This window comes from Schistocerca cancellata, chromosome 2, assembly GCF_023864275.1.
Source record: "Schistocerca cancellata isolate TAMUIC-IGC-003103 chromosome 2, iqSchCanc2.1, whole genome shotgun sequence".
Classification (NCBI taxonomy): Eukaryota; Metazoa; Arthropoda; class Insecta; order Orthoptera; family Acrididae; genus Schistocerca; species Schistocerca cancellata.
In genome coordinates this window covers 725,186,212-725,330,390 of record NC_064627.1, presented here as the reverse complement: position 1 = coordinate 725,330,390, position 144,179 = coordinate 725,186,212, and the positions used below count along the sequence as shown (strand labels likewise).

At 43.2% G+C, this 144,179-nt stretch overlaps 1 protein-coding gene across 1 annotated transcript; it reads left to right on the top strand.

The window, feature by feature from the left end:
- The first annotated feature begins 48,704 nt into the window (after nt 1–48,704).
- Nucleotides 48,705–93,612, top strand: LOC126162522 (asialoglycoprotein receptor 1-like). Its single transcript, XM_049919092.1, has 5 exons — nt 48,705–48,941; nt 55,149–55,323; nt 65,849–66,194; nt 76,169–76,432; nt 93,282–93,612. The coding sequence occupies exons 2-5, from the start codon at nt 55,195–55,197 to the stop codon at nt 93,443–93,445; spliced, it is 903 nt and encodes a 300-aa protein (XP_049775049.1). The 5' UTR covers nt 48,705–48,941; nt 55,149–55,194; the 3' UTR covers nt 93,446–93,612.
- The last annotated feature ends 50,567 nt before the right edge of the window (nt 93,613–144,179 follow it).

Sequence of the window (144,179 nt, the reverse complement as noted above, 5' to 3'; positions counted from 1 at the left end):
AATGTTTACTACAAAACTTCGTACTGTCTATTGATCTGATTAAAATCGGGCATAGGTTACCCTAGAAATAGCACTTTCGAATCACACACACACAGAGTCAATTTTGATAAAGGTAAAACACTGATATATTTTGGCTTTTATATTGACTTTAACTTTGCTGGTCAAATCAGTTTAGAACACTTCAGAATTCAAATGAATAAAAAAAGGGGGGGGGACCCTGAAACTGTTATGATCACTGTATTAAAAAAATTGATTACTGAAATCATTATGCACTCAAGATTTCCAATATATGAGTTACTACTCTTTTTGTCTAATTTGCTGCTCATTTAAATACCATTATATCTGTCTCGAAATAATTAAACTTAATTACCTCATTTAAATACCATTATATCTGTCTCGAAATAATTAAACTTAATTACTAAATCAATATCAAAGTTATCTTCCAACTTTGTCAGACCTTCGTTATTCATTTACTGGTTCATTAACAAAACAGTTCTTTAAACACCATTCTTACATAGTTAGGTCTGCAAGTAATTATTATTAACACAAAATTTAATTTTTCATTTCGGGACACTTGGATTGCACAACATTTGGAAAGGACCCTATCTAGGTTAATTGAGAGGATAATTAAATGATAGGACAGTTCTGGTAAAATTTAAGTTGTTATTGAACAGTATGGAACAAAAGTAACACTGGTCCATACGAATACAGTACTAAAAAGTTTCAACCTTTTCGTATCTATGCGGCGGTTGGCGGGCGGCGAGATGGCGAGGCACAGAGCACACATACAACCACAGCTATGGCTCTTGACGGATCAACACTTTATTTCTTCATAGCGTCGCAATACTTTTCCATTTAGTGCCTATGGAATTTTGCCATATATTTTTTGGAACGGCATACCCGAGGCTCAATGAAACTACGTCTTCCAGGAGAGCCTCCTCGCTCGAGAACGTGTTGCTCAGACCAATGCCAAACTCCAACTACTACTGCTGAACCCGTTGTGCCGTGCAGCGCCCGTGCGCATTTTCCCGCGCTCGCCTGCCATCCACCTTTTACCGCTCTCTTACAGACAGGGTATTCACCCGAGGTTTTGCATTCTACATATCCTAACACATTGCCTACGTATGGACCAGACGCACAGTTACAGTTTTAAACATCTTACAACAGTTTCAACGTTTCTTACATTTCAATTCTGTTACAATATTGTTTGACATTTGACATAAACATTAATATTCACATTGAAAATTGTTTACAGTTTTCTTAACACAATGGCATGAAACAAGAAAACAAATGAAATCAGAACATCGATTGCCCTAATTTATCGAAAAATCAGAAGAAAAATTTTACTTACATGTACAATAGTACAGTGTTGTTGTTACAGTACGACAGGTTCGATTTCTACCTCGTCCCGTAAATAACGTTCTATCTCGTAAGCCTTCAGTCGAGCATATTCGTTAACAAAATTAAATTTCAGTGCCGATTTGCGGAACAACAAGGCCATGATTTGTTCTACATACTATCGCGGCACACCGGTACACAGTGTAAACATCTCTCACGCACACTTCCATGTGACGTAGTGCCTTGTGTCATACTTCTAAACACTGCAATATCGTACTTATTCGCCTACACCAGGTCCCTGTACAGGTATTTACATAATGGAAGCACGAGTGCGGGTTGTAGGTGAGTGCTTGACGACAAGTTTGTGTCTGGTCGTGAGGCATGTTCGGAGAACCTAACAGTAAGGCGATCGCTTCCAATAACTGGGAGATCCGGGTCCGAGTGGCTGTTCCTTCGCGCTTTCATACTTCTGAACAACACAGGCACTGCTGTATCATACCGTAAATATCGTGTAAATCAGGATGGACAGGCGGGGATTTTCCCAATACAGTCGCACCTGCTTTTAAGTCTGAGTACCATTACCAATTGCCCACGGCACCTGCTCATCGTTGAAGTCACTCAATTCCACGTATGCGCGCACCGCTTATTAGTAGAAAACTACTTTAATTCAAAGCAGGCCCATTCAATTTAACCTAGAGGAAGAAAGGGCGCTGACGAACTAAATGGTAAGTGTAACATTTTGGTCGACGACCCGTAGTACCAAGTTGGAAGAAATACGTTACTCTATGAATAGCTACACGCTCCTCTGCGAGATGAGGCAGACACTGTTCGACGTATCACACCCGCCGCAGTAGGGGATTTTTGACAGACTAGCACAACACATTTCGACGCTCCCAGCACACTTGATAAAGTCTCTAACTTCCTTTTCTTTATATATCTCAGTAATGCAATGTGAAAATTCAGAAGAAAAACCTTTCTTAAGATTGTATATAAAATTTTACAAATATTTTCATGAAAAGCCACTATCTCCTTCGTCAACAACAAAAAGAAAAAAGCAGTTTATCACTAGATTAGGGAGGTGCGTCTGCACACGAGAAGTATGAATCTAGGGAAAAGCACAAATGACATGTCTCCACGACTAACGCGTTGGTATCGAAATTCTGAGGATCAGCGTTTATAGTTCACTACACCCCTGATGATAAAATTCATTCTCGTTTCTCTGAATTATGCTAAACTAAAGATACGAAGATCTCTGCAGTTACAATTTTAACTTTAGTAAGAGCATAGCTGTAACAGTTCCCACAGTTATACCTCCTCCCCATTGTGGTCGTTGTCTGGGGCCTATGTTAGTTGGCTGTACCAATTCCGCATGTTACATATTTTAATATCATTTCCAGTATTTCGTTCGTTAGCAGAGACGTGTTGCAGAAATCCACTTCCGGATTACTATAGTGTTTGCCAGTGTAATCTTTCAAATGCATTTTTCCCACTCTACATGAGAAACATACGTCAAAGTGAACAGAGACGAGGAAATCTAATGGTATGACTGGCATAAGCTCTGAACTGCTAAAATACGTAGCTCTCTATTACATACGAGACTACTAAATCACATTAATACGCGTATGTGCTGGAGATATTGAGCTATTCCAGAAGCGTAGTTATAAGTAATGGCAATAGCGCTATTTAAAAAAGGAGAATGCAGTAACAGCGAGAAGTATAGAGAAATCAGCTTACTGGACACAGCATACTAAGTTTATGCAAGAACAGCAAACAATAGGTTAAGGGTTATAGGAGAGCATTGGTAGGCGAGCAACAAAAAAATCGTTCAAATGGCTCTAAGCGCTATGGGACTTAACATCTGAGGTCATCAGTCCCCTAGACTTAGAACTACATAAACCTAACTAACCTAAGGACATCACCCACATCCGTGCCCGAGGCAGGATTCGAACCTGCGACCGTAGCGGTCGCGCGGTTTCAGACTGGAGCGCCTAGAACCGATCGGCCACTCCGGCCGGATTCCTACATGAACTGCCTCTTTTCTTTGCAGACGACGTCACACTACTAGCAGATAATGAATACGACTTACAAAAGGGAACAGATATATTAGTAAGCATTTGTGAAATTACCATTTGACAGTTTCAGAAGAAAAGGATAAAATCAATTATCTTTATAGGAAAACACCGCGATGGAGAGAAACTGTGATTAATAGTAGAACAGTAGATCAGGTGAAACATTTAAACAGTTTAAGTTTCGATGACACATATGATCATGACGAAGACGTACAGAAGAAACTAGCAAACTTTCGGAATGTGAGATGAATGGTAAACTGTTTTCTAAACAGTATAACGAAGAAAGTAAGCTTAAAATAATATAATACTGTGGCAGCACCAGTGCTTGTTTATGAAAGTGAGCCCCGAGATGTAAATAAATGCCAAGAAAGCCCTAACAGATGAATTTCTAACATCCGTAAAGCGATGGACAAGAGATGACAGACTTCGAAATCCGAAAACTAGCGAAGAACAGAATATATGTAATAGCCTCAATAGAGAACAACATGTCTCGCAACAATGAGATGAGAATGATAAGATTCCACCCATTTGGGATAAGCTGACAAGGAGGACCAAGAAAGTGAAGGGTATCGTAACAGGCGAAATACAAAGAGTACTAATGTTTGGATTGATGGTGATGTTTATATAAGAAAGAGGAGGTAAATTCTATCTCTTTATTTCGACAACATTCAACGAATGTACACGTCTAATGGAGCACAAAAAGAGACTAACGAACGCAGGGAGCAGATAGTGTGACTGTGGGTATTAAGCTTCTGTCAGTGTATGACTAGCTTCTGAAAGCACCTTCCCCGGAAACGCCCCATCCATGCCATTCTGCTCCGACCTAAAGTTATACTGGGAGTCCCAATAACATCACAGTGCTGAGGACGAGGCCACAGAACGTTATGTGATGACTAGGTTATTGAATCAAAGGATAGAAGAATGACTTACAGTTTCCGCAAATATGAAAGATAAATAGTACTGTATTTGCCATCATCACTTGTAGCATTTGTATTCAGCAACTTTAAATGCAATATAGCCAAAAAAAATCTAGATTCTTCTACACATGTAAAACAAAAGTACACGTGGGGCCAAACATGAAAACAGTAAAGAGCCTTCCTAAGTGAATGCCGGTGGTGTAATACAACAGGTGCACCTAATATAGGCACTGACGATTGTACACAAACGAGGTAACAGTGTAAGTAGGCTGTTTATATTTTCTTATTGGCAACGTTACGTAGCGCTCTGTATGAAAATCACTGGCTGTGCTGTGTGCAGTCTGTGGCTGGTTTTCATTGTTGTCAGCCATTGTAGTGTTGGGCAGCTGGATGTGAACAGTGCATAGCGTTGCGCAGTTGGAGGTGAGCCGCCAGCAGTGGTGGATATGGGAAATGAGGTAGCGGATTTTAGAGTACAGAATGGATGTCATGAACTGATATATATATATGATGATTATTAAGGTAAATACATTGTTTGTTCTCTATTAAAATCTTTCATTTGCAAACTATGCCTATCAGTAGTTAGTGCCTTCAGTAGTTTGAATCTTTTACACTCCTGGAAACGGAAAAAAGAACACATTGACACCGGTGTGTCAGACCCACCATACTTGCTCAGGACACTGCGAGAGGGCTGTACAAGCAATGATCACACGCACGGCACAGCGAACACACCAGGAACCGCGGTGTTGGCCGTCGAATGGCGCTAGCTGCGCAGCATTTGTGCACCGCCGCCGTCAGTGTCAGCCAGTTTGCCGTGGCATACGGAGCTCCATCGCAGTCTTTAACACTGGTAGCATGCCGCGACAGCGTGGACGTGAACCGTATGTGCAGTTGACGGACTTTGAGCGAGGGCGTATAGTGGGCATGCGGGAGGCCGGGTGGACGTACCGCCGAATTGCTCAACACGTGGGGCGTGAGGTCTCCACAGTACATCGGTGTGGTCGCCAGTGGTCGGCGGAAGGTGCACGTGCCCGTCGACCTGGGACCGGACCGCAGCGACGCACGGATGCACGCCAAGACCGTAGGATCCTACGCAGTGCCGTAGGGGACCGCACCGCCACTTCCCAGCAAATTACGGACACTGTTGCTCCTGGGGTATCGGCGAGGACCATTCGCAACCGTCTCCATGAAGCTGGGCTACGGTCCCGCACACCGTTAGGCCGTCTTCCGCTCACGCCCCAACATCGTGCAGCCCGCCTCCAGTGGTGTCGCGACAGGCGTGAATGGAGGGACGAATGGAGACGTGTCGTCTTCAGCGATGATGGTCGTATGCGTGTTTGGCGCCGTGCAGGTGAGCGCCACAATCAGGACTGCATACGACCGAGGCACACAGGGCCAACACCCGGCATCATGGTGTGGGGAGCGATCTCCTACACTGGCCGTACACCACTGGTGATCGTCGAGGGGACACTGAATAGTGCACGGTACATCCAAACCGTCATCGAACCCATCGTTCTACCATTCCTAGACCGGCAAGGGAACTTGCTGTTCCAACAGGACAATGCACGTCCGCATGTATCCCGTGCCACCCAACGTGCTCTAGAAGGTGTAAGTCAACTACCCTGGCCAGCAAGATCTCCGGATCTGTCCCCCATTGAGCATGTTTGGGACTGGATGAAGCGTCGTCTCACGCGGTCTGCACGTCCAGCACGAACGCTGGTCCAACTGAGGCGCCAGGTGGAAATGGCATGGCAAGCCGTTCCACAGGACTACATCCAGCATCTCTACGATCGTCTCCATGGGAGAATAGCAGTCTGCATTGCTGCGAAAGGTGGATATACACTGTACTAGTGCCGACATTGTGCATGCTCTGTTGCCTGTGTCTATGTGCCTGTGGTTCTGTCAGTGTGATCATGTGTTGTATCTGACCCCAGGAATGTGTCAATAAAGTTTCCCCTTCCTGGGACAATGAATTCACGGTGTTCTTATTTCAATTTCCAGGAGTGTATTTAGCTGGCAGTAGTGGCGCTCGCTGTATTGCAGTAGTTCGAGTAACGAAGATTTTTGTGAGGTAAGTGATTTGTGAAAGGTACAGGTTAATGTTAGTCAGGGCCATTCCTTTGTAGGGATTTCTGAAAGTCAGATTGCGTTGCGCTAAAAATATTGAGTGTCAGTTTAAGCACAGTCGTGTATAATTTTTCTAAGCGGACGTTTCATATGTCGACCCTTAGCCTAGGATACCTCACTGGAAACTTCTGATTTTTTCTTGTAGTTTGTGTAATTAGTGTAGATTTTGTTTATTGCTAGCGCGTAATTGTAGAGAGAATCTCCTTTGTAGTTGCATTCTTTCATTGTTGTACAGTAAAACAGTTGTGGTATGCATGTAGAGCTGCACCAAGTATTTCGCAGCTGCGCTTGCAACTAACTAGATATTATTTTCAGTGCTATGTTAATGTGTTCTCCTATTTTTGCTCTTCAAATTGTGCTTTTCTGTGTTGTCGTGTGAAATATTGTGACAATAATGGCGTGTGAAAAACGTAATACTAGGCTCCAAAGTAAACTGAGAAATGACAGTGAAGACGAAAGCAGTGTGTTAACGCCACCATGTAATGAATTAACTAATATTCAAAGTAGTAATTTGGTAACTGTGCATAGGGAAATGGAGCGGGCGTCAAATAATGGTGTAGACAGTGAAACAAGTAGTAAACAGGGAAGGATTATCGATCGATCGGTCGGCAACAGCTCGCCTCAGGAATTGGGGATGACAGAACACAATATTGCAAATACTGTAGACTCAGGTTTTGGGTTCTCACCGTTTTCTCAAATGAGTCAAGACACATTTTCCGCTTGTCAAAATGTGAATGTTGCCGGTGCAAATTCACTGCCGAAAAGCGCTGAGGAACATGTTTCAGACACCAGTGCATTTTTATTACAATTAATGCAACAAATGGGACAAAAGCTTCAAAAGTTAGACATAATGGAACAACACCAGAGACAAAGACAGCAACAGTTAGACACAATGGAACAAAATCTTCAAAAGTTAGACACGATGGAAGAAAATCTTCAAAAGTTAGACACAATGGAACAAAATCTTCGGAAGTTAGACACCACACTTGAACAAACACGTGAAGATTTAACTATTGAGTTACATAACATTGAATCGAAATGTCAAAAAGTCTGTAATGACGTAAAAACACAAATTTAAGAGCATTTTCAACCTATTTTTTCGCGGCATGAAAATGCATTACAGAATCACGAAGCAGCCATAAAAGAAATGCAAACCATTGTTCATGAAAATCATGAGACCTTGTGGGCTAAAATTGACTCAGTTGCATCTACCGATTCCGTTACGCAACTTGCAAAAACTCAGGAAAACTTAAAGGACACAGTAGATTCGATTTCAACACAAATGGACACTCTGAAACTTGGTTCAGAAAAACACACTGATTAAATGTGTTCACTATCGGAGAAAGTAGCTGAACTTTCGGATCAGGTCACTAACATATCTACAAAGGTAGATGATGATCTGAATGACACAAGACCTGTAGCCTTCACTGACACAGAAGAGTATGAACAAATTAGAAAATTCAAACAAAATCAAAATCAAATCAATACACAGTACAAAAGAGAAATCCGGGAAGTACAAGATCAGCTGTCACAGGTAATATGGTTCAAATGGCTCTGAGAACTATGGGACTCAACATCTTAGGTCATAAGTCCCCTAGAACTTAGAACTACTTAAACCTAACTAACCTAAGGACATCACACACACCCATGCCCGAGGCAGGATTCGAACCTGTGACCGTAGCAGTCCTGCGGTTCCGGACTGCAGCGCCAGAACCGCTAGACCACCGCAACCGGCCACAGGTAATACAAGAAATACGTATTTCAGAGGACAATACAGGAAGAGGGACATACTAATACGGAACAGCCACAAAATAATAACACAGGGCATTTCGGAAGGTATGAAAGAAATTGGCAATGTGCACCGAATTTTGAGATGGAACCGCCGACACGACGTAACAGTGACCGACATGCGACTCGCCGACATGATGATTTTGACTATAAGCTGTTCATTACTACACGTAAATTCAAAACGTTTAAGAATACTGGAACGACATTCATCCACAAGCGTGGCTCCATCAATTCTCTCATTGTTTTCCTCGCAACTGGTCATTAGAGCACAGATTAGAATTTATGTGTGGCTATTTAGAGAATGAACCAGCTGTAAGAATGCGATCGGTCATTCACGATTGTCACAGTGAAGGAGAATTTTATCATGCCTTCCTCTCAGCATATTGGTCTCAAGCTACACAAGACCGAGTAAAACATAGCATCATAATGATGAAACATTTCGAACAATCTGAATTTTCCAGTCTTGTGAAATATTTTGAAGACATGTTGCACAAGAATCAGTACCTGTCAAACCCATACAACTCCTCAGAGCTCATCCGCATTTGCTTAATCAAATTGCCTGAACATTTACGACATATTATTTTGGCAGGACGTTGCAAAGACGACATTGAAGCTTTTCAGGGACTCTTACAAGAATTAGAAATTGACACTGACTATCGCGGAACGCGAAAACAGGAGTACAACAATTACAGGTCACATCTGTCACAATTCCCCGATGACAGAAATAATAAATGGACACAACAACACTATTTTTACAACGTAAATCGTGACCAAAACAGACACCACCCATATGACAACCGTTGGCAGAGTAGTAATAATTACAGGGAAAGATCACCTCTCCGCGGTAATGACTATCACAGAGACACTCAGACAAACAGACAATATGGGAACCAAAACAATTATTATCAAGGGAGACAGAATAACTTTAGACGCAATGGTCCAGCGCGCAGTTACGACTCAGGGAGAAATTTTCCACCACGTGACAGACAAGAAAGAAACTATGGAATCTACTGACATGACGACAGACGATATGATCGTAACGACAGACCTGAACTGCATGGCCCGCATCTCGTGGTCGTGCGGTAGCGTTCTCGCTTCCCACGCCCGGGTTCCCGGGTTCGATTCCCGGCGGGGTCAGGGATTTTCTCTGCCTCGTGATGGCTGGGTGTTGTGCGCTGTCCTTAGGTTAGTTCGGTTTAAGTAGTTCTAAGTTCTAGGGGACTTATGACCACAGCAGTTGAGTCCCATAGTGCTCAGAGCTCAGAGCCTGAACTGCATCAGAACTGGCGGGATTTAAACAGGGCAGGGCCCTCTCGTCACGGTGAATTTGTAGAAGTTAGGTCTCCAAATCCCAATAACGACGCGCGCCAACAAAGAAACAGACAATGACTCACACCGCAGGCAGCCGCTTGCGCCGGCTGGCTCAGGGAAAAATAACATTGACGCTAACCTTGAGCAAAATTCCAGTATTCTTTACGGACGAATACCGCATGATAATTGCATTCAGGTTGAAACTCTGCATACTAGGAAGAGTAAAGGTTTACACCACATTTCACATGTAAAACCGTTTATTGAAAGATAATCTGCTTTTTAACTTAGTCTTTGCCATAAAACGTTTCACTTCACATTTCTAGTATGCATTGTCAGACTTAGAAACTGTTACCATGCAACAATGTTTGAAGTTAAATATCCAGTCAAGAGCCAAGAGAACTTATTTAAACAGAAATTACGAATGCATTGTTATTGCGAACAGACGACACAGTGTTATTGTGTGTGTACATTCTTGCTTGTTAGTTGCACGATTATGTAACGACTATAAGGCTCACATACTTAAAACATATACTGTTATTGCTAATGAGATTCTAATGCAACATTTTGGTTTACTTGAAAATACATTCTGGATTTAAAGTACTTTCTGTGAGATACCAGATTAGACAGTAGTTAGTTTATGTGACAGCTACACGATTTTATCACGACGCTACTAATGAGTGACAATTTACAATGTTGCTTTTGCGGTGTATCTGTTTTATATCTGCACAGTTTTTCTGAATTCTTCTGGAAAGTAAAACATGTTTAATAGTAACTTTTGTGGTATAGCTACAATGAGACAGCCTCTTTTGTAGCACAACAATACGTTACTGCACAGTACTTTCTTCATCACAACAATAAGCGTAATAACTAAGATATCTATACGCAAAGCATTTCACTTTTGTTTATCATGAGGTAAGTACATTGACTTCTGCAGAACTTAGCTTTCGGAGGACAATAACTACGACACTTCCACAGAGATTATCCTACAGCAAGACGCACATTTAGCGCTACAGTACACGTATTTGAGTGATTAATTTTGTACTTAAAACATTTATTTTTAAAGATATTTGAAGTAGAGTGATACAAAGGTTTTTCGTAATACATTTCATTCCATTCTTGTGATCTGTAACACCTGAGGGTATAATTACATTAATCCTCAGGGGGGTACACGCTTACTTTGTATACCATGTGTTTGGCAAGCACAAGGAGCCCTAGCCAATATGGTATTTGCTTACACAACTTTACACATCGGTACCATATTCCTCTAACACATAAATTACACACCTATCTGATCGCTTAACTGAGAGAGACAAACATTTATTTTACTACATCACTGACACATGTTTACGCAATTACACCGTTGTATAACTTCACACTTACGAAATTGTATTTTGTCTGTACTTTGTGAACTGTTCATATTTTTTCGGAACCATTGTGATACTATGAGACCTTTGAATGATATATTTGGTATGGGATCACGATTTTTAAAGTACATTTGAGGCAGATGACACTTTTGACATTAGCAGAGAATTTTTTTAATTATTGGAGGAAGCTACGACGATTTTGAGAGTTGACTGAGGTGTTATGATGTTATTCTTATGACGACGATGTGTATTATGCTGTTGAGGTATGTTTATGATCAATAAGCTGATGCTATATGAGGACTCTGATTATGCTATGTATTTATTATGATGAAATATTGAAGTGTCTCGCAAGATTGACGTGTCGACGAATGTATATATACACTCCTGGAAATTGAAATAAGAACACCGTGAATTCATTGTCCCAGGAAGGGGAAACTTTATTGACACATTCTTGGGGTCAGATACATCACATGATCACACTGACAGAACCACAGGCACATAGACACAGGCAACAGAGCATGCACAATGTCGGCACTAGTACAGTGTATATCCACCTTTCGCAGCAATGCAGGCTGCTATTCTCCCATGGAGACGATCGTAGAGATGCTGGATGTAGTCCTGTGGAACGGCTTGCCATGCCATTTCCACCTGGCGCCTCAGTTGGACCAGCGTTCGTGCTGGACGTGCAGACCGCATGAGACGACACTTCATCCAGTCCCAAACATGCTCAATGGGGGACAGATCCGGAGATCTTGCTGGCCAGGGTAGTTGACTTACACCTTCTAGAGCACGTTGGGTGGCATGGGATACATGCGGACGTGCATTGTCCTGTTGGAACAGCAAGTTCCCTTGCCGGTCTAGGAATGGTAGAACGATGGGTTCGATGACGGTTTGGATGTACCGTGCACTATTCAGTGTCCCCTCGACGATCACCAGTGGTGTACGGCCAGTGTAGGAGATTGCTCCCCACACCATGATGCCGGGTGTTGGCCCTGTGTGCCTCAGTCGTATGCAGTCCTGATTGTAGCGCTCACCTGCACGGCGCCAAACACGCATACGACCATCATTGGCACCAAGGCAGAAGCGACTCTCATCGCTGAAGACGACACGTCTCCATTCGTCCCTCCATTCACGCCTGTCGTGACACCACTGGAGGCGGGCTGCACGATGTTGGGGCGTGAGCGGAAGACGGCCTAACGGTGTGCGGGACCGTAGCCTAGCTTCATGGAGACGGTTGCAAATGGTCCTCGCCGATACCCCAGGAGCAACAGTGTCCCTAATTTGCTGGGAAGTGGCGGTGCGGTCCCCTACGGCACTGCGTAGGATCCTACGGTCTTGGCGTGCATCCGTGCGTCGCTGCGGTCCGGTCCCAGGTCGACGGGCACGTGCACCTTCCGCCGACCACTGGTGACAACATCGAAGTACTGTGGAGACCTCACGCCCCACGTGTTGAGCAATTCGGCGGTACGTCCACCCGGCCTCCCGCATGCCCACTATATGCCCTCACTCAAAGTTCGTCAACTGCACATACGGTTCACGTCCACGCTGTCGCGGCATGCTACCAGTGTTAAAGACTGCGATGGAGCTCCATATGCCACGGCAAACTGGCTGACACTGACGGCAGCGTTGCACAAATTCTGCGCAGCTAGCGCCATTCGACGGCCAACACTGCGGTTCCTGGTGTGTCCGCTGTGCCGTGCGTGTGATCATTGCTTGTACAGCCCTCTCGCAGTGTCCTGAGCAAGTATGGTGGGTCTGACACACCGGTGTCAATGTGTCCTTTTTTCCATTTCCAGGAGTGTATGTGTAATAAGGTAAGGAGTAATGAATAGTGGTTAGGGACTCTGACTTGTGAAAAAGGATGTTGGAAACCAAGAATCGTACTTTAAGAGATATGAAATGTATGTAAATGCGTGAATGTATTACAATGCCGACGAAAATTTTTTGGACACTGTTATATCAATAGGATTTTGTTTCTACAGATTTGTAACGCAAATTCTTGACCTATGAAATATTTTTATATGAGACTGTCACTGTAGCGGAAACTGCTGTCATAAATAGTTCCGTAAGAAAGTTAAGTGACCACCTGCACGTAACGTGTCGTGGGCACCCAGCTGCATGACAGACACCTGGAAAAAAGCCATTAGTGCCTTTCAGAGGCGCAGGTGGAGAAAAAAAAAGTGGCCATTATCCTCGCCATTGACATTCCTTTAGAGAAAGCATCGCAAATACGACACGCTCATTACTTGGAAAGATACTTACATCTGCACACCTGATTATGACAAGCGTCTTTCTACGAGAGTTGAGAGAAAACTTATGAAATGTCAGATGACTATTGAATGATATTTTTATGCTTTGCCTTTCAAAGTTGCTTATTTCATTTGATATCTGTTTTCCAGCTCTGTTGCAGCATTGGTTTCATAAAATAAAATTAAATGCATTTGCTAATGTGAACACTTTCTGGGACTTTCTGTCAACAGATCTATTAAATAATAATTTTATGATCCACATTCTTCAAAAAAGGAGCACTTGGAAAGGAAAGAGCAATAAGAAGGGACTAGTAACAGTAACTGCAAACATAATTTTCTTTTCGAGTACTTGGTAATTTCTTTTGTAGAATAATTTGTGGTGCAGCACTTTAATTACATAGACATTAAGATGTGAATAGACATTTCCCTTATCTGCATAGTTGTTGTTAGTGTACTATTTTTTCTGCTTGAGCTTTGTCATGCTTAGGTATAAGTTATAGCATTTACTGCTGCTGTTTGCCAGGCATAGTGCTACTAAATTTCACTCTGTATTACTCTGTTAAGCTAGTTTTCCTACTGTTGCTGCACATTGGCTCATATTAGTTGTAATGTTGCATTGCTTGGTAATTTAGATTTACTGTAGCTTGCTTTGCAATTTTCCATTTTTTTTTTTTGTCATTGCTGTTTGTGTTAATTGTTTTGTGCTGCTGCATTGCCTCGTCCCTTAGTTTAGCATCTGAGCTCAGTAGATTTAAGTTAGCTTAAAATGGGGTAGACTATATAAGAAACTAACTATGATGGATTGGAAGAAATGCATTGAGAAGCTATAAGAAAATGGTTTGGCCAAAACAGTATTTAGAAAGAGGATATGAACCAAAAAAGTAGGGTTTACGGTAACAGGTTTAGGTAGGATTTTCTTGGAAATAAATGATGAGGTAAGATAATGGAAAATAACTATTGTGGTAAGAAACATGTGAACATATAAATACAGAAAGCATGCTTGGATAGGATTTTTTTGGTGGAAACAAATGTTGAAATAAGATGAAAGATCTATGGAATGAAGTTTTGGGTTGGACTGCAGTACCAAATGTTACACTGAAAACGAACCCTGTCCTTTCCTTTTGTGTTATCCCACTATGTGTTTGTGTACCCTTGTGTATTTGTTTTCTTCCTGTCTCTGTGTAGTTTCATAGAGCTTTTTCTTCTTCTAATACTAAGCTACATTCACTATGATGAGGAATACTGTTATCCTCAAATATAATTGGCATTAATAATATGTTATTTACCTTGTAAATATGTTTAGACATTATTTATTCTGTTTTGTTTTAATGCTCATGTGTAAAGTTGATGTTTCAAAAGTTATTCTGATCTTTTATGTATGTACTCATGTCATAATTCCTGTAACACTGATGTATATGTTATTTCTATTCTTTTGTAAAGCTTGTACTACGAATCTTATCTGTATTGTTATGTTCTTTAATGATGTATTTTGTACCTTTGTAATTGTATTTTCATGTTACAAAATCGTAATTGACACCGGTTCATCATATTAGTAACTTGTTAGTTACATTTCACTGCACACTTTTCTGTTGGTCATAGTATATGGACAATATGTGAGAAGTAGGGACTGTTAGTGTTTGCACGTGTGTTGATAATTCAGCAAGGGACTGGATAACAGCATTGCTGTTTCTAAGGACAATTCCAAAAATTTTGTGAGTGTACAAGTGGTGGTTTATGGACTTGCGATATTCTCCGCAAGACTCTTCGATGGTGAATGTGCACCTGCACAGTCGCAACAGTTGGCTGCTGGCCGTCTCTACATGGACTACAGTGGGTCTGCATCTTTGATGACCCACCAATACCATTATTTCTACAAGGACTACAGTGGGTCTACACCTTTGCTGACTCACCAATACCATTATTTCTACAAGGACTGCAATGGGTCTGCGCCTCTGGTGGCCCACCAATACCATAATCTCTACCAGGACTGCAGTGGGACTGCTCTGTGATGACCTACCTACCAATATTCTTCAAAAGTTCGAATGACTCTGCTGTGGGTTTGCTCTGTTGTGGCCCATTACCTATCAGCGTGTCAAGAGTCAGCACTATCTTTCCATTGGAAGGACAACACTACTTCTTCAAGACTGCATGGAAATCCACTACTTCCGTGTGCATTTTCTTTTACTGCTCAGACTTTGAGAAAAACACTGCAATTTTACAGTGATGAACAATCTGGACTGTCTTTATGGACTGTGAGAAAATTATAGCCTTTGACCAACATTGTATTGATAAGTGTGTGCATTTGATTTCTTTGTTATTGTAATTATGAAAAATTTTATCAAATCATTACTGGCCACTGCCCAAAACAATTTGTAAAATTTTTTGTGGGGAGCATGGGGGCTATGTAAGTAGGCTGTTTATATTTTCTTATTGGCAACGTTACGTAGCGCTCTGTATGAAAATCACTGGCTGTGCTGTGTGCAGTATGTGGCTGGTTTGCATTGTTGTCAGCCATTGTAGTGTTGTGCAGCTGGATGTGAACAGCGCATAGCGTTGCGCAGTTGGAGGTGAGCCGCCAGCAGTGGTGGATGTGGGAAATGAGATAGCGGATTTTTGAGTACAGAATGGATGTCATGAACTGATATATATATTATGATTATTAAGGTAAATACATTGTTTGTTCTCTATTAAAATCTTTCATTTGCTTACTATGCCTATCAGTAGTTAGTGCCTTCAGTAGTTTGAATCTTTTATTTAGCTGGCAGTAGTGGCGCTCGCTGTATTGCAGTAGTTCGAGTAACGAAGATTTTTGTGAGGTAAATGATTTGTGAAAGGTACAGGTTAATGTTAGTCAGGGCCATTCCTTTGTAGGGATTTCTGAAAGTCAGATTGCGTTGCGCTAAAAATATTGAGTGTCAGTTTAAGCACAGTCGTGTATAATTTTTCTAAGGGGACGTTTCAACAGTAATTTGTCGAAATACAGGAACGTATATTTATAATTGCCTGGATTCTGTTCGAAGCACTTTAAGCGACGTATATGAATCGTTTGCCTCAGGACAGAAGGAGACTAGAGGCAAGTGAGAGTTCATATGCACAGAAAGTCCTAGAAAGAAAGAAATTACGTTGAGTTTGTAATAAAAGAAATTCGTTAAGAAAAATATGCTTATCAAAATAGCGAATGAAAGAAAAATTGAATTTATTGTTTATCTCATTCGATTTAATTGGTTTAACGGGATTTTAAGGGGAAAGTGAAAATGAAGTCCTCTGCTTCTAGGCAGAGCGTAGGGGAACGACGCGGGAAACCCGCACCGCCGTACTAGGCAAGGTCCTAATGGAGGTGGTTTGCCGTTGCCTTCCTCTGACCGTAATGGGGATGAATAATGATAATGAAGTGACACAACAACACGCAATCACTTTGGGGCAGGTGGAAATCCCTACCACGCCGGGAATCGAAACAGGGACCCCTTCTCAGGAAGCGAGACCACGAGCGGTGAACAAGGGGACACACATCAAAAAAAGTTTTGCATCACCTCGGTTCCGAGAGTTCCAGAACCTGGACAGAAAGCTGTAATTGAGATCATCATAAATATCATTTCCGCCCTTTTTATTGCTCCCACCGGAAGTTGATGACAACTTCTAAAGGACATATTGCCTCCTTATGGCAACATGTAAAACATACGTCGTGAACGATGATCTACTCAGCACAGATTGCAGTGTTATAGTGGAATTCGTTCCGTGGAGATGCATGCCAAACGCAATATTCCATCACATTTACTAGTGTGTGGTTACCACGTCCGTGTCATGTATACTGGCAAAGAGAAAACCTGCTTCCTATGTAATGAAAGTGGACACGTTCGGTCTACTTGCCCGCGGAGGGTTTTTGTATTAAAGCCGTCACTAGTGTAGCGTCACAAATTAACGGTCGCTGATCTTGTTCCTTTAAATACCGTAGTCGGACCTACATGTGATTCGTATCATAATGAAAAAACAGTCCATTCAGATAATCATGTCAATGGATTTCCGCCTTTACCTCCGCGATAGGTTCAGAATCCTATTGCCCTCAGCGTAGAACCTGTAACTGTAACAAACAAGTGACGTCGCACTCAGGATGGTGATGGAGAAGATTTGGCTCCTCTCGATGCTACAATACCTCCCGTCCGTGGTACAGTGACTGGTGAAGCAGTTCTTCAGCATCACTCCTGCTCGCGAAGTGGGTCCTTCTGAGATGCCTGTGTGCGGAGAGGGAGCGGAGTTCCCCCCTTCGTCTTTGTGTCCTCCGTTTGAGACGATACAATGTCCTCCTGCTCCTTCGTTTTCAGCTGTCGACGGTTTCCCGAATTTGCCGACTTCAGCAACTCCATCGGAGAATAAAATTAGTGACCAAGTATCACCTGTTGCATTGGCAGTTCCACAGAATGCTTCCTCCTTAGTGAGTGGAACAGCATTACAAGGTCCTAGTTCTGAGGGGCAGGAAGCTGTGCCTATGACCCATCCCACTTCTCCGTCTTCAGAGGCCGCCATGCCACTAACCCGACAGAAACATCGTATACAACCTGACGGTGCTGTGGCACGTAAGAAATGTAAGAAAGAAAGATTGTTATGTCGAGGATTATGGTTCCCTGATGTCAGATTCCCGTGTGTATTCCGCAATGGACCTTGGCACTGAGCTGTCTGTCTAATTCAGCTCGGACGTTCAGTACAGCCCTGTACAGCTGTCATCAATGACTCGAGCTTACACCTTCCTTTCCTTCAACAATAATCGTGTGGAATCAGAATTGCGACTGGTTTCGCAGTGACAGTTCATTCATGTGCGGACATATTCTTCTTACAGGAGGTGTTATTTAGGCGTTTCCCCTCACCTGGTTTTCGTGTCATCTTTAATGTAGCACCCGAATATTCTACGGGGACCGCCTTATTCTTTCACAAAGGCGTTCCTGTTGCTGAGGTGAAGATGTTGGGTTCTGACAGCGGCATAGGTTGTCAACTTTTTTATCTTACCTCGGTTCTTTTATATGCTCCTTCTGGCACTGGTCGCGCAGTGGATCGTTCGGATTTTTATAAAGAGGATATTGTTTATCTAATGCGCAAGGGCCCTCCACGCATTCTGTTGGGTGGTAATTTTATCCGTGTGTTGCACCCTGCAGATCAGCCTCCAGATTTTAATTTCTGTCGCGAATTACATAAACTGGTTCGCTCCTTACGCCTACAAGACGTCTGGGGATGTAAATACCCGACGTTACTTAAATTTATTCACTTTACAGCGACTTCTAGTAGCCGGTTAGATAGATTTCACTTATCAGACTGCCTGCGAGATTGCATTCTTAATGTTGAAGTCATTCCAGCTTCCTTTAGGGATCACTGTGCTGTGACTACAACCCCCAATCAAGAACGGCAACCAGTCAACTTGTTTCTCACTCCGTGGATATTAAACGTCGCTCACCTAGTTGACCCTTTTCTCGATGATGTGATGCGAGCCGTGTGGGAGCGCAATCTACGGTCCATTGGGAAGTACTCTTCCATCCTGGGGGACACAGCTGGCAAAACCGAAGCTCAGGCAAACTTTTATACTTTTCTGTACTGCCAAAACGCGAGACTTTCGGACAACTTATGAATACTACAATTCCTTCCTGCGTGAACTTGATAAAGCTGCGGATCACGCCCCGCTGCAAATAGCGGATGTTATGTGTGTAAAGGCAAAATTGTTGACATTGAGAAGAATACAAATGGAAGGGTTGAAAATATCATCCCAGCCACAATCATCGGTGACGGAAGAACTGACGGAAGAACTGACGTATCGTATCGGTGCGTGTCTTACACGAATACTATGGAGACATCTAAGACATCGATGATTCCAGTGCAGTGCCTTACGACCAACTAGTCAGCAACTTGTATACTACAATCACACCTGAACATAACGAAACGCTCTTAGCTGCATTTCAGCCTGAGGAAGTTTACAAATTTATTGTAAAAAGTCTCCGGGTCTGGATGGACTTCCCAAGGAATTTCACGTGCGCTTTTTGCGTCTGCTGGGCGCTACCTTTACGTCTCTTGTGAATGAAGTGTTAGAGGATAGATTAGTGCCGTCCTCGTTCAAAGTGGGAAAAATTGTTTTAACCCCGAAACGCCCTGGACCGGCTTCCCCTGATAGCTTTCACCCAATTACTTTGTTAAACTCTGATTATAAGACTGTGGCGAGGGCAGTAAATAGTGGATCTCTGATGGAGATGATAACTGCTAAACATCAAAGCTGCTGCCTGGTTGTACCATTCTTACTCCTATCGTCAAGTGTCGTGACGTGGTTTTGGTTGCTGCTGTTCCGTCCGTCCCTTGTGCCGTTGCTTTCCTAGACTTCGATAAGGCATTTGATCGTGTTAATCACGACTTTTTGATTCGGATTTTGGAGACAGTTAGTTTTACTGTTTACACATGGCGAGTGTTGTCAAATCTGTTTACGGATATTTCAACTTTGGTGGTTGTTAATGGCCAACCGACGCCCCGGATAAATATCCGTCGGGGAGTGCCTCAAGGGAGCCCGCTGTCAATGACTTTGTTTGTGTTGTCTCTGGAGCCGTTATTTCGGATGCTACCATCCCAGCTGAAAGGTTGGACGCTTTCTGGAAGGACTATAGCTGTTCGTGCATACGCGGATGATGTGATGGTTCTGCTCTGCAATTCTGCGGAGACACCTTGACTGAAGGCTGTAATCGATGATTATTGTCGGAGTTCAGGTGCACTACTTAATGAAGGTAAATTCAGGGTTCTTACTGTGCGAGGTTTTGATGACGCAGTTGTTCCATGGTCGACCGTGGTGGATCAGCGTACATCTCTCGGTATCATCACTGATCGTTGTCCACTCAAAATGGCGACGCTCAGCTGGAAGTATGTTACGGAAAAATTCAGGGAGCGATAACAGAACATGAAAGGCATTCTCGTACTCTGCTCCAGAGAATGCGAATAGTGGATACATATGTTTTATGCGAAGCTTCTTACGTGGCCCAAATTTATCCGCTTTCCTCGATGATGGCGAAGAAACCATAGCAACTGTATAATCGTTTCTTATGGAAAAGACATATCTTTCGCTTACGATATGAGGTGGTCAGGGAGCCTCGTTCCTTTGGGTGGTTGGGCCTGGCTGACATACGAAGCAAGACTCAGATATACTATATCTGCGACGTACTGTTTTCATCATAACTCAAGAAACTCGCACATTCATGTCTCTTTTTTTTCTGTTTGTCCGTCCTGCTAGTCTGGGACCCACTATTGATGTTCTTAGATTATAAGTTGAAACACATTCGTGACTTCAATCTTGCGGCCGGCCGGTGTGGCCGAGCGGCTCTAGGCGCTTCAGTCTGGAACAGCGCGAACGCAACCGTCTCAGGTTCGAATCCTGTCTCGGGCATGGATGTGTATGATGTCCTTGGGTTACTTAGGTTTAAGTAGTTCTAAGTTCTAGGGGACTGGTGACCACAGATGTTAACTCCCATAGTGCTCAGAGCCATTTGAACCATTTTGAGATACGATAAGACATAGCTTTACTTGTGGAGGTCATGTGGCAAATTGGTCTTGTTTTAGGACGCAATTGGCCTTCCTTACTCCATCTTGTTTGTCTTCATACACTTCGGTCATCATATTGCGACCTGAAGAGGGGCAGCAGCCTTTTCAGTAGTTGCAGGGGCAACAGTCTGGATGATTGAGTGATCTGGCCTTGTAACACTAACCAAAACGACTAAAAGGGCCATGCTGTGCTGGTACTGCGAACGGTTGAAAGCAAGAAGAAACTACAGCCATAATTTTTTCCCGAGGGCATGCAGCTTTATTGTATGGTTAAATGATGATGGCGTCCTCTTGGGAAAAATATTCCGGAGGTAAAATAGTCCCCCATTCGGATCTCCGGGCGGGGACTACTCAAGAGGATGTCGTAATCAGGAGAAAAAAAACTGGCGTTCCACGGACCGGAGCGTGGAATGTCTGATCCCTTAATCGGACAGGTAGCTTAGAAAATTTAAAAAGGGAAATGGATAGGTTAAAGTTAGATATAGTGGGAACTAGTGAAGTTCGGTGGCAGGAGGTACAAGACTTTTGGTCAGGTGAGTAGAGGGTTATAAATACAAAATCAATTAGGGGTAATGCAGGAGTTGGTTTAATAATGAATAAAAAAATAGGAGTGCGGGTAAGCTACTACAAACAGCATAGTGAATGCATTATTGTGGCCAAGATAGACACGAAGCCCACGCCTACTACAGTAGTACAAGTTTATATGCCAACTAGCTCTGCCGATGACGAAGAAATTGAAGAAATGTATGATGAAATAAAAGAAATTATTCAGATAGTGACGGGAGACGAAAATTTAATAGTCATGGGTGACTGGAAATCGGTAGTAGGAAAATGGAGAGAAGGAAACGTAGTGGGTGACTATGGATTGGGGGTAAGAAATGAAAGAGGAAGCCGCCTGATAGAATTTTGCACAGAGCACAGCTTAATCATAGCTAACACTTGGTTCAAGAATCATGAAGAAGGTTGTATACATGGAACAACCCTGGAGATACTAAAAGGTATCAGATTATATAATGGTAAGACAGAGATTTAGGAACCAGGTTTTAAATTTAAGACAATTCCAGGGGCAAATGTGGACTCTGACCACAATCTATTGGTTATGAACTGTAGATAAAAACTGAAGAAACTGCAAAAAGGTAGAAATTTAAGGAGATAGGACCTGGATAAACTGACTAAACCAGAGGTTGTACAGAGTTTCAGGGAGAGCATAAGGGAACAATTGACAGGAATGGAGGTAAGAAATACAGTAGAAGAATAATGGGTAGCTTTGAGGGATGAAGTAGTGAAGGCAGCAGAGGATCAAATCGGTAAAAAGACGAGGGCTAGTGAAATCCTTTGGTAACAGAAGAAATATTGAATATAATTGATGAAAGGAGAAAATATAAAAATGCAATAAATCAAGCAGGGAAGAAGGAATACAAACGTCTCAAAAATGAGATCGACAGGAAGTGCAAAATGGCTAAGCAGGAAAGGCTAGAGGACAAATATAAGGATGTAGAGGCTGATCTCACTGGAGGTAAGATATATACGGCCTACAGGAAAATTAAAGAGACCTTTGGAGAAAAGAGAACCACTTGTATGAATATCAAGAGCTCAGATGGAAACTCAGTTCTAAGCAAAGAAGGGAAAGCAGAAAGTTGGAAGGAGTATATAGAGGGTCTACACAAGGGCGATGTACTTGAGGACAATTTTATGGAAATGGAAGAAGATGTAGATGAAGATGAAATGGGAGATATGATTCTGCATGAAGAGTTTGACAGAGCACTGAAAGACCTGAGTCGAAACAAGGCCCCGGGAATAGACAACATTCCATTAGAACTACTGACAGCCTTGGGAGAGCCAGGCCTCACAAAACACTACCATCTGGTGAGCAAGATGTATGAGACAGGCGAAATACCCAGAGACTTCAAGAAGAATATAATAATTCCAATCCCAAAGAAAGCAGGTGTTGACAGATGTGAAAATTACCGAACTATCAGTTTAATAAGTCACTGCTGCAAAATACTAACGCGAATTGTTTACAGACGAATGGAAAAACTAGTAGAAGCTGACCTCGGGGAAGATCAGTTTAGATTCCGTAAAAATAATGGAACACGTGAGGAAATACTGACCCTACGACGTATCTTAGAAGCTAGATTAAGGAAAGGCAAACCTACTTTTCTAGCATTTGTAGACTTAGAGAAAGCTTTTGACAAGGTTGACTGGAACACTCTCTTTCAAATTCTGAAGGGTGTAGGGGTAAAAATACAGGGAGCGAAAGGCTATTTACAATTTGTGCAGAAACCAGATGAGAGTTATAAGAGTCGAGGGACATGAAAGGGAAGCAGTGGTTGGGAAGGGAGTGAGACAGGGTTTTAGCCTCTCCTCGATGTTATTCAATCTGTATATTGAGCAAGCAGTGAAGGTAACAAAAGAAAAATTCGGAGTAGGAATTAAAATCCATGGAGAAGAAATAAAAATTTTGAGGTTCGCCGATGACAATGTAATTCTGTCAGAGACAGCAAAGGACTTGGAAGAGCAGTTGAACGGAATGGATGGTGTCTTGAAGGGAGGATATAAGATGAACATCATCATAAGCAAAACGAGGATAATGGAATGTAGTCGAATTAAGTCGCGTGATGCTGAGGGAATTAGATTAGGAAATGAGACACTTAAAGAAGTAAAGGAGTTTTGCTATTTGGGGAGCAAAATAACTGATGATGGTCGAAGTAGAGAAAATATAAAATGTAGACTGGCAATGGCAAGGAAAGCGTTTCTGAAGAAGAGAAATTTGTTAACACGAGTATAGATTTAAGTGTCAGGAAGACGTTTCTGAATGTATTCGTATGGAAGTGAAACGTGGACGATTAATAGTTTAGACAATAAGTGAATAGAAGCTTTCGAAATGTGGTGCTACAGAAGAATGCTGAAGATTAGATGGGTAGTTCAGATAACTAATGAGGAGGTATTGAATAGGTTCGGAAAGAAGAGAAGTCTGTGGCACAACTTGACTAGAAGAAGGGTTCGGTTGGTAGGACATGTTCTGAGGCATCAAGGGATCACGAATTTAGTATTGAAGGTCAGAGTGGAGGGTAAAAATCGTAGAAGGATGCCAAGAGATGAATACACCAAGCAGATTCAGAAGGATGTAGTTTGCAGTAGGTACTGGGAGATGAAGAAGCTTCTACAGGATAGAGTGGCATGGAGAGCTGCATCAAACCAGTCTCAGGACTGAAGACCACAGCAGCATTGCAACCAGATTCTTCCTTCTTTCCAGGGCCGTTATGTGATTAGTACGACACTACGTTCATTATGTTGTAGAAGGCGAGGGGGAAGATCACATGAACTACATGCAGTACATGATCACGGCCTACTGGACATGCTTCCGAATGTCTCGATATCGAGACCCCTTCGCCAACATGTTGAATTTTGTTTTCGTCGGCAAGGTGTTGGTTGATTACATTTCTCTGATGTTAGGTGTTTTCTTTGTTATGTATGTTTCCCATCTGATTTTCTTCTGGTTATTTTCTCCTAGTCTACCTGTTCATTTTGTTTAGTGTTTTGACTCAGTCTCGCTCCAGTTATATCGTAAAATGTGTATAGATGAAGTATCTTTGAAATCATGTTGGAATTTTTCTTAGTTTGCTATTTAGAATATAATCTGATTCATTGTCTTCCTGCTTTTTGATTCTATATAAAAACATTTACATTTACATAGAATCTAAAATAGGCCGTGATAATGTACAGCATGAAGGCTATCTGACCTCCCCCCTCGTCTTCTACAACATAATGAACAAAGTGTCCCAGTAACCATATAACGGTCCTGGAAAGATGGAAGAATCTGTTCACTGTGCGGCTGATCCCGGCGGAGGTTCGCTTCCTCCCTCGGGCATGGGTGTGTGTGTTCGTCCTTAGGATAATTTAGGTTAAGTAGTGTGTAAGCATAAGGACTGATGACCTTAGCAGTTAAGTCCCATAAGATTTCACGCACAGTGTGGTCGCAATATGATGTCCGTAGTGTAGAAAGACTCAGAAGATCGAGTAAAGAAGGCCAATTGTATCCTAAAAAAACTAGATAAATATAAAAAACACTACACACAAATTATATATACACATCATGTGAGCTTCGTGGTGGTTTTTCGGCTATGTTCTCGATTTTCTTCCTTTCTCTTTTTATTATTCTTTTGTTATCATAATTAATTTTTTCTACCATTTGCAGCTTATTTTACATGATTATTTGACTATGGTCTACTGAAGTTTCATGGTACCACTCTCATAAAAAAAAGCGATCTGCGGCGCCACGGTTCGCGCTTCACTCCCCGCCGGAGGTTCGAGTCTTCCCTCTGGCACGGGTGTGTGTGTTTTACTTAGCGTAAGTTAGATTACGTAGTGTGTAAGCCTAGGGAGCGATGACCTTGGCAGTTTGGTCCCAAAGGAACTTACCACAAACTAAAGAAAAAATTAAATATTTTAAATATATGTTGTTAATTTTATTAGAACCACCAATATAAAACGTTTTTCAAACTCATGTAATTTTTGCTATCTGGGAACGAGATTCGAAGTTATTACTTTTTTTTGGTTGACTACCATTATCGACAACAGGTGTACTCCTAGTTGTGCAGCGCATTGCGTTTGGCTTTGGAGAACGATATATATGGCTCTGCACACTCAAAGTATGTTCTCAGTTTTAATTAGGGTACGTAATATTACTCTTAAAAATGTAGACAGAATAGGGATGAAATGCTAGACTGCATTGTTCTGGTGTGCGAAAATCACAAAAGCTGCAGCGGTAGTGGAAATGATTTTGTTTTGTTTTCAATGAAGATATTTTTTGAGCAGACTCCCACTGTAGAAAATTCCTCGGACGTTACCATTAGTTTTCCCGTTGTTATGAAACAAGGCTCAAGGATCGCTGTAGGAGAGCGATAAGTTGGGTGATGGTTGACCGTGTTAAAATGCAGCACATCGAAATGAAATGGGTCGCAGTGGTCAGTAGGAATAATCCGTAATCGAATAAGAAACAATTTAGACTGCAAATTCTATGAGAAATGCATATGCATATGATAGCACATTGATGGCGCGTAATTCTTACAGCGGCAAACTTATGCTTCCCAACGCACTTAAGATGCTGAAACATGTCGTTACAGTATGGATGTGCTGTAAAAAATTCGTCTGAAAAGACCGGGGTTTCGGTTCTCGGTTGCTGTTTGAGATGGGAACATGGGGTTACAAGTTTTTTGCGTAGCCCGGACATGCGCCCATTTGTATAATCATTCCAACATCTCGATTAATTCTCTTTGAAACGTTTTTAATTGAGCGTATTATTAGACATAGTTCGTGCGTTTTTGTCAGGGTCTAGAGTACAGTTGCGCAGCACTTGCCGATAGTCCGTTTTAGTTTTCTATGGTCTTTAGTATGGACAGGGACTGCGATTGTTGTGTGCGGATGCGAGTCGAGTTGGTGACACTTCGCTCTCAGCTTCAGGCTGTGATGGCTTCGGTTACACAGCTTGAGGCTGCAGTGGATCCGTGGGGATCCAAAGGACGTGTAGCACGTCTGAGTCCTCCGATCGGTCCTCACCGGTGGCCAGCCCAGTTACTGCTCGCACTGAGGCTGACCCCTCACCGGTGGTCGAGTGGGAGGTCGCCCCAGGGCGAAGCAGGCGGCGAAAGACTTCCCAGGCGGCCGCTCGTAAGGCCTCCCCAGTTTGTCTGACAAACAGGTTCCAGGTGCTGTGTGTGGCTGACACTGTCGCTGAGCCAGATGGTGTCGCCTGTCCTGTATCAGAGGAACCCACCCAGCCTACAAGATTAGGGCAATCACAGAGCGTAGGATTGTTGGTAGTTGGGAGTTCCAACGTTAGGCGCGTTATGGGGCCCCTTAGGGACTTGGCTGACAAGGAGGGTAAGAAAACCAATGAGCACTCCGTGTGCATACCGGGTAGAGTCATTCCAGATGTGGAAAGGTTCCTCCCAGCTGTCAGAAATGCTAAAGGCTGCCAGTCTTGCTTGCAAGATGAAAGCAGAGCTGACCATTTGCAGCATAGTCGACAAGACCGATTGCGGACCTCTGGTACAGAGCCGAGTGGAGGGTCTGAATCAGACGGTTCTGCGACCGTGTAGGGTGCAGATTCCTTGACTTGCGCCAAAGTGTGGTTGGGTTTCGGGTTCCGCTGAATAGGTCAGGTGTCCACTATACGCAAGAGGCATTTACAGGGGAAGCAGGGGCTGTGTGGGGTGGGCTGGGCGGTTTTTTAGATTAGAAGGTCTCGGGAAAACACAAGAAGGGCTTCAGTTACAAAGGGTGCAGGCTGAACGCATGAAGAACGTAGATACAGGAGCCATTGGTATAACAGTTGTAAATTGTCGTAGCTGTGTTGGGAAAGTACCAGAGCTCCAAGCGCTAATAGAAAGCACTGATTCTGAAATCGTTATAGGCACTGAAAGCTGGCTAAAGCCCGATATAAGCTCAGCCGAAATTTTTGCGAAGAACCTAACGGTGTTCCGAAAGGATAGGCTAAACACGGTTGGCGGTGGCGTGTTTGTTGCTGTCAGAAGTAGTTTAACTTGTCACGAAATTGAAGTAGATACATCCTGTGAGTTAGTACGGGCAGAGGTCAATCTTGGCAACTGAAATAAAATAAAAGTTGGATCCTTTTACCGACCTCCCAATTCAGATGATACAGTCGCTGAAAGGTTCAAAGAAAACTTGAGTTTGATTTCAAGCACGTACCCGACTCATACAATAATAGTTGGTGATGACTTTAATTTACCCTCGATATGTTGGCGAAAATACATGTTTAATTGCGGAGGTACGCATAAAATATCATCCGAAATTGTGCTAAACGCATTCTCTGAAAATTATTTCGAACAGTTATTTCATGAGCCCACTCGAATATTAAACGGTTGTGAAAAACACTTGACCTCTTGGCAACAAATAATCTTGAGTTAATAACGAGCATGAAAACCGATTCAGGTATTAGTGAACACAGGGTTGTCGTACCGAGATTTAATACTGTAATCCGAATATTGTAATACCGAAATCCTCGAAAAATAAGCGAAAAATGTACCTATTCAAAAAAGCAGATAAAAATTCACTTGACGCCTTCCTGAGAGACAATGTACACTCATTGCGAATTAACAATATAAATGTAGACCAGATGTGGCTTAAATTCAAAGAAACAGTACCGGCAGCAATTGAGAGATTTATACCAAATAAATTAACAAACGACGGAGCTGATCCTCCTTGGTACACAAAACGGGTTAGCACACTGTTGCAGAAACAGCGAAACAAACATACAAAAAATTTAAACAGACGCAAGATCCTCAAGAATGACGATCTTTTACCGAAGCTCAAAATTTAGCACAGACTTCAGTGAGAGACAACTATAACAGTTTCCACAACGAAACTTTTTCTCGAAACCTGGCAGAAAATCCAAAGAGATTCTGGTCGTATGTGAAGTATGTTAGCGGCAAGAAACTGTCAATGCCTTCTCTTCGCGATAGCAATGGAGGTACTATCGAAGACAGTGCTGCCAAAGCAGAGTTACTAAACACAGGCTTCGAAATGCCTGCACCAAATAAGAGGAAGTAAATATTCCAGAATTCTAATCGAGAACAGCTGCCAACATGAGTAACGTAGAAGTAAATATCGTCGGAGTCTTCTGGTCCAGACTGTATACCAATTAGGTTCCTTTCGGAGTATGCTGATGCATTAGCAACGTACTTATGTTAAGTATCACATACAACCGTTCGCTCGACGAAAGATACGTACCCAAAGACTGGAAAGTTACACAGGTCACACCAATATTCAAGAAAGTTAATAGGAGTAATCCACTAAATTACAGGCCCATATCGTTAACGTCGATGTGCACTAGGATTTTAGAACATATATTGTGTTCGAACATTCTGAATTACCTCTAAGGAAACGGTCTATGGACACACAGTTAATATGGGTTTAGAAAACAACGTTCCTGTGAAACACAACTAGCTCTTTATTCACATGAAGTGCTGAGTGCTATTCACAAGGGATTTAAGATCGATTCCGTATTCCTGGATTTCCGGAACGCTTTTGACACTGTATCACACAAGCGGCTCGTAGTGATACTGCGTGCTTATGGAATATCATCTCAGTTACGTGACTGGATTTGTGATTTTCTCTCAGAGAGGTCACAGTTCGTTGTAATTGACGGAAAGTCATCGAGTAAAACAGAAGTTATTTCTGGCGTTCCCCAAAGTAGTGTTATAAGCCCTTTGCTGTTCCCTTCCTATTTAACCGATTTGGGAGACAATCTGAGCAGCCGTCTCCGGTTGTTTGCAGATGACGCTGTCGTTTATCGACTAATAAAGTCATCAGAAGATTAAAACAAACTGAAAAACGATTTCAAAAATATATCTAAATGGTACGAAAAGTTGTGGTTGACCCTAAATAACGAAAAGTGTGAGGTCATCCACATGAGTGCTAAAAGGAACCCGTTAAACTTCGATTACAAGGTAAATCAGTCTAATCTAAAAGACGTAAATTCAACTAAATACTTAGGTTTTACAATTACGAACAACTTAAATAGGAATGAACACATAGAAAATGTTGTGTGGAAGGCTAACCAAAGACTGCGTTTTATTGGCAGGACACTGAGAAAATGTAATAGACCTAATACCAGATAGGACTGACGGAGTACATCGAAAAAGTTCAAAGAAAGGTAGCACGTTCTATATTATCGCGAAATATGAGAGAGAGTGTCACAGAAGTGATGCAGCATTTGGGCTGGAAATCATTAAAAGAAAGGCGTTTATCGTTGCGACGGAATCTTCGCACGAAATTCCAATCACCAGTTTTCTCTTCCGAATGCGAAAATATATTGTTGACACCGACCTACATAGGGAGGAACGATCACCACAATAAAATAAGGGAAATCAGAGTTCGGTCGGAAAGATATAGGTGTTTATTCTTTCCGCGCGCTATACGAGTTTGGAACAATAGAGAAATGTGAAGGTGGTTCGATGAAACCTCTGCAAGGTACTTAAATGTGACTTGCAGAGTATTCATGTAGATGTCGATGTAGATGTAGAAATTCTTCCTCAGTTTGTAATTGCACCTTTCGAATTTTAGGTGTAAAACCGATTACCCTTAAATAACTCCGAGATTGAGCGACACTGAAGATTCAGATTTGATCCATCGGTGTATGAGATATTACGCTACGAAAAATTTTAACAGTTTGGAAAAAATCTCTCTTTGTTTGGGTTTAACTTGCAAAAAACTCGTTTTCCTGGGAGGATTTTGAAGGACGCCACTTCTATACTTTAGACTTGTGCGAATCAGTTCAAATTTTGCACGAACGTAAATAAATGGGCAAAGACAAAACTACTTTTTAACCAATAATTTCTATCGGTTGTGGATCTATATGGTTTAAAATCGAGCTAAGTATAGCATGTAAAATTCGTTCTTAAATGAACTGCGTGCATGGAGACGATGTAAAACAAATCAAATTTATTTTTTTAAAAAATGAAATGCATTCTTACGATAAAATTGAAAACTGGCTTTCAAAAATCTAGCTTAATTCGGATTCTAAGGGCAAAGACCATGCTTTTTTATTTTTTAGCATATACCAATTTTTTGTTTCGGACTTGTGTGAATCGGTGCAAATGTCATAAGAAGATAGGCAAATATATGCGATTAATGGTCAGTCCGTTGTTTTGAAAAAAGCCTTATCCATTGTCACGGTATAAGCAACGCGGTATAAGCAATTCTGTACCGGTTCAGTTGTCGCCCGATTCAACAAAAATCTACCAAGGTATGGCGTCTAATCTCAAAATTGTGGTGTAGTAGAAGTTGGGAACCAGAAAGAAAAATATTCTGTTGTAGGCGAATATGTCATGGGCAGAGTTAGGAATGTAAAAAAAAAAGGGAATTACTTTTCGACTTACGTGCAGCTTCAAAGAAATTTAAATCAAAAGATTTTGACATTTTTGTGCTTTTTTACGCGTTAACCCAAATTCCCCGGTGCAGTGAGCTCTCTTAGACCTACCCCATTTTATACGTATGGTGAGGGGTATAAGAAAAAGTAGACAAATTTATGTGCTTCTAGAGTAGGATGCATCTACAGCAAAAAGTATCTGAGAGTAGTGGTGTATTTATAATGAGAAGCCCAGAGTGGGGACGCATGCTTCCTAATCTGTATTGACACGTTGTGGCATATTGTGCGACATCTCAAATGCCATGTAGGATGACATGATGGCATGTGTCATGTTATACGACATGACAGCATGTATCGTGTTACTTTACTTGACCCGATGTCACTACATGACATGGGTAGTAATACTAACAATTACAAAAGCGCGAATACAACAAGATGTTTTGATTTAAATGTCTTTTAAGCTACCATATAAATCGAAAAACTAGTTCCCTTCTCTTATGTCCGTAACTATGCATATTCACCTATTTTGTGCGACGATAGGAGCAATTTTCATTCTAGTTACAAACTTGTATAGACAGTGATGTTTAAGGTATATGTTCAATAAAATGTCATTTTACTTAATATTAAGATTATTACTCTCAGTTAACTTAAAGATACAACATGCCGTTGTTAGCTCCATCTAGACAGGTGACAGATTGGGAAGTATGTAGGACTCCAAGGAACTTTGTTTCTGTCAACTAAGACGCATGCAGCACTTCTTGATGTTCCACACCTGAATGACTCCGTACTGCCATGAGCAAAAACAGAGATATATATTTTAAATGTTCTGCTCTCATTTCGTTATGAGTCCATTACGATAGTACGCAAACAAACGTGCGGTTTGTAGCACAGCATGTTTTTGTAATCTGTACACCGATCTGAAAATGATAGGTTAGTCTGCCGAAACTAGTAATCATCCACTGTTCCTCTGTGCGTTAAAGGTAATAAAAACTACAACCTGAAGCTTTATTTACACTATTTCATGATCGATCTCCAACTGACAATGTCAGATACCTTTTTGAGCCATCGGTCTTCTGAATGCTTTGATGCAGCCCGCCACGAATTCCTCTCCTGCGCCATCCTCTTCATCTCAGAGTAGCACTTATAACCTACGTCCTCAATTATTTGCTGGATGTATTCCAATATCTGTTTCCCTCTACAGTTTTTACGCTCCACAGCTCACTCTAACCATGGAAGTTATTGCCTAACGTTTTCACGATATCCTATCATCCTGTCCCTTCTCCTTGTTAGTGTTTTCCACATATTCCTCTCCTCTCCGATTCTGCGCAGAACCTCCACATTCGTTACCTTACCAGCCAACTAAATTTTCAACATTCGTCTACAACATCACATCGCGAATGCTTCGATTCTCTTCTGTTCCGGTTTTCCCACCGTCCATGTCTCACTACCAAACACTGCTCAGCTCCAAACTTACCTTCTCTGAAGTTTCTTCTTCACATTAAGGCCTATGTTTCATACTATTATGCTTCTCTTGGCTAGGAATTCCCTTTTTGTCAGTGATAGTCTGCTTTTGATGTCCACTTTGCTCCGTCCGTCATTGGTTATTTTACTGTCTATACAGCATAATTCCTTAACTTCGCCTGCTTCGTGCCCATTAGTCCTGATGTTAAGTTTCTCGCTGTTCTCATTGCTGCTACTTCTCATCACTTTCGTCTTTCTTCAGTTTACTCTCACTCCATATTCTGTACTCATTAGACTGTTCATCCATTCAGCAGATCACGTAATTCTTCTGCACTCTCACTCAGAGTAGCAATGTCATCAGCGAATCGTGCTGTTGATATCCTTTCACCTTGAATTTCAATCCCACTCCTGAACATTTTTTTTTTTATTTCCATCGTTGCTTCTTCGATGTACAGATTGAACAGTAAGGGCGAAAGACTGCGTCCCTATCATACACCCGTTCCAATCTGAGAACTTCGTTCTTGGCCGTCCACTTCTATTACTCCCTCTTAACTTTTGTTATTACTGTATATTATCTCAGAATTTGGAAGGTCTTGCATCATTTTACGACTTCGAACGCTTGTTCCAGGTCAGCAGGTCCTATGAACGTGTTTTGCTGTTTCTTTAGTCTTGCTTCAATATCAACGGCAACGTCAGAATTGCCTCTCTGCTTCCTTTACCTTTCCTACAGAAAAACTGAGCGTCATATAAAATCCTATCTGCTTGAAATTGGACTAGAACAGAGCTTCTTGGTATCTGGTGAAGCTACGGTCAGCTGCAGTCACGTCTTTACTTTCATCGCTTGAAAATACCCAGATTCTGTATATGCAGTTCTCTGAAGTTTCTTCTTCACATTAAGGCCTATGTTTCATACTATTATGCTTCTCTTGGCCAGGAATTCCCTTTTTGTCAGTGATAGTCTGAGGATCCGAGGAAGATTAGTGGCACCATGGGTGACCACAAAAGTAAAGACAGTTGGTACTTGTAGAGGTCTATATTTACTATCAATAGTTAAAAATACGAGAGTCATAAGATGAAGAGCAAGGAAAGAGTAGCCTTGCAATAAGACTTACTAAGAACAGGGGCAGTATTGTATACATTGTGATTAGTTTGGTATCATAGACCACTATGATGATGACTCAAATGCCGGAAGAACTGGGCGGTGACGGGAAGAAGGGCAACACCCTGTGTTTATTCCGTACCCCTTGATGGGGACTGAATAACAGTGAATTTCATGACTCTTCGGTCTGACAGGTACTCCGATATTAATTGTCCCTGACACTACCAGGCCCATTAACTTCAACCATCTCACATGAAAGGTATGTCAACTTGTACGGAACAGCGTTACATTCGTCGTAGTGACCTGTCAATTTATTTGTCATTTTATTGTGCCTAATATTGGGAGAGCTATGTCGTAAGACGATAGTATACGTATCTAGAAATTAGTAAATGGTTACGCCTGTCAACTACTAAGATGTTTCGCTTTTTTACGTTTCTTGATCACGTTTCTGTTGGAGAAATGCACAGTTGGGTGACCCAGCGGACATATCGCTATAAGGCTAGCAGATAACCCTTCTTTTGGCACAGCTTTTCTTTGGACCAAGCAGTGCAGCAGACTGACGGAGGAGGGGAGAGGGGCCAGCAAGCAGGGGCGCTCTGCAAGATTGTGATATTTTATGTCGCTATAGATCCAATTTATAGAGCCCAGCATTAATCCGCACTTCTGCAGTAACAGGTCGTCTAATGCAAATTTTAGCCCTTCTTTCTAAATATTACCTGACAAATTTAAGTGGTGACAAGAAAGGCGCCACCATTACAGCAGGAATAGTCCCAAAAGGTAGAAAATACGTCGCGTTTGGCCTGTCTAAATAATATCAGACGTGATCAGACGTGAAGATACTCTGAAGGCACATTTGCACCATATTCTCAGCAGCACTGCATCTGAAAGCGGAAGCTACTGATAATTCAAATGGTTCAAATGGCTCTGAGCATTATGGGACTTAACTGCTGTTGTCATCAGTCCCCTAGAACTTAGAACTACTTAAACCTAACTAACCTAAGGACATCATACACACATACATGTCCGAAGCAGGATTCGAACCTGCGACGTAGCGGTCGCGCGGTTCCAGACTGCAGCACCTAGAACCACTCGGCCACTCTGGCCGGCTACTGATAATTAATTTTTATTAGACTTGTAAACTCTTTTAACATTTTCATAAATGTTACACACTTTTTCAAGCGCGGTTTACTTACTTCGTTAAATCCTATCTAAATATATTGTTTCTTAATTGGAAAAGAAAGTGGAGTTACCGTAAAGACTTTGTGGTTCATTTGTGTAAGAAAATGGAGATATGCAAATCTGATGGGTCGCAATGTAACAGTACTTGCTTAAAATAATTTGCTTAGTCTATCCACTCAAAAGCTAATTTGATATGATATTAATATCTAATTACATTTTAATTTGAAAACTATTTTCACAATTAGTACCTTCAGGACTGGCAGACAGAATTAGCAGACAGAACTAGTTCCTTTCAGAAGGAACTTACTCAAGGTAAGTCCGATTTATATGATGCAAATGAAGGTACAAGAATCGTTGCAGTAGTGAAAACTGAAGTTCATGAGGAAATAGGAATGTAATTCTGAAAGCAGAGAAACTAAGTGCAAAACTGCGGAGATCAGTAGGTAAGTTTCTGCGAAAGTTCAACTTTCGAATTTCGTTGGCAAGCAAATTGTTTACAACATCAGGTACAAAACAAATCGAATTGTTTGTTGTGTACAGAATGTCGAACATTTAACAAAAGATAATACGTTTGACCCACAGAACAATCTAGGTGTTTAGCACATTGTGGAGTTTATGAAGAAATGTGATTTTATTTTATTTATTAGTTTTCAGTGTTCTTCTGACTGGTTTGAGTGGCCCACCATGAATTCCTCTCCAGCGCCAATCACTTCGTCTCAGAGTAGCAACTGCGATCAGTTATGTGTTGTAAGTGTGGTATCGATTGCTACGGTGCCACGGCGTAAGATGAGTTGGCACTACTACGAGACACCGACAACAGAACCCTTTACCAGGCGCTGTTGAGATTACGAGCTCCGCTGCAGATTTAGCCCATTTCATCGAGAGCAGACAGCCTGGAACATCGCTTAAACTACTTGCTATTGAGACCTTTTACTACTCACGAGGGGATGTACGCAAAGTTATGTAACTATTTATTAACTCGTTTTTGCATATAGTAAACATCCAATATTATAATCGTAGTACCGAAGCGCTTGTCCCCTCCTGTTCCTACTCGCTTTCTTCATTCGGCCTGCGCTTCAGTTGCAGGAGCAGATCCACGCGCCGCCTTCCAGGCGGGATACAAAAGTTAGTATTCCAATCTCTGTCCTTCTCTACAGATTCTGGTCTCCACAGATCCATTTGGTGACATCGAAACTATTTCCTGATGTCTTATGTCCTTTTAGCCAGTTCCTTCTTCTTGTCAATGTTTTCCAAATGTTCACTTCTTCCTAGATTCTGGGGAGAATCTCCTTGCAGTGTCACCGCCAGACACCACACATGCTAGGTGGTAACTTTTAAATCGGCCGCGGTCCGTTAGTATACGTCGGACCCGCGTGCCGCCACTATCAGTGATTGCAGACCGAGCGCTGCCACACGGCAGGTCTAGTCTAGAGAGACTCCCTAGCACTCGCCCCAGTTGTACAGCCGACTTTGCTAGCGATGGTTCACTGTCTACTTACGTTCTCATTTGCAGAGACGACAGTTTAGCATAGCCTTCAGCTACGTCATTTGCTACGACCTAGCAACGCTCCATATTCTTCAAGAATGTATTCTGAACAGATAATATTGTGAATAATGTACCGTCAAGAGAGGCGTTCATCATTAATGGATTAAAGTTAAGTATCAAACTAATTACGTCCGCTTTCTGAATTCTGATTCCCTGTAATGTTCCAGACCTCACGTCAGTATAGTCCTTCCCTCCTCACGCCAGCCTGCGTGAGCTAAAACGCGTGCATTTCGGCCTCCACTAGTAACACGGTGTTGGCTCTTCTGCCAACACAACGCTCCTCATCCCTGAAGACATCGGTCCATCTAATTTTCGAAATTCTTCTGTAGCAGCACATGTCGAACGATTCGATTCTCTTACGTCCTGGTTCTCCCATACTCCATAATTCTTTACCATACAATGCGGTGCTGCAAACGTACATTCTCAGAAATTTCTTCCTTAAATTAAGGCCCATATTTGATACTAACAGACTTCCTTTGACCAGTAACGCTTTGTTTCAGTGCTACTGCGCTTTTTATGTCCTCCTTGCATCGTACGTCATAGGATTTTTGCTTCCAAGCAGAATTTCTTAGCTTCTTCTACTTCACGATCACCAGTTATGATGTTAAGCTTCTGTTCTCATTTCTTCTACTTCTGATTACATTTACTCTAAATTCATATTCTGTACCTCTCAGAAAGTTCATTCCATTCTACAGATTCCGTAATTCCTCTTCAAGTTCACCGAAGATAGCAGCGTCATTAGCTCCGAGGGTTACTCCTTATGCCAGAAGTGTTCGGCAGCCATTGCTGGTGATTTTTGTTTAGCATTTAAGCAGTGATTATATTGCACACGAGAACCAGGATATTTTGATTACTAGTCAAAGAGGCTACCCCTAGACGGCTTCTCGTCCTACAAAGGGCTGAATATGAATTTCGTGCCGCTGGCTATATAACATAGCTTCTACACACAGAATTCCATTCTTATATTTGTGGTCATGGATGTGCTAGGGAGTGCTGAGAAGAATGTCTCTGAGTTTTTCACGTGAAATCTCCTAAAGCTTTTTAAATAAAACCAACGCCATGCACGAAAACACACACAATTGTGTAATGTTATACGGTTGATGTGTTAGTTCTCTTTCGTAATGTGTAGAATATTCTACCAGGAACCAACGGAAGAATCTGTCAGTACAAAACAAACGTTATTACCATTCTGCATCTTTATTCTTCATCTCTACATATCTATTTCTTAACATAGTCACCGTTGCGACGAACACATTTCTCCTAACGAGAGAGCTGTTTGTTGATACCGCCACTATAGAGTGTCTATGTTGACGGTGCCAGAACCTCACCATTGCTTTCACCGCTTCATCACTGCTGCAGTGAAGCCCCCCAAGGTATTCTTTAAGTTTTGGAATCAGATGAAAATCGGATGGGCCCAAATCAGGACTGTGTGGAGGATGATCGGTGACAGTGAAGCCAAGGCGTCGGATTGTTGCAGATGCCGCAGCGCTCACGTGTTTTGGCACTGTTATGCTGAAGGTAAGAATGGTCAATGTGTGAACGAACTTATCGATTACTCACCCACATACTGAAGTTACAAAAATGGTTCAAATGGCTCTGATCACTATGGGACTCAACTTCTGAGGTCATCAGTCCCCTAGAACTTAGAATTACTTAAACCTAACTAACCTAAGGACATCACACACATCCATGTCCGAGGCAGGATTCGAACCTGCGACCGTAGCGGTCTCGCGGTTCCAGACTGTAGCGCCTAGAACCGCACGGCCACTCCGGCCGCCTACTGAAGTTACACACCGCCATGTTACACGCTGTAATTCGGAGCTCTCTAGCGGCAGAGGATCTACATACTCGCACATGTAGACCTGAAGAATAAGGATGCTGAATATTAATAATGTGTGCTATATTTAAAAAGCTTAATGAGTTTTCACATAAAATATTCGTAAGCTTTACTTTCCAGCACCTCCTCGCGCGTCTACATTCCCTCTAAGATCTCGCTTTTCACTTTACTCTAATACTGCTAGTACAAGTTGTTTTCTGTTAGGTGCTTTCCTCTGGGAGATATTTTGAGTTTGAAATAGTCAACAGCCTCATGAAATCAGTTCTGCAACTTCTGATGCTATATCCACCACAGACTTTATTGTCTGATTGCTGTTGTATAGACCTGACATTCTAGGCTTCTCGAAGGATCAACTAATTTTTTCTTCATATCTTTGGTGACAGCAAGACATGGCTCCACATAGCTGTGATCTTGAATAGTATAACAATCTGGGTGGAGATTTTAATTTGCCGGATATAGACTGGGAGACTCAAACGTTCATAAAGGGTCGCAGGGACAAAGAATCCAGTGAAATTTTTATAAGCGCTTTATCTGAAAACTATCTTGAGCAGTTAAACAGAGAACCGACTCGTGGCGATAACATATTAGACCTTCTGGTGACAAACAGACCCGAACTATTTGAAACAGTTAACCCAGAACAGGAAATCAGCGATCATGAAGCGGTTACTGCATCGATGATTTCAGCCGTAAATAGAAATATTAAAAAAGGTAGGAAGATTTTTCTGTTTAGCAAAAGTGACAAAAAGTAGATTTCAGGGTACTTGACTACTCAACACAAAAGTTTTGTTTTAAGTACAGATAGTGTTGAGGATCAGTGGACAAAGTTCAAAACCATCGTACAAAAATGCGTTAGATGAGTGTGTGCCGAGTAAGAGATGGAAAAGAGCGACCGTGGTACAACAACTGAGTTAGAAAACTGCTGCGGAAGCAAAGGGAACTTCACAGAAAACATAAACATAGCCAACGCCTTGCAGACAAACAAAAGTTACGCGAAGCGAAATGTATTACGAGGAGGGTCATGCGAGATGCGTTCAATGAATTCGAAAGTAAAGTTCCATGTACTGAGTCTTCAGAAAATCCTAAGAAATTTTGGTCTTATGTCAAAACGGTAGGTGCATCAAAACAAAATGTCCAGACACTCTGTGACCAAAATGGTACTGCAACAGGGGATGACAGACTAAAGGCCGAAATACTAAATGTCTATTTCCAAAGCTGTCTCACAGAGGAAGACTGCACTGTAGTTTCTTCTCTAGATCGTCGCACAGATGACAAAATGGTAGATATCTAAATAGACGACAGAGGGATAGAGAAATAATTAAAATCGCTCAAAAGAGGAAAGGCCGCTGGACCTGATGGGATACCAGTTCGATTTTACACAGAGTACGCGAAGGAACTTGCCCCCCTTCTTGCAGTGGTGTACCGTAGGTCTCTAGAAGAGCGTAGCGTTCCGAAGGATTGGGAAAGGGCACTGGTCATCCCCGTTTTCAAGAAGGGACGTCGAACAGATGTGCAGAACTATAGACCCATATCTCTAATGTCGATCAGTTGTGGAACTTTGGAACACGTATTATGTTCGAGTATAACGACTTTTCTGGGAACTAGAAATCTACTCTGTAGGAATCAGCATGGGTTTCGAAAAAGACGATCGTGTGAAACCCAGCTCGCGCTATTCGTCCACGTGACTCAGAGGGCCATAGACACGGGTTCCCAGGTAGATGCCGTGTTTCTTGACTTCCGCAAGGCGTTCGTTACAGTTCCCCACAGTCGTTTAATGAACAAAGTAAGAGCATATGGGCTATCCGACCAGTTGTATGACTGGATTGAAGAGTTCCTAGATAACAGAACGCAGCATGTCATTCTCAATGGAGAGAAAGCTTCCGAAGTAAGAGTGATTTCAGGTGTGCCGCAGGGGAGTGTCGTAGGACCGTTGCTATTCACAATATACATAAATGACCTTGTGGATGACATCGGAAGTTCACTGAGGCTTTTTGCGGATGATGCTATTGTATATCGAGAGGTTGTAACAATGGAAAATTGTACTGAAATGCAGGAGGATCTGCAGAGAATTGACGCACGCTGCAGGGAATGGCGATTGAATCCCAATGTAGACAAGTGTAATGTGAATGAATACATAGAAAGAAACATCCCATATCATTTAGCTACAATATAACAGGTCAGCTACTGGAAGGAGTTAATTCCATAAATTATCTGGGAGTACGCACTAGGAGTGATTTAAAATGGAATGATCATATAAAGTTGATCGTCGGTAAAGCAAATGCCAGACTGAGATTCATTGGAAGAATCCTAAGAAAATGCAATCCGAAAACAAAGGATTAGGTTACATTACGCTTGTTCGCCCACTGCTTGAATACTGCTCAGCAGTGTGGGATCCGTACCAGATAGGGTTGATAGCAGAGATAGAGAAGATTAAACGGAGAGCAGCGCGCTTCGATGCAGGATCATTTAGTAATCGCGAAAGCGTTACGGAGATGATAGATAAACTCCAGTGGAAGACTCTGCAGGAGAGACGCTCAGTAGCTCGGTACGGGGTTTTGTTGAAGTTTCGAGAACATACCTTCACCGAAGAGTCAAGCAGTATATTGCTCCCTCCTACGTATACCTCGTGAAGAGACCACGAGGATAAAATCAGAGAGATTAGAGCCCACACAGAGGCATACCGACAATCCTTCTTTCCACGAACAATATGAGACTGGAATAGAAGGGAGAACCGATTGAGGTACTCAAGGTACCCTCCGCCACACACCGTCAGATAGCTTGTGGAGTATGGATGTAGATGTACATGTAGAAACAAGTCTGCCTGAAATTAAAGTTGAATGAAGCATTTTTATCAACTTCAGGCTTTGGTAGTTTGTGAGAGTTGTCTTTCAACGTTAGCAAATCGAACAACTGAGGCTTTCATGGAGGCGGGCGACAGTAATTGTTACTGCTTAGAAACTTAGCTTCAAGAAAAATTTACGATGTATCGAAATTACTATTATAGCATGGTATGGAAGGTAACTGAAATAAATGCGCAATGAAGTGAACAAAAATAACATTTTTACTCGAGGACAGTAATCGGACTGAAGTGGCCGCGAGTCATGATGGTCCCATGGGCATTACAACAGGCGAGACACAGTTCTTAATAGAGTGTATGATCACCACGTACGGCAGAAAATCCTCTGCGTTGTGCTGCCACGCTGATCACAATGTTGGTAAGGAGTTCTGGTGGTAGACGTTTCCCTGAAATACTTCTCGCCAACGAATCCGACACGTGCTTGATGGGATTTAAATTGCGAGAACGGGCAGGCCAGTCTATTTGCCAAATACCCTTTCGTTCCAAGAGCTGTTCCACCTGTGCATTTCGAAGCGGTTGCGCATTGTTATCCATAAAAATGAAGCCAGGGGTGAAAGCACCCCTTAATAGACGCACATGGGGAAAGTGTACAGTGTAAAACTACTGCGCTGACTGGTTAGTATAGTGTGCTCAAACATTTTGAGGTCACGGCACCCATACAAAATTAGGTCTCTCAGAACTATAACACCTGAACTACCAAGACGATCATGTCCGACAATGCCGGACGTAGCCGGCCAGTGCGGCCGAGCGGTTCTAGGCGCTTCAGTCTGGAACCGCTACGGTCGCAGGTTCGAATCCTGCCTCGGGCATGGGTGTGCGTAAAATGTCCTTAGGTTCGTTAGGTTTAATTAGTTCTAAGTTCTAGGGGACTCTTGACCTCAGCTGTTAAGTCCCCTAGTGCTCAGAGCCATTTGAAACATTTTTTGCTGGACGTAGCCTTACACAGTGCGAGTTGTGAATATGTAATGCATCCAAGTACATTGTCCCCATTTCCAGGAGTGCTTTCGGCCCTGACTTCATTCTTACGGACGACAACGGGCGATCGCATCTGATAGTGCCGGTGGAGGAACTTTTGGAACAAAAAAAAAAAAAAAATGCGGCGAATGGACAGGCCTGATCGCTTCCCGACTTATATCACGTCGAGCACGTGTGAGATTCTTTTGGAAGACGTGTTGCAGCACGTCCACATGTTCGCTAGACCACCCAGCAATCGTCAACAGCGCTGGTGGAGAAATGGAACGCCCTGCCACAAGACCACATCACCAATCAAGCAGCCAGACATTAAGAAGCATGTTCCGCCGTTTATAATGTCCAGGGGACCATCATGAACGGCAGTGACTTCAGTGCAGTTATTGTCTTTCAGTAAAACTGGCAGTATCAAGTACCTCGAATTAGGGAAGGCGTTCCACTGGACATGAGGCAGTCAGTGTGGTACAAACATGGCGGATGTCCCTCCGCGTCCACACGTATAATGAAGAGCACTGGAACGGTCGTTCAGAAAACGCAAAATGGGCTGCACACTCACCAGACTTAATATTTACATTTTCTCATCTGTGTCTAAAATAAAAACATGACTCTATTGGGGAACAACTACGTCTTCTGAAGGCATGTAATATTTTATAACAGGGACCTGTGCTGCCGTTAACTCCAGACGAAATTCATCGTGAAGTATTATTTCTCGGAATCATTTTGTTGCGTGTAGCATTGCCTAAGATAATTTTGGGCACTTTTTATGACAGCCGTGACAGTATACCCACGGAATTTACCTCTGTTACGTATTTGACTTACATTCGGTATCATAGGGCTGATATCTTCTTTTCCGATAGGCGGAACAGTGGTTTGCGGTTCTGTTGTCTTGATACTATTTGATCAGATTCCATACTCGCTAGGGCACTCAAGTTCTCTTAGGAGCCCATTTCAAACGCCACAGAAAAAAAATTGTTCCATTAGCAAAAAGCAAAGTCGGTGGCGTAATCCGATGACCATAAACGATAAAAATTACTTACGAACGTCAGGGAATTTGGCATAATGTCCGATACAACTTGACGAAAATCGCACCTCCATACATTTATTCATTACGGGTAAATTTGGGGTGCCATCTCATAGGTGCCTCACGCCGTATATAGGATGAGTCACGTAAGATGTAACACTCTTCATGTTTCGTGACGGTTCAAAAATTCTAAATGAAATTATTGTACACAAAGGATCCTGCAATTTTCTTGTTTGTTTTTCTTCCTCTTGTAACAACCGAGATATTAAAGGAAATATGCATTTTTAAATGGAATTATATACTTCGTTAACTGCAATAGGAGGCCTTGAAAAGACGAGTACACTGATACAACAATTGTTAATGTTGGAAATGAATCTTCTCGCAAAATTATTCTAAAAACGTGTTACATTTGAAAGGCAATGAAACCGTAATCAGATATCACGGTTTAAACACCACGAAGTACGGCTCTAATGCCAGACTCCATCGTTGTGTTATGGCTTGCGACGGTTTACTTGTTTCCATAAATGATGTTAACGTAAACATATGTACGCTTGAAACAGTTTTCTAAGCCCATTCTGATGCTCTGGAATGCAGCGTATAGTTCAGTTTACGAAAGTAGTAACTCACTCCTTAACTATGCCGTATAAAGTAGGTCCAGCAGGAAATACATATTATCTTGACAACGTAGGCCCATCTCCTAGTTGCATATTACGACCGAGGCCGGTAGAAGAACCACACTTGGTCTAGTTTACACCGTAATAGCCGATTCGGGCTGCCTTGGCTTTTAATTTTAGCACAAGTCTCAGCTGCGTGTTTGAAAATGTTCAACGTCATCATTAACATTCTTTGTATCGCTGTATTTGTCTCTTCAAGAGCTTTCTGATGCCTTTAAAATAATTATATCAGTCCATAGTTCCTGCAATGTCGCGGTTGTTGCAAGAGTTAAGATGTATGAATGCAGAGTCTCGCGGCGATAACACTGAATAAAATGTTCTCGGGTTTCCAACCGCGTCAATTGGTTAAAACTACACGAGCTTTCGGCCAAGCACTCCATGGCCATTGTCAAGTGTTATGACTGCCAGTAGGTTGTTGGTGCACTCTTATATACGCTAGATGCCGGCTGCGATGTCACTGGTGCCCGTGACATTGCCATACATGGGCATGTTTTGAGTCGGCGTTCGATTTGCCCTCTTCAACCGCGCGATCGCTGGATCCCATTCAGCGCTGAGTTGCAAGCCACCGTCTGTATTCGGGGTGTTTGCGGCAATTTTTATTTCAATAGCTTCCTTTATTAAACTGTCCCAGAAGCCGTTAGTGATAGCCACAACAAAGGTATCTCAAATTTTATGTGTTGACCGTTTTCTAACGCATGCTCAGCTAACGCAGATTTCTCTGGATAGCGTAGGCGATAATACCTCTCACGTTTTTTCCTGCGTTGTTCCACAGTGCGCACTGTTTGTCCGATGTACGTCTGGCCACACTCACAAGGTATTTCGTAGACTCCAGGTGTTCTGAGACCTACTGCGTCTTTAACTGGTCTCAGTAATTGACGGATTTTCGTTGAAGACCTGAAGATGCGGATTTGATCTTGTGTCTTTTCGACAGGCGGCTTATCTTTCCCGACACAGAGCCACAGAATGGCAGCAAAGCAAGTTTCTTTTCCTGCTCTTCGTTGGCGGTCTTATTCTGATATTTCCCAGAAATCACTTCTTTCACTTGATGGGCACTGTAGCCGTTATTCCTGAAAACCGTGCGTAGGTGGCTCAGTTCGTGGGGCAGGTTGTCGTCGTCTGATATTACTCTTGCACGATGCACCAATGTTTGTAACACTGTGGGCTTCTGTGCTGATGACGATGGCTGGTGGCGTGCAGGTAAAGGTCTGTGTGGGTAGGTTTTCTGTAGACGCTGTAGCCAAAGCACCCATTTCGTTTACGGTGGACAAGAACGTCGAGGAAGTGCAATGCATTATCATTTTCCACCTCCATGATGAACTGGATATTATTGTTGACGCCATTGAGGTGTTCCAAAAACTCTTCTAACTTCTCGCGTCCGTGTGGCCAAATGACGAACGTGTCGTCAACGTATCGAAATAAACACTTCGGCTTCAATGGCGCAGTATCTATGGCAATATCCTCAAAATTCTCCATGAAGAGGTTTGCAACAGCTGGAGCCAACAGGCTACCCATTGCTACGCCTACTGTCTGATCGTAATACCGGCCGTTGTACACGTAATAGGAGGACGTATCTGTGTGCCTAAATAACTCGATCACGTCACTTACAAAGTACTGGGAAATTAAATCCAAAGCGTCTTTGATAGGCACATTCGTAAACAGCGCCACTACATCAAAACTGACCATAATATCGTCGTCACTAAGACGTAGACGGTTGATTCTGCTGATAAATTCTGTTGAGATTTTTATATGATGTTCGCAGTGCCCCACATGTGGAGCGAGGAGCTTGGCCAAGTACTTCGTCAGCTTGTGTGTTGGAGAACCTGTTGTGGACACAATAAGGCGAAATGGTGTCCCGTCCTTGTGTATCTTCGGTAAATCATAAGCAGTAGGTGGTCTAGGCGCCTGTGGGAGAAGATTCTTAACCACACTGTCTTCCACTGAAGTTCGCTTAAGAAGTTCTGATATTTTTCTTACTATTATTGATGTCGGATCGCGTGGGAGCTTCCGATAAGTATCTTCGTTCAGCAGCGCATAGATCTTCGTATCATAGTCCTCGAACTCCATAATTACGGCGGCATTGCCCTTGTCAGCGGGAAGTACCATAATGCTTTCATCATTACCTAGTGCTCGAAGGCCGTTGCGCTCAGCCCTGGTCATGTTGGATGCTGGTAACTTCGTCTTTGTCAGTATACGGCTGGTTTCTCGCCGTATTTCGTACGCTGTTTCATGTGGGAGCTTGTGGACTGCTTGTACAACACCGCTTATTATTTCACAGACAGGAATGTCCCACGGTGAAGGTGCGAAATTAAGTCCTTTCTCAAGTGCCGACATTGTACCCGCGTCTATACCTCTCGCCGTGAAGTTGACGGTGCGTTCTGAAGATCTGTGGCCTGCACCATGTTGTTGTTGGGAAAGGCGGCCGAACTACCTTTCTGATTCTCTGTAGTTCGTTTCTGTGCTGACGTCTGTTGAGAAACCGTAGCAGCGTCGACCCATTCCCAGTCCAAAACTGTGAGTGTTCTTGATAACTGCAGGTGCAAGGCCATAAGAGCACGCCCATTTGCATCCAGCAGTGGCCTTGTGTTGTCAATAATGCAAAGCTGGCACGACGAAATATCCTCCTGGTGGCAGCGGTGTTGATATGATGGGATACCATAGCAAATCGTGGAATGGTCTTCTCGTCGCGGCAGCGCAGTAGGAAGGCTAGCGAACTTAACAAATCGGCCTTCTTTACACGCAGCTTTCCGAGACGTTTTACGCTGCGCCACGTTCCCTCCCCGTAGAGGTACGTAATGTACGAATCCAGAGTCTCGAGGCGATAACATTGAATAAAATGTTCTCGGGTTTCCAACCCCGTCAATTGCTTAAAATTACACGAGCTTTCGGCCAAGCACTCCTTGGCCATTGTCAAGTGTTATGACGGCCAGTGGGCTGTTGGTGCGCTCTTATATACGCTAGATGCCGGCTGTGACGTCACTGGTGCCCGTGACATTACCATATATGGGCATGTTTTGAGTCGGCGTTCGATGTGCCCTCTTCAACCACGCGATCGCTGGATCCCACGCAGCGCTGAGCTGCAAATGGTTCAAATGGCTCTGAGCACTATGGGACTTAACATCTATGGTCATCAGTCCCCTAGAACTTAGAACTACTTAAACCTAAATAACCTAAGGACAGCACACACCACCCAGCCATCACGAGGCAGAGAAAATCCCTGACCCCGCCGGGAATCGAACCCGGGAACCCGGGCGTGGGAAGCGAGAACGCTACCGCACGACCACGAGATGCGGGCGCTGAGCTGCAAGCCACCGTCTCTATTCAGGGTGTTTGCGGTAATTTTTATTTCAATAGCTTCCTTTATTAAACTGTCCCAGAAGCCGTTAGTGCGAGCAATGACAGAAGTATCGTCAAATTTTATGTGTTGACCGTTTTCTAACGCATGCTCAGCTAACGCAGATTTCTCTGGATAGCGTAGGCGATAATACCTCTCATGGTCTTTCCTGCGTTGTTCCACAGTGCGCATTGTTTGTCCGATGTACTTCTAGCCACACTCATAAGGTATTTAGTAGACTCCACGTGTTTTAAGCAATTGACGCGGTTGGAAACCCGAGAACACTTTATTCAAGAGTTAAGGTGATTAAACATAGGCCACATTACGTATCCCTCTGCATGCTGTCATTGTCGGTAGCTTCTTTTCGACTTCTTGATCCGTTCGGGTGTTTCAAACTGAACGAACGGGTTTTAAGGTTTTTTAGGATTTATTACATTCAGCTTAGAAGTATCGATAATACATCAAGTGAAAGAGAAACTCAAACAGTTTTCTTTGTACACCTCTGCGGAAAGAGAAGTGTGTGGAAGGACCAAGAGTGACTGAAAAACGTGTTGAACGAGTGAGAGCCTTTCATACATAACACCAAGAAATTACTTACACGTATGTGGAGACTTTTATGGAGACGCTTAAAACTACGTCCTTATCGTTTGCTTTTGTTACAAGCTATATTCCTGTATGCTAGGGTTTATGCGCAAACTTTGCAAACGAAATGTTGTTTCATGACGATGAAGAGTTCCTGGTTCGTGTCGTCTTCAGTGATAAGACGACATTTTACCGAAGTGGAAACGTGAAAACGCATAATGTGCGCATCTTGAGGTCAGCAAATCCTCACGACATCGTACAGCTGCAGAGAGACTCCTCGAAATTGAGCATTCTTTTTTTGTGCCATCTGCCGGCAGCCGGCGGAAACCTTCGGACTTTCCTTTTCGGTGAAGGAACTGTAAATGGTGCATATTATATTGATGCGCTAGAACTATGGCTTTTTCCGCAATGGGAAGAAGCTGAACCACAAAATTTTGTCAGTAAGATGGAGTGCCACCACATGGGCATAGCTCATAATGAGATTCGTTAAAAGACGTTGCACCCGACCGCTAGATTGGTCACAAGGGCCCGAATGATGGGCTTGCTTCGCATAACCTTCATGTTCACCATGTTTACATATTAATTGTAAAATATTTAATCGATGATTCATTTATCATTATATTTTTATTTATTGTTAGAAGTGGAATAAATGAAAGTAAATTGATCGCCATGCGATTTTTACCTTTAAGGGTTCATGAATGTCCATGCGTATCGTCGGCCGGTGTGGCCGAGTGGTTCTAGGCGCTTCAGTCCGGAACCGCGTGTCCACTATGGTCGCAGGTTCGAATCCCACCTCGGGCATGGATGTGTGTGATGTCCTTAGGTTAGTTAGGTTTAAGTAATTCTAAGTTCTAGGGAACTGATGATCTCAGATGTCAAGTCCCATAGTGCTCAGGGCCCATTTGTACTATTTTTGAACCATGTGTATGTGCCTCGGTTTCCAGCTAATGTACCCGACTTTAGAAACAGCATTGTTACAACAATTACGGCAGACACACTGTTAAAGATTTGGGAAGAACTCGCATATCAGCTCCATGTGAGCGAATGGTGCTCACATTGGAACTGTTTGATTTGCTCTTTCATTTGATGTATTATTTACAATTGTAAGTTGAATGTAACAAATGATGCAAACTTTTAAAATCCGTATATTCACTTTGTTACGTCTCAGCGCGACTCATTATGTGTATGATTATTCCTAACTGGTCGCCTTACTTTTATTTCAAATTCTGCAGTTTTGTTCCGTACACGTAGTGCAATATTTAGAACGCAGGCCTGAGAAATGTCTTCATCCCACGTCGTCTTGCTTGAGAGGCAGCCAGTGGAAAACGAGTACGATTACATTTTCCACTGACGTAGGTGCTAAGGGAAGCAGCAAGAATTAGCGTCGAGTGACGTGAAACGCGGACGAGGGCCGCTGGTGTTTCGCGGAAGAGAGAGGCGTTTTAATCCCAGGTAGACAGCCAGAAACCTGTCGGCATGCGCGTCACTGCGTCCTTGTGAGGCCGGGAGGGGGTCCGCCGCGTGCGCCTCGGCCGGCCGCCCTACTGCGCGGCAGTCGGCGGGCGGATGCACGGCGGGTTCGCGGCGAGGGAAGAGCTTAGCGCGTAATCCGGCTGCAGGCGGCAGAGGCAGCTGGCGGCGGCGCCGCGAATGACAACGCCTCTAATCCCTCGCCGTCACCACAACAATAGCACCTGCAGCGCCAGAGCCGGCAGCCGACACACGCGCCGGCCACCGCGGCGACTCCCTGACGACCGGCCGCTGCAGCCACAGCTTCCAGTAAGTTACGCGCCGCGCTGCTTTCATTAGAGTTCAGTCCTCCACACGCTGCCCTCTGTATTTGTGTTGACAGTGCTCCACCAGCTCTGCAGTCGCCCCGACACCATACGCAGACTCTTTGCTTTCTCGCTCCTTTTCACGAGACATCCACCACTGTTATTCTTTCTCAAATGTAATATCCGCTACAGCTGTCAACATTTTTTTTTTTTCTGAAAAAGGAAAGCACTACCCGGTTTCAGGACACGTGTCCTATCTTCAGGTGCATATAAAATGAGTCCGTATGAATGCGTAACTAAGGTCAAAATAAATTAAAATCTGTTAAAATAGAGCATCCCTGGCACATGACTTGAGAGAGAATATCGTCTTCAATTTTGGATCTTCCAGGAAGTCTCTTGCAGAGGAGGACAACGGTGTAGGCTTACGGACGCACTACACATGGCTCCGCATGAAAGATGGGTGATCTTTCTAACACAGTGCCTCATGACACCCATCAGACCAGCACGACACCCAAACCAAGGTTGTGTGGCACGCCCCTAAGCCCGGACCGCTGTCTGTGAGAGGCTTTCTGGCAGACATAGGACAGAACAGGATATTCTCTTGCATGTCAGGTACCAGGGATGCGCTATTTTAACATATTTTAACCTATTTTAACCTTAGTTATGCGCCCTTTTGGACTCACATATTAATATGCACCTGAAGGTGTGACGTATATCCTGAAACCGGGTACTACTTTGCTTTTCAGAAATAAATAATATTTACAGCCGTAGCGGATTTTATCATTGACAATGATCATTGCTTTCAGTTATTCACTTATCGTACGCGGAAAGAATATATGTGTCTCCTATTTTATGTTCTCCTTTCAACGATGCAAATACATCCAGCGACTTGTCACTAGCGAAAGTAGTGAACTAAACCACAGCCATTACTATTTTACCATTTATCTACTACATCAAATGTAGGCAAATAACGATGCCACTACGGTGTTGCAACCGTGACCAAATACAAATCAATTACGGATATCTAAGGGGCACGGAATTCATGCGGAATTTCCATCTAAACATTACACGGGAACGTTTATACCAATACTGGTGTGTGTGTGTGGGGGGGGGGGGGGGGGTAGAGATGTTTTGCTGAAGACAATTCGTAATTTCTTAATTTGTTCGGCACACTTGCATTAGTATACAATTTGTTGCTACAGTCGTTTAGAGCTGACGCGCCCATCTGAAACCACACCCCTTGTTATTACCCGAAACTGGTTACACGGCTTGGTGCCTAAACGTACAAATTGCTTCATACAGAACGAATTATGCCGATGGGATGGAAATCGGTAGATGTGATGCAGATAGTTACGATATTTTGGAATGCAAAAAGAAGGGACACTTTCTAAATTTTAGGATGAAAAAAGAGGACACTTTACATATTTTAAATTTATTATATAAGAAATAAACAAAAAGTAAAACTGTTGCATGCACCACACATACCTACACTACTTTAGAGCCCACGTCTTACGTGTGGTTTTCATTGAACCGAATCTTTTTTAAAAGTATCTTCTGTTGACACAAATCTTTAAAAAAGATTTTACAGTTCAAATGTCTCAAATTAAATCTGACCCTTGCAACCCTTTTTACAGATTCAATGGTCAGTCTGTTCCTCTCGTTTGTCCACTGTGTCTGTATTAAGGAGAACAACCGCTCAACACAAACTTCTAGGGCTGGCACTGAAAAGACGAGCAGCACAATTTTAGTTAATTCACTAAACTGTTCCTCACTACTACTCGACTCAGTGTACGTCTACCATTTCGTCAGGCTTGGCTCAGACTCTTCATCATATGTGGCTATGAATATTTTTAAATTTGAAAACTGATCAAAACGCTCATCATCAGTTTCAATAATTTTATCCAACATAAATTGATAGATTCTTCCACATAAGTTAAAGACACAGCTGCAAAATCAAGCAACTTAAAACAAGAAAGTTTACTTAATGGTTACATCCATATATTCAGATAATCTAAACATCCAGATAGAAAGACTGATTCTAAGCAATACAAATCGCTGTTTCGGTTTTAATAGTATAATAGATCGATTGTAAGCAAATAACAAGTGATGTAATTCAATAACTGAAGTAAAAGGCATACAGATTTTTGATAACACACGAGGAAAACAGAATTCAAAAGGTCATAATTTCCAAAACCAAAATATTCGGACATTAGCAGATATCATAGAAATGCAAACAGACGATACATTAAACGTCAAAAATGCAGACATGCCCACCGAGTATGGTAATACTAGATGCAGATGTGCAAACAAACTAATGATTACAGTTTCAGAAAAACAGGATGATTTATTCAGGAGCAAGAGCCTCACAATGAAGTTTGTTTGGGTCATTCAGATGAAGCTGTAGACATACAGGCAGTCATATAAATGAGCGTACTTGCTTCTCGTAGTTTGAGAGTCTTATATGAAGGAGTTTGCGACTTTTAGCACCACGTTGTGTAATAACAAGGTGTGTTGTTTGAAAATGGACGAGTCAGCCCGAAACCGGTAACCGCTGCAGCAGTAAGTTGTATATTCATGCAGCTGAGACGGACAAAATAAAAATTATCAAATTTTCTTCAACATTATACAGCTGCGGACTGACCATTCCCAAGCAGCACGCTTCGAGTCAGCAAAAGATGTTTTATCTCTTGAGAAGAGATTGCAGACCCGAAAGTGAATGCTTGCCTGAATATTCATCTACGGAAAACGATGGCAGGTAAAACACAGCGGCGGGATCTACTTACAGAAAAAAATCATGTCAGAGCTGCAATTTTATACTTCTAGTAACCCAAATACAAAGTAGAGGTCTTACGTTTTATAAGTACCTCAAAACACCATAAAAATCAATATAGTCTTTTACACGGTCTATACCATGTAATGTGTTTGTGGAAAACACGACAGTGTGTGTACAGTATAGATTCTATACCTAACAACCACACTTAGTTCAAAAATGGTTCAAATGGCTCTGAGCACTATGGGACTTAACTTCTAAGGTCATCAGTCCCCTGGAACTTAGAACTACTTAAACCTAACTAACCTAAGGACATCACACACATCCATGCCCGAGGCAGGATTCGAACCTGCGACCGTAGCGATCTCGCGGTTTCAGACTGTAGCGCCTAGAACCGCTCGGCCATCCCAGCCGGCACCACACTTAGAATCTCATATATTTTATGTAATCTATTCTTCTTCTGATGCAACAGTTCTCCCCCCCCCCCCACTATGTTCAATAGTGATCTTATAATTAAGTGATAATGCCATATCAATATTTTACCTCAGCAGAGTCCTCCATACAAAAAGGTTACTGTATATCAATCTACTTGTGTTATGTCATAGCTTAGGTCGTTGTCCTTCACCACATTCCTATCGTTTGACATACAAATTTGTATCATTGAGCACTTTAGATTTGTCGAAGAATACATTTCTAACATGCATCACATGTTTTGATAAATACAAAGTATTTACAAGTACATGAGTGTCAAAGATGCTATGATATATGGATGTTACGATATATCATTGCATCTTTGACACTTATGTACATGTAAAATCTTTGTATCTAACAAAACATGTGATGCATGTTAGACATGTATTCTATGACAAATCTAAAGTGCTCAATGATACAAATTTATGTGTGCAACGATAAGAATGTGGTGAGAACTACGAACATCATTTGTTGGACGAAAACTATGAAAACAAATACTCCAGACCGATATTTCACTTAAGTCACATCCTAGTGCAATTCTGTAACGCAACAATCTAAGGGGCATGCTTATAATGATGTATTATTTATATTTTAGGACGTCTAACCAATAAAAAACGCACAATATGTTCTAATTAAAGCATGAAAGCCGTCTGACGATGAATTGTAATGATTCGAAACTGGTAATGGTACTTTTTGAATAAAGGAACTTTAAATAAATTTGTGGCTGGTTGCTGTCTCAACACCATTAAAAAGATCTTTTTTTTATGAAGTTCCTTGATGAATCGCAGGTGAGTATGCTGCCAAATGCTGTGTAATACCTGACAAGTAACAGAATTATTAATAAACATAAATCTAAACTTTCTTTTCTATGCGAACCACTGCATCCACAATTATTGTTTTCAAACTTCTTACACACTGAGTGTGACTGAATGAGATGCAGTGACTGTTGTAAATGTTAGGAATTTCTTATTACAGCTCATACTCAAGTAAAAATGCGGCATCAGTTAGTGGTCATTCAAAATACTCGTTCTACATCAAGCGACTAACTCATATACAAAAACGTGTACCCAAATGAAGTAATAGTGTAAGTATTAGAGAATATACGCTCCAATAAAAACAAAAGTAACTCATTGGTCCCCCTCTGATTCTTATGCAAGCAGTTATTGGGCTCGCCACTTTTTGATAGTGTTGTTAGACGTCTTGTTGAGGGACACCGTGCCAAATTCTGTCCAATCGGTGTGTTAGATCATCAAAACCCCTAGCTGGTTTCAGGGTCATCCCCATAATGCTTCAAAACCTGTCAGTCGGGGAGAGATGCGGCCTTGCTTGTCAAAGTAGGGTTTGGCAAGTACGAAGACAAGCAGTAGTAACACTCGCCGTACCCAGAGGATATTATCTTGCTGAAATGTAAGCCCGGGATGTCTTGTCACGAAGGGCAACAGAAATGTCAGTAGAAAGACAACCGAGGGAGTCTTCCTGTGAAATTAAATGGCATCCCAGACCATCACTGTTGATTGTCGGGCGGTGTGGCGGATGACAGGCAAGTTGGTGTTCAACCGGTGTCCGGGGCATTTCCGAACACGTCTTCGCTAGTTGTCGGGGCTGACTTCGAACCGGGGCTCTTTGCTGAAGACATTTCTACTCCAGTCAGTAAAATTTCAGGCCGAAGACGTGTCTGGAGACGTAACGGACAGTGGTGGGGTACTAATCTCACAGTCGTCCGCTATTATGTCCAACAGCCAGGAGTGGTGGTCTGGGATGCCATTTCTTTCCACAGCAGTACACCTTTGGTTGTCATCCGCGGCACCATCAGAGGGGTACTTCAACAGGCTTTCTACGCCCCGTTTCGTTGCCAGTCTTGTCAAACTATATTCCAGGAAGATAATGCCTGCCTGCACAAGGCAAGTGACTAAAGTGCTTGTCTTCGTGCTTGGCAAACCTACCCTGGCCAGCTGGGTCACCAAACCTCTCTCCAGCTGAGAATGTGTGATGTATTTTTTGACAGGACTCTCCAACAAGCGCAGCATGAAAACGATCTAATGTGACAGTTAGGTATAATTTCTCATGATATACGTCAGGATGATATGGAACAACTGTATCAAACAATGCCAAACCGAATAACTGCTTGGATAAGACGCAGACGTGGACCAGCACGTTATTGACTTACTCGATTTGTGTCGCTCTTTCTCCTGAATAAATGGTCTAATTTTTATGCGACGGTAATCATTTGTTTGTCTATACATGTACTTCGTATGTACCGATATCTGTCCCATTAAGATACCACAGGTTGAAAAATAGTTCCGTGCGGCTGGTCACGGACGGGGGTTCGAGGCCTCCCTGGGGCATGGGTGTATGTGTGTTTGTCCTTAGGATAATTTAGGTTAAGTAGTGTGTAAGCTTAGGGACTGATGACCTTAGCAGTTAAGTCCCATAATATTTCACACACATTTGAATATTTTTTTGAAAAATGGTTCAATTGGCTCTGAGCACTACGGGACTCCATATCTGAGGTCATCAGTCCCCTAGAACTTAGAACTACTTAAACCTAACTAACCTATGGACATCACACACATCCATGCCCGAGGCAGGATTCGAACCTGCGACGTAGCGGTCGCGCGGCTCCAGACTGAAGCGCCTAGAACCGCTCGGCCACACCAGCCGGCCCAGAGGTTGAAAATACACCTAGAGTTGTAAGGGTCTTTTATTTAGAATACGACCAGTTTCGGGCTCTTATACGCCCATCTTCAGGTGTTACTAGTTTGTTCTGTGTCCCCGAGCGCTGCGGTGGACTAGTACAGGACGTTGTATATTGGGACTCCTATATCATTACTTTCTTAATGATCAGATTTGAAGTAAACACTGCACATGTTCCATGCCTTTGAGTGTTACGTACGACTAGAGTTTAGTGATTAGTTTAGTTTGTTTTTTAACAAACTGTGGAAACCTTAAGTAACCGTAACGCATTCCCAGTTTCAGTGCCACGGCAGTGAGCCAAGTGCCGTCGAGATTTCGAGCCATGTGTTTCGCCGGCCAGCTGCTGGCAGCGCTGCTGTTGGCGTGCAGCGCGTTCTCTCCAGCCGAGAGCTCCTGTGCCGGCCTTGAGAGCTCCTCGTTTTGCGGCGGCGATGTTTCCGCGGCCTTGAAGGTAACGCACGCCATGTAACATGCTTTAAGCTACCGTAACAATCTTGACAACTCTTGGGACACTGAAATAGTAGGCTTTATGTGCTTCGTATCCTGCTAAAGTAGCACTGTGGATATTACTTCGTTTAGACAAAGTGTCATTACCGTAACAAAAAGGAATTAGAATAGTGAGTGAGTTGTACACAATTACGCACTTAATGAGTTTGTTTAAGTTCTTGGAAATGGTAACCAAAGATAATCAGCAGATATTCATCATTTGGATTTGCAGCTCCTTGTATTGACCGTGTATCCAGCTAAAGTTGTAGGATTTCTCAGTACTGAGAAAAAACGGTATTTTGCAGAACTGGCGGATCTCAGATCCTACAATAATCAGCAGAAACAACAACGAAAACGCCGCCTCAAGACGCTCTTGCTTGTTAATATTATAACCTGTATGGCGGCTGCTAGTCTTATGGCAATTTACAATACTGGAAATCATACGAGGCAAGTGTTCTGCAACAGTAGTAGTACGTTGTCTGATGTATTCATACGTCGTTTTTATTATCAAAACAGTAGATACATATAAGACAAACAGTCACGATAGAACTACATAGTTTCTTTCAAAACTCGAGTAACGAAATAAAGCGACTGCATTTCCAGGGTGGAAACCGGTATTTAGGCACTCACTGTCCTGTTGTGTTGTGACATTGTTAGTACTTTGTTCAACCCCTATTCTACCTAAGCACCTCAAAAATTTTTTTCGGCATTTTAAACCTCCCCTTAGAAAAATTTATGAATTACTGTGCTGATAAACCTCTTAAATTATCTGATTTTCAAACAGATGAGCAGAACTGAACGTACTCAGACATTTCGGTCTTTACCTATTCTGATCAACACTAAACTGACACACAATATTTTTAGCGCAACGCAATCCCTACAAAAACACGGCCCTGACTAACAGTAACCTATACCTTTCACAAATCACTTACCTCACAAAAATCTTCATTACTCGAACTACTGCAATACAGCGAGCGCCACTACTGCCAGCTAAATAAAAGATTCAAACTACTGAAGACACTAACTACTGATAGGCATAGTTAGCAAATGAACGATTTTGATAGAGAACAAACAATGTATTTACCTTAATAGTGTTCAAAAGTCATAATATATATATATCAGTTCATGACATCCAGTCTCACAAATTGCTGTCTCTGATGGACACACGTCCAGATCAACCGCTCTCAAAACTCCGCCATTTCTCTCCCCACATCCACTACTGCTGGCGGCTCAGCTCCAACTGCTCAACGCTACGCGCTGTTCAGAGCGCTACGTGTGTTACCAATATAAAAACCTAAAGAGCCTACTTACACATTGATTTTGTTCGGGTTTGGAGCTCTTGTAGTGACATTCTCACCCACGCTTTTCGTATTGCTCTTTTCAGCTCACATACGCTCTCAAATGGCCTCCCATTTCGATAAACACGCCTTCCAAGTGTTCCCCAAAGGTTTTCCATGGGGCTTAAATTCGGGCTTCGTGCAAGTCAGGGAAAGACATCGATACCTTTCTCTTCAAACCACTTTTCCGTTTTAGCAAAAACATACACATATTTTCAAACATTACACTTTCGTCCCCTGTTTCCTCTAATAAATTCTGTCTCTAACATCGCAGTGTACATGTTAAAGTTCGTTTTATCGTTCAGCTAGGCAATGCGAGAGTTACATTTAGCACAAAAGGCTGCCCAAATCATAACATTTCCACCACCAAAATTTCTGGTTTCTTATGTGCTGCTGTGTTCTCGAACCACGTCAGTCATATTGAAATTATACTTTTTCTCTTCACTGATGATCACTTTATCTCATTCTGCAGACCATGAAATATGGTTTTCAGTAAATTCGAATCTAGCCTGTTTATATTCAAGTGTTTCTAGAGGCTTCTGCAGTTGTTTCTTGAATGCAAGATATTTGTAATTTGACAATTTTGTCGTACACGTCTGGCAGTTACTAACAACTGTGACTCACCAACAAACTGAGAAAAAATGGTTCAAATGGCTCTGAGCGCTATGGGACTTAACCTGAGGTCATTAGTCCCCTAGAACTTAGAACTACTTAAACCTAACTAACCTAAAGACCACACACGTCCATGCCCGCGGCAGGATTCGAACCTGCCACCGTAGCGCTACCGCGGTTCCGGTCTATCGCCTAGAACCACTCGGCCACATAGGCCGGCCAAACTGAGAACAATAACGGTTTGTGGCTCTTGTTTTGCCCAAAATTAACCGTTTCAATTCCTCAGATAATTTTCTACTTCGACGATATTTTCCGTTGTGCCCATACCGCCTGTCCAATCTAAAGAAATTATCAATAACTGCACATCAATCGTTCAAGTTCTTGGCGATTAGAGGGTCCAGTTTACATGCGTGTACCGATTTTTGCTTTCTCGTCACGTGCTAACTGTTTTCCGCGTAGCACTGTCACAGTCGTGGTTTACATACATAAGAAGCCATGTCACCAAAGGCTTCTGTTTCCTGTCTGCAGTAAAGGGACGTACACACACATTAACACCACACAGAGCGACTATCCTTATGCCGAGTTCCACTCTCTATCACCTGGATCGATGATTTCTTATTATATACTCTACAACTGACATCAAATGTGATACCACAGGATTGTCATCGTCTGTATACGGGATCTCATACTACGGCATATACACTCCTGGAAATGGAAAAAATAACACATTGACACCGCTGTGTCAGACCCACCATACTTGCTCCGGACACTGCGAGAGGGCTGTACAAGCAATGATCACACGCACGGCACAGTGGACACACCAGGAACCGCGGTGTTGGCCGTCGAATGGCGCTAGCTGCGCAGCATTTGTGCAACGCCACCGTCAGTGTCAGCCAGTTTGCCGTGGCATACGGAGCTCCATCGCAGTCTTTAACACTGGTAGCATGCCGCGACAGCGTGGACGTGAACCGTATGTGCAGTTGACGGACTTTGAGCGAGGGCGTATAGTGGGCATGCGGGAGGCCGGGTGGACGTACCGCCGAATTGCTCAACACGTGGGGCGTGAGGTCTCCACAGTACATCGATGTTGTCGCCAGTGGTCGGCGGAAGGTGCACGTGCCCGTCGACCTGGGACCGGACCGCAGCGACGCACGGATGCACGCCAAGACCGTAGGATCCTACGCAGTGCCGTAGGGGACCGCACCGCCACTTCCCAGCAAATTAGGGACACTGTTGCTCCTGGGGTATCGGCGAGGACCATTCGCAACCGTCTCCATGAAGCTGGGCTACGGTCCCGCACACCGTTAGGCCGTCTTCCGCTCACGCCCCAACATCGTGCAGCCCGCCTCCAGTGATGTCGCGACAGGCGTGAATGGAAGGACGAATGGAGACGTGTCGTCTTCATTGATGAGAGTCGCTTCTGCCTTGGTGCCAATGATGGTCGTATGCGTGTTTGGCGCCGTGCAGGTGAGCGCCACAATCAGGACTGCATACGACCGAGGCACACAGGGCCAACACCCGGCATCATGGTGTGGGGAGCGATCTCCTACACTGGCCGTACACCACTGGTGATCGTCGAGGGGACACTGAATAGTGCACGGTACATCCAAACCGTCATCGAACCCATCGTTCTACCATTCCTAGACCGGCAAGGGAACTTGCTGTTCCAACAGGACAATGCACGTCCGCATGTATCCCGTGCCACCCAGCGTGCTCTAGAAGGTGTAAGTCAACTACCCTGGCCAGCAAGATCTCCGGATCTGTCCCCCATTGAGCATGTTTGGGACTGGATGAAGCGTCGTCTCACGCGGTCTGCACGTCCAGCACGAACGCTGGTCCAACTGAGGCGCCAGGTGGAAATGGCATGGCAAGCCGTTCCACAGGACTACATCCAGCATCTCTACGATCGTCTCCATGGGAGAATAGCAGCCTGCATTGCTGCGAAAGGTGGATATACACTGTACTAGTGCCGACATTGTGCATGCTCTGTTGCCTGTGTCTATGTGCCTGTGGTTCTGTCAGTGTGATCATGTGATGTATCTGACCCCAGGAATGTGTCAATAAAGTTTCCCCTTCCTGGGACAATGAATTCACGGTGTTCTTATTTCAATTTCCAGGAGTGTACATTCCACACAACTATTCCAACCGACCACGTTAATTTTCCTACACATATCCATGCCTTTATACTGATTTCCACGACGGTGTTTTACTATAACTCACTCTTCTCCGCCACCAAAGCCCAGTGACCAACGCGTCTGATTTTCATGCGGAGGGCTCGGGTTCATTTTCCGGTACTGCCTGTGATTGTTCCTAGGTGGGAGGACTGGTGCGGGGTGCAGTCCGCCTCGTGGCGCCAATTCTAGTTGAAAGAGAAGTAGCGGCACTAAGGTATGAAAAGTCAACAAAAGGCGGGAGGGATCACATGCCCCTCTATACCGCAACCAAATGGCAGAGGATGACACGGCGGCCGGTCGACAATATGTCGCTTACTTTCGTCTTTATACAGGGTTGTCCACTGAGCGTGAGCGGGCAAAATATCTCACGAAATAAGCGTCAAACGAATAAACTACAAAGAACGAAACTTGTCTAGCTTGAAGGGGGAAACCAGATGGCGCTATGGTTGGCCCCCCTAGATGGCGCTGCCATAGGTCAAACGGATATCAACTGCGTTTTTTAAAAATAGGAACCCCCATTTTTTATTACATATTCGTGTAGTACGTCAAGATATATGAATGTTTTAGTTGGACCACTTTTTTCGCTTTGTGGTAGATGGCGCTGTAATAGCCACGAACGTATGGCTCACAATTTTAGACGAACAGTTGGTAAAAGGTAGGTTTCTTTAAATTAAAATACTGAACGTAGGTAAGTTTCAACATTTTATTTCGGTTGGTCCAATGTGATACATGCACCTTTGTGAACTTATCATTTCTGAGAACGCATGAAGTTACAGCACATTAATGCAATAAATGCTCAAAATGATTTCCGGCAACCTCAATGCATTTGGCAATGCGCGTAACGACATTCCTCTCAACAGCAAGTAGTTCGCCTTCCGTAATTTTCGCACATGTACTGACAATGTGATGACGCATGTTTCCAAGCGTTGTCGGTGGATCACGATAGCAAATATCCTTCAACTTTCCCCACAGAAAGATATCCGGTTACGTCAAATCCGGTGAACGTGCGGGCCATGGTAAGGTGCTTCGACGACCAATCCACCTGTCATGAAATATGCTATTCAATACCGCTTCAACCGCACGCGAGCTATGTGCCGGACATGCATCATGTTGGAACTACATCGCCATTCTGTCATGCAGTGAAACATCTTGTGGTTACATCGGTAGAACAGTACGTAGTAAATCAGCATACATTGCACCATTTAGATTGCCATCGATAAAATAGGGGCCAATTATCCTTCCTCTCATAATGACCCACCGTACATTAACACGCCAAGGGCGCTGATTTTCCACTTGTCGCAGCCATCGTGGATTTTCCGTTGACCAATAGTGCATATTATGCCGGTTTACGTTACCACTGTTGGTGAAAGACGCTTCGTCGCTAAATAGAACGCGTGCAAAAAATCTGTCATCGTCCCGTAATTTCTCTTGTGCCCAGTGGCAGAACTGTACACGACGTTCAAAGTCATCGCCATGCATATAAATATAAACATGGTACGGGTGCAATCGATGTTGTTGTAGCATTCTCAACACCGACTTTTTTGAGATTCCCGATTCTCGCGCAATTTGTCTGCTACTGATGTGCGGATTAGCCGCGACAGCAGCTAAAACACCGACTTGGGAATCAGCATTTGTTGCAGGTCGTGGTTGACGTTTCACATGTGGCTGAACACTTCCTGTTTCCTCAAATAACGTAACTATCTGGCGAACGGTCCGGACACTTGGATGATATCGTCCAGGATACCGAGCAGCAAACATAGCGCACGCCCATTGGGCGTTTAATCACAATAGCCATACATCAACACGATATCGACCTTTTCCACAATTGGTAAACGGTCCGTTTTAACACGGGTAATCCGGCCGGGGTGGCCAAGCGGTTAAAGGCGCTACAGTTTGGAACCGCGTGATCGCTACGGTAGCAGGTCCGAATCCTGCCTCGGGCATGGATGTGTGTGATGTCCTTAGGTTAGTGTGGTTTAAGTAGTTCTAAGTTCTAGGGGACTGATGACCTTAGAAGTTAAGTCCCATAGTGCTCAGAGCCATAACACGGGTATGTATCACTAAGCAAATACCGTCCGCACTGGAAGAATGTTACGTGATACCACGTACTTGTAAGTTTGTGGCTATTACAGCGCCATCTGTCACAAAGCGAAAACAGTGGTCCAACAAAAACATTAATATTTCTTTACTTACTACACTAATACGTAATAAAAATGGGGGTTCCTATTTTTAAAAAAACGCAGTTGATAGCCGTTTGACCTATGGCAGCGCCATCTAGCGGGCCAACCATAGCGCCATTTGGTTTCCCCCTTCAAGCTGGACGAGTTTCGTTCTTTGTAGTTTTTTCGTTTGACGCTTATTTCGTGAGATATTTGGCCCGGTCACTATCAATGGGCCACCCTGTATACTGGTGTGCCAAACATATGGAAGTAAGTAACTTTCGCATGATGTTACTGCAAGGGGCATAGCTTTACGAAACTTGGACCACAAACAGAAAGAACTGGTGCTTAGTGCACAAGGCAACTGAAAGAAATACAAAGTGTGACGAACAGAAATGACTTATTCAAATATAATACACTGAACTCATCACGATGTATGTTGGTCCCCTGAACGTTAAAAAAAGGCGTGACATTCTTCGTAATAATTGTGATAAACACATATGGCAACGCACGGTCGGCAACGTGTTGCCACACTGGTCACAATGTTGGTAAGTAGTTTTTGTGACAGGACGTTCAATTCTTCGACCAGAACGGAGCTCTTGGAACGAGTCGATACTCGGCAAATGGACTAACCTGTCCATTTCCTCCACTTAAATGCCACTGCGCACATGTGGAAAGCGTTGGGTGGACGGTTAAATGCCACTGAACATATGTGGAAAGCGTTGGGTGGACGTATTACAACACCTCCGCATGCACAAACGACTATCCACTAGCTGTCGACAGGGTTGGTTGAGGAGTGGTAGGCCCCACCACAAGAGCTCCTTACCAAAAATGTTCAAATCTGTGTAAAATCTTATGGGACTTAACTGCTAAGGTCAACAGTCCCTAAATTTACACGCTGCTTTACCTAAATTATCCTATGGACAAACACACATACCCATGCCCGAGGGAGGACTCGAAACTCCGCCGGGCCAGCCGCGCAGTCCACGACTGCAACTCCCAAGACCGCTCGGCTAATCCCGTGCGGCCAACTCCTTACCAACCTTATCGTTTGCACGGGAGCGCGTTGCAGAGGATAGACTGCCGTCCGTGGTGATCACACACCCTATTAAGAACCTTCTCCTGCATTTTTTAATATCCAAGGGACCACTATAAATCGCGGTGACTTCAGTGTACTTATTCTCATTGAATGAATAGTTTCTGTGTGTCTCATTGCGTTTTACTTTCAATTTTCTTCTGCGCTATACTGTGCTGCTTAAATTGTTTCAGAGGAAAGTCATTCAGTTATCTAACGTTGTTCTGTGAGCTTTAATTATATCTTTATGCAGCCAACCGAAAACGAAATTACCACTATGCCAGACAAGGCGCCCGGTCACAGATAACTACGCTGCTCGTGCGAAGCTAGGGTGGACTGCTGGTACAAAATTATTCAGTCTGTTGCTAGTACCATGACGTGTTTTTTCACAGGATTATACAAAACAATAACGTTTCAATTTTAATACCAGAATGTAGACATTTACATTTTTCATCAACTAAACTCTTTCTAACTAAACAGATTTTGTTTTAGACGAAGTACTATGCACTGGATCTCAAACGTTCTCTTTATCTGAATTCTGTTATAAATACGTAGAACGTTATGCAGATTAATGACTCAGCTGAAGCGGCTCCTGTAGGTGAAAAATGTAGCTATTCCTTCATATAATACATTGAGGGTACAAAACATTTTATAATCCGGGCAACCAGAGCTGTAGAAATACATCTTGTCAATTGAAGAACCGCAACAGCTATTAAATTATTCTTTATAAAGGATCATGTAACAGCTGTTGCGGTTCTTCCTTTACTAAGATATTCAGGATGACTTCATTCGCTACACAAAAACACGCCAAGCACTAGTCCACTCTCCCATGGCTTAACTTCTTAGAATACAATGTTATGTTATCATTGGCCGCGCAATAGTAGCCAAGCCGTTGCCATCTTGTATTTTGCGAAAATCCAGATAATTCTGAAACGAATTGAAAATATATTCGCCATTTCCTACGCAACTCAGTATTAACGGAGCGAATGGTACTTTTTTGTAGATCGTAACAGAAAAGTTGGAAGAATTGTACAACTTACTTATTCATACATGTAATGAACACGACATTAACAATAAATTCTGGCATCTGCTTGGTGTAAAGAAAATATAATTGGCTGTAAAAAGCACGTGAATTTCATTACCAAACCACCAGAACCAAGGGAATCGTAAGTTGGGAAACACTGTACTTCTTCCGGGCTTACTTGACAGCGCTACCTGGCAAATGTCGTATAGAGAACGCGGCAAATTCTCCTTACATGTATCCGCCGCATATTGTCAACACGGACCAGAATGTTTCACACGTGGCTGGCTGTTGCGATCACACGTGGTCGTTGATACTACAAAAAACGTTCGATATTAACAGGAAGCACCATTCTGATAAATATCTGCAGTTTATCGGGACAGTGTTTCCTTTTAATATTATTGTCATATACTGCCAAGCACCGTCAGAGAATTCAGTCAATAATAAACCGACGGCTAAACGGAGTAGTGTAAGAGGAAACATCGTGTGATAGGTTATTTGTATTTCCAACAAGCGATTTTCCCGTGCATATCGAAATGTCATATCGGACGGCGCTCTATTTTTCCCATTAATAGTATTTTATACACTGAAGCGCTAAAGAAACTAACATGCGTATTCAAAAGCAGAAATACGTAAACAGGCAGAATATAGCGCTACGGTCGGCAACGCCTATATGACTAGTTTCTGGCGCAGTTGTTAGATCGTTTACTGCTGCTACAATGGCAGATTATCAAGATTTAAATGAGTTTGAACGTGGTGTTATAATCGGCGCACGAGCGATGGGAGACATAATCTCCGTCGTAGCGATATAGTGGGGATTTTCCCGTACGACCATTTATGAGTGTTACGTGAATATCAGGAATCCGGTAAAACATCAAATCTCCGACATCGATGCGGCCGGAAAAAGATCCTGCAAGAACGGAACCAACGATGACTGAAGAGAATCGTTCAACGTGACAAAAGTTCAACGTTTCCGCAAAATGTCAATGTCAATGTTTTTGGGAAAGGAGACCAGTACGCGAGGTCATCGGTCTCATCGGATTAGGGAAGGACGGGGAAGGAAGTCGGCCGTGCCCTTTGAAAGGAACCATCCCGGCATTTGCCTGGAGCGATTTAGGGAAATCACGGAAAACCTAAATCAGGATGGCCGGACTCGGGATTGATCCGTCGTCCTCCCGAGTGCGAGTCCAGTGTCTAACCACTGCGCCACCTCGGTCGGTTTTCCGCAAAATGCTGCAAATTTCGGTACTGGGCCATCAACAAGTGGCAGCGTGCGAACCATTCAACAAAACATCATCGATTTGAGCTTTCGGAGCTGGTGTACCTTTGATGAGTGCACGACACGAAGCTGTACGCCTCGTCTGGGCCCGTCAATACCGTAGTTGGACTTTTCATGACTGGTGACATGTTACCTGGTCGGACGAGTCTCGTTTCGAATTATTTCGAGTGGATGGACGTGTATGCGTATGCACACAACCTCACGAATCCATGCACTCTCCATGTCAGCAGGGGAATTTTTTTACCTTGTGGACGCTCTGAAGTGGTATGGGGCGTGTGTACTTGGAGTGATATGAGACCCCTGATACGTCTAAATACGACTCTGACAGGTCACACGTACGTAAGCATCCTGCCTGATCACCTACATCCATTCATGTACATTGTGCATTCCGACGAACTTGGGCAATTCCAGCAGGACAATGCGACACCGCACACGTCCGTAATTGCTAGAGAGTGGCTCTAGGATCACTTTTCTGAGTTTAAACACTTCCGCTGGACACCAAACTCCACAGACATGAATATTATTGAGCATATCTGGGATGCCTTGCAACGTGCTGCTCAGAAGATATCTCCACCCCTCTTACTCTTACGGATTTATGGACAGCCTCTCCATCACTATGACAGAGATTAGTCGAGTAGCGGCCACGTCATGTTGCGGCACTCCTGCGTGCTCACGGAAGGGGGGGGGGGGTGGCACAAGATGTTAGGCAGGTGTACCAGTGTTTCTTTGGCTCTTCAGTGTAGATATGAGGCTAATTTGTCAATTTACTGCATGATTAACGAAGCAGCCTTCACGAAACGAGTTAACACGTTTAAGAGTTCCTTCGGTTTCAGCTGACACTGACAGACGATCCAGTGGTACCGGTACCAATTCGCAAGAGGTTGGCGCCGACGCCTGCTACAACTACTGCAGCGACATTGGCAACGAGGCTACCACTGACTACTGAGTCATCAACATCTCCGGTGAACACGGAAGATCCCGCGGAAATGCTGTACACATTCAATTACGAAGATTACGGCAGCTACGAATTCACACATCTGGGGCCAAGATTTGACGAGGCAGAGAAGACAGCAGAAGAGAAGGAAAGAGAGAGAGTGGAAAAAGAACGCAAAGAGTACGAGGCAAAGTACTGCGCCGACCAAGCTGGCGACATCGAAGTCACCAATCTGCAGGACACTGGTAAGGTTACAGTTTTCATATTCTGCTCGTATTACGGCATCCTGTGTTTTCTTGTAGCTTGCTCAAGACTCGTCGGTTCCTGACGTTTCACAAAGTAACATGTAAGACATTGAGGATCCAGAAATAATAGGAAGATCGTTGCATGCACAATGGATAGTCGTAAAATTTTAGATACTAATTCGAAATTATTAATTTATACCATGAAACTTAGTCTCGCTCTGTTTTTTGTCCTTAGATGTGACACATTTGTGACAACAATGGATTAGCTTGCGGAGATTTTGGTTGCAGAATTTTGAAGAAAAAAATGGTTCAAACGGCTCTGAGCACTATGGGACTTAACTTCGGAGGTCATCAGTCCCCTAGAACTTAGAACTACTTAAACCCAACTAACCTAACGACATCACACTCATCCATGCACGAGGCAGGATTTGAACCTGCGACCGTAGCAGTCGCGCGCTTCCAGACTGTAGCGCCTAGAACCACTTCGCCACCCCGGCCGGCCAGAATTGTGCACTTCGCTTGCTCAGAAAACGTTCCAACTCGGTTTATACCAATCGCTGCTAATAAATATCATAACTTCATAAACGTAATCTACAGCAGTATGCAAATTAATTGAGATAAGCTCATACACTGATCAGTCAGAACATTATGACCACCGACCTAGAATCAATGTAAAACCGTCCAGGCGATAGCAGTGTGGTCTGGCGAGGACTGACTTCCACCTGCACTCCAGGATCTCTCTGCTGAGCAGAAGGAGGACGCCAATATATCTCAAATTATGCTTGCCTTAAATCGGTCAGAGGATGTGAATGGACCCTTTAAGGTAGTTAATGAATTACTTTTCAGAAAAACTTTGATCCGTTTGGAAAGAGATGGCCACCCCTGATTCCTAAACACATGCGCTCAGATGTTCTACAGAAATTTCATGACACACCTGAGGCCAGACATTTAGGATTTATCTTTATGTATATAATTCTACTGTACGTATGTATGTCACTGAACTCCTCCTAAACGGCTGGACCAATTTGAATGAATTTTTTTTGTATGTGTTTGGGTAGCGACCTGGATGGTTTAGATTCACAAATCTGCCCGGCAGATGGCGCTGCAGTCGGTATCTAGGTTATTAATCTATACTGCAACTAAACGGCTGGATCGATTTGAATGATCTTTTGTGAATGCATTCAAGTTGGGGCCTGGAAAATTAACATTCTTAAATCAGCACGGTAGGCGGCGTTGCATTTTTGTGTGCAGTATTGAACGTATTATATTCAGATATAAGTTACGTGCATAGGATTTCGTTTATTTATCGATATTTTCATTTGAGTGTATTATATTATGTGTGTTTCTTTATTTTGACATTTTAATTTCTTTGTACAGTGTCTTTGAATATTTCAGGTGTCGCAATTCAATGAATATTAAGTGTGTTATATTCACATAAATTACGTACATAAAACAATGGCACGTCTTCGTGGACGAGGAGGAAATATTGGTCGGTGGACTCGGAATTCACAATTAGTCCAGAACCGTCGGTTAAATAGATCGGTATAAGATCAATTGACGGACTGACGGACAATGAAAATTTAAGAAACCAGGCTGCAATCAGACATGCTAATGAAAGTCAAGGGCAACGCAACGAACGCATTCGAGCTAATGCATTGAGACAAAGACTGGCCGCACGCTGCCAGTACAACCATATCGAGCAGAAGGAAGCGCGAGAAATTGTGGGTATTTTAGAACCGTTTTTACAGAATCACAACCAGTTGGTCCAGTTCAATACCGTTTCAAACAGATTGCAAAACGACAACTATACGATCGTAATCACATCAGACAAAGTAACATCTGGGCAGCACGCAATAAAATGCACCGACCATTAATGAAGTTGCAGTTGTTATGGTTGGCGACGCATTGGAACGTCGAGATAAACGAATCCAACGCAGAGATAATACAGTGCGTGGCCTCGTGAACGAGCTATTTTAGCCGCAAAAAATATCGATGTTGACGCTATTAACTTCAAAATACAACAGTCATTGCCCGGCAATGAGATATGGCTCAAATCGATCGACACTGTTACCGATCCTGACGAACCAGTCAACTGTCCTGTTGAAATTTTGAATTCGCTGGATTTAACAGGAATGCCACCACATAACTTGCGATTAAAATTTGGCTCACCTATCATTTTGCTTCGGAATTGCACCTTAGCTATGCCACGATACAAGATTAGTCATAAAAAAATTATGGGCAATGTTCTTGAAGCTACAACTTTGAACGGCGAATTTGAAAGTGAAGTTGTTCTCCTGCCACGAATCCAAATGATCCCGTCAGACTCACCCATTCCATTCAGACATCTGCAATTTCCAATGCGCTTGGCATTTGCCGTGACTATTAATAAGTCACAAGGTCAAACAATGTCGATTTGTAGGTTGGATCTAAAAAATCAGGTCTTTTCACATGGCCAATTATATGTGGCGTGTTCTCGCGTTGGGAAACCATCAAGTTTATTGATTTATGGTCCTCAGGAGTTGACTAAAAATATTGTTCATCAACTCGCATTAAGATAAAATTAAACAGACATTATTGATTATAACGAATTGTTTTTAGAAAAATTGATGTTATTTAAAAATAAAGAATAATGAAATTATTGTATTATTTGTCTTTCATACTTCGTTTAATATCTTAATCGCTTGAAATGTCATGCAGGACAACGTCTGTCGGGTCCGCTAGTTAAGACATAAGATTTTTCTGGCCAGGTTTATTTAGGACTGTGGATGGTATGCAGTCATCATGAGATGAGTAAGTTGTACCGACAGTTTATCTCTGTCATAAGATTAGATTGAAAAACATTCACTCGATCCGTAATTAACGGCCATGGGGCACCGTGTTTTAATACTATGTCTTCTACAATGAATTTGGCTACCTCGAATGCTTCGGCTGTTTTCACGGCTTTTGTAATGGCATAGGGTGTCCGATAATCAGTGCAAACAATAATCCATCTATTGCCACTAACAGACGTTGGAAATCGTCCGAGGAGGTCAATCCCAACACGCTGGAAAGGCGTTTCGACTGGTGGAATTGGTATGAGTCTGTCAGGTGGTTTCTGAGAAAATGCCTTTCTCCTCTGACACTCACGACAGCGCGACACATAGTGAGGGACACTCCTAAATAAACCTTTCCAGAAAAATCTCTTGCGGATTCTATCGTATGTTTTAATAAATCCTAAATGTCCGGTCTCAGATGGGTCATGGAATTTCTGTATAACATCTAAGCGCATGTGTTTAGGAATCACTGGTGCTACCTCTTACCAAGCGGATCAAAGATTTTCTTGTAAAGTAATCCGTTAACCACCTTAAATTGTCCTTTCACATCCTCTGACCGATTTAAGGAAAGCATAATTTGAGATATCTTGGCGTCCTTCTCCCTCTCAGCCGAGAGATCCTGGAGTGCAGCGAGACAGTCACCTTCATAAAAGTCTTCAAGGTCTTGCACAGGGTTTCTTGTCTCACAGTCGGCTTCTTGGTGTTATCTTCCACTTTTGTACACTGTGGTAACGTCATACTCTTGAAGACGTAGTGCCCACCTGGCGTGTCGTCCTGTTGGATCCTTAAGACCTGTCAACCAACAAAGTGAATGATGGTCTGTAACATCTGTGAATGGCCTTCCATAGAGATACTGTCGAAATTTGCACGTGGCCCAGATTACAGCAAGACATGCTCTTTCTGTAGTTGAGTAGTTTCTCTCGGCTTTTTTGAGTGTCCTAGAAGCATAGGCTACATCCGAAATTTGCACCAGAACAGCACCGATCCCATACCCACTGGCATCTGTGTGTAGTTCTGTAGGTGCTCTCTCATCATACAGACGATGTACAGGGTGAGTCGTAAGAGCTTTTTGCATCACATCGAATGAATCTTGTTGAGCACCACCCCAGATAAATTTAGCATTGGCTTTTAACAACTCTTGGAGTGGCCTGGTTTTGATACAAAAGTCTTTGATAAAACGACGTTAATAAGAACATAATCTGAGGAAGCTCCTCACATCTCTAATACCTTTAGGAGTAGGTAATTCCATTATAGATCTCACCTTTTCTGGGTCTGGCCACTCACCTTCGTTTGACACAAGGTGTCCAAGTATTTTTATTTATTTTGCTCCAAAACGACACTTTCATGGACTAAGTTTCAGTCCGTCTTGTTGGAGACACTTAAGATCAGCCTTCAGTCTTTTTATATGTTCATTAAATGTCTCTGAGGACACTGTAATGTCATCTAAATAACAAAGGCACATTGTCCACGTCAGGTTACTTAGAAGATCATCCATTTAAAAGTTGCTGGTGCATTACACAAACCAAATGGCATTACCTTAAACTCATATAGGCCCTCAGAGGTGATGAATGCAGCTTTCTCACTATCAGCCTCACCTACATCGATTTGCCAGTATCCCAAGTACATGTCCATGGTAGACAGTCTAGTGTATCGTCAATTCGTGGAAGAGGGCAAACGTCCTTTCTAGTTACCTTATTCAGCTTCCTGTAATCAACACAAAGGCGCCAACTGCCACCCTTCTTCCTGATGAGCACCACTGGTGACGACCTTCTTCTGTTGTTCCTTAGTGAGATCTGGTGATAGTCGAGCTAGAAGAGTTTGTCTCGCCCAGAGACTCGGCATGGGAGGTTTCTATGACGCTCAGCTGTTCCGTAACTAACGGCTCAACGTTTGCCACGCACATGTGTCTTGGAAGGATCTGTAGTTCTCGGCGATAGTTAACTATCTACAGTTTACCGAATCCGTACTTAAACGAGGCAACAGAGGCTGCGATGACCAGGCTATTCTTCAGTGGTATGCTTCTCTTACATTCCACTACAAGATCCATGGGTTGATGAATGGCATGACACGTGACAGTTACCTTTCTAGTGCTGACTGCAGGAATGATCACTTCATTCAGCACACAGTCTCCACACACTCTGATGCGCATCTTCCTGTCCACAGTATCTCATCTCATCTAGCATAGTCTTCGAGCAACCACAATCTATAATTGACTAAAAAGCTTTCAAAAAGTCCCATCCGAGAATTACGTCATGACTACACTCTTGTAAGTCGATGAATTCTAAGGGCTGTGTGTGGACACTTATACCCACATGAATGACACATCTTCCTGTAGGTTTTACATATTTCCCATTAGCCATCTTCAGCAGAGATCCAAAAACGGCTGGCATGCTCCTAAATAAATAAATCTTGCACTTCGAGTGATTATAAATGTCTAACTTCCAATGAAGAGTAACATTTTAGTGTTCAAGGGTACAGAGTAAGGGTTGTCAGGAAAAGCGCTCATGATGACGTGAGAGCTTAGCACCTTGAACAGACTTTACCATCCCACAATATTCTTTTAGGGTTTGTTCTTTGCAAGTAGCCCTGAGGCACTAGTTCCAGTTGATGGCATGATGAATTAAGCCAAATACGTCGAAATCCTTAGGCACAGGATTGTGCCATTCCTACATACCGTTGCAGAGGGCGGAGGAAGGAACATTTCAACATGATCTGGCTCCTTATCACACTCCTAAATCAGTCAAGAAGTTCACGTAAGTAAACAACATTAATGTGCATCAGTGATCTGGTAACTAACCAGACATAAATCGCATGCAGAATTGGTACACAATTGTGAGGTGTCTTGGTAAAATGGTCTGTTCAACAAAAGAACGCATAGTATATATGTGGTAAAAGTATGGTCTCATGACAGAGTAGTACGAAAAATTTACCTAACTTGGTCGAACGTATGCCACAACATGTTCAAAAGCTTATTAAAGCTAAAGGACACATTATTTATTAATATTCATTAAGCTAGCAACTGCATTATACATATACTAATAAATGTGCACAGGTAAAGTTTAATCGTCTTCTCTCAGTTTATTTGCACATTGCTGTAGGTGTGAGCAGCAATCTTAGTGGCTTTCATTTAAAACCTTTACTTACATAAAACAAATATTATACAGTAATTTCGGGGCTGTAATGTCATTAGATCTCAGTTCTGGTGGCTACTATCCCTACGTCAACCAATCTCAGTGCATTGAGAGCATCTTTCGTGTCACCAACTCTCTGTGTGACGTCCAATTCAGGTCACTGCTAGCAGCTACTCGAAAAGTGCTACTCGCAACGTACAGGCGTGATCAGGCTTATGACTCCAAACATCAACTTTTCCGTGGTCGTCTTCGTCTGCTCTATACTACTTGTCTGCGTTGCTTCTATATTTGATTATTTTGAATTCGCACATGTGTTGCAAGTATTGCTACAACAAATGTTTGTGTTTCATTGTTGCATCTACGATGCTCTGGACTTAGGCCTGTCTGATTTCTGATTTCCCTTACGATCATTCTGGACACTGATTTCGTTTGGATCTATGAATATCGACAGAGCTTTTCTCAGTCACCTATGAGAAACGGTACTGAAACTCTCTGAAATACTTTCTGTTCCTCCTCTGAATTTGTGGTGCCATGTGCACTGTACTGTTATCGTGAAAGTAAATCTGCGAAGTTTGAAGTAGCATTATTTTATCCTGTTCGTTAATGAAGTATCTCAGAATTCCTGCCCTTGATAACGTATCCCTAAGGCCCGATTTAAACTCTGTCAAAATCCTTGTCGTTAAGTTCTGCACACAGTTCCCTATCCTGATATCATGTTGTTCTTTAACTTTAGAGTCCTTTTGTAATTGATATCAGTTCTTATTCCGTGTTTCTTTATACGTGTGATGGCAAGAATTAAGTAGTTGGAAAACAGGCGTGTGCCTTACTTTTGTAATATGGGAATATAATCACTTCTTTATATTCGTTGGATTTTTTTTACGTTTACAAAGTTTGGTAGTAAATACTTGAAAATTCCTAGACTGCTTTTTGTGTACTTTTAATTTTTGTAATGAGAGTACGTTGTGGCTTTCTGATTTTAGCGCATTTGGTGACGTGAAGTTCTTTTCTGTCTTTAGCAAGGGATTTATCTCTAATGCAGTTGCTTAACTAGCACAAACGCCACTTCCGTGGAACATGGAACCATTTCTCCAGTCTTACGATCATTGAATATAAAATGTAATCTCACTATCAGTCAAAATGGGAAATCTGTCTGTTCGTAGACGCATGTGGCTTTGTACCTATTTGATCAAAACTGGTATGTGCTTACATACGTACCAATAGATGTCATATTCCTTCTTAAATACATCTTTACATTCCCGTTTGTTTACTGTGAACTGGGCGAGTTACGTTAACCCGCTATCTGAACTATGAGCTTTTGTAGCACACTAAAGACATATTTGCGTCTATGGTAGACTGTGATACGTTTTTGAACAAGTCTTGAGGAGAGGAAGTGAATCACCCACAAAATATAAGTTGCCGTTTAAAACAGACGCACTGATGTTCATACCTTCGCGACGAACAAAGATACAAGAAAGGCTGCCATGCTGCTTAATGTTCCTCTTGTAGTTTAACAACATTTGTTTGATACATTATTTTGTTTCGGGCCAAAATGTTATTTGGGATGGTCATAGTACATGAAACACCTTGTATAATACACAGGATATCCCAGGACGAGCATTCAATATTGAGGTATATGACGGATCTCATTTGATGCAACAAAAACTTTATATGGCTATGTGGCATATTCCGAATAGTTTCCGAGGTGGAATACACTTAACGTACATTTAGTTTTGGGCGAGTGGCGCGGACCAATGTGTCTTACCCGCCCTATTTCTTCGACGCTTTATTCTAGCGAGATATTTTTGGAATGAGGTATCAATGAATAAATATGTCTCTAAGTCTTAGGCTTACAAACGAAACGTGAGTATGGGTGACGAACTGCTTGGTCACGTCATGAACGCTACTGCCCTTATTACGCAACATGCAAAAGCACTCAGACAAGGAACACAAAATGTTCTCCCAAGATTGTTCAAACGCATTATAGCCCAGAGTGGGATATTTTAACATATGTTGTAAAGTGTACAACAGTTGATATAACGTGTACATTAATACTTCAAGGTGAATATGTTAAAAAATATAATTTCTCAGTTGTTACTTTGTAAATTGCATGTAACTATTGAACATGTGCCCATGTCTAAACGGGACAATGCACTAAGGGATATAGAAAATAAATAACAATATAGATTAAATGCGTTCTGTTTCGAAAACGATTTGGAATAGGGCAAGTGATCACACGAAGCATTTTGCTTTGAATGCTCGTTGCTGTTATATCCCTGAATGTAAACCATTCCTCCCAAACCGTTCCTTATACTTCTATGACCGGAATCAAATCTCCTGGCTCATACGTGAGAGTATCTCTGCTAAATATTACCAGGTTGTACATCGTTTTGTCACAGAATTCAGCACGACGTACTATACTTGTTGTTGTAGTAGTTGTGGTGGTGGTCTTCTGGTTTGATGCAGCTCTCCATCCTGTTCTCTCCTGTGCAAGCATCTTCATCTCTGAATATCTACTGCAACTTACATCCTTCTGAAACTGCTTAATGAATCCATGTCTTGGTCTCCGTCTATGATTTTTACCCAAGCCCAACACATTTCCGTCCTGGTCTAAATTGGTGATCCCTTGATGTCTCAGAATGTACCTTGTCAACCGATTCCTTCTTCTAGTCACGTTGTGCCACAAGTATCTTTTCTTCCCAGTCCTATTCAGTGGTTCAAATGGCTCTGAGCACTATGAGACTCAACTTATGAGGTCATTAGTCCCCTAGAACTGAGAACTAGTTAAACCTAACTAACCTAAGGACATCACACACATCCATGCCCGAGGCAGGATTCGAACCTGCGACCGTAGTGGTCATGCGGTTCCAGACTGCAGCGCATAGAACCGCACGGCCACTTCGACCGGCTTCTGTTCAGTACCACCTCATTAGCTCCCTGAGCTACCCATATAATCTTAAGCATCCTTGCATCCTTCTTCAAAGTCACATTTCAAACACTTCTATTCTCTTCTTGTCTAAACTGTTTATCGTCCACGTTTCACTTCCATAGATGGCTACAATCGATACAAATACTCTCATAAAGGACTTCCTGACACTTAAATTTATATAGGATGCCAAAAAAATTTCTCTTCTTCGGGAACGCCTTTCTTGCTATTGACAGTCTACATTTTATATCCTCTCTACCTCGACAACTCATCTACTACTTTGAGTGTGTCGCTTTCTAATCGAATTCCATCAGCTGATTTAATTCGATTACATCCAATTACCCTTGTTCTGCTTTTGTTGATGTTCATCTTATCCACCAGTCCATTCTGTTCTACTGTTCTTCCAAGATCTTTGCTGTCTCTGTCAGAATTACGACGTCATCGACAAACCTCGAAGATATTATTTCTTCTCGCGGAATTTTAACTCTTTCTGCAAATTTTTCTTTCGTTGCCCTTACTGCTTGCTCGGTGTACAGCTTAGACAACATCAGGGAGATGCTACAACTCTCTCACTCCTTTCTCAACCACTGCTTCTCTTTCATACCCTTCAACTCTTATTACTGCCGTCTGGTTTCAGTACAAATCGTAAACAGCCTTTCACTTCCTGTATTTTGCTCCTGACACATTTAGAATTTGAAAGAGTGTATTTCAGTACACATTGTCAAAAGCGTTCTGCAAGTCTACAAATGCTATAAACGGAGAGTTGTCTTTCCTTTACCTATTTTCTAAGATAAATCGTAGGATCATTACTAGCTTCCATGTACCTACATTTCTCCGGAAACCAAAGTGATGTACCCCAAGGTCGACTTCTACGAGCTTTTCCTCTCTTCTGTAAACAATTCGTGTTAGTATTTTTCGGTAATATTCACACCTGCCAGCACCTGCTTTCTTTGACACTGGAATTATTATTTTACTTGTACCAGCTATACACTGCAGCCTGTGCTAGGATACTCCATTTAACACACTGTTGCGAAATGACTACAGGTGTAGGTTTTACTTATTGTTAGAATACCTTGTCGTCACCATCCGTTGTCCGCGGTGCCGCAGGTTTCCAGGTCCCTGCCAACTACGAGGTGTTCCCCGGAGTGGGCATCTATCGCTTCCACCGGGCGGCGCTGCCGTGGGAAGAGGCGCGGCGCAAGTGTGAGAAGGAGGGCGCCCACCTGCTGGTTCTCAACTCGGAGGAGGAGTGGGACGTCGTGAACAGTCTGATGCGGCGCTGCCCCGAGCTGCTCGATTCGCATTTCAACTACTACTCCTACATCGGCGTCCACGACATGCGCAAGGAGAACCACTTTGAGACTGTGCTCGGTAAGTGTAATCGCTGTCACTAGGTCTTTCCTTTCCTATAAGAATCCTTCCTCACTGCGCCCCTGTCACCTTCAACGACCTCAACAATCTGCACTGCACAACGCAATTACTGGATCACTTTCTCGAAACCGCGTTATTGGCTCCCATTACTACGTATAAGTCTGAAATTCGGCTCAAAAATGCCGACAGTCTTCCTCTGTAGCAGTGCAAAATGATGGTGTCCTGCAACATCACCCTAGGGCTTCGCTACGCTTCGAACAGCAAGAACGTCGACATACGCTGAAAAAAAATGCCAAGGCTGAGAAATTTATGTGAATGATGTCACGTTGACACCAACTTTTACCACAATTCTGCCCACCGCCACTGCCGACGTGTCACACAATGGGATAGTCGCCACACCCCCTCTTACCCACATTTGACCCTTGTTTTGACGCCTGTCATATGGAGGACAGGACGGCGACACGCGGCATTGAATCAGTGATTTTCTTTTCAGTGGCCGAAGAAAAAAATTCAGACACACCGCCTTTCATAATATACGTGAAAAGGCCTTAGGGAGTGGCGTGAACAGTGTCACTGAAATAACCCCCTTCCTTGGGGCGTTGATTTCCGCATATTCCGATTCCGCTGTCAGAAACGACAGTTCTCAGTGCGAGCAGCAACAGGACGTTCTTGAGAACTTTCGAAACTATTGACTTCTCCAGACATTTCAGCCCCTCTTTAGGGACGTTGCTCAGCTACTCCCTCCCCGCCCTCCCCTGAACATGCAGCGCGACCCGCAATTTTTATGTTGTTTACAGGTTGGAGCCTATAGCGTCAGTTTAGAATAATTTGATGAACGTAAGCCCCCTAAGGGTGCTTATGCTTATTCGGTCCTCCTGTTTCGCACCCTTGTGTCGCCCGATCATGGAGGGGTGTAACATTGACACATGTGAGAATGAAATGGCAGAGAATCCCTCTAAGACCTCCCATGTCGGCAGCATCCCTGGGAAACCCGTCCAAATTTGTCGAGAACTTTAAAAAATTACCTTTACAGAGATAACATTCCCTAGGCGCCTATAGACAGGCAACCCCTTGACACCCATCCAATTCCAGCTGGCTCCCTGGAGGCGCTTAGGAGTATTTAAAGTTTGTCTCTGGAAAGGTACATTTTTAAAATTCTCAATAAAGGTGAGCAATGAGTGTGTTACCGAACTGTTGGTCTTAGAGGGCCCTTTGACCCTTTGACGCTTCATTCGCACATCAATGAATCTTTCTACATAACGTATATTTCTCCATCTTCCGTCTCCAATTGCTTCTTGCCGTTTCCCATAAAGAAGTTCCCTACTCGTATGGGGATTTCACAGACGCTTCTGTCCCTGCCCACTCATTAGGCCTCTGCATCTGACGGCTTATCTATTAAATCACGTTTCAAACGTTTCGTTTACATGCCTCTGCTGCTTTCCCACATCACTGACATTAATACAGTCAGAAAAACATTTCTGGCCTTAAGACAGTCACAAAAGGTTTTATAAATTAGTTTACGAATTCCATTCCGTCACGATCGGATATTAAATACATACTTCAACGGTATCGGCCTGTTATGGGCATATTCTGATGCATCCTTAACACGCTAATTGTTATAGTATGATTCGCCGAAAATTAAAAAGAAACTGCGAATATCCAAATATTTAATAATCCACAATCCAAAATCTCAACATAAATTACAGAATGACATTTAATTATTCTCGAATATATTTCATATAAGTAGCTTTAGAAATAATAATCAGATATCAGTAAAATACATCATTAAGCGATCGTAACTGATTAAAGTTTTTCAAATATCAACAGATTGCGTTCTTCATTAGAAGATATCTCGTCAGTTTCTGTTTGCAGTGTTTGGTAGAGGTAAAAATAATTTTTGAACAAGATAAAAATGTTCTGTCATTCACGTCCTAATGAGATCTTCGCTTCGACTGTCAGTTATGGTCTTTCAGGACAAACAATTACTTCAAATCGTCTCGTCTGTATCGTCACCAATTCTGATGTTACGTAAATGTTAGCTTACATTGTCTCTGTTTCGCAGTGTTCACCTAAATTAAAGCCATTAGTTTCGTAAATCACTTTCGTATGCCTCATACCTCATTTCCAAGTGATTTCTTCTGTATTGCCTGTGCTGGTATTCGTCTTATTGAAACTTTGTGTTATGATAAAAAACTGAAAGGGCACTTTTTCTTATTTTTGTGGGACATTTAGATATCATAAGAACATTGACAGATGAACACAGACGGAAAAACTGTACAATACAAGTATCTTCTTGATAATGTTGAGCACCACAGCTGAGCTAACACTAATTTTAATGAAATGCACTTCAGCTGTAGTATTAAACATTTGTTTTTGTTATTACCGGTTTCATTCTTAGAACACCTGCCGTCCGTTAGCTGAGTTGTGCTAAAACCATGATATAAATGGCCTGGTTGCCGTATACCATATTAAGGACCAAAATGATCACTGTTTCTGGATTTGGTCTTTAAGATTATACACGGCAGCCAGACCATTTTAGCATAACTCGCCACAGGTAAATGTTCTAAGAATGAAACCAGCCGTAACACCATAATGTGCAAGAAACAGGTCGTTTTAATCAATCATTAAGAAAATAAATATCTTCCTTATTTGCAGTAATTTAGGTCCGACATTATTTTGTTCAGTGAACTGATGATTTAACGAATTGGTAATTGGTTCAAATTTTATGTTAAGGTTGTAACAGGATATTTATCGTGTATGAACATAAGCACTAGCTTAGTTTCTCCTAGTCTCTGTATTACTGACCTTAATTTTCTTTCGCTTCTTTCATTGCTTCAGCGTCATACAAGCTACAATATAGTGGTGGTAATTTGCCAATATGGTTTCGCAAAATGATTTTAGGAAAAAGTTCTCACCTTCTGTGTCGATTTTTATAATTTTACTATCATCAGCTTGTTTGGCTTCTTAATGTAGGTGTTTCCATTGCAATTATTCCCATACCTAGTACGCTTAAACAGCTCAGTTCGCGGAGTTAAAAACGACATTTCCTGGAATTTGGGAACTCTAATGTTTGATACGTTTTAGGTGTATTCATTGCTTCTCAGTAAGTGCTTTTGGACACACACTTCTGTGGCAATATTTCTATCAACCATGTATATCAGTCTTCCATTTCACTGCCCACGCCCACTGAGCTACGTTTTTGCTGTGTACTGTACTTCACTCTTACTGCTGGGTTAACTGACGTGTCATGGTAGCTATAGAGAGCATTGGAGTGAGCTGCTGGTTGGAGAGGAAAGACAGGTGAATAGCGTGGTAGTGGTTGTACTATGGCCATGTTCATCTCTCTCTCTCTCTCTCTCTCTCTCTCTCTCTCTCTTGCTCTGTGGGAGAGAGAGAGAGATTCAGTGGGAATACTGTTCTTCTGTGAATTCTTCCCTGGTCACTGAGAGTATTTTCTGTGTTGTTTATGGTATTGTAATATTCCTCCGGTTTTCGGTTATTTTGATATGTCTTCCATGCCATTTCTTATCCTAATGAGGTGGCATTTTTCTCGTATTAAATGTCCTGCACATGGGGATTGGGTAAACTGAGTCATCAATGTTGTTGATATCTAACATTTAAGTGTCTAGTAGTCAGTCCCATGTATTTAGATTTTCAATTAATACATTTTAATTCGTGAATCAAGGAACTATGTAATTATCTTCTTCCGCTGTCACTGTTATTCTTAAATTGTCCTATTTGGTTTTAATGCGTTTATATTCCATGTTTTATAAAGACGTTTCTAGTTTTATGTGTGAGATATTGTTGATTTATTACAGAGTGCAATTTTGTGTCTGCGTCTGGGATGCATTTAGCCTTTTTTGATAGCTACTTTGTTTGAAGATGTTCTGCATGGTGTGTATTACGTACACCTGTTGGGTGTCAGATTAAAAAACAAAAAAATAAATAGTTTGATTCGATGTAGGCACCTTTTCTTTCCTGGAAGTATGTAACATATCGTTATATTGTCTGATTTTGTGTTTAAGAAAGAGAACTGATACTCTTGTTTCCGTTTGCGTTATCTATGACTGTAAGATACTATGTTTTTGGCTTATTTTATTTCGGAAAAAGTCCTAGATCAAATGTTATTAATTAAGATACGAAATTGGACTTGTCATTGGGAGGCCTCCTTTTTGTAAATAAAATGAATTGTTAAATTGAAAGTAGTTTAACTCTGTGATTACTTTTATGATTTATATCAATTTCTCTATGGAGGTATTTGAGATTTCTGGACTTGCTGCTCACTGTTCTTTTGAAATTTTTTGTTATATACTCATGTGGGATTGAAGTGCGGAAGTCTATGATACCAAAGAACATTAGTACTGCTATTGGTGTGTTTATATCTTTTATTGTTCAGGTTAACTGTCTGGAGCATTTTATAAGACTTCTAATATTTAGTTCGTAACGTTCAGCTAAACAGCAGCGTCAAACGTTTAGAGTACAGTATGCAGGAGCATCCATGAAGTTGATACGTCTTCTCCAGGGGATACTGTCTTCATTTATTTTGGTCTGACTCCAACAGTTGGTGTTGACTGATTTCCCTGGATTAATTTTTGTTTCAGTATATGTTAAAATAGGTTTTTCATATTTTTACCGTATTTTTCATATTCATTCGTAACATTTTAATTGAACCGGATGTTAGTAGTTCGATATTATATTTTAGTAATATACGTTTCGTTTTCGTCATGTATTCCTGCTTATCCACGCTCACTCCAGTTAGAAGTCTACTCTTGTAGCTGTTGGTGCTCTTCTCTGTAATTTTTCTCTTCATTGATTTGTTTGCGCCTCTCTTTTATACTTTAGTTTGTCACTGGTAGGTTTTTCTTGTTGCGGAAGGTATCGATCTCTTCCATTTGCTGTCAATTCTCTGATTAATCCTGGAGCCATAACGAATTTTTCCGTTTCTGTTGGCAGTTTTCTATTTTAGGTAACTCTAGAGAATGAACCGATATTTAATTAAACTATTTCGCACGTCATCTGCTGTAGGACACTGTCAAAATGCTTGCTAAGAGCTTCATTCGATAACAAAAGAACAAAGGGGTTACATCCCATCTCAGGAAGTAGTCCCTACAACAGATGACTCAACAGCCCAGAACGTTCCTGCTGTAGCGCTCATTTGTTCGCATACATTTCAGTAGCTTTCCAACTAAAAGATATAGTGCTGTCAAAAACTGTAGTTGGAGAAGTAGGCCATATAAAAGGTAAATGGTCATGAAATTCGCTCATTTGCGGTCGCGTTTTGCAGCAGTGCTGATAGCAGCTCTATTTCTGTGTGCGTTAAGCTGTGGACTGGAGATTCAGTCCAACTTCTTAGTGGTAGCTCTTCTAATAACAACTGAGTAATTCTTTCTCCAGTCGTTACGGTCGTCGTTAAAGGAGGATAAACAATAATCGAGTTAAAAGCAGAAATGATGGTGCTTCTTTCTTGAGACAGCCCAGGGCCAACTACTATTTAACTTCTGAATTGTTGTAGAGTTTATGAGATAGTTCACAAACCGACCGAGTCTAGATGACGGAAAATACAATAAATCGATTATATTACTTAAGTTTATATCGTTGACGACCTGTAAGAGGAGAATCCAGCTCAGACAGAGTTCGAGGAGAGATCACTTTCTGCTGATTGCGCCTCTTGCTATCTAGTTCTTGGGAATACGACTGAGAACAGGGAAAGAGCGAGGTAGGGACTGCCCGCATTAGCGTGCTATGTTTAAAATGGCCATTACGTAGTTGCGTAAGCACTTGCAAGCACCACAGGAGAGCAGCCATTAGCATGGGTAATGGCGATACGATTTGTCATTCAGTTATGCCTCTGTCATTAGAATGTGTACTTTCCCTGAACGTCAATATCATACCACTTTCAAGTGAAAGTAACGAATGAAGAAATCGCTTTGATGTATTGCTGAGGAATTACTTCATAAGTTCTTTCGATCAAATTCCACAACTATTTGTGTCCTTTCTTGTATTTAGGACTGAGAATACTCCAAACGTTTCTAGTTAGCATCTTTTTTATTTCGTAACATTTTTCTTACTACCAAAGTAATAAAAGTATGATACCATAGATGGAGAGCACTGCGTAAAAGTGTTCTAGTACTGACGTAAACAAGGGCGAATCCAACGCATAATAAATGAGATGTGAATGAGGACTACCTTAAAATATACATTTTTTTAATGTGTTAATAGTTCTCGATACTATGCCGTTGTATGCTGCTATCTTGTTTCCTTAATATAAGAAGTATCTTTCCGTTTTAATTGCCGCCCCCCCCCCCCCTGCGGGTTCGGGGTTTAGAATAGGCCCGAGGTATTGCTGCCCGTCATAAGAGGCGACTGACTAAAAGGAGTCTCACACTTTCGGCCTTTATGTGATGGTCCGCTGCGGAGTTTGACCTCCATTCTTAAAAATTTGCCCGAAGAGCGAGCCAATTGGGGAAGGGCGCATCGTGTCCATCATGCACTGAGATCTCTCACATCCTTCGTCGACGTGGATCTGCACATCCGCTCCTTCTCCAGCTGTTGGGCGAGATCCCCATCCTGGGTGCGTTTTCCTCCGTCCACTGAGCAGTATCTTTTTCTGCACTGACGATGATAATGGACTTGTTTCCTTGTTTGCCCTTATATCTAGCACGGTAGCCAGTCTGTTGTGGTGGGACCGCCATGCACCCTGATGGCTGTAGCCCCCCGACTACACAGGGATCGCTCTGCTGATGCCTGCGCCGTTAACTCCCCTCGCCCAAAGTAGTAGATGCCCGTGACCCTGGGGCATCCGGATTCCCGGCTATGGCCATCCTGCCAAGTGGCCTTTCCTGTGGCTGAGTGTCGCCTGTGGGGAGGGCTTCTGGTCGGTCTGGTTGGCATCATGGCGGATGACACGCCATGATGCGTAGTACGACATCTCTTGCTGGTGACCTCCCCCCCCCCCCCTCGCAGTCTCTAACTGGTCAAGGTCTAATTTCAATGCTAAGAAATACAACCCCAAATCATTCCCCTCCATGGCCACTCCATGGAAGGAAGCTTATTCACACTGGTTCCTCATATGTACGAGAGTTGATGGGGAATCTTTCATGAAGCCTCAGTTCTTTGTGGAGCATTTAGAGGACAAGTTTTGGAAGGTGGAGGGTTTGTCTAAACTGCATCCTCTGCCCAGTCACGGGCATTACTTACTTATCACAAGCTGGAGGATGTTTCTGTTACCATCACATCCCATAAGAGCTTAAATATGGTCCAGGGTATTATATTCCACAAGGACATTTTTTTTTCTTATGATGAGCTGCACGCCAACATAGAGTGACGAGGTGTCCATTTGGTCTGTCATGTCCATCAGGGTCCGAGGGATAATCAGGTTGCCACTGCTGCATTCATCTTGGCCTTCGAGGGTGATCTATTACCCAAAAAGGTCAAGGTGATGGTTTACTACTATGATGCCGTGCTGGAAGTTTGGGCATATGTCTTCCCCCAGTACTGCCAGTGTCACACGTCGCGACTGCAGACGTCCTTCACATCCCAATACTCGATGTGCCCGGTCTCCCATCTGTGTTAACTGCGGAGAGCTTCCTTCACCTTGCTTGCCAGACTGCAGAATTTTACAGAAAGAGAGGAAAATCATGGAACACAAGACGCTGGACCCACTAGCCTACACTGAGGCTAGGAGGAAATATGAGAGGCTCCATCCTGTGCATATGACCTCCACTTACGCCTCCGCTACGACAATGGTTCTAGCACCTTCCATTCTGCCATGTGCAATTGGCTCTCAGAACCATCAGACTCAACCAGCCCCTTGATGGTGGGGAGCACTTCCCTCCCTGTGGCTCCTGCACTACCTACCTTTGGAGCAACTCGTCCCCCTCCAAACAATCAGGGACATCAGTCCCCACTTCGCAGCCAGAGAAGCCATTCCCAGGTTCCTACCAGTGGCAGACACCTGCCAGTGGCTGAAGCAACCACACCTAGCTGGTCATAGGGCTTCATTGTCCTCCTCAGTCTCTGACTCAGGAGCCCTCCCAGCCAATAAAACCAAAGAAGCAGTGAGAGAAAACCAAAAGGAAGAAGACCTCCAAGAACCAAGACCTTGCAGTGGCACCCATACCAATGCTCCCTACAAGCTCTGCATCTGAGGATGAAGTCGAGGTTCTGCCATCCGCTGAGCACCTAGATCTCTCTGTGCCCTCAGACACAATAGATGTCGATCGCACAGGTACTCAGTCGGTGGCAGCAGATGTCCCTGAGGCGTAAACTGCCTCATTGAGCGTTTCACGCCTTCCCTGCCTCACGATAACGTCATCCTGCAGTGAAGTTGCTGCGGTTATTTTCACCACCTGGCTGAGCTATGGTAGTTGGTAATCTTTAGACCTGCTTTCTGCATTGACATCCAGGAAACATGGCTCCTGGCAATGTGGACCCCTGCCCTTCATGGCTACAGGGTATATTACAAGAACCCTAGCGAATATAATAGAGTGTCAGGTGGAATATGCGTCTATGTCCTGAACTTGGTATGTAGTGTCCCTTCTGACTCCTCTTGAAGCTGTGGCTGTCAGTGTACAGATGACACATGAAATAACTGTCTGCAATATATATCTTCCTCCAGATGGTGCAGTACCCCTGAACGTATTGGCTGCACTGATTCTTCAACTCCCTATACCTTTCCTACTTTTGGGAGATTTTAACGCCCATAACCCCTTGTGGGGTGGCACAGTGCTTACTGGCAGAGGCAGGGATGTCGAAACTTTACTCGGTTCGGCCACTGCCTCTGAAATACTGGGCACCCTATACATTTCAGTGTGGCTCACGGCACTTACTCGGCTGTTGATTTACCCCTCTGCAGCCCAGGACTTCTCCCACCTGTCCACTGGAGCGCACATGACGACTTGTGTGGTAGTGACCACTTCACAATCTTCCTGTCACTCCCCCAGCGTCATGCACATGGACGCCTACCCAGATGGCCTTTCAACAAGGCAGACTGCGAAGCCTTCACCTCTGCTGTCACCGTTGAATCTCCCCCACATGGTGCAATCGATGTTGTGGTTGAGCAGGTCACTACAACGATCGTTTCTGCGGCGGAAAACGCGATCCCTCGTTATTTTGGATGCCCCCAGCGAAAGTCAGTACCTTGGCGGTCGCCGAAAGTCGCTGAGGCAATTAAGGAGCGTCGGCGAGCTCTACAGCGGCATAAGCGGCACCCTTCTCTAGAGCTCCTAATAGCCTTTAAACGGCTCCGTGTCCGCGTTCTCCAGCTTACAAAAACATGGAAACAGGAGTGTTTGGAGAGGTATGTCTTGACCATAGGATGCCATACGTCACCTTCCTAAGTCTGGATGAAGATCGGGCGTGTTTTTGGGTACCAGACCCTAACAGGTGTCACTGGCGTTACCATCTACGCGGGTTATCTACCGACGTAAAAGCGATTGCCGAGCGCTATGCTCGATCCTCTGCATCGGAGAATTACCCCTCCCCCCCACCCCACCCAGCCTTTCGCACTCTCAAATGGCGGATGGAAGGAAGGGAAAGTCCTCTTGTTCACTACACGACACAGTGAAACCTATAAAGCTCCTTTTACAGAGTGGGAGCTCCTCAGTGCCCTTGCACATTGCCCCCACACACCTCCTGGGCCAGATAGAATCCACAGTCAGATGATTAAACATATCTCGTCTGACTAGAAGCGACATCTCCTCGTCATCTTCAACCGGATCGGGTGTGGTAGCGTCTTTCCATCGCAATGGTGGGAGAGCACCATCATACCAGTGCTCAAACCTGGAAAAAAACTCGCTTGATGTGGATAGCTATCGGCCCATCAGCCTCACCAACGTTCTATGTAAGCTGCTAGAACGTATGAGTGTTGGCGGTTGGGTTGGTTCGGGTCCTCGAGTCACGTGGCCTACTGGCTCCATGCCAGGACGGTTTCCGCCAGGGTCGCTCTACCACTGCACTGATGATCTCGTGTCCCTCGTGTCTGCCATCCAAACAGCCTTTTCCCGACGCCAACACCTTGTTGCCGTCTTTTTTGATTTACGAAAACAACATTTTTTTTTTTTTTTTTTTTTACGAAAAGCTTACGACACGGCCTGGCGACATCATATCCTTGCCACATTGAATGAGTGGGGTCTCCGGGGCCAGCTCCCGATTTTTATCCAAAATTTCCTGTCGCTCCGTACTTTCTGTGTCCAGGTGGAGCCTCCCATAGTTCACCCCATATCCAGGAGACTGGAGTCCCGCAGGGTTCTGTATTCAGGGTATCTCATTTTTATTGGCTATTAACGGCCTAGCAGCAGCTGTAGGGCCGTCCATCTCACCTTCTCTGTATGCAGACGACTTCTGCGTTTCGTACTGCTGCTCCAGTACTGGTGTTGCTGAGCGGCGCCTAGCCAGCCGCAAAGTCGTGTTTTATGCACTTCTGTCGGCGTCGTACCGTTCATCCGGAACCAGAACTTTACCTTAATGACGATCCACTCACTGTAGTGGAGACATATCGATTCTTAAGATGGTTTTCGACGCCTTTTTGACTTGGCTTCCTCACCTTCGTCAGCTTAAGCACTCAATGCACTCTGCTGCCTGAGCAACACCAACTGGAGTGCAGATCGCTCTACGCTGCTGCAGCTCTACAGAGCCTTGACTATGGGAGTCTGGTTTATGGTTCGGCGGCGCTCTCAGCACTGCGTTTACTCGACCCAGTGCACCACTGTGGCGTTCGACTAGCGACGGTAGCTTTTAGGACGAGTCCGGTGACGAGCGTCCTCATTGAAGGTTAAGCGTGCACAACTGCTCGCCAGTTACATTACACACGTTCGTAGTTCTCCTGCGCATTCGAATTACCGTCTCCTTTTCCCTCCCACGGCTGTTCATCTCCCGCATCTGCGGCCCAGGTCAGGCCTTAGAATTGCCGTTCGCGTCCTATTCCTACTATCCGAACGAGAGTCCTTGCCTTTACTACCTATACTCGAGGTCCACTCACGTGCACCTCCATGGTGTACACTAAGCAGCGGCTTCGCCTGGACCTTTCACATGGCCCTAAGGACTCAGTTAACCCCGCGGGTCTCCGCTGTCACTTCCTCTCGATTCTTGATATGTACCGATGTCATGAAGTGGTTTACACCGACGGCTCGATGGCTGATGGTCACGTAGGCTTCTCTTATGTACAAGGAGGACACTTTGAACGGTATTCCTTTGCTCGATGGCTGCAATGTTTTCACTGAGGGTGTCCGGATACTTTTGATCACATAGTGTACGTGCCGTTTTTAAGACTTTACCCTAATTTGTCTATATGGTAGGTTCTCGCTGTCGTCGGCGGACATCCGGTGTATTGCAGAAAGGGATCAGTCCTAGTCTGGAAATATTTTTACAAAGTGACGTAACAATGAAGTACTATGCTTAATACGGTTTGAACGATTAAAGGTATGCCTGACATTTCTATGAAATAGTAGAAGAGGAAGGAAACTGTGATAACAGTAATAAATAAAAAAAATGACTACATTCATAGTATACAAAAAAAATAGAAAGTACCTAATCCCTGCCTGTGGCTAAATAACATGCTTTTATCTGCTTCTAGTCCTTGAGAACGGTAAAATTAAGACGAAAAATAAAGTTCTTCAACCTCAGTTTTCACTCTACAGCACTAAATATTGGCAAGGCCAAACAGTGGTATAGTCCCCGAGACGATTTTTAAGCAGAGTAACTTAGAATCAAGAGGAGAATACTAGTGATTTTTTGTAGTATTCAACCACTTATTACTTTTAGATTAAAGCAGCGAACGGTGGACGAACTAAGTTTTATTGACCTTTTTCATTTCATACTTTTTGTCTATGTGTCTTGAAACTGAAGGAGTAAAAATTTGTGAATCTCTGTTCGATTGCCGCATTTATTACAGGAAATAATGGGAATATGAACCGTAAATCTGTTATTACAGAAACTGATTATTTTGAGCGGGTTAACAGTCAGGTTAAACTGGCATGGAAGAAAAACGATATAACAGAAAACCGGTTGTCTCAGCGATAATCGTCACCCCTACAGTAAAGCTGACGCTTGTCTGCACGTAAACACGATTAGCTGTGGATAAGGTGCGAGTTCATGACCATCTCCAAACGCCGTGACCTACCTAGAGGAAGACCATGTGGGATGACGTCACTGTAATCGGCAACTGGAAGTGTTTGCACTAATTCTCGTTTACTTTCTTCAGGTCCCAAGCGAGAACTTTTCGTTTTTTTTATAAAGCGTAGAAGGCTGCTTATATCTTCTTGGAAAACTGGGTGAGGTGGTGCAGTGATTAGCACACTGGACTCGTATTCGGGAGAACGACGGTTCAATCCCGCGTCCGGCTATCCTGATTTAGGTTTTCCGTGATTTCCCTAATTCGCTCCTGGCAAATGCCGCGATGGTTGCTTTGAAAGGGCACGACCGACTTCCTTCCCTTTTCTTCCCTAATCCGATGAGACCGATAACCTAGTTGTGTGGTCTCGTCCCCCAAACAACCCAACCCAAACCTTCTTGGAAATTTTCTGTCATGTAATCAACCTAGTATAAATTTTCATCCATTATTTTAAGATCCAAAGGGAAGACCTTTTCATGTGTTTTTAGTGTAAGAGGAGTTGCTGATGTTTTCTTGCTAATTATTAATATGTGATCAACACAGTTTATATTTTCATCCATTATTACACTTAGACAGAGTCGCCCTCTACCAAAACTGCGGTTCGGTACTTTTGGTACACTACCTAAACGACGCAGTCAGTGGTAGGATTACCGGTCGTATTAGTAGCATTGATAGGGATAGATACATAAATGACTGTGTAAGAGAGAAAATGGGAGCCGACAACTTCTCTCTTTTTTTTTTTTTTTTTTGCCCATAATTAGAGCTGCAGTTCTTGGGTGGCTGTCCATTGTGTATTTTATATCCTTAGAGACTATAAATTGAGTTTTATAAGCAACGACATTTGGTTGATCGCCCAACTTCTGTACTTTTATGTAACCAAAGCAGTTACTTTTGATGCAAGTACAATTTGCCTACACAAATTTATATATATATATATACTCCTGGAAATTGAAATAAGAACACCGTGAATTCATTGTCCCAGGAAGGGGAAACTTTATTGACACATTCCTGGGGTCAGATACATCACATGATCACACCGACAGAACCACAGGCACATCGACACAGGCAACAGAGCATGCACAATGTCGGCACTAGTACAGTGTATATCCACCTTTCGCAGCAATTCAGGCTGCTATTCTCCCATCGAGACGATCGTAGAGATGCTGGATGTAGTCCTGTGGAACGGCTTGCCATGCCATTTCCACCTGGCGCCTCAGTTGGACCAGCGTTCGTGCTGGACGTGCAGACCGCGTGAGACGACGCTTCATCCAGTCCCAAACATGCTCAATGGGGGACAGATCCGGAGATCTTGCTGGCCAGGGTAGTTGACTTACACCTTATAGAGTACGGTGGGTGGCACGGGATACATGCGGACGTGCATTGTCCTGTTGGAACAGCAAGTTCCCTTGCCGGTCTAGGAATGGTAGAACGATGGGTTCGATGACGGTTTGGATGTACCGTGCACTATTCAGTGTCCCCTCGACGATCACGAGTGGCGTACGGCCAGTGTAGGAGATCGCTCCCCACACCATGATGCCGGGTGTTGGCTCTGTGTGCCTCGGTCGTATGCAGTCCTGATTGTGGCGCTCACCTGCACAGCGCCAAACACGCATACGACCATCATTGTCACCAAGGCAGAAGCGACTCTCATCGCTTAAGACGACACGTCTCCATTCGTCCCTCCATTCACGCCTGTCGCGACACCACTGGAGGCGGGCTGCACGATGTTGGGGCGTGAGCGGAAGACGGCCTAACGGTGTGCGGGACCGTAGCCCAGCTTCATGGAGACGGTTGCGAATGGTCCTCGCCGATACCCCAGGAGCAACAGTGTCCCTAATTTGCTGGGAAGTGGCGGTGCGGTCCCCTACGGCACTGCGTAGGATCCTACGGTCTTGGCGTGCATCCGTGCGTCGCTGCGGTCCGGTCCCAGATCGACGGGCACGTGCACCTTCCGCCGACCACTGGCGACAACATCGATGTACTGTGGAGACCTCACGCCCCACGTGTTGAGCAATTCGGCGGTACGTCCACCCGGCCTCCCGCATGCCCACTATACGCCCTCGCTCAAAGTCCGTCAACTGCACGTACGGTTCACGTCCACGCTGTCGCGGCGTGCTACCAGTGTTAAAGACTGCGATGGAGCTCCGTATGCCACGGCAAACTGGCTGACACTGACGGCGGCGGTGCACAAATGCTGCGCAGCTAGCGCCATTCGACGGCCAACACCGCGGTTTCTGGTGTGTCCGCTGTGCCGTGCGTGTGATCATTGCTTGTACAGCCCTCTCGCAGTGTCCGGAGCAAGTATGGTGGGTCTGACACACCGGTGTCAATGTGTTCTTTTTTCCATTTCCAGGAGTGTATACATATGTGTGTGTGTGTGTGTGTGTGTGTGTGTGTATGCGTGTCGTTCTACCGTCTACAAAATTTGTGCAAGCAAATTGTACTTGCACCAAAAGTAACTGCTTTGGTTACATTATATATATATATATATATATATATATATATATATATATATATATTATTTCACACTAGATAGAAGGTTCTTTATCATGATCAAAGACAAGAGTTTCCTTATTATTGATAAATGTGAAATTTGCTTATGTATAAGAGTAACATGTGTTATATAACTTTGACGATGTATTGAAGCGATGGTTGACATATTGCGTGATCAAAAAGTCAGTATAACTTTGAATACTAAATAAATCACTGAATAATGTAGATAGAGAGGTACAAATTGACACACATGCTTGGAATGACATGGGGTTTTATTAGAACGAAAAAAAAATACAAACGTTCAAAAAATGTCCGACAGATGGCGCTTCAGCTGATCAGAATAGCAATAATTAGCATAACAAAGTAAGACAAAGCAAAGATGATGTTCTTTACAGGAAATGCTCAATATGTACACCATCATTACTCAACAATAGTTGTAGTAGAGGAATAATGTTGTGAACAGCACTGTAAAGCATGTCCGGAGTTATGGTGAGGCATTGGCGTCGGATGTTGTCTTTCAGCATCCCTAGAGATGTCGGTCGATCACGATACACCTGTGACTTCAGGTAACTCCAAAGCCAATAATCGCTCGGACTGAGGTCTGGGGACCTGGGAGGCCAAGCATGACGAATGTGGCGGCTGAGCACACGATCATCACCAAACGACGCGTGCAAGAGATCTTTCACGCGTCTAGCAATACTTCGTTGTTTTTCTTTAGGTTCTAATAAAACACCATGTCATTCCAGGCATGTGTGTCAATTTTTACCTGTCTATCTACATTATTCCGTGGTTTATTAAGTTTTGAAATATATACTGACTTTTTGATCACCCGGTATTTTTGTTTTGCTATTTTTTTTCCTTTTTGCTTAGGAAACCGCGATTTCCAGTGCTATATGATAAATTTGTACGGTTCTCTTTATTTTTGCTACAGCCTCCTTATGTTTCATGTTACAGATCAAAAATTGTCGATTAAAATCGGAATTAAACATTGACAGTTTCAGTTTTGCTCTAAATACTGTTTATTTGTAAGTACCAGACAGAAGGGTAATGAAGAACAAAAATGTTCCATATGTTACCTGGCCCTTAATATATCCCCACTCAGTTTCTAGACAGTTCATCGCTTCCAATTTTTAGGGCATTCTATAAATATACTGATTGCATAAGTAAAGAAAGCGATCGTTATGAGGTAACGCCCGACACTTATGCAACACACCTAACGTAAAGGTAACGTGGGTACGACCTTAACCAAGGAAACCTACTATGAAAGATACAGTAGTCTACGCTTACGTATGGTAGTCTACAGCAGCCTATGGTAGACTTTGCAACTCTGCTCGTAGACTCCTTGCTGAGGGGGAGATATACATGTTTGTCCCAGTTAGGATTAAAGATTGCCAGGATTCTCAAAATTTCAGGCTTATGATCCTAGAATGACCGTCCTGGGCAGTTTGGGTTTTAGTCGGACTAAGCTTTCACCATAAAGGGTGATTCTTATTAACGTTTAAAAACCCCCGAAGCGGCATAGACGGCGCTGGGACAGGTAATGTAAGATAAGACCCTGGGGGCTTCGCAAATGTCGGGAAATACCCCAAAACTGGATGACAAACGTTGAACGTGTGACGTCACCGGATGACGTAACCGGACGCATTTGCAGCGGTTGGATTTGTCGCTGGAAAGGGGCTAGTGCTACACATCGCTCCGCTAAGGAATTCTGTTTCCGTAAATGTAAAGCGATTCATCGCAGTCTTGTATTACCGCTACCGCGACTACTACCGTGTCACATAGGATAAGGAAAGAACGAAAATAGAGTACCCTAGTGAAGCGATATGCAGCGCTGCCCCTGCGGGGGAGAATAGGATCGACAGGCTCTACCGCTGCGTGTGCCATCTGGTGAAGCCACATTTTAGATATGGTATTTCCCGACATTTGTGGCCCCATTGTCTTATATGAAAACACTTGTCTCATAGTCATCTACACCAGTTGGGGTTTTTTAAAAGTCAATATGAATCACTTCGTATATTCTATACCGACTTTATTTACAAAGATGAGTATTGGCTTTGTCGATAGATGGTACCAAGTCGACTAAATGATAGCTGGAGGTTATAGGCATACCTGTTGTACGCACAGTAGAACATGGGAGATGTTGGGACCTAATATCGATCCCTGTGGGATACATTACGCCAGATGTGTTCATTGTGACTATGCGGCCAGTGCGGCGAGTCGTTAGGAGTGACGCTTGTGTGCCCGCAGGCGGCCTGCTGGAGGACACGGGCTACGTGCGCTGGATGCCGGGCCAGCCGGACAACGCGCACCACCTGGGCGAGAACTGCGTGACGGTGAGCCGCGACGGCGCCTTCAACGACGTGCCCTGCTCCACGCCGCTGCCCTACGTCTGCGAGCACGACTCCTACTAGCTGCGCGCCGCTGCCCCCAAACTCAAAACTGCTTCCTGTGCAATCTGCTGAAACGACTGCGACGTGTGTAAAATTTTTTGGAACAAAATCGCAGCTACCTGCAATAGCCTGAAATGCATTAACGTGTCTTCCATATTTATGTCAGCCAATATATTTTACTATATACATGTGGGGTTTCATCATTATTTCCATTGTCAGATGTCTTCCTGTATTGTGTTCAAAAAATGCTTCAAATGGCTCTAAGCACTGTGGGAGGTCATCAGTCGCCTAGATTTAAAGCTACTTAGACCTAACCTAAAGACATCACACACATCCATGCCCGAGGCAGGATTCGAACCTGCGACCGTAGTAGCAGCGCGGTTGTGGACTGAAGCGCCTAGAATCGCTCGGCCAGAGCGGCCGGCCCTGTCTTGTGTCATTCATTTCATCACTGCTCCGTTGCAAATATGAGGGAAATAAATATTATCTTCGGCGTTGCGAAACAACTGAAAGAAGTCGTCTGCGAAACTACCGTCCAATACAATTGATAACCAACAGCTGTATTATTCTTTTGAACATATTGTGTGTTCAACCATAACAGAATCATCTCTTCCAAGACACCAGCACAGATTTCGGAAACACACCAGTTACATGGAAGCAATATTTATAGTTCTTGACTTCCGAAAAGAACTTAATCTATAACTGTACTCAGTATCGAAAGTGACATCGTATGGGGCACAAGCGAATTTTGCGACTGTATTGAGCAGTTCTGGTAGTGAAGTCACGGCACGTTATCTTGGATGGAGAGTTATCGACGGATGTAGAAGTGACTTAAGGTAAGCCTCAGAGGAGCCGACTGCGACACTTGTTGTCCAGGCTGTATATTAATGAAAAGACAGTATTGACAGAACCTAAGACTGTTTCCAGATCATGTATCCATAACTAACTGACAAATCCTCCATTGCCCGGATATTTATTTTGCCAATTTTCTGTCAGAATTGGAAAAAGAATGAACCGCCTTTATAGCGTAGTATAATTTTCATATATTCTTGAAAACACTTTTGAAACTATGAATCAGTCGTACAAACAAATACGCATGCTATACAGATGCATAAGAGCAGCTGCTTCGAATATGTACAATTTGATATTGTAAACGTCATTATGGCAACACCACTTCATAGCTTTAGGGACGTCTAGTGTTTTCGCTTACAGCAGTTTGCGCTTCGCATTCGAAAATTCTTAAAAGCGGTGACAGGTGTCAGCGATTTCCTTAAGATGACTTGACTGTAGGAGTGTCTTAGTAGTGAAGGATAAGCGAATTAAAACTTCATGCATGATGCGGCAATTTTTCACACATCTCGTTTTTATGTCGTCGTATCTCTTGACATAAGCATCGTGCAGCGATATACAGGGTGAACATTAATTAAACCGACAAACTGCAGGGACGGATTCCTGACTGGAAAAAGAGCAAAGGGTCGAGTGAACATGTGTCCGGAGGAGCGCGGTGTACGTGCAATGACAACAAACTGTCTGGGAACACAGTTCGGAGCTGCATTGTGTCCACGTTCCAACAGGTGTTCAAAGTGGCCTCCATGGAATTGCAGGTGATAGGAATAGTAGCAGTTGTCATGCAGGATACAAAACATCGTACTTTAGCTTACAGTACGTTGGTAGGCTACTTGCCTGGAGCTTATACACATCCTTGGTAGGCTACTTCCCTGGAGCTTACACACACACACACACACACACACACACACACACACACACACACACACACACACACATTTTTATAATATGAGTGGCTTAAGTACTATCTGAAAAAAACTTAAAGAATATCAAGTCCACACACACACACACACACATTTTTATAATATGAGTGGCTTAAGTACTATCTGAAAAAACTTAAAGAATATCAAGTCATATCTTGATAATATTTCAAATTAATACAAAGACCGACGACTTTCTTTAAATTTTACAAACTGTAGAACTATGAACTTCAGAAAATGCGAAAGAATTCTTTGTACGTACGTAAAGCTTTACCTCACAGCTGTTCATGTTAGTGTCAAGTTAATGATTTGTGGACGCCACAACTCATTCGTTATCGCCATATCTCTAACCTTTCTTAGGATATTTAATTTTGATGATAAGGGTGCTTCAGCTGTAAGTACTTTACTTACAAGAACGACCGGTTTCGCAGCATTTTAGTTGCCTCAATCGGTGTAATAATATCAAGTCATGTTGATCCAGCGTTCGTAGCGGGAAATTTTCTGACTATGGACGCTGGGTCGTCCCATTACCTTCTTTCGATCATTAAATTGCTTGATATTATTGCACCTGATGATGCAGTCAAAATGCTGCGAAACCGGTCTTGCTTATAAATAAAGCACTTAAAACTGAAGAGGTCTTCAGAATGCTGTATCCAGGCTGTGTCTGCCCGGACAACAAAATCTTCTTCATTCTCTTGATAGCCTCCTACCAAAGAGTTTACAGTGATTTTTCGTTAGGGAACCCTTTCCTATTGGGGTAAAATGAATATCATTTTTTCGTATGTCTTTTGTTGGCAATTCTAACTGAACCCAGGACCAGCCCAGTTAAAATCCCTCATCTTGTGGACACTGATTTTACGCAGCTTCCTCTCAGCCTCAATCCTTCTAGATCTAGTGCAACGACGGTTAGTCTACAGGAGAAACAAACAAGAAACTTCCACCAGTATTTTAATCCTGTGAAAAATTCAGTCGCAACTGTATACAGAGTTATAAGCCTGTCGTCAGTCATATGATGATAGATAAGCAGTTTCACAGCATCAGGGAATATTTACCGTTTTGGATGTAGGTATTTAGTGAACGAAACATACATGATAGACCTTTAACTATATTACCTTATTGCATTAGACTGAATTCATATTTGGAGCAAAAAGCTTTATTATTTCCAATTAGCTGAATTTATCTGCTTGGACATTATCAAACAGGCCGGCCAGTGTGGCCGAGCGGTTCTGGGCGCTTCAGTCTGGAACCGCGCGACCGCTCCGGTCGCAGGTTCGAATACTGCCTCGGACATGGATGTGTGTGATGTCCGTAGGTTAGTTAGGTTTAAGTAGTTCTAAGTTCTATGGGACTGATGACCTCAGATGTTGAGTCCCATAGCGCTCAGAGCCATTAGAACCATTATCAAACAACGGTACTCAAAGAATATAAGCGCCCATTTGTGAGACGCATTTAATGCCCCGCAAAGCAGTGTGTAATATATCTGCACTTAACAGTATACGCGTATTACCATCAAATTTGTCCGCCCCCGGTAGCTGAGTGGTCATCTCGAAAAAAGACCAATCCTAAGGGCCCGGTTCGATTCCCGGCTGGGTCGCAGATTTTCTCCGCTCAGGGACTGAGTGTTGTGTTGTCTTAATCATCATCATTTCAACCCCATCGACGCGCAAGTCGCCGAAGTGCCGTCAAATCGAAAGACTTGCACCCGGCGAACGGGAGGCCCTAGTCACACGACATTTACATTTACCACCGAGTTGCGTGTCATCGTACTCACACAAACAATATGTTTGTTATCCATAACGAAAACGAGTAATCGACATTTTGAGTTAGTTACACATGATCAACGGTGACTGCGTTCAAAACATACTAGACAGACCCATTATAATGTAAAATATTGTGCGTGCTGATAGTTTTTATTTCGACATAATTTTCTATTTTTATGCTCGGGTCCCCATCACATTAAAGATTTTGAATGCTTTAATTTTTTCTCCATCTTCCTATATTTATATTTGAAACAAACGACTTATATCACTCGCAGACAGCTAATTTGTCCCCCTTCATTAAAAAAGAAACAAATAATTTGTTGTAAGTGTTAATTTTTAGACGTACTCCATGAGTCACACAAGAGAGTGGGGTAAAGCAGTATCGATGCTATTAACGTAACTCAACGAACGGGAAAAACATTGCAGATAATGACAATCTTCTGAAGATTGACGCTATAAGTTAAATCAGTAATCTGATGACAATTTGCATGTAATCATTGACTGAAATTAAAGAAATATATTCTGTACAGAGCTTGTAGAGCGAATGAACGTAGATTGTAACGCTAATATTAAAATCTGTGAACTTCCCATAGGCTTAAAGGAAAATTGTGCTTATAATCGATGTTTGTGTGCGAAAAATTTAATGCCTAATGCACGACTGCGTAAGAGAAATGATACACGTTGCCAAATTTTGATAAAAACCTGTGAGCAGCAAAATGCCACACTGATTTGTACAGTGATGATTAATAGGTTAAAACGTCCCGAAGTTGATATCGTTGTTTTGGTTTTCGTTTTTAGCCCAGTTTACTTGTAAACTTGGAGATTGTTGCACCACAGTGATGGTGATAAAAAACAGGAATTATCGATCGGATGTTTCCACATTCACTGACAGTGGCTATAAAGTGATTAAGGCCCTAGACTGGCGATCAGGAGGAGTGAAGTTGAAGTACTCGTCCGGAAATCCCGCTCCAAGTTTTGCCGTGGATTCCTTGCATCGATTAAGACGAATCGTATGATGGTTCTTCTGATGGTTCTTCTTAAAAAGACAATGCGGGTTTCCTTTCCCAAAATTACTTACTCAAACCTGCTTCATGCCTCTCATTATCTTGTCTTCGCCGGGACGTTACACTCTGACGCTTCTTTTCCCTCCCTTTGCAGGTGTCAGTGTCATAATTTAATTAGAACAGTTGGTAAAAAGCGGTTTCCCAACGATCGGTATCAAGGGGCGTTGCGTTCAGCAGCGTTGGAAAATATCGAACACCTAGAAAGACACAGGTGAAGTCAGAACCAAAGGAGTATCTCTGAGAGTCTGTTCTGAATTAATTGTCTAGTACGAGCTGTACATATCGATCATCATCGACCCTCTGACAAACTCTGATCACCTTGAAGAGCGGGCGCGGTACTATGATCATCTAATAAAATGTAAGACGACTACCAGAAAGTAACAAAGATATGACGGCTAATAGCTGATCCTCCAGTCAGAATCAGCTCGAGTCTATGCATCTGAGATGTCCAAAGGAAATTACCAAATCAGAGCTAGCACTGGTGGAGCGAACAACGAGCGTATGGTGTTCGCAGGTTCCATTACTACAGTGCAAAGGTGAATTTAGGCCATGGATTACGTGGAAAAACCATGTGACATACTCAGCGATAACAGGTCCTGCAGACCACTCGCTGCTTCCACAAACTGCCTCCATTCCTCCCATTTTTGTGCTCGGTTCCTCCAGGGGTCTTCAGTCCCCAGGAGTGCCACGTCTTTTACCAGATTATCTATTCAGCGCTGCCTTACTCGTCGTATGGGGTGTCTTGTGTTTCCTTTTCCCTCAAGGGCCTTCTTCACCTTTCTTGTTTCTGGTGTAGGGGCTACATGGCCGCCCACTGGGTTCTTTTGCTCTTCAACTTCTGTAGAGTTGTTGGTTGTTGCATGAAGCAAAAGATATTCTCGTTCTTCCTCCACCTCTTTTTTCCTTTATCCAAGATCGGTTTCTATGTTTCCCTCATTACTCTTCTTTCAGAATAACAATAGTCTTTCCTTTACTCCTTTAGTCATGCTCCAGGATTTTGACCGTTCGCTAATTCTGATCACTGTGTTATTGATTCTCATCTTAGTGTTCGCTGATATTGATTTTGAGCTTAGCGTCTCCCTGAAGGAATACACGCATTTAATTCCCAAGACTATTCTTTCCTTGCTGCCCATTTCTATGCCAAGATCCTAAGCATTTGAAATGCCAAACTCTCTTGAACCTTATGTCCTCAATGACACGAAATTCTTCTTGCTCTTGCCTTCTTCTTACTTGCACGAATTCCGTTGTGCCTTGATCCGCATTTAGACCAACTTCCTGAGTCTATATTTCTGTAGTGCATTTCTTTCCACTCACGGTCTGTTTCATTTAGTCGTACTATATTATCTGCATATGCGAGACCATACAAACTACCAGCCATCAGTATCGCAGCCAAATCCGGTTGCTTACTTTCCCTTACTAAATTCTCTAAGATTACACTGAACAGAAAATATGTCATTGCATTAGACCTGCCTCAATCTCAAAAGTTTCTGAAGTGACCTCTCTGAAATTAACTTCTACCCTAAGCCCATCCACACAAGTCTGCACCATTCTCAGTAGCCTGTCATCGATTCTGAAGTCAGGCAGTGCATTTTATAGGCTATTGCTGTGGATGCTATCGTAAGGACGCAGAAATTTGACAAACACTGCTCTTCAAACAATTACCTTAAATGAAAATATGATCTCTTGTCGTTCGGTTTTTTGGAAAGCCAACTTGGTATTACTGCAAATTGTTCTCTATGAATTGTTGTATTTTTATGAGGTTAATGATAAACAGTACCTTATAAATTACATTCAGCAAGCTGGTAACTCCGTAATTACCACAGTCCATTTTACTTCTCTTCTTGTACATCCGGCATATTAAGGTCAATTTCTATTCTCCTGGAAATGCCATTCTTCCACATCAACTGGGTCAGTTTGCACATGCAAAAGTACCAGCTCTCACCTCCCTGTCTGATTAATTCTCCCCTTGGGGCTTTGTTGTTTATGAGACTTTTGATTGCAATCTTCACATCTTCTTCAGCCACATCCCACTCTTCATGTTTCCTTTCCTCCGTAGTGTGTCAACATATCATTTCATTCATCTTTCTACAACTCTCTCCTTCTTGATTATCAAATTGCCATTTTTATCTCCAATGAAAGAGGTTGGGCCCAGAAATTCACATTTTCAATTTTTGACGCAATGGAAAAAAAAATGGTTCAAATGGCTCTGAGCACTATGGGACTTAACTTCTGTGGTCATCAGTCCCCTAGAACTTAGCACTACTTAAACCTAACTAACCTAAGGACATCACACACATCCATGCCCGATGCAGGATTCGAACCTGCGACCGTAGCAGTCCCGCGGTTCCGGACTGCGCGCCTAGAACCACTAGACCACCGCGGCCGGCAATGGAAAAATTGCCTTGAATTCTTGTTGTGGCTATCCACTTCAACTTGTTTTAATAAGCTTGTTAGATACATTCTCTTCTCTGTCCTCAGGATTCACTTCGTCTCCCGATCTTGAAAAAATGTTCCATTTACTGCTCATTCTCTCTGTCAGCCAGCCACTTCTCCCTGATTTTCCTTCATTTTCTGTAGCCTTCTGGCACTCCTCGTTGAACCATTTTCGTTCTCCATTCTCTTCTTTATTCCTTATGTATTCCCTGCTAACTAAGCACGGTGAACCTTATTTTTTTGCACTTTCCTTCCAACTATGGCGCTACTTCCCCTGGTTGGAACGAGTCATTCGTGATTCAAGTTATGTTCACGTGTCACTTCGAAAACCTGTAGTTGAACTAACACCTCTCCGAAACGCCCTTTCATACAGCGTGTAAATTATCGGATATGGTCTTTAGCGCTAATAACATTGAAGATCACTGGCTCCCTGATTCACCTTGATGAAGAATAGCAGTCACTGACTATACACTTTCATTTTGCGACTGGCCGAATCCATTCCCACACCACGTTTAACCATGTTTGTTGAGGTCTTTATTATTTCGGCAAATATCAGAGCAACAGTATACACAGGTGAAATATCAGAGCAACAGTAAACACAGGTGGACAGACGTAACGTATTGTGTACGCTGTGCAGCGCGTCTGCATCCGCCCGTCGTCGGAGTGCGTGGTGAGAGCTTAGCGTCTAATCCGGCAGCAGATGTGGGCCGCTCAGCCGAATGACTCCACCTCTAATCCCGCGCAGCGAGGACAACGTAGTCACAGCAGCTGCGGTACCGAACAGGACAGTGGGCCGGCGCTGGCTAAAGGTTAGCAACACACGGCGCGGTGAACCTGTCTGGAAATCGTGATGTCGCACCGGTAACAACTCGAACCGGGGACGAGTTAAACATCTAAGCCGACGCTGCTGCAGCACGACAACAAACTGAACAACTCTCCAGTTACATGGAACTGTTTTTCTCGCCGAGTTGAAAATATAAATGGTTCAACTGGCTCTGAGCACTATGGGACTTAACATCTGTGGTCATCAGTCCCCTAGAACTTAGAACTACTTCAACCTAACTAATCTAAGGACAGCACACACATCCATGCCCGAGGCAAAATTCGAACCTGCGACCGTAGCGGTCACGCGGTTCCAGACAGAAGCGCCTAGAACCGCACTGTCACACCGGCCGGCCGTTGAAAATATAGGTTTTATCAAAAAGAACCGTCCGATTTGGCACGTCTGTATTTCTGAAACTAATAAACATGTACAATGAATTTTGTTTTTTGATGAACGGGAAACTCAAAAAGGTTTTTTTTTCCTTAGCTCTTCACAGGTGTTCATTAGCCCCTCCCCCTTGAGATGCACGGCATATGTCAATGATCTATTCAAATTCTTCCCACACTGCAGCGAGCACGTCTTGAGTTACAGCTACCAAAGCTGCTGTTACGCGATGTCTCCGTTCACTCATTGTTGCTGGTAGCGGAGGCACACAGACAAGAGTCTTTAAGAAAACCCACAAGAAATAATCACTGTCAGGTCCGCTGACCTTGTAGACCAGTAATGCAAGGCTGAATCATTTGGTCCAGTGCGACCGATCCATCGTTCAGTAATTCTTTGAATTAAAAATTTCCCCACTTCCAGATGCCAGTGTGCTGTTGGTAAATGAAGTCCTTCGAATCGGTCTGTAACGGTGAAAAAAGATATATCTCAAGCATATCGAGACATGTGCTTCCCGTAACAGTGTTCTCGGCAAAGAAAAATGGACCATACACTTTTTCCCGTGACACTGTACAAAACACACAACTTTTTTGAGAGTCGTTATCATGTAGTACAACTTCATGTGGTCGTTCCGTACCCCGTATTCTCAGATTATGACGGTTCACCTTCCATTTAAATGGAATGTTGCCTCGTCACTAAACACTAAGCGTGGAAGAAAACTGTCATCCTCCATCTTAAAAGTAAACTTTCACGGCCGGAAATATCATGTCCATTATAATTATCCGGGCTGTTATGCCGTGGTCGGTTGATGAATGCTGTGGTGATTCCCAACGTTTCGTCTCCGACTGCGGGAGACATCTTCAAGGGGGTCCGTAGCTTGATGGAAGGTCCAACACACACACTGGCTCGCTACTGACTGCCAGTCAGTAGCGACCTTCCATCAAGCTACGGACCCCCTTGAAGATGTCTCCCGCAGTCGGAGACGAAACGTTGGGAATCACCACAGCATTCATCAACCGACCACGGCATAACAGCCCGGATAATTATAATGGACATCCTCCATCTTGCCAAGAAAGGAATTTCAGAACTCCACCCTTTGTTGTTTGTCAGCTTCACGAAGAACTTGCAGTAGCTGAAATTTGTATGGTTTCATGTGTAAACGTCGACGCAACACCCGCCAGACGGACATCGGAGGCATGTTGAACTGTGGAGCAGTACGGCGAACGAATTTCCGCAGACTCTTGTAAAGTGATGGCCGGACACGGCCCGGCGATTTACCTTTACACGAACAACCTGTTTCTCGGAATTGTTCATGCTATCGTCTAATGCTATTTGCTGCAAGAGGATCCACACCATACCTAGTATAAAAGTCACGCTGAATAGTTATTACTGACCCGCACTGCGCAAAACATAAAACACAAAACGCTTTCTTTTCTCCCGACGCCGTTTTTACTTGAACTGAAGTGGGCGCACACTGCTGCTACCTAGCGGGAACCATGTAAAATTCGACATTTTGCTCTTTCCAACAGTATGTTGTTCACGCACGTATCTCAAATAACATAGTAGTTCTGATTTTTTAAAATCAGATGATTCTTTTTGATACACCGGTACTTCACTGACATTTGCAAAAAAGCTAATAACCAGTCACACGAGGGACGCCTACCACAGCAAAAGCAAGTGTTTAGAAATACAACTATACAATGTTTTCATCAGCTTCTCAGCCACTTCCCATTCTTCTTCACCTTTCCCCTTCCTCCGTAGTGTCTCCAGGTCACGTCTAACCTGGAATTGGACGACTCAAGATTTCTGAGAACTATTCTTTCCCTCTTCCTACAATTTCTTCCTTGTCATTTATCAGGTTACTGTTCTTATGTCTAATGAAAAAGTTTGGGCCCTGAAATGAACGTTTTCGATTTTTGATGCAATGGAAAATTCGTCTTGAAGTATTGTGACTCTCTGCTTCAACTTCTAACAAAATGCTTATATCTATTACCTTCTCTGTTCTCGGAATTCGCTTCGTCCTCTGATCTTGAAAGAAATGCCCACTTCTCTGCTCATTTTTCCTGTCAGCCAGCCACTACACCCTCCTTGGTAATACAATGAACGTCATCCGTGTTTCCTCCTGTTAAAACTGTGGACTGGGAAGCCGTGATCGATGCATAAAACTGTAGTGTTCCGTCGCCGTCTGCGTGGGACGTCTTCAGAGTTGACACACTCGCAGTTCGGTAAAAACTGAAGCAGCTTAGAATTTAGGCTATGGGAGCCATTATGCGCTGCGTATGCGAGGTACGGTAGTGTCCCCTACACAGTTCATAATATCCCTATTAATTCGGAGCTCTTGAGTTTACTACGTAGTTGCCTGTATGTCATCTCTGACGATGATCATCGCAGGCTAGGAAGATATATTAGTGAACAGTTTCACACATCCAACATGGCCTGTCGGTCCTTAAGTTTTAACAGGACTTTCTACCGAAGCTTACACACACCAACGTTTCTTACATCCACATTTACTGTTCAGGCCTAATTTTCCCATATATGCATTGTCTGAGGATCGCTATGCTGCACGTTGGATGCTGCATTTGTTACATGTCTGTGACTCAAATGAACAGATCGTCTGATACAGCATAAAATGTAATGTAAGGTAAGTGAAACTGGACTGAAACAAAACTAAACAATGGTAATAAGTGTCAAGATATTTCATTACTCGGCTACTCGAACTGATAACGCGGCTTTAGATGTGTAGGTACAGTCATGTTCCAGTTCAAAGTAGCCAATGTTGTTACCTACAAGTGCGTGAGTAAAAAACTGACCACGAAAACCAAGCGAGGAAAATTCCTTCGTGGAAAGCCGCAACATCTTCCTGTTAATATCAGTAATTTTACTGACAGAGAGAACGAGGAAAGTATCTGTATGATAGTGCCGACAGAGAAGGCGGTGGAGCGTGCAAGCAGATGTTGGCAAGCAAAATTTGTGTGAGTAGGTGGTGATAAAATTACGGAAGGACGGACTCGAAGCCAAGCGGAGCAGGATTCATCTATTTGCCCCAAAACAGAACAAGTAAAACGCATGCAATCCATTGATGATACAAAGGCATTAACAGACAGCAATATTTGCTATATTATTAACGACACCAAGAACACCATCTTTGTAGAAACTTAAGAATTTTGTCGCACAGGCCTGGACTTCCAGGCCAGCAAAGAAACTGTTCCGCCTATAGGATTTTATTTGTAAAGATGCCTGGATGAACGAATTATTATAGCGGAAGAAAGAACCTACCTGCAGAAAGATTAGATTTCTTACCAGGAAATGTATCATCACAATTAAAGCACCAAGTGGTTTAATTATTTTTCATATCCACTACACTATGAATATATGTTGCAAGGTGACAGTTACAAATATTGTCAGACATCTACGTCAGACAACGTTTCATTGTTGTGAATGCGGAGTTTCGTTTCCTGGTCACGCCTTCTCTGTGGTTTCTAGTCATGTCCGACGCCTATATGCGTGGATGGTAGGCGGATGATATCAACTGTCCGCATTTTATCAGAAGTGTGTTTCTTTTATAAAGATACGTAAATGGGTGGAGTGTCTTTTGTGCTTTGACTTCATGCAATGTGACATGGCACTTTTATAACAAATTCCATAAGATCAGATGATGGCACCGTAAGACTATTGAAATCATCTCCTTGGAATAATAAAAGTTTCTAGACTGCGATTGCCGCTTACGAAATTTGTTCTTCATTCCCTAATACAGGAAAACTTCGTACTATGGTACAGAAATTGACTGAAACATTAACAATACGTGGAGACATGGAAGCGAAAGTCCAACTTTCGGCATCAGCTAAGGAGCACCAATCTTCTCTTTTCTTCCATTGACAAAATTTTGTAAGAAAATGGTCCCCTTATTATTGTCGCCATTTAATCTATATCTAAATCTGTAAGAGCAGCTCTGTAATTTTGCAAAAAAAAAAAAAAAAATTGGATCCGTAGTCATAATACGTCGAGCATCTCGCTCTCCAAACTAAAAAAACGGCTGAATTTTTGCTGCTTGTAAATAACCGTCGCGTGTCACGTTCCTGGTGCAAACCTTTCGACGTGACGCTACCCTATTGATTTTCGAGTTAATTTCGCTACCTTTATATTCTAGTAACTTCTCTGTTGATCTTACAACACTGAATGGAACTCCGTCTAGACCTTTCCACCAGAAAATAATTTGATGCGGTATCAAACCTTGGACATCGGCATTATTATACAAACACGCTCACCAACACGCCACGTGACCAGTTTGTTTTCGCTCCTATGATATTAGTTTTTACTGTTGTGGCATTAGAAGAAATGAAATATTTTCGTTTTCTTCTTTGATGATCCCTGAAAAATTGAAATCATGTGCTGCTTCTTATGTGACAAATATTAGAAATGAAGTCTTGGTGGATAAATTTAACGATAAAGGGTGACGTTGTTCTGAATCATCGTAAGTAAAAAGTATAACGAATAATAGTTAACATTAGGTAACATAATCCAAGACAATGTAATTCATCATTCTGCGATTAATTTTCGTTCCCAAACTAGCTAAATTTTGTATAACCTTCAAAATTAACATCAATTTTCAGTGCTTCTAGTGTGTATCTGTAAAGAATGCACTAGAATTTCAAACTAGTTTGTTCGTTACTTACTTCAAGTCAGTCTTCTTTCTTCGTAAGTGAACCAAATATGGAAATAACTAATTAGTTCAAAACAACGGAGCAGCGACCATTTTTACCCAATATAATTTAAAAGTGGTTCAAATGGCTCTGTACACTATGGGACTTAACAACATCTGAGGTAATCAGTCCCCTAACTAACCTAAGGACATCACACACATCCATACCCGAGGCAGGATTCGAACCTGCGACCGTAGCGGTCGTGCGGCACCAGACTGTAGCACCTAGAACCGCTCGGCCACTCCGGCCGGCAATATAATTTAAAACTACGCAAAATCATGATCTGTCGGATATCCCACTTTCAAACAGTATTTTCTGTTATGTCCATTATAATTATCCGGGCTGTTATGCCGTGGTCGGTTGATGAATTCTGTGGTGATTCCCAACGTTTCGTCTCCGACTGCGGGAGACATCTTCAAGGAGGTCCGTAGCTCGATGGAAGGTCCAACACACACACTGGCTCGCTACAACCGACCACGGCATAACAGCACAGATAATTATAATGGACATGATATTTCCGGCCGTGAAAGTCTACATTTTAGTATGAGTATTTTCTGTTGTTATGAAGTGCGATACAGCTTAAGGAACATTTTAGATTTCGGCGGGAAAAATAAAATTACGGTCGGCTACAATTTAACGTCCGACAACGCATAGAAAGGTAAGTTGCCTCAGAAGTGCGTTGGGACGTTGCATCCTGGTTTACCGATACCTCTCTTGTTCGGCCGGCCGTTTTCAAGAAGTATTTCGCGCATCCAAGATACCCTACGTACGAAGTTACGTTCCAGGGTCACGCTGGAATGACATACACTCTCCATCTTCTCAAACAAACCGTTTCTGGAAGATCAACTGGTTTATTATTTGGTATTGATTGCCCAATATCTAATATTAATTTTGAGACTTTTTTTTAAATTAATGTTGGAAATTTTGGAACTGGGACAATCTATCTTAGAGGCAACTTTCAAGCTGTTAGCATGATATGTAAATACCTCTGTTCTTCCAACGATGGCTTTTAATATACCTTATACGATTATAACATTTTTTTGATGAAGTGATTTCTCCTTCGGATGTTTTGTTACTTTTCAGTAAAATTTTGAAATTTGTGGTAAGCTCCTATAGAACCATACTGCTGAGGCCATTGGTTCCTAGGGTAACACACTACTTAATCTAACTTAAACTAACTTACACTAAGGATAACATAAACACCCTTGCCCGGCTGAGGATCCGAACCTCCGACGGGGGAGCCGGCCGCGGTGGTCTAGCGGTTCTGGCGCTGCAGTCCGGAACCGCGGGACTGCTACGGTCGCAGGTTCGAATCCTGCCTCGGGCATGGGTGTGTGTGATGTCCTTAGGTTAGTTAGGTTTAAGTAGTTCTAAGTTCTAGGGGACTTATGACCTAAGCTGTTGAGTCCCATAGTGCTCAGAGCCATTTGAACCATTTGAACCTCCGACGGGGAGACCCGCACGAACCGTGGCAAGGCGCCAAGACCACGTGGCTACCCCGCGCGTCACTTTCCAGTAGACAGTTTTCTTATTTTGGTTACATACTCCACATTCATTCCACAAAAGAGGTGTCCATGGAAAACTGTCCAGTCACAAGCCACGATCTGCGATTACCTGCGTAAAACATACTACAGATATATGTTCTGGAAACTAGCAGTCGTGAACTGTACCTTTCTGATGTATCAGGTGAAGAATATAATGGTTTTGTACGTTCGAATCTCTTCCTCTTGAATGGAAATTACACAGAAATGTAATAATGCAATCATCTCATTTTGGTAGCCCACTAAGGAACTACGTTTCAGTTGGCGACGGCTATCGATGTGCAGTATGCAGTAGCATAGTGGATCTTTCAATCACACTTCGAACGGAAACAAGGGATCTACCTACTACCCGGTATTAAATATATCTTACTGGGCATTTAATTAATTCCCTTGTGTGCGTATGATAAGTAGTGAAAGTGGTACGTGCCACCGCTGTATTAATTAGTACACGCGTGCCTACAAGGAGCCAAGCAGGATGATGCGACTGCATTCAGTTACACAAACATTCGTGTAAATAGCAATACTGCGGCACAAAATGTAGCCCACGGTGTTACAAAAATGACAACAAAATAATAGCACTAATGATTAAATAATGTTTATGACGTACTGAAAAGTACTTAATCTAGCTTTGGTTGCTTGTAATTGATTTTTTTAAAATCATTTATGTAATAATGAACATTTGAGTAATATCGCGCCTGGTGTTAAGAGTAGTGACTGTCATAACAATGATTTAATTATTAACATTGAATACAACTGACAGCACGGAATTATTGCATTGAAAATATGTATCACTGAATTCTTACTTTTGGATTTTGTTCTGTATCAATAACACCACAGTTTTTTATTTGGACTTACCACATATTTAGAATCGCATCACTAAAGAAAGAATACGACTCTTTTAATTCTGGTATGATGGCCGTAGTAGCGTCGGCAAACAAGGGCACGTTACACTTACCTCTAATTTGTAGAAAGGAAACAAGCGCACTACTAGTGTTACTCCAGAATTATTCGATTTGCCTTTGCTGTGATTCTGTATACTCTTCGTGAGAAACAGGAACTGACTATGGATATGATTAAAGGAAAAACAATCTGCAGATATAAATGTGCCAAAAGTTTTAGACACCATTTTAGACAAGGAAATATGATAAAATTTCTTTGACAAAGATCTTTGACGTGGCGCTAGAAAGGGGTATTACACTGTCGTCTATCTTTCGTCAAAATTCAAGATTCCGGATAACAACTTGTTATTATGTTCTACATTTGCTAGTACCAGTGTGTGTATTTGGAAGAAAAGCGACGGGAGAAAAGGAAACATATTTGGATGTATCCATAGGTAAGTAAAAGCATTCAGTAAAATTTGTTACAAGAGCCGCAAGTGGAAGGAGTCAAGCCTCATATATAAATTAATTACGAACGGATGAGAATGTATTTAAGTATTTGTTCAGTAAATTGGTTTCTCATATTACAAAACAATACTCGCTTGAGAAATGCTGCAGAAGGCAGGCAAACTGTGACGCTGGGATTTCTTCACACAGGAGACAGCTACTCTAATGTACAACACAGCACCCGAATATGAAATTGCACACTAACCAAAATAATTCCAGAGACGCATGTAGCGGTTTATAAGGCGCTGAAGACGGAGTACGTAAAGGTAAATAAATGTTTCGTATACTATATGGGCAATAAGAACTAATTTTACATTTGAATCATTTACTTAATGCAATTAGTGTTCCAGCAACAACAAAATTAAGAAAAAGTACGAAACAGATGAAGCGCTTTTTAACTTGTGGCATCGAGAGTTCAAAAATAGACAATAGAACGGAAAGCTACGAAAGATTTTTTTTTATTTTAGAGTGTGACCACATCTTCTATTCCAGCTTGCTGAAAAACTGCCGTGATGTTTTCAGATGCAGAGGACGATGGCTGTCTGTGATTGTGGACATATGTCGCCTGCAGCATATTCCACATGCCCATCAACACACAATTAATAGCACGCACTGTGCTCCTTGCTCATCCCTGCCCCGCCCCCAACCTAATCAAAGCAAGTACATTAAAAAAAGACAAAAGTAAACTAGTCGGAGGACCATACTATCTCTGACAGAGACGTCAAATAGCTGTAGCGATGCCAGCGCTCCAAGTGGCTACATTTCACATTGCAGTGAACAGAAGAAAACGACTTTTATGATCAAATCTACGGCGAGACCCTAAATTTGATCATATTTGTTTGACGACAGGTGAGATTTGACGAAGTTCCCTATTACACAATCAAAATTCTTTGAAATAAATATTTGACATATCAACTTTGACAAAGAAATATGATATTGTAATACCGGCCTTATTATTTTCCCAAGTTGTGATAAAATACGAAAAAGTCCGACATTATAAAATAGTGAATTACTACTCAGCGGAATCTGTGTACCCAATGGTAGGTATCAGTTTATTCCCACGCAACACAAAACAAAATAACTCAAAAATCGGGAGCTTCATTCCGAGCAGTCTCCAGAATATTAAGCAACCGTCTGCAATTTCTTTCCCATAGTTCCAAATCAAAGATTCTGATATTTTGACTTAAGTGAAACTGGAACTTACTGTTGCTTTGTTGTTGGAGCGCAGTGTCGTCATACATCCGCTCGTTGCCAAGGGTCTCAAACGAAGGGAGCTGCGTATAGTGTGACCTTGTTTGCCGGCAGTACTACGATCATCTTACCAGGTATTAAAAAAAGCAGTATTCTTCCCGTAGTGATCCCATTCCAAAAATGTGCTAAGACCAAATTAAAAATTACATTTTTATTTATACAGAAAGTCTTATCAGCAAAATCCAAAATAAGAATGCAGTGTTACTGCAGTGCAGTAATTCAGTATTGTCAGTTGTATTCAGTGTCAATAACTAAACCACTGTAATGATAAGCACTGGTGATAATGAATGGCGCAATAGTAGTCAAATGTTAGTTGTTACGTAAATGTTTTTGAACAAATTCCTTTCAAGCCACTACTTGTCATTGGCACGTAAGAGAATTAATTAAAAGTCCGTTAACATGTATTTAACTCTGTGTTAGTTGGTAGATTCTCTTGTTTCCGTCCGTAGTGTAGAAGGTACAGTGTGCCAGTATCGACAGACGACGAGCGAGAGGTACGACTCCCGAGCGGGAGGTGACCATACAGCTGCTCGTAACGTGTGTGAAATATGCAGAGAGCCAGACTTACAGAACTGCCTTCCAGCTCACAGCCACGTAGGGAGAATTTACCGCTCCGCTCCTAACTCGTTGCTCTACCACTCCGATTGATGCCAGAGCCCTTATCACAATAATTTAATTATTAAGTAACGCCTTTCTTGGAACATACTAACATATTTATGTAAGCCAACAGACTGTAATTAATTACTTATTCACACAAAAAAGCAACGTGAACTGATTGATAATGAAAAAAAACGGTTATCAAAGCATAACAGTGTCGTTCTAGATCTCACTTAAGATACCCTAGCGTGAAAAAAGGAGAAACGCGTGTAGAGAAAAAAATTACTGTGCAGCAAGAAAAGGCGATTTTACTTACGAAACAAGTATTTTAATGAGTTAAGAGACAGAGCAAGAGCACGAAAAGCAAATAAAAAAGTAAACAAAATGTAAAGTTCTACGTGCTATAAGTTTACAGACGTTATGCTGTCAAGTGATGACACTAGATGACTGTCAATCTAGCTGTAAGTGAACTCGGTAATTGGTGAGTACTTGAAGTAACTAAAATGAAGCGCTGTTGTCTCTAACACATAAACTTGTCAATTTAACGCAGATTGATCGGCCGACATAAGGTCTCAGTCCACTGCCGAAATGGGGAGGTGTCAGTACTCAGCACACCGTTCTTTCTGTCGTTGTTATTTATCCCCCCACCCCCATGAACCATGGACCTTGACATTAGTGGGGAGCGATACAGATAGCCGTACCGTAGATGCAATCTCAACGGAGTGGTTATCTGCTGAGAGGCCAGCAAACGTGTGGTTCCTGAAGAGGGGCAGCAGCCTTTTCAGCAGTTGCAGGGGCAACAGTCTGGATGACTGACTGATCTGGCCTTGTAACAATAACCAAAACGGCCTTTCTGTGCTGGTACTGCGAACGGCTGAAAGCAAGGGGAACCTACAGCCGTAATTTTTCCCGAGGACATGCATATTTACTGTATGGTCAAATGATGATAGCGTCCTCTTGGGTAAAATATTCCGGAGGTAAAACAGCCCCCCATTCGGATCTCCGGGCGGGGACTACTCAGGAGGACGTTGTTATCACGAGAAAGATAACTGGCGTCCCACGTGTCGGAACGTGGAATGTCAGATCTCTTAATCGGGCAGGTAGGTTAGAAAATTTAAAAAGGGAAATGGATAGATTAAAGTTAGATATAGTGGGAATTAGTGAAGTTCGGTGGCAGGAAGAACAAGACATCTGGTCAGGTGAAAACATGGCTATAAATACAAAATCAAATAGAGGTAATGCAGGGGTAGGTATAATAATGAATAAAAAGATAGGAGTGCGGGTAACCTACTACATACAGCAAGTGAACGCATTATTGTGGCCAAGATACACACGAAGCCCACGCCTACCACAGTAGTAAAAGTTTATATGCCAACTAGCTCCGTAGATGACGAAGAGACTGATGAAATGTATGAGGGGATAAAAGAAATTATTCAGATAGTGAAGGGAGACGAAAAATTATTAGTCATGGGTGGCTGGAATCCGATAGTAGGAAAAGGAAGAGAAGGAGACGTAGGAGGTGAATATGGAATGGGGTAAGAAATGAAAGCTGGACCCGCCTGGTAGAATTTTGTTCAGAGCATAACTTAATCATAGCTAACACTTGGTTTAATAATCATAAAAGAAGGTTGTATACATGGAAGAGGCCTGGAGTTACTCGAAGGTATCAAATAGATTATGTAATGATAAGACAGAGAATAAGTAACCAGGTTTTAAATTGTAAGACATTTCCAGGGGCAGATGTGGACTCTGACCACAATCTATTGGTTATGAACTGTATATTAAAACTGAAGAAACTGCAAGAAGGTGAGATATTTAAGGAGATGGGACCTGGATAAACTGACAGAAACAGAGGTTGTAGAGAGTTTCAGGGCAAGCATTAGGGAACGATTGACAGTAATGGGGGAAAGAAATAGAGTAGAAGAAGGATGGGTAACTTTGAGGGATGAAATAGTGAAGGCAGCAGAGAATCAAGTACGTAATAAAACAAGGGCTTGTAGAAATCCTTGGGTAACAGAACAGATATTGAATTTAATTAATGAAAGGAGAAAATATAAAAAATGCAGTAAATAAAGCACGCAAAAAAGAATAAAAACGTCTCAAAAATGAGATCGACAGTAAGTGCAAAATGGCTAAGCAGGCATGGATAGAGAATAAATAATAGTATGTAGAGGCTTATCTCACTAGGAGTAAGTTAGATACTGCCAACAGGAAAAATAAAGAGACTTTTGCAGAAAAGAGAACCACTTGTATGAATATCAAGAGCTCAGATGGAAACCCAATTCTAAGTAAAGAAGAGAAAGAAAGGTGGAAGGAGTATATAGTGGATCTGTACAAGGGTGATGTACTTGAGGACAATATTATGGAAATGGAAGAGGATGTAGATGAAGATAAAATGGGAGATATGATAGAAGAGTTTGACAGAGCACTGAAATACCTGAGTCTAAACAAGGCCCCCGGTGTAGACAACATTCCATGGAACTACTGACGGCCTTGGGAGAGCCAGTCATGACAAAACTCTACCATCTGGTGAGCAAGATGTATGAAGCAGGCGAAATACCCTCAGACTTCAAGAAGAATATAATAATTCCAATCCCAAAGAAAGCAGGTGTTGACAGGTGTGAAAATTACCAACCTATAAGTTTAATAATCCACGGCTGCGAAATACTAACACGAAATCGTTACAGACGAATGGAAAAAGTGGTAGAAGCCGACCTCGGGGAAGATCAGTTTGGATTCCGTAGAAATGTTGGAACACGTGAGGCAATACTGACCCTACGACCTATCTTAGAAAATAGATTAAGGAAAGCCGAACCTACGTTTCTAGCGTTTGTTGACTTACAGAAAGCTTTTGACAAATTTGACTGGAATATTCTCTTTCAAATTCTGAAGGTGGCAGGGGTAAAATACAGGGAGCGAAAGGCTATTTACAATTCGTGCAGAAACCAGATGGCAGTTATAAGAGTCGACTGGCATGAAAGGGAAGCAGTAGTTGGGAAGGGAGTGAGACAGGGTTGTAGCCTCTCCCCGATATTATTCAATCTGTATATTGGTCAAGCAGTAAAGGAAACTGAAGAAAAATTCGGAGTATGAATTAAAATCCATGGAGAAGAAACAAAAACTTTCTGGTTTGCAGATGACATTGTAATTCTGTCAGAGACAGCAAAGGACGTTGAAGAGCAGTTGAAAGGAATGGACAGTGTCTTGAAAAGACGATATAAGATGAACATCAATAACAGCAAAACGAGGATAATGGAATGTAGTCGAATGAAGTCGGGCGATGCTGAGGGAAATAGGTTAGGAAATGAGACGCTTAAAGTAGTAAAGGAGTTTTGCTATTTGTGGAGGAAAATAACTGATGGTGTGCGAAGTAGAGAGGATATAAAATGTGGACTGGAAATGACAAGGAAAGCGTTTCTGAAGAAGAGAAATTTGTTAACATCGAGTATAGATTTAATCGTTAGGAAGTCGTTTCTGAAAGTATTTGTATGGAGTTTGGCCATATATTGAAGTGAAACATGGGCGATAAATAGTTCGGACAAGAAGAGACTAGAAGCTTTCGAAATGTGGTGCTGCAGAAGAATGCTGAAGATAGGAGGGGTAGATCATATAACTAATGAGGAGGTATTGAACAGAATTAGGGAGAAGAGAAATTTGTGGCACACCTTGACTAGAAGAAGGGATCGGTTGGTAGGACATGTTCTGAGGCATCAAGGGATGGCCAATTTAGTATTGGAGGGCAGCGTGGATGGTAAAAGTCGTAGAGCGAGACCAAGAGATGAATACGCTAAGCAGATTCAGAAGGTTGTAGGTTGCAGTAGATACTGGGTGATGAAGAAGCTTGCGCAGGATAGAGTAGCATGGAGAGCAGCGTCAAACCATTTTCGGGACTAAAGGCAGCAACAACAACAACAACAACATTTATCACGTAGTGGCTCAGTTGTTTCTAGGGGCTCTATCCACTTTGTTGCTGCCTTCCTGTCGCCGAATATGTCCTTCTTGTATCAGAAATCAAACTCGCTCCCTGACATGTCAGCCACAGAGGCCATCAATAGACACATTGCACTACGTGTGTATTAGAATCGTAATAAGGTCATTATGTGTAAGTTTCCACATAAAAATGGTAAAATAATTAGATAACAAATGTAAATTTGTACCAAGCCCAAAGGTTGTTTTGAATACCACAATGTTGTACTAAGTACAGTCACATTCCAGTTGGATTAAATCTTGTCCTTTTCCAGCCTGTGAATCGTGTAACGTAGCTAGAAGGAAAATTGTGGAAGATGTGGAACAAACAAGGAGCGACGCTTTATCTACACTCCTGGAAATTGAAATAAGAACACCGTGAATTCATTGTCCCAGGAAGGGGAAACTTTATTGACACATTCCTGGGGTCAGATACATCACATGATCACACTGACAGAACCACAGGCACATAGACACAGGCAACAGAGCATGCACAATGTCGGCACTAGTACAGTGTATATCCACCTTTCGCAGCAATGCAGGCTGCTATTCTCCCATGGAGACGATCGTAGAGATGCTGGATGTAGTCCTGTGGAACGGCTTGCCATGCCATTTCCACCTGGCGCCTCAGTTGGACCAGCGTTCGTGCTGGACGTGCAGACCGCGTGAGACGACGCTTCATCCAGTCCCAAACATGCTCAATGGGGGACAGATCCGGAGATCTTGCTGGCCAGGGTAGTTGACTTACACCTTCTAGAGCACGTTGGGTGGCGCGGGATACATGCGGACGTGCATTGTCCTGTTGGAACAGCAAGTTCCCTTGCCGGTCTAGGAATGGTAGAACGATGGGTTCGATGACGGTTTGGATGTACCGTGCACTATTCAGTGTCCCCTCGACGATCACCAGTGGTGTACGGCCAGTGTAGGAGATCGCTCCCCACACCATGATGCCGGGTGTTGGCCCTGTGTGCCTCGGTCGTATGCAGTCCTGATTGTGGCGCTCACCTGCACGGCGCCAAACACGCATACGACCATCATTGGCACCAAGGCAGAAGCGACTCTCATCGCTGAAGACGACACGTCTCCATTCGTCCCTCCATTCACGCCTGTCGCGACACCACTGGAGGCAGGCTGCACGATGTTGGGGCGTGAGCGGAAGACGGCCTAACGGTGTGCGGGACCGTAGCCCAGCTTCATGGAGACGGTTGCGAATGGTCCTCGCCGATACCCCAGGAGCAACAGTGTCCCTAATTTGCTGGGAAGTGGCGGTGCGGTCCCCTACGGCACTGCGTAGGATCCTACGGTCTTGGCGTGCATCCGTGCGTCGCTGCGGTAGACCTCACGCCCCACGTGTTGAGCAATTCGGCGGTACGTCCACCCGGCCTCCCGCATGCCCACTATACGCCCTCGCTCAAAGTCCGTCAACTGCACATACGGTTCACGTCCACGCTGTCGCGGCATGCTACCAGTGTTAAAGACTGCGATAGAGCTCCGTATGCCACGGCAAACTGGCTGACACTGACGGCGGCGGTGCACAAATGCTGCGCAGCTAGCGCCATTCGACGGCCAACACCGCGGTTCCTGGTGTGTCCGCTGTGCCGTGCGTGTGATCATTGCTTGTACAGCCCTCTCGCAGTGTCCGGAGCAAGTATGGTGGGTCTGACACACCGGTGTCAATGTGTTCTTTTTTCCATTTCCTGGAGTGTATTTTACTTAATCTTGGCGATGACACAATACGCCGTAACTACGTGTGGAGGCAGTAAGTGAGAATAATTTGGCATAGATTTCTTGCATGAGATGTGTTCAAGATCTAAGATATTCGTTTATCCTTCACAGGGCTGGGAGCTGACAGAAACAAACGATTCGGCTTAAAATACGCTGGCAGTAGTGTATGTGCGACGCAAATGATAGTAGTCCCCATCGTACACAGAACTCTAGCAACTGTGGTGAGAGTTAGGTGCGGATTTGATACTAGAAACAGTGACGTTTCCAGATGTTTCTTATTTCAATATTTGACCACAACATGAATTCTTTAGACGAGTTGCAATAATGACTGTGTGGACGATGCGGCCTATTATACACCTTAGTTTAGATCTATATGACGATTATATTTATATGTTTTGGCGATGACATTAAGGCCTTATCACTTTAGGACATGGTGTAAAAAATATTTGAGGATGGTCATTACGGACTGAAACCGGTCATCATCTGAAGAATTCATATTGTGATCAAAGACTGAAATAAAAAACATTTGACAGTATTGAATCACTGTTTGTGTACGCGACCATGTCGCAGTTGGTGAAAGTTCCAAACAAGACTGGTTCTAGTCAACTTCATCCACTTCTGTAGTAGGCCACGGCTCCATTGTAAAAGACGAATGTATTTCAGTAATTTCTGAGTATCATCTTGCCCTTTCTTTTGCCGGCCGGTGTGGCTGAGCGGTTCTAGGCGCTACAGTCTGGAACCGCGCTTCCGCTACGGTCGCAGGTTCGAGTCCTGCCTCGGGCATGGATGTGTGTGATGTCCTTAGGTTTGTGAGGTTTAAGTTGTTCTAAGTTCTAGGATACTGATGACCTCAGAAGTTAAGTCCCATAGTGCTCAGAGCCATTTGAACCCTTTCTTTTCTGAACTACTTACAGCAAAAATCACTGATAGGCTTACCACCATTTCATGCCTGCGACACATTTATTTCTACACCGTGACGAATCTTGCAGTTGTCCCCTATTAGAAATGGTTTAAGACTTCAGTCCGCTCTCTACAAGAGGCAAGACAATGACGGCATCCCGTTTTAGTTCCAGACGATCCATCTGTGTGTCAACTAATCGAACGTGACAATTTTTTTCCATCTTTAATTTTTGAGGAGATATCCTGTGTTAGTAATAAACAATTCATTTGCGACAGCCGATGAAACGAACCACTGGTATCCTCAACGGATGCAAAAAAAGTGTGAGTGGGGCAGTCAAGGCATAATATTCACTCATTAAGTCCGAAAGTGAACACTTCGAAGACAAAGGCGAGCTGGCCATGCACTTTGATGAACAGCTCTTCTAATAGTGAGATCGGTCAGATAACCATGGACGTGTGTTCTTTCAGAAAGAAGTAGCGCGTCAGGCGATGGAGGTGCAGGAGTTTCCTCGTAAAATCAACTTTAAGTGGTTTCTCACGCTCCTTGCTCACCCGTCTATGGTCCTAGTAATTTCTAACGGTGAAAACACACACCGGAGTCGAACATTCTTCAGTTGCACTGCTAATTCATCCGCTGTCTTCCAGCGGTCTAAATAGTACTAAGAAAGAGTTCGCAGCGGCGTTGTGAAAGTTTATATGGATCTGGTGAGGCTATGTTGTGAGAATGCACCTCGTCTGTATTTGCTGGTAACAAGCTGATCTACTTAATTTATTCGTGAAATCTTCTCGGGTGATCAGCCGAGTAAAGGCGTCGTCTTCTCGCAACGTTTCGAAGGGTTTCGTACCCATCATCTTCAAGCGAAGTGTCGAGATGCTGTGTTGCGCGGTCCTATAAAGGCTCCTGGACCAGTGACTGATCCCGGGCGCCGACCAATCAGGTACCTGCGGAATCGGCCGCCGCGCCAGTGGTGGGGGGTTCGCGGCGCGGACCGGGCGTCGAGTCCCTGCCGGTTCCTACTACGTCTTTGACCGCTACCGTCTTCGTGCCGGAGCGTTCTCTTCTAATTTTAGTTATTGCGGGATTCCAAGCTGTACTAAGTTGGAAACCAGTGTCTCGATTGATCAGGTTGCTGTTCAACCGAATTTCTACAGCCTCTTTGAAAACCGAATCCCAAAATCCTTTAGCGTCACACAGCTTCATCGTACCCTCAAAGAGGAAGGTGTGTCCTTCGTTAAGGCTATGTTCCGCAACCGCCGATTTTTCTGTCTGACCAAGGCGTACATGTCTAATGTGTTCCGAGCGCCTCTGCGTGATGCAGCGCTGCGTTTGTCCGATGTATTTCGTACCACATTCACATTCAATGCTGTATACGCCCGGAGTCTGCAGTCCTAGGTGGTCTTTGACTGAGCCAAGTATGTCTTTAATTTTACTTGGGGCATGAAAAATTGTCTTGATGTTGTGTTTCTCCAGAATGCGGGCAATCTTGGCTGTTGGCGGTCCCGCGTATGGTAGAAATGCCAGGCATCTGGTCTCATCTTCTTCTTCCGGTGTGTCTACCTTCCTGCTCTTGTGTAGGGCGCGCGAGATTTGCGTCTCATTATAACCGTTGCTGCGGAAGGTCTTCCTTAGGTGTTGTAACTCTGCAGGTAGGCTGTCATCATCACAGATAGACTTGGCCCTGTGCACAAGTGTGTTAAGCACTGAGTTGCGTTGTGCCGGGTGGTGGCAACTCTGTGCATGAAGGTATAAATCCGTATGTGTCTTCTTCCTATACACAGCGTAACCCAAGGTGCCATCAGGGTGCTTCTTGATTAAAATGTCAAGGAAGGGCAAGCTTCCGTTTTCTTCCACCTCCATAGTGAATTGTATGTTGTTGTGTATGCTGTTCAGATGTCGCAGGAAGTCTTGCAGGTTCTCTCTGCCATGTGGCCACACGACAAAAGTGTCATCCACATATCTGTGGAAGGCTTTAGGTTTCAGTGGGGTGGTGTCCAGGGCTATGTCTTCAAAGTGCTCCATGTAAAGATTAGCGATGCCTGGAGCTAAGGGGGACCCCATGGCTACACCATCCACTTGTTCATAAAATTTGTCTCCACATTTGAAGTGGGTGTTTGTTAACACATGCCGGAACAACTTTATTGTGTCCTCACTAAAGCGTGTTTCGAGCAGCGCTAGGGAGTCTTCCAGCGGTACTCGTGTGAAGAGTGAGGTGACGTCAAAGGAGCACTTTGTCGTCTTTACATGGGCTTGAAGGCACGTATCTGCGGTTCAGTTCGACATGTCACCGTGGAGGCCTTGCATCATACGTGAAGAGAAATGTAATTCCGGCTACACATTGTCTGTGCCATTAAGGGTACCCCTCCCCCCCACCCCGAACCACATGCCGTTGGTGGGGAGGCTTGCGTGCCTCAATGTTACAGATAACCGTACCGTAGGTGCAACCACAACGGAGGGGTATCTGTTGAGAGGCCAGCAGCCTTTTCAATAGTTGCAGGGGCAACCGTCTGGATGATTGACTGATCTGGCCCTGTAACACTGACCAAAACGGCCTTGCTGTTGTGGTACTGCGAAAGGCTGAAATCAAGGGGAAACTACAGCCGTAATTTTTCCCGAGGGCATGCAGCGTTACTGTATGATTAAATGATGATGGAGTCCTCTTGGGTAAAATATTCCGGAGGGAAAATAGTCCCCCATTCAGATCTCCGGGCGGGGACTACTCGGCGTCGTTATCAAGAGAAATAAAAGTGGCGTTACACGGATCGGAGCGTGGAATGTCAGATCCCTTAATCGGGCAGGTAGGTTAGAAAATTTAAAAAGGGAAATGGATAGGTTAAAGTTGGATATAGTGGGAATTAGTGACGTTCGGTGGCAGGAGGAACAAGACTTTTGCTCAGGTTAATACAGGGTTATAAATACAAAATCAAATAGGGGTAATGCAAGAGTAGGTTTAATAATGAATAAAAAAAATAGGAGTGCGGGTAAGCTACTAAAAACAGCATAGTGAACGCATTATTCTGGCCAAGATAGACACGAAGCCCACGCCTACTACAGTAGTACAAGTTTATATGCCAACTAGCTCTGCAGATGATGAAGAAATTGATCAATTGTATTATGACATAAAAGAAATTATTCAGGTAGTGAAGGGAGACGAAAATTTAATAGTCATGGGTGACTGGAACTCGACAGCAGGAAAAGGAAGAGAAGTAAACGTAGTAGATGAATATTGATTGGGGCTAAGGAATGAAAGTGGAAGCCGCCTGGTAGAATTTTGCTCAGAGCATAACTTAATCATAGCTAACATTTGGTTCAAGAATCATGAAAGAAGGCTGTATACATGGGAGAACCCTAGAAATACTAAAAGGTTTCAGATTTAGGAACCAGATTTCAAATTGTAGGACATTTCCAGGGGCAGATGTGGACTCTGACCACAATCTATTGGTTATGATGATGAAAGGAGAAAATACAAAAATGCAGTAAGTGAAGCAGGCAAAAAGGAATACAAACGTCTCAAAAATGAAATCGACAGGAAGTGCAAAATGGCTAAGCAGGGATGGCTAGAGGACAAATGTAAGGATGTAGAGGCTTACCTCACTAGGGGTAAGATAGATACTGCCTACAGGAAAATTAAAGAGATCTTTGGAGAAAAGAGAGCCACTTCTACGAATATCAAGAGCTCAGATGGAAACCCAGTTCTAAGCAAAGAAGGGAAAGCAGAAAGGTGGAAGAAGTATATAGAGAGTCTATACAGGGGCGATGTTCTTGAGGATAATATTATGGAAATGGAAGAGGAGGTAGATGAAGATGAAATGGGAAATATGATACTGCGTGAAGAGTTTAACAGAGCACTGAAAGACCTAAGTCGAAACAAGGCCCCGGGAGGAGACAAAATTTCATTAGAACTACTGACAGCCTTGGGAGAGCCAGCCCTGACAAAAAAACTCTTGCATCTGGTGAGCAAAATGTATGAGACAGGCGAAATACCCTCAGACTTCAAGAAGAATATAATAATTCCAATCCCAAAGAAAGCAGGTGTTGACAGATGTGAAAATTTCCGAACTATCAGTTTAATAAGTCACGACTGCAAAATACTAACGCGAATTCTTTACAGAAGAATGAAAAAACTGGTAGAAGCCGACCTCGGGGAAGATCAGTTTGGATTCCGCAGAAATGTTGGAACACGTGAGGCAATACTGACCCTACGACTTACCTTAGAAGAAAGATTAAGGAAAGGCAAACCTACGTTTCTAGCGTTTGTAGACTTAGAGAAAGCATTTGACAATGTTGACTGGAATACTCTCTTTCAAATTCTGAAGGTGGCAAGGGTAAAATACAGGGAGCGAAAGGCTATTTACAATTTGTACAGAAACCAGGTGGCAGTTATAAGAGTCGAGGTACATGAAAGGGAAGCAGTGGTTTGGAAGGGAGTGAGACAAGTTTGTAGCCTCTCCCCGATGCTATTCAATCGGTATATTGAGCAAGTAGTAAAGGAGTAGGTACTAAAATCCCAGGAGAAGAAATAAAAACTTTTTACGTTTGCCGATGACATTGTAATTCTGTCAGAGACAGCAAAGGACTGGGAAGAGCAGTTGAACGGAATGGACAGTGTCTTGAAAGGAGAGCATAAGATGAACATCAACAAAAGCAAAACGAGGATAATGGAATGTAGTCGAATTAAATCGGGTGATGCTGAGGGAATTAGACTGGGAAATGAGATACTTAAAGTAATAATGATGGTCGAAGTAGTGAGGATATAAAACGTAGACTGGCATTGGCAAGGAAAGCGTTTCTGAAGAAGAGAAATTTGCTAACATCGAGTGTAGATTTAAGTGTCAGGAAGTCGTTTCTGAAAGTATTTGTATGGAGTGTAGCCATGTATGGAAGTGAAACATGGACGATAAATAGTTTAGACAAGAAGAGAATAGAAGCTTTCGAAATGTGGTGCTATAGAAGAATGCTGAAGATTAGATGGGTAGATCACGTAACTAATGAGGAGGTATTGAATAGGATTGGGGAGAAGACGAGTTTGTGGCACAACTTGACTAGAAGAAGGGATCGGTTGGTAGGACATGTTCTGAGGCATCAAGGGATGACCAATTTGGTACTGGAGGGCAGCGTGGAGGGTAAAAATCATAGAGGGAGGCCTAGAGATGAATACACTAAACAGATTCAGAAGGATGTAGGCTGCAGTAGGTACTAGAAGATGAAGAAGGTTGCACAGGATAGAGTAGCATGGAGAGCTGCATAAAACCAGTCTGAGGACTGAAGACCACAACAACAACAACAACAACAACAACAACAAATGACTTATCTCATCACATCTGGAAAACAACTAAAATCTAGTATAGTTTCATAGGTATTAAAATCTTAAGTTGTAATGTTAATTGAGGGACACTCTTTATTTGTATCATGAGTCTGGAAAGTGGCAGAAGACAGATCAATGAGCTAATAATAATGTTATCAAGTTTTTAAACTGTTAAAGCACCATATATCGTCCTATAACCGTCCAACGAAGGTGAATGGAAAAGAAAGAAAACTATATTTGACTTCCCTATTGACTAAAATATTAAAAGTCAAGAACCCACTTGGAATTTACATACAATTTATTCCGTTCGATACTCTAGAAGCTACGTCCAGTGACTGGAAAAGAATTCAACTCTCAACCTATTACAAGAAGGAAGGATCATGATGCCAGGCTACGTCTCATTGCTTACACCTACGGCTAGACAATAAATTCCTCAAACAAGCCTCTTACGTTGCGACATAAAGTCGCGCAGGAGACTTGCGATTATTTTGTGAATATTGGGCATGCCTTTGCTAACGACTTTATTCCGCCGCTAGTAACAACAATGTTAAAAATATTTATTTGTTCGAACGTTTCGAACATCTACATCTACATCTATACGCTGCAAACCACAGTGAAATGCATGGCAGAGTGTACGTCCCATTGAACCAGTTATTAGCGTTTCTGCCTGTTCCATTCACGTATGGAGCGTGGGAAGAATGATTGTTTGAATACCTCTGTGCGTGCAGTAATTCTCCTAATCTTATCCTCACGATCCCTGTGTGTGAATGATACGTAGGGGATTGTAGTATATCACTAGAGTAATCATTTAAAGCCGATTCTTGAAACTCTGCTAACAGACTGTCTCGGGATAGTTTCCATCTGTCTTGAAGAGTGTGCCGTTTAAGTTCTTTCAGTGTCTCTGTGACATTCTCCCATGGATTAAACAAATTCTAGAACGAGTCGCACGAGTGATTTGTAAACAATCTCCTTTGTAGACTGATTGCACTTCCCCAGTATTTTACCAATAAATCGAAGTCTACCACCTGCTTTACCCACGAATGAACCTATGTGATCATTCCATTTCACATCCCTACAAAGCGTTATAACCAGGTATTTATAAAAGTGTTTCATGAGTTGGCCGATTACAATAGTGACTCATTGATGTTATAGTCTTAGGATACTACTTTTTTCGCTTTGTGAAGTGCAAAATTTTACATTTCAGGGCATTTAGAGCAAGTTGCAAATCTCTGCACCATGTTGAAATCTTATCAAAATCTGACTGAATATTTTTGCAGATTCACTCAGAAGGTACTTCACTATAGATAACTGCATCATTTGCAAAAAGCCTGATTTTACTGTTATAATTTCTACAAGGCGATTAATATACAGGGTGAGCACAAAGTCTTGCCCCGATTATAACAATTTTTTACAGAATAACCACTTGACATAATAATTTACATTTGATGCCGTTACGTAGGTTAGTGTTATTAGTTTTTTGTAAGACCACTTACGTTAGTAAACCTCAACGTGTGCTCCCTTACTAGCTCGGAGAACGTCGAGGCGGTATTCCAGTCCCCGCCAGGTGTTTCGTGACATGTGTTCTGTCACAGTACCCACAGCAGCTTGTATCATAGCCTTCAGTTCGTCGACGTCAGCAACTGGTGTGACGAAGACTCTGTCCTTATTATAGCCCCAGAAAAAGAAGGGACCTAATGTCTGGAGAGCGCTGTGGCCAGGGTGTTGGACCGTTCCTTCCAGTGACGGAAATGTTTCACCCAGGAAATCACGCACTATCAAATCCCAATTGGGGAGGGGGGGGAGAAAGGAGGTGGTTCATCTTGCTGGAAAATTATCCATGGTTGATATTCTTCTAACTGTGGGGCAATGAACTGTTGCAAAACCTCTAAGTAAATGTTGGCGATAATGAATTTTTCCGCGAAGAAAAACGGTCTAAAAACCTAGTTGCGCATGAGGACGCACCAAACATTCACTTTTTCGCTGTCTTGCTTTAACTGTACAGTAGCATGTGTAGATACTGAACCCCATATACTGACATTATGACTATTTACCATTCCACTGACATGAAAGGTGGATTCATCGGTAAAGCATATGTGATTTTAGTAATCGTTAGCGCCATCAATCCTGTTGAGATTCACAGTTGCAAATTCAACACGTGTCAGCAAATCATTCGGCTACATGGCCTGGACGATTTGCACTTTGTAAGCATGCAACCTAAGCCTTTCATGAAGAATCTTCACCACACTTGCTTGCGGTATTTGAAGTTCACGTGATGCTTGATGAGTTGATTTAGACGGACTCCGTTGAAACGACTGCCGAACACGATCAATAGTTGCATCACTCACACGAGGCCTGCCACTTCGAGGACGATCTTCAACGCTGTCTGTTTCGTAAAACTTTGCATACCATCGTTTTATTGATTTAACGTCAGGAGGGCTGCTTCCATAAGAATCCCAAAATTCACGCTGAACACTGATGGGCGATTTCGTTTCGTGAAACCAAGTCACACATTGCGCTTTCTGCTGCTTCGACGCCATTTCGCCAGCAACTATCGTGACCTAACAGACCGCGTCGGTGTTGCGGAGCACTAGCGTCATCTATTGGTCACAACAACTAGTAACACTAACCTATGTAACGGCAACAAATGTAACTTACTATGTCAAACGGTTATTCCGTTATAAATTTTTATAATCAGGGCAAGACTTTGTGCTCACCCTGTACAAGATGAACAGCAAGGATCCCAACACACTTCTCGGCGGCACACCCGAAATTACTTCTACATCTGACTATGACTCTACATCCAAGATAACATGCTTTGTCGTCGCTACCAAAAAGTCCTCAATCCAGTCACAAATTTCACTTGATACTCCGTATGGTCGCACTTTTGACGATAAGCATTTGTGCAGTTCTGAGCAAATGGTTTTCGGAAATCAAGAAACACCGCCTCTATCTGTTGTCTTGATCCAAAGCTTTCAGCGTGTCATGTGAAAAAAGTGCGAGTTGGGTTTCACATGATCGTTGTTTTCAGAAACCCTACTGGTTAACACTGAGGTCATTCAGTTCAAGATACCTCATTATGCTTGATCTCATAATATACCCTAAGATTCTACAACAAATCGATGCCAAGGACATTTGGGCGGTAGTTTTGTCGATCATTTCTACTACCCTTCTTGCAGAAGGGTGTGACCTATGCCTTTTGCCATGAACTCAGCATGGTTTTTTGTTCGAGGGATCTACAATAGACTGTTGTGAGAAGAGGGGCTAACTCAGCTAGAAATTCAGTATAGACTCTGACAGGGATTCCACCGGGGGCCTGGAGCTTTGTTCAGTTTTAACGAGTTCAGCTGTTTCTCAACACCATGACACTAATACTTATGTCGTTCATGTTTTTGCTCGTACGAGAATTAAATTGACGCAATTCTCCAGGGTTTTCCTTTGTAAAGAAACGTTTGAAAACGGAGTTAGGCATATCAGCTTTTGCTCTGATACCCTCAATTTCAGTTCCTGTCTCATTCCGTAGGGGCTGGACACTAACTTTGGTGCCACTAACAGCCTTCACATACGACCAGAATTTCTTTGGATTTTGTGAAATGTCGCTTGACAATATTCTGCTACGCTAGTCCCTGAAGGCATCACGCAATGCTCCCTTGACAGCCAAACTTGTTTTATTCAGCGTCTCTCTATCTATGGCACTACGATTTATTTTACCTCTATTATGCAGTAATCTCCTTTTCTTTAGAAGTTTCTTTACAGTGACTGTATACCATGGAGGTTCCCTCCCATTATGAACTGTTCTACTGGGTACATATCTATCCAGTGCGCGGTCAACTATTCGTTTAAACTTCAGCTGAAGTTCCTCCACATGCTCCTGCCCTGTGCTGAAAGTTTCAAGTCCTCATTGAGATATGACACTGCTGATTTTTTATCTAGTTCACTGCACATATAGATCCTCCTGCTTCGTTTAGTTGTCCTTTATACTTTGGTAATGATTGTTGCCACAAACGCGTCATGGTCACTGATACCAGTTTCGATGTGGGCATTCCGAAAGAGGTCAGGCCTATTTCTTGCAATTAGGTCCAATATATTTGCATCTTGAATAGCGTTCCTAATTATCTGTTCTAGGTAGTTTCCACAGAAGGCATTTCGTAAAGTCTCACACGTTGCCTTATCACGGCCACCACTAACAAAACTGTAATTGTTCCAATTAATTGTTGGGTGATTAAAGCCTCCACCGATGATTGCAGTATGATTGAGGAACTTACGTACAATTGAACTGAGGGTTTCTCTGAAGTTTTCAGTTGCGTCAGGGGACGAGTCTTGTTGGCAATAGAAGGATCCAATTATCATTGTATGTCCACCCCTGTTACTGTCTTGCCCGAACAATCTTACATGCATCTTCATGTTCTGTCTCGGTGGATTTGCATTTCTGGTCTAGCGCAACAAATACAGCAAAAAAAATGGTTCAAATGGCTCTCAGCACTATGGGACTTAACATCTGAGGTCATCAGTCCCCTAGAACTTAGAACTACTTAAACCTAACTAACCTAAGGACATCACACACATCCATGCCCGAGGCAGGATTCGAACCTGCGACCGTAGCAGTCGCGCGGTTCCGGACTGAGCGCCTAGAACCGCTAGACCACCGCGGCCGGCAACAAATACAGCACCTCCATTTCCCATTTACCTATCCTTTCGATATACACTTAAATTTTCCACAACGATCTCACTGCTCTCAATTTCAGATTTCATCTAGTCTTCTGTAGCTGGTATTATGTGACATTCACTGCTTTTCATGAGCGCTTCAAACTCTGGCACTTTATTGAGAATCCTTCGGCAGTTTACCATTAGGATTATAATACTATCACCTATAGAAGGCATTTCATTCGATCTTACACTGATACTTCTGGGTTTCCTACAGCTATCATTATCTGGATTGGTTGGAGGGTAACCTACTCTAAAGAAAACCTTGTGTGCACCCCACACACACACATACACACGCAGTCAGTTACATGAGTAGCAGTCTCTGATGTGTAGTGCACACCTGACCTATTCGTGGGGACCCTACGGTTCTTCACCCTGTGGCGCAAGCCCAGGAAGCAGCAGCCTATCTTTTCAAATAACTCTCGAAGTCTCTGGTCCAGTCCTTCCAGCCTATTGAGCTGTGCCACGACCTATAGATAACCGTAGCACGTCTATGAGGCAAAGATTCTGATTTCCGGAAAGGGTCAGTGAGGTGCGTGTGCTGGAAAACGGAGATCTGGCTGTACGACGCGACGCGAGGCGGACGGAGCTGAGTGGCGGTTGCGGATTGAAGCGGTGCGATGTTAGGCCGTGGCATTCTGGCCTCTCGTGTTTCTGGGTCCGACAGAAGACGCTGTGATCACACAAGACGCGGGGCGTGGGGAGTGCGACTCTGGTTGCGACGTCTGGTGTTCGATGCAGATCAGTTTGACGGATGGTTCAGGGCTCCGCAGTAACGGTTCCCGCCAGAATCATAGCGGTCGCTAGTTGCACTGTCTGTAGTGTATTTTTGACAAAGTTCTGTAGACTGGTTCCTCTCTGCCTCCCTGTATTGTAAGTGTTCCCGGATTAGTGGTACTTGTGTCCACTCAGATGTGTTACATGTATGATAGGTCATAATACCCGTGTCTACCTGGCCGTTGACCTGTGGGTTCTGGTTATATAAACTTCGCTGATTATTTTCTGAGTAAGATACTAGTGTTGTGGTAATTGATACCATACCCAAAAACGGGAATAGGAATAAGCCACTGAATTAAAGGCCCATATCACTAACGTCGATTTTCAGTAGGGTTTTGGAACATATACAGTACTCGAACATTGTGAATTGCCTCAAAGGAAACTATTTATTGGCACATAGTCAGCACGGATTCAGAAAATATCGTTCTTGCGATACACAACTAGCTCTTTATACTCGTGAAGTAATGAGTGTCATCGGCAGGGGATGTCAAATTGTTTCCATATTTTTAGATCTCCAGAAGGCTTTCGACACTGATCCTCACAATCGTCTTCTAACCAAACTGCGTGCTAATGGAATAACGTCTCAGTTGTATGACTGGATTCGTGAGTCCTTGTCAGAAAGGTCGCAGTTCGTAGTAATAGATGGAAAGTCATCGAGTAAAACAGAAGTAATATCCGGCGTTCCCCAAGCAAGTGTTATAGTCCCTCTATTGTTCATGATCTATATTAATGACAGAGGAACAATCTGAGTCATCATCATCATCATCATCATCATCATCATTTAAGACTGATTATGCCTTTCAGCGTTCAGTCTGGAGCATAGCCCCCCTTATACAGTTCCTCCATGATCCCCTATTCAGTGCTAACATTGGTGCCTCTTCTGATGTTAAACCTATTACTTCAAAATCATTCTTAACCGAATCCAGGTACCTTCTCCTCGGTCTGCCCCGACTCCTCCTACCCTCTACTGCTGAATCCATGAGTCTCTTGGGTAACCTTGCTTCTCCCATGCGTGTAACATGACCCCACCATCTAAGCCTGTTCGCCCTGACTGCTACATCTATAGAGTTCATTCCCAGTTTTTCTTTGATTTCCTCATTGTGGACACCCTCCTGCCATTGTTCCCATCTACTAGTACCTTGGTGGTTCATGGTGTGGGTTCCTGTAGTCATGTCCTAGTTCATGAACCACGGGCAACGTATGAGTGGCCAAGTAAGTGGTTAAGTGGTCCCGACAGTCGGGATACCAGTTACTTTGGAATAAGGCTGGGCATCTCGGACATATTCTGAGTCGTGGTCACCTTTGTGCTCATACGGCAAAGACTACCAAATCCACCGGTTAGTCCCTCAGCCGTTAGGGGTAAAACCCAATGGGACTCAGGGCAAGTAAGGCTAGCAACCTGCTTCCCTGGTACTTTAAATATGATGCTGGCAACAATCAGAGCAAAATGCCTTTAAACAATCTGAGTAGCCCTATTAAATTGTTTGCTGATGATGCTGACATTTACTGTCTTGTAAAGTCATCAGATGACCAAAACGGATTGCAAAATGATTTAGATGAGATGTTTGCATGGTGTGGAAAGCGGCAATTGAGACAAGTGTGAAGTTATTCACACGAGTACTAAAAGAAATCCGATAAATTCCGATTACGCGATAAGTCACGCCAATCTGAATGCTGTACATTCAACTAAATACTTAGAGATTACAATTACAAACAACCTATATTGGAACGAACACATGGATAGTGCTGTGGGTAGAGCAAATCAAAGACTGCGCTTCGCCTGCAGAAGACTTAGAAGTTGCAACATGTCTAGTAAAGAGACTGCTTACACCACGTTTATCCACCCTATTCTGGAGTACTGCTGTGCAGTGTGGGCTCCGCATCAGGTGGGACTGACAGATGACGTCGAAATAGTCCAAAGAAGGGAAGCTCGCTTTGTATTATAGAGAAATTGGGGAGATGTGCCACAGACATGAAACGTGAATGGAAGTGGCAATCATTAAAACAAAGGTGTTCCTCGTTGCAACGGATCTTCTCATGAAATTTCAATCACTAGTTTTCTCCTCCGATTGCGCAAACAATCTGTTGGTACCCACCTACATAGGGAGAATTGGCCATCACCATAAAATAAGAAAAATCAGGGCTCGCACAAAAAAATTTAAGTGCTCGTTTTTCCCGCGCGCAGTTCGAGAATGGAGCGGTAAGAGACGGCTTGAAGGTGGTTCATTGAATCTTTTGCCCGTCATTATATTACGAATAGCAGAGTAATACAGGGTGGTCCATTGATCGTGACCAAATATCTCACAAAATAAGCGTCAGACGGAAAAACTACAAAGAACGAAACTTGTCTAGCTTGAAGGGGGAAACCAGATGGCGCTATGGTTGGACCGCTAGATGGCGCTGCCATTGGTCCAACGGATATCAACTGCGTTTTTTAAAATAAGAACCCCCATTTTTATTAAATATTCGTGTAGTACGTAAATAAATATAAATGTTTTAGTTGGACCACTATTTTCACTTTGTGATAGATGGCGCTGTAATATTCACAAACATATGGCTCAAAATTTTAGACGAACAGTTGGTAACAGGTAGGTTTTTTTAAATTAAAATACAGAACGTAGGTACGTTTGAACATTTTATTTCGGTTGTTCCAATGTAATACATGTACCTTTGTGAACTTATCATTTCTGAGAACGCATGCTGTTACAGCGTGATTACCATTAAATACCACATTAATGCAATAAATGCTCAAAATGATGTCCGTCAACCTCAATGCATTTGGCAATACGTGTAACGACATTCCTCTCAACAGCGAGTATTTCGCCTTCCGTAATGTTCGCACATGCATTGACAACGCGCTGACGCATGTTGTCAGGCGTTGTCGGTGGATCACGATAGCAAATATGCTTCAACTTTCCCCACAGAAAGTAATCCGGGGACGTCATATCCGGTGAACGTGCGGGCCATGGTATGGTGCTTCGACAACCAATCCACCGGTCATGAAATATGCTATTCAATACCGCTTCAACCGCACGCGAGCTATGCGCCGGACAGCCATCATGTTGGAAGTACATCGCCATTCTGTCATGCAGTGAAACATCTTGTAGTGACATCGGTAGAACATTACGTACGAAATCAGCATACATTGCACCATTTAGATTTCCATCGATAAAATGGGGGCAAATTATCCTTCCTTTCATAATGCCGCACCATACATTAACCCGCCAAGGTCGCTGATGTTCTACTTGTCGCAGCCATCGTGGATTATCCGTTGCCCAATAGTGCATATTATGCCTGTTTACGTTACCACTGTTGGTGAATTTGACGCTTAGTCGCTAAATAGAACGCGTGCAAAAAACAAGTCATCGTCCCGTAATTTCTCTTGTGCCCAGTGGCAGAACTGTACACTGCGTTCAAAGTCGTCGCCATGCAATTCCTGCTGCATAGAAATATGGTAGGGTGTAATCGATGTTGATGTAGCATTCTCAACACCGACATTTTGGATATCCCGATTCTACTTGGGCATCATTATTTGTTGCAGGTCGTGGTTGACATTTCACATGTGGCTGAACACTTCCTGTTTCCTTAAATAACTAACTATCCGGCGAACGGTCCGGATACTTGGATGATGTCGTCCAGGATACCGAGCAGCATACTTAGCACACGCACGTTGGGCATTTTGATCACAATTGCCGTACATCAACACGATATAGACCTTTTCCGCAATTGATAAACGGTCCATTTTAACACGGATAATGTATCACAAAGCAAATACCGTCCGCACTGGCGGAATGTTACATGATAACACGTACTTACACGTTTGTGACTATTACAGCGCAATCTGTCACAAAGCGAAAAAAGTGGTCCAACTAAAACATTCATATTTTTTTACGTACTACACGAATATGTGATAAAAATTGGGGTTCCTATTTAAAGAAACGCAGTTGATATCCGTTTGACCTATGGCAGCGCCATCTAGCGGGCCAACCATAGCGCCATCTGGTTTCCCCTTCAAGCTAGACAAGTTTCGTTCTTTGTAGTTTTTTCGTTTGACGCTTATTTCGTGAGATATTTGGCCCGGTCACTATCAATGGACAACCCTGTATATATATATTCTGCGTGTATAGTGTAATTGTAACGCGTTGTATGAAACTGTCGTTAAATAGGTAATGTTTAATTATTTTTATCTCAGATCTCCTTAAACTCTTTCAAACTGTAAAAATGTGGACGCAGACTTATTTCACTCACCTTTCCATGCACTAAATAATTGATTATTATTATTTCCTTTTATTGAAGTTACTTTAACGTACAGTTAACTTATTGCACATCGAAGGGATGACCACATATGAACATGAAGTCTTTTGGTGTCAGGGTTTGAAACATTAGGGTTCTGTATGTATATTTATTTGTAACACACTGGTTTGTTAATTTTAACTGCATGAAGCATATTTAGTTACAGCTTTCTCTGTAATGGTACCTACGTGAAAAATAACCTGCTGGACATTGTTGGCCCAGTATGGCAAAATGTGCATCAGAAAATGAAAATAATGACGGAGATTCTTTACTACTTTCATAATGCATAAAACGAATAAGTATACTCAACAATATCTGGGCTAGAAGAGTCGTCATTAACAAAAATAGTTGTACCGACCGTAATGGCGGAGAACAATAAGGTAAGATCTTAACTAATAAAACTTTCACTCGCTGCAGGAAAGGGCAGAATTCTCCTACAAATAAAAGATGTTTCAATAGTATTAAATAGCATATTGTATTCTGAAAACGATTTAGATAAATTAATAATTATTACTCTTATTATAGACCTCTTAACATTGAATGTAGGAAGAATGTGTCTTGGTAGGGCAGTGGTACTACTCGAAAGGTTACAACGTCTTCTGTTTTATCAGACAAATGAAAATTAATAGAGTATGTATTTTCTTCTTTAATCAATGTCTACACAGATAATAAATCGTGCTTCCTTTCCACTCGATGCTCTTCACATGAAAAAATGTTAATGTTCTCCTCATATTACAGAAAAATATTAAATCTTTTGCTCAAGTATATTCACAGGGAAAAATACAACAGGTGACGGCACGATTCGTCCTGGCGCTTGCTTGTTCAATTGTAAAAGCAGTGTCGGCGAACCTACTTCAATTTCATGGCTCTTTCTGTTACTTTTGTGCGCTCTTTTCTCCCATGTTATATTTTGTCAGTAGGATAACCGGACTTCTTCCTGGAGCTCCTAGCGACTTGTTTAATATTCTGGGGGGAGGCGAGGCCGATAGCATCTTACAACCAATAACTCATTGCGTTCTTAACTAGCTCACCTGAATATTTTGTTTCACTGATCTGACCTAAGCTGAGCTCACACCCAATTTTGCTGTCGGAGCCTTGAATTGGTATTTATAAGAAAGCAGTTTGTGTATTAGACGTGTTCTGTTCCAGCGCTTAGCCAGAGGCGCAGTTCCCACCAGCCACGCCGCTGGCCTTGGTTTCCATGGAGATGCCGTCAGCAGCGTGGCATGGCCGGTTCTGCGTGGCGGTTTGCCCATGTCAAACCACGACCGATGCAGATTCGCGCCGCCATTGAGGAATCATCAATAATGAAATGTGTGAAACAGCATATCGTAAGGAAAACAAAGATTGTTAGGTCTTCAGCCAACTCCGTCTTTTTTCCACGTGGGTTCACAGCATAGTTAATGCAATGCACTGCGTCTTTCAGTGGGTCACGGCCCGTACATCAATGCGGTCCCTCATTAGCCGTCAATAATTTCTGCCGCTTCCAGGCGGCAACGTCAATACCGCCAGCCGCCGCGTCACTGCGGAAAAAGCTTCAAAATTCAAATGGTTCATATGCCTCCGGGCACTATGGGACTTAACATCTGAGGTCATCAGTTCCGTAGAACTTAGAACCACTTGAACTCAAGTGACCTAAGGACATCACACACATCCATGCCCGAGGGAGGATTCGAACCTGCGACCGTAGCGGTGGCGCGGTTCCAGACTGAAGCGCCTAGAACCGCTCGGTCACAACGGCCAGCGGAAAACGCTTGCCGCTGCCGTTACCGCAAGCCGCGTTGCCGCTCTGCATTGGGAATCGGCCTTTAAAAGTCAGTGTAGGGGGTCGGTTGACCACTCGGTGAGCCGTGGGTGGCTACGGCGGTTTCCACAAAATCTCGTGTTGCTGTGTTTATGATACCGCTTTTGTTCTGTAATTGCTCTTGTTGGTAAAATTTTATTTTAATTTGGCCACACCCCTTGAAATGCTTGATATTTCCCGTTTTGGGTTTCTGATTGTTGTTGTTGTTGTTGTCTTCAGTCCTGAGACTGGTTTGATGCAGCTCTCCATGCTACTCTATCCTGTAAAACCTTCTTCATCTCCCAGTACTTACTGCAACCCACTTCCTTCTAAATCTGCTTAGTGTATTCATCTCTTGGTCTCCATCTAAGATTTTTACCCTCCACGCTGCCCTCCAATGCTAAATTTGTGATCCCTTGCTGCCTCAGAACATGTCCTATCAACCGATCCCTTCTTCTTGTCAAGTTGTGCCACAAACTCCTCTTCTCCCCAATTCTATTCAATACCTCCTCAATAGTTACGTGATCTACCCATCTAATCTTCAGCATTCTTCTGTAGCACCACATTGGGAGAGCTTCTATTCTCTTCTTGTCCAAACTATTTATCGTCCATGTTTCACTTCCATACATGGCTACACTGCATACAAATACTTTCAGAAATGACGTCCTGACACTTAAATCTATACTCGATGTTAACAAATTTCTCTTCTTCAGAAACACTTTCCGTGCCATTGCCAGTCTACATTTTATATCCTTTCTACTTCGACCATCATCAGTTATTTTGCTCCCCAAATAGCAAAACTCCTTTATTACTTTAAGTGTCTCATTTCCTAGTCTAATTCCCTCAGCAGCACCCGATTTAATTCGACTACATTCCATTATCCTCGTTTTGCTTTTGTTGATGTTCATCTTATACCCTCCTTTCAAGACACTGTCCATTCCGTTCAACTGCTCTTCCAAGTCCTTTGCAGTCTCTGACAGAATTGCAATGTAATCGGCGAACCTCAAAGTTTTTATTTCTTCTCCAAGGACTTTAATACCTATTCCGAATTTTTCTTTTGTTTCCTTTACTGCTTGCTCAATATACAGATTGAATAACATCGGGGACAGGCTACTACCCTGTCTCACTCCCTTCCCAAACGCTGCTTCCCTTTCATGCCCCTCGACTCTTATAACTACCACCTGGTTTCTATACAAATTGTAAATAGCCTTTCGCTCCCTGTATTTTACCCCTGCCACCTTTAGACTTTGAAAGAGAGTATTCCAGTCAACATTGTCAAACGCTTGCTCTAAATCTACAAATGCTAGAAATGCAGGTTTGCGTTTCCTTAATCTAGCTTCTAAGATAAGCCGTAGGGTCAGTATTGCCTCACGTGTTCCAACATTTCTGCGGAATCCAAACTGATCTTCGCCGAGGTCGGCTTCTACCAGTTTTTCCATTCGTCTGTAAAGAATTCGGGTTAGTATTTTGCAGCTGTGACTCATAAAACTGATAGTTCGGTAATTTTCACATCTGTCAACACCTGTTTTTTTGGGATTGGAATTATTATATTCTTCTTGAAGTCTGAGGGTATTTCGCCTGTCTCATACGTCTTGCTCACCAGATGGTAGAGTTTTATCAGGACTGGCTCTCCCAAGGCCGTCAGTAGTTCCAATGGAATGTTGTCTACTCCCGGGGCCTTGTTTCCACTCAGGTCTTTCAGTGCTCTGTCAAACTCTTCACGCAGTATCGTATCTCCCATTTCATGTTCATCCATATTCTCTTCCATTTCCATACTATTGTCCTCAACTACATCGCCTTTGTATAGACCCTCTATATACTCCTACCACCTTCCTGCTTTCCCTTCTTTGCTTAGAACTGGGTTTCCATCTGAGCTCTTGATATTCATACAAGTGGCTCTCTTTTCTCCAAAGGTCTCTTTAATTTTCCTGTAGGCAGTATCTATCTTACCCCTAGTGAGATAAGCCTCTACATCCTTACATTTGTCTTCTAGCCATCCCTGCTTAGCCATTTTGCATTTCCTGTCGATCTCATTTTTGACGTTTGTATTCCCTTTTGCCTGCTTCATTCACTGCGTTTTTATATTTTCTTCTTTCATCAATTAAATTCAATATTTCTTCTGTTACCCAAGGATTTCTGCTAGCCCTCGTCTTTTTACCTACTTGATTCTCTGCTGCCTTCACTACTTCATCCCTCAGAGCTACCCATTCTTCTTCTACTGTATTTCTTTCCCCATTCCTGTCAATTGTTCCCTTATGCTCTCCCTGAAACTCTGTACAACCTCTGGTTCTCTCAGTTTATCCAGGTCCCATCTCCTTAAATTCCCATCTTTTTGCAGTTTCTTCAGTTTTAATCTACAGTTAATAACCAATAGATTGTGGTCAGAGTCCACATCTGCCCCTGGAAACGTCTTACAATTTAAAACCTGGTTCCTAAATCTCTGTCTTACCATTATATAATCTATCTGATACCTTCTAGTATCTCCAGTATTCTTCCATGTATACAACCTTCTTTTATGATTCTTGAACCAAGTGTTAGCTATGATTAAGTTATGCTCTGTGCAAAATTCTACCAGACGGCTTCCTCTTTCATTTCTCTCCCCCAATCCATATTCACCCACTATGTTTCCTTCTCTCCCTTTTCCTACTCTCGAATTCCAGTCACCCATGACTATTAAATTTTCGTCTCCCTTCACTATCTGAATAATTTATTTTATCTCATCATACATTTCATCAATTTCTTCATCATCTGCAGAGCTAGTTGGCATATAAACTTGTTCTACTGTAGTAGGCATGGGCTTCGTGTCTATCTTGGCCACAATAATGCGTTCGCTATGCTGTTGGTAGTAGCTTACCCGCACTCCTATTTTTTATTCATTATTAAACCTGCTCCTGCATTACCTCTATTTGATTTTGAATTTATAACCCTGTATTCACCTGACCAAAAGTCTTGTTCTTCCTGCCATCGAACTTCACTAATTCCCACTATATATAACTTCAACCTATCCATTTCCCTTTTTAAATTTTCTAACCTACCTGCCCGATTAAGGGATCTGACATTCCGTAGAACGCCAGTTTCCTTTCTCCTGATAACGACGTCCTCTTGAGTAGTCCCCGCCCGGAGATCCAAATGGAGGACTATTTTACCTCCGAAATATTTTACCCAAGAGGCCGCCATCATCATTTAACCATACAGTAATGCTGCATGCCCTCGGGAAAAATTACAGCTTTAGTATCCCCTTGTTTTCAGCCATTCGCAAGGCCGTTTTGGTCAGTGTTGCAAGGCCAGATCAGTCAATCATCCAGACTGTTGCCCCTGCAACTACTGAAAAGGCTGCTGCCCCTCTTCAGGAACTACACGTTTGTCTGGCCTCTCAACAGATACCCCTCCGTTGTGGTTGCACCTACGGTACGGCCATCTTGATATTCACGCAAGCCCCCCCACCAACGGCAAAGTCCATGGTTCATGGGGGTAGGGGGTTTCTAATTAGCGAAGTTAATTATAATTCCTGTAAAGTCTAAAAACTGCTAAATAATCCTTGTTAAATTGTATTCGGTTTGTGCCATGGTTTGCCATTATCATTTCAGAATAATTGTTCTGTTGTTATTTCCAAGCTCTAACGAAGTCTAAAGGCTTTGTAATGTGTTAATCGAAATATCATTGTCACCACTAAAATTGTTTTAAATATTCTCTGAACATAGCTTTTCCATCTTGTTACGTAATTTTAAATAAATTGTCCTAAGTATGTTACGAATGGTACTAAATATTCATTTTGGCCTAAGTCTTCCAACTCTTGAGCAGACAATAAATCGCAGGAATCGCATGACACATCGAAGAATGTAATATTAAAAGATTAATACGTAGCACTACACCACACGAATTCAATCTTAACAGCAGTCCTCTACTCAAATGCCGATGATAAAAAATTCAGTTCTCGTGACATTTTGATAATTATTGTTGCCACAACCGCGTCACGGCCACTGATACTACACTCCTGGAAATTGAAATAAGAACACCGTGAATTCATTGTCCCAGGAAGGGGAAACTTTATTGACACATTCCTGGGGTCAGATACATCACATGATCACACTGACAGAACCACAGGCACATAGACACAGGCAACAGAGCATGCACAATGTCGGCACTAGTACAGTGTATATCCACCTTTCGCAGCAATGCAGGCTGCTATTCTCCCATGGAGACGATCGTAGAGATGCTGGATGTAGTCCTGTGAAACGGCTTGCCATGCCAATTCCACCTGGCGCCTCAGTTGGACCAGCGTTCGTGCTGGACGTGCAGACCGCGTGAGACGACGCTTCATCCAGTCCCAAACATGCTCAATGGGGGACAGATCCGGAGATCTTGCTGGCCAGGGTAGTTGACTTACACCTTCTAGAGCACGTTGGGTGGCACGGGATACATGCGGACGTGCATTGTCCTGTTGGAACAGCAAGTTCCCTTGCCGGTCTAGGAATGGTAGAACGATGGGTTCGATGACGGTTTGGATGTACCGTGCACTATTCAGTGTCCCCTCGACGATCACCAGTGGTGTACGGCCAGTGTAGGAGATCGCTCCCCACACCGTGATGCCGGGTGTTGGCCCTGTGTGCCTCGGTCGTATGCAGTCCTGATTGTGGCGCTCACCTGCACGGCGCCAAACACGCATACGACCATCATTGGCACCAAGGCAGAAGCGACTCTCATCGCTGAAGACGACACGTCTCCATTCGTCCCTCCATTCACGCCTGTCGCGACACCACTGGAGGCGGGCTGCACGATGTTGGGGCGTGAGTGGAAGACGGCCTAACGGTGTGCGGGACCGTAGCCCAGCTTCATGGAGACGGTTGCGAATGATCCTCGCCGATACCCCAGGAGCAACAGTGTCCCTAATTTGCTGGGAAGTGGCGGTGCGGTCCCCTACGGCACTGCGTAGGATCCTACGGTCTTGGCGTGCATCCGTGCGTCGCTGCGGTCCGGTCCCAGGTCGACGGGTACGTGCACCTTCCGCCGACCACTGGCGACAACATCGATGTACTGTGGAGACCTCACGCCCCACGTGTTGAGCAATTCGGCGGTACGTCCACCCGGCCTCCCGCATGCCTACTATACGCCCTCGCTCAAAGTCCGTCAACTGCACATACGGTTCACGTCCACGCTGTCGTGGCATGCTACCAGTGTTAAAGACTGCGATGGAGCTCCGTATGCCACGGCAAACTGGCTGACACTGACGGCGGCGGTGCACAAATGCTGCGCAGCTAGCGCCATTCGACGGCCAACACCGCGGTTCCTGGTGTGTCCGCTGTGCCGTGCGTGTGATCATTGCTTGTACAGCCCTCTCGCAGTGTCCGGAGCAAGTATGGTAGGTCTGACACACCGGTGTCAATGTGTTCTTTTTTCCATTTCCAGGAGTGTAGTTTCTATGTGGACATCCTGAAGGAGGTCAGGTATTTGTTGCCATTAGATATGTTTCCATCATGAGTAGCGTTCCTAACTATCCTTTCTAGGTAGTTTTCACAGAAGGTATTTAGTAAAGTCTTATGAGGGTCACAACTAACAAAACTGTAATTTTCTCAATTAATTGTTGGATGATTAACGCCTCCACCAACGATTACAATATGATTGGGTAACTTACGTTCAAGTGAACTGAGCCTGCCGCTGTGGTCGAGCGGTTGTAGGTGCTTGAGTCCGGACCCGCGCTGCTGCTACGGTCGCAGGTTCGAATACTGCGTCGGGCATGGATGTGTGTGATGTCCTTAGGTTAATTAGGTTTAAGTAGTTCTAAGTCTAGGGGACGGATGATCTCAGAAGTTAAGTCCCATAGTGCTTGGAGCCATTTGAACCATTTGAACTGAGGTTTTCTCTGAATATTACGATTACGTCACAAGGTGCGTCTGGTGGGATAAACTTCAATTCAAGTGATACTATACTATGTATTACGTCTATAAGATGTTCTGGTGATGGGCTAATCTTGAAAATCGTAAACAACTAAACGCTTTTAACAAGTGACACATATTATTAGCTACTAAATAAAGTGATAAACAAAACCTTGGGCAATATTTAAGGATATATACATTGCTTGGTAGTAAAAAAAAAAAAAATAGAAAGGAACTGAGGAAGGAAGTAACGAGTGACAGTTCACGTGGTGAGAGGGTATATGATGCTATTCAGTCATTAAGGATCCAATTAAATGTAAAAATGTCGTGTGACTGGGGCCTCCCGTCGGGTAGACCGCTCGCCTGGTGCAAGTCTTTCGATCTGACGCCACTTCGGCGACTTTCGCGTCGATGGGGATGAAAGCATGATGATTAGGACAACACAACACCCAGTCCCTGAGCGGAGAATATCTCCGACCCAGCCGGGAATCGAACCCGGGTCCTTAGGACTGACATTCTTTCGCGCTGACCACTTTTTTTTTAGAAAGCCCCTTAGGAAAATGGAACTAAAAAAATAAATAAATAAAAAAATAAAAAACCTAAGTGCCACCGCCACTTGTCATCCTATAACAAAAAAATCTGATCCAGTTCAGGCGTTGGCTCCTGAGTAAACCCACCCACCCCAGAGAGCTGCCTATAGACCAGGGGAAGTATGAGAAATCAAGGTTAGCGCTATCCGTTGCCACTTTTTGTTTTTATATGATTACATTTAGGGAGCGTGTACAAATGAGAATTCTAGTAACTAAGTGTTACAAGTAAGTGTTACAACAACAAAGGTGGCATAAAAGAGTAATCAAAAAATAAAAATATAAACCACTGATGTAATTCTAACTAAAAGGTTCTTCAATAATGTAACTGGTTCCACTTGGAGCCTCGCCATCGTTATCTGAAATCTCCAATAGCGCCTTTGAAGGGCATCTGCAACGGAGGCATTCTGCTTCGCTAGTGCCTCAAGGAAAACAGTATCCTTGCAGCAGCTTGTCTCTTCCTTTGGTCGTGGCTGACAAGGCAGAACGTTGAGCCGTTAGTGTGATGCGGCACAGCACATTAACCACAGCCTGGCACTCCCCAGCTGAGTGGGGGGTTAACGAAAACGCTGCGTAAATAATTTGCGAAGAGCGTACGGTATTTCAGTGTGCGTTCGAGGGCATTGTGAGCATTTTGTAGGAACCACCAGTAATCAAGCTGCTCTTTCTCTCCGTCGCTAAAGATGTAGGCGACGGTAAGTCCTTTGAACCATGTAAGCACATGATATTTTGCAGCCGGAAAGTAAGTTTCATCGGGACAGAGTAGGGTCTGCGGGTCAATCATATCAGGTGTGACCCGGAAGTAACTAGCCAATATCTTCTGTGTTGGTCACCAAACTCCGGACGATGATGCGCAAGTAAAACGATGTTCATCGGTATCCAAAAGGTGACAATCTGGGCAATAACGGGAGTCTGCCAGTCCAATAGTGTGAAGTCGCTGGCGTGTGGCATATTTTTTGTTGGCGATCTGATACCACTTGGAACGCACCGTGGATGACAGAATGTGGCCAGTGAACCGTAGGGTACTTGTTTTCCACCACGTTATGGTGAACAGCCCGCAGAAGGTTGGTATAAAAATCTTTCGCCTTTGGTGGACGTGTGGTGGAGAGGTTCGAGCTGACATAGCTGTAATCAAGAATGAAGGTCGACACATGGGAGAGCTGTGGTGCGACGTGCGCAACCGACACCGGCGGGACGTTGGAGGCTGTCATCAGAACCTGTAGTAAACGACCCGTGAGAGAGGTATATTGACTTTTCCATCGTTTCCTCATGTTGCTCATGTAAAGGGCAGCTGCTCTCGCCCTGACGTTGACCAATCCCAGCCCCCCTTTGTGCACTGGGAGGGTAAGAGTGTCGTATCGTACTTTAAAGATATGACCTGCGGAAACGTAGTAACTGAAGGCCCCCTGAAGCCGGCGACCTATCTGCAGCGGTAGTGGGAGGACCTGTGCCACGTGGTTGAGTTTTGATGCTACGTAGAGGTTCAGGTATTCAACACGTTGTAACTGATTCAAGTCCCGGAGCAGGTTCTGTCGCACCATTGCGCGTATGATCTGTAATAACCGTCGGTAGTTTGCTGCAGCTGTTTTACGTACATCTTTCTTGAATGTGATTCCCAAATATCGCAGATCAGAAAGTGGTGGGAGGGGAGCGAGGGCTTCCGGTCCGAGACCACGCCCAATGTCCAACGCCGCCGACTTGTTGATGTTCAGAAGACTGCCTGCGACCTGTCCGTATCGCCTAATCCAGGTTAGTACGCTTTGAACTTCGTCATTGGAACGAACCAGCAGTAGCAGGTCGTCAGCGTATGTCCTATAGCGAAAGGTGACGTCCCGCAGCGTGATGCCAGATAGTCGGTGGTTAAGGCCCCCTAGGAGTGACTCGAGTGCGATTGCATAAAGGTAGGTAGAAAGGGGACAACCCTGTCGTAGAGACCTCTTAATGGGTACTGGTCCTACCGTCCTTCCATTGACATGGACGTGTGAGCTGGCTGCGGTCCAAAGACGCCGTAGGGTGTCGATGAGGCCCGGGGGGAATCCCATACAGTCCATCACTCGTAGGAGGAAGTTGTGGTGCACTCTATCAAAGGCCCGGTTGAAATCGACGGAGACGATCGCCGCTCTCAGACGGCATGCAGAAGCGATCGCTATTAAGTCCCTGCAGTCACCGGTGGCCATGTGTATGTTCGCTTCTACCCCCTGCGACGTCTGTTCTGGAGCGAGGATCATCGCCAAAGTCGTCTTAATACGGCTCGCCATAATCCTGGTGAAAATCTTGTAATCGGCGTTCAGCATTGTAAGCGGCCGATAGTCGTTAATCGATAGCCCTTCACCTGGCTTGTGTACTGGTATGAGGAGACCTTCTACAAACGCTGGCGGCACAACACAGTCTGGAGACGTAAGTTCGCGGAACATTATAACCCAGCGAGGCATCATGATGTCACGGAAAGTCCGGTAAAATTCGATGGGCAATCCATCAGGTCCAGGAGATTTATTGGCCGCACCTTTGTCCACGGCGTCTTCGACTTCTTCGAGTGAGATTTCCTCTGTTAGTGCACTCACGGTAGCGATAGTACGTGTTACCTGCTGTAACACTTCAGTAGTGGCCTCGTCATTGACGGTTCTTTCCTTGTAAAGATGACGAAAATGATCCTCCACCGCCTTTACTAAGGTTGCTTGGGTCGTACATAAGCGACCGTCGTGTGTCCTGAGTTGTGTGATTAAACGTTGGCGTTGTCGGCGCTTATCCGCCACAACGTGGTGCATAGTGGGTTCCTCTGCAACCGTTCGGTCGTGCCGTCGCGAGCGGACTACTGCACCTTCTAGTCGGCGCTTCGTCAATGATAGTATGTGAGCCTTGATTCTGCTTTGGTCATGTTGTCTCTCCGGGGAAGGGGGTAAGGCGTCGAGGTCCCTGAGTGCCGCGTAGTAAAAATCGAAGGTCTGTCGATGCCACGCAGTCACGTCCTTGCCATATCGCATAAGTGTCCTATGGATTGCTGGTTTGGCACAGAGGAGCCACCACTCCAGGGTCGAGGTGTATCGTGGGTGGCGGCGTTCACAGTCAGTCCACGTTGCTGCAACTTGCCGACGGCAATCCAGGTCCTGGAGATGAGTTATGTTGAGCTTCCAAAAGCCATTGCTGCG

Coding starts and splice junctions, on each gene's coding strand:
- LOC126162522 (XM_049919092.1), top strand. CDS start 55,195: ATGTGTTTCGCCGGCCAGCTGCTGGCAGCGCTGCTGTTGGCGTGCAGC. Junction 55,324..65,848: donor ATGTTTCCGCGGCCTTGAAG/GTAACGCACGCC, acceptor CTTCGGTTTCAG/CTGACACTGACAGACGATCC. Junction 66,195..76,168: donor CACCAATCTGCAGGACACTG/GTAAGGTTACAG, acceptor GCGGTGCCGCAG/GTTTCCAGGTCCCTGCCAAC.